The sequence below is a fragment of the Tachypleus tridentatus genome, chromosome 12 (assembly GCF_004210375.1).
Source record: "Tachypleus tridentatus isolate NWPU-2018 chromosome 12, ASM421037v1, whole genome shotgun sequence".
NCBI classification, from domain to species: Eukaryota; Metazoa; Arthropoda; class Merostomata; order Xiphosura; family Limulidae; genus Tachypleus; species Tachypleus tridentatus.
This window is the reverse complement of record NC_134836.1, coordinates 33,806,268-33,925,274: the sequence shown is the minus strand read 5'-3', so window position 1 is coordinate 33,925,274 and position 119,007 is coordinate 33,806,268. Positions and strand designations below refer to the sequence as shown.

Below are 119,007 nucleotides of genomic sequence, written 5' to 3'. Positions count from 1 at the left end.
AAAGTTTTCTGTACCACCTCGTCGTTAGATTGAAAGCAGCTAGCCAACACACCAGCCGTCACACATACTTGAACTACTATAATGGAATTATGGGACTTCATCGTCACTCTTATACAACACTCATAGACGGGAAATCTAGAGAGAAAATTCGCAGTATTGGAATTGTAACTGTGGGCCCCTCTCTAGCTGCTAAGGCACACTGGACAAGTGATTACATCAAATTGACCGAAACAATAATCTTGATTTGTACCAAATTAAGCAGTAAATCCACTGATACAAAATACACATTGACTACAGAGTGAATCACGGAAAGACGTACTTTATAATTATTGTTCTTACACTTTAATGAATATTTAATTTATATTCTAATTTGAATATACAAACTCAAGACCACTCTTATGGAATGACAAATAATTGTACTGAATGAGATTCAAATTTGGGTTAAGTTTGACTCTTTAACTTTAAGGAATTAGTTCATCATCGTATTTATCTATGATATTCAAGATTGTTTTATTACATTTTATTATTAAATTAGGTTGAAGTCTAACTTTACGACGTTAAGGTAGGCCTGACATAGCCAGATGATTAAGGTGCTCGACTCGCAATGTGAGAGGCAGGGATTTGAATCCCCGTCTCCTTCTGGCTATCGGGATGTTAAAATATGACAGTCAAATCCACTATTTGTTTGTAAAAGAATAGCCCAAGAGTTTACGGCTGGTGGTGATAACTGGGTGCCTTCCCTCTATTCTTTCACTGCTACATTAAAGAAGATTAACCTCAGAAGTCTTTAAGTGAAATGAAAAAACAAACGACTTTTAGGAAGTTGTTCATCACCGTATGATATTTAAGATATTTTTAATATTTCAATAATAAATATATAATATGAATACGTTTTACAGTCCGAGATATATGAACATTAACTTAGTAGCTAAAGTTTCTATTACGTCCTTCCTGCATTACAAGTTTTGGTGGTCCAGTTTTTTAACTGTTTTGCTACTCGGTTGTCACATACAGAAAGTGAAGTTAGCTGTGAATTTAAGATGAACGTAAACTGATATTGATAAATCATCATAACGCTGAAAGTAATTTGACATTAATTACTTTTTTCTGTATTTTAATACTAATCGAATTTTCTTTATTTTTTTTAAAATGACAAACCACTATAGATTTATATATAAGACAGATTAATATTTACCCTAAATATTGCTTGAAGAAAATATTAAAAACCACACATCTGATATTTAAAAATGAAATGAGTTTAATGTATTTTTAACATCAATTTTAATACATTTGAGTTACTTAATTACGAATATTTTTTCTGTTAAATAAGGATATTATTTATTTTATGTGATCGATTTTGTTTCAGACAAATATATTATTAACATATTTTTGTGTTTATTTCACAAGGATAACAAAAAGCCAATGATTTCATGGGATCTTACACAAAGTAAAATTGATGGATTTCTAAAAACTGAAATTACCAACCAACTCTTTAAACCTGTCGATGAGAATCATTCAAAAACATTTCTATTATCCGGAGAATCAAAGAAAACATTTGAAACGTAAAATAATTTTCTGAGCCGACAAAGTGAAATCTTAATGTTTAGTTTATTTTGAATCCATTATTCGTTTATTTGTGTATTGAAATATCCTTAGTATGATGTATTACTATTTATTTTCTCCTGTTGTTATACAGATGTAAAACATAGACTTTATCTGAAACAGTAATAAAAACATAGTGTAGAAAAGTTGAATGAAAGCTGATCCAGTATATTATGAGCTAGGGTGTTTATAGAATAACAGTGTATTTAGAAGTTTTGTCAATAAATGTATCAGTTTTATCCTCAAGCCTGTAATTTCACATTTTTATTGTAAGGTGTGTTCTATAATGATAAACATAAGTATGTTGGATATATAAAAGAATAATAGCTTGATTACTGTATCACTGATACTGGTCATGAAGTACACAGCAACTGTTTGATTATAAGAATATTACTAAGGCAGAGTTATGTCTAATATTTTTTGACAATGAGAATTTATCGAGCTTTTAGTACAAATGCAAATAGTTTTAGTCAGCAAGAAACAAGCTCAAATGAAAGATTTCTGAAAATATTCCCAGAAAGACAAGAATATACTTTTTGTTTTATTTTATACAGTATTAGTGATTAAACATAATTATTTCTTTAGATAGTTTGTTTAAACTCTTGTGTAACGAATCAACTTGTGAAGCTAAACATAAGATTTAATAATCGTGCCCGATTAATACATTGATTGAAATATTCTCAGACAAAACTTAATACTAGGAATTGTACATCCAGATTTTAAAAATGTTATTCAATTCTGAGAGATAAAAATAGTTAATTATATAGGGTTTGATCGGGAAATGTAGGATATTCTCACATCTGACACCCAAGAAGATCTGACACTTGATTGAATGATTTTTGTAAATTTTTTGTAATTCTCGGAAACAAAATACTTTAATAATTGATCATAGTCAAAGATGGTAAATCGACAGCCTGGTTTCCTGTAACTCTCGTTCTAAACATCAAAGTTCCGATTAATCCCTCAGGTGTAAATTGTGTTCTGGGTAATATAAATTTTCATGGGGCTCAGCAGATAGCCCAATGTGGCTTTGCTATAAGAAAACGCACACACATACGCATCTTGGTTTATTTATACTTGACATCATTGTGTAACTTCTCATATACCGTTATTAACTGTGCTCAGTTTTTCTGTATATTACATGTATATAAATCCCACATGAAATTTTATAAAATTATAATTTTTCTCTCGAAGAATTTGAAAATAGTGTAAAATGCATCAGTTCTCCCTTCTTAAAAAAATTTAACCACTAAACTTTCGTGTGTCTGTTGTTTCTTGTTGCACTGAACAACGGTTGCATTAATCCATCTGAAATGTTTAGTGATAAGATTCATACTATAACCCAACCTTAACAGTGACCGAATAATATTTTCACGGTTATTTATTTCATCATAATATTACTATTATATTTCATTCATTACCACAATTCATTAAACCAATCGCATAATAATATTGTTTTACATTTCCAACAGTATTTAAAATTAGGTGTCGTCAATATAATGTACTGCATAATTCGTACATAATGGATGTTTCTCAAATCAATAATACTATCATCAAACAGTACTTTCATTATCTTAATCGTATATCACAAGATATACTACTTAATATACTACTAAATCGAACACAAACAAATAGCGATGTAAATCAGCAGACATCCCGCTGTGCCACTGTGGTGTGTAAAAGTTCATTTTGTGTATCCTCATCCTCTGTTTTCCTTCATCAGTTAAACATTCAGACCGATACAGATGATAACTTTTAACTATCTTTAACGTCATTGGGCTTGTTTGTTTTATGATTCTTTCTACTCAGTTGCCAGCTTTATAGTGTTTACTCTTTTAACTACGGGAATGCATTACATGTTCTGAGTAAAAAGCATAGTTTGACTTGGCATTCTTCTAAGTTATTCCAATTGTTTGTTTGTTTGTTTGTTTTTTTAATTTCGCGCAAATATACATGATGGCTATCTCCACTAGCCGTCCCTAATTTAGCAGTATAAGACTAGAGGGACGGCAGTTAGTCATCATCACCCACTGCCAACTCTTGGGCCATTCTTTTACCAACGAATAGTAGGATTGACCGTAACGTTATAACGCCCCTACTGCTGAAAGGGAGAGCATGTTGTTGTGACGGATATTTAACACTATTACTGTTAAGACGAATGTTTAAGAAACAATTGCCCGGCATGACCAGGTGGTTAAGGCTCTTGACTTGTAATCTGAGGGTCACGGGTTTGAATCCCCGCCGCACTAAACATGTTCGTTATTTCAACCGTGGGGGCATTATAAGTGATGGTTAATCCTACAATTCATTAATAAATGAGTGTCCCAGGAGCTGACGGTGGTGTGATGACTAGGTTTCTTCCCTCTAGTCTCACATTGCTAACTTAGGGACGGTTAATGCAGATAGTTTTCATGTAAATTTACACGAAAATTGTAACAAACCGACAAAGAATCAATGATTAAGAACACATTTACATTAAAATGCTTCACAATAAATTCATGAATAAATATACCATTATTATGTCTGTGGAACCCGAATCTGGATAGCATTTTTATTTCAACATATTGACCACAATAATCAGCATAAAAATATGCAATACTGTCCACACTGCAGCCCATGTAGTACATCTTGGTTGTAAGTCCACGTTCAACAGTTCTTGGTGAATTTTCTTATTTTGAGACTATGTGGAGGTTGTCCTAATGGGTCAAAATGTGCTCCTTTTTATTTCAACTAAAGTAAACACAAACCCACTGACTACTGCTTTCATTACTGAGGTCCAAGATGATGATGTATAATTGTTTTTCTGCACAGTCAGGTCGCTAATCACCGCTAAAGATGTCCCCAAACTCTTTTCTTGTAAATAAACATTGTGAGAGTATCAAATAAGTCTAAATGAGTTCATTGTTTTCTCGATGTCAGTTACGAGGTTTCTATCCTCATCGATTTCTAAAACTGACTGATATTATTCATATGCTAGAACATTTTTAGTATTGAGTAAGGCACTACCACGACGTATTTTAATTCATAAATGTCTATGTTTCACCAACTTAAAGTGAGAATCTCCAAAAGATTGGTAGAGTGTTAGATAAAAACAAGTGTGTATCCTCCAGATTATTCATCATATCTTATATCATTTCCTTAATCTTGAAATTGTTTTCCTGTTCCACTATATGTTTTATAGAATTCTTGTTCCGTTGACTCTCATTCCATAAACGGCATCTTATACATCAAGCAAGAAACTACTGTATGGTCCCTTAATAAATTAATTAAATCTGTATAGTTAGTCTTCATTTTCTTAAACATTTGCTTCCATATTTCATGATTTTGTATCCTTGAGCCTCAAGTTGTTTCTATTACTAACTTGTGCTGTTTATAATAAACCATATAGGTCTATTTAGAACTACGTTCTTTGTGTCATTGTCATAACATTTACTATAGCCATGGTAGTAGCATATTTTATTCCATACAGAAACCAACTTCTCAATAATTTAGGATTTGCTTTTCACCATCGTTAAGAGCAAGTTGGATTTTTACTATCTCGGATTTTTGTACATAATATAACAAGTACTTGGTTGTAAAGTATCCATGATTAGGTGTGAAAAACTATCGAATTTGATGATATAAACCTCCATCTGAATATAACCAAATATTCAGAAACTGGTCACGTACTCAGGCGAAACTACATCATAGATTGTGAGCAATTCTTTCCTCAATTGAAGACAGCACCACAGAAATATATATATATTTGATCGATAGTATCTAGATAAAGATAAAAAACTAAAAATGCGAATTTCGACACAATTTTCAAGAAAACAACAAAAATTAATAGGAACCAACATTGACAGTTTTTTCTCTTACCTGTGCATCTGTTTTTGAAAGTCAAAGATGTACTCTTCCTCTCATTGCTGAAAGTGACAATCCAGGAACTTTTGTCTTATGAATATTAATATGATGTCAGGAGAGTGAAAACGGCCATTCAGTATAGGTTCTCAATATTTTTCACTTGAGTTTATACTGGAAAGGTAAGAGAAATATCCTTTCCCTAGCTCTTCTTATCCAATATTTTGAAAAACAATAATAAAAACATAGGTATATACTCGCAATTGACAATTATCCTAATTCTGAAACTTTTGACAACGATAAGCGTGTTTTTTTTTTTCCATCATTTATGATAATTTCGAGCTTCATTTCTTGGCGACTAAAATAATTTAAGGTGAAGTGTCTGTCTAACTCTTTCATATTATGTGCTATAGCTATATAATTCGCACCTTCTTTGTAAATAAAAAATTGACAGAATTCGTCGAATAAATTACAATTTGGTTCCATGATCTCTTTCGAAAACAAAACAAACAAAAAACCAGTGTGTATTTGACGAACCTTTTTTCTGATACTAACGACAAAAGTATTTACGTGCTGGTAGAAATTATCAAAGATATCGTTTGTTTACTATTTTTTGATTCATGTCTCTTTTAATATTTTGCAGATTTACAAAATTTGTTACAACTACTACAAACTAGGGGTTCAACTCTCAAGCCTTCATCATTTTTACAAACATTAAAATAATCAGAAGAATTATGTTTATTTAAATGCTCAAACGCGTTGTCACATTGTGAACAGTAATAACTTTAACCGAGGAAATTTTTCATTGATGTTACAACACTGAAAGATGAACTCGTACCATAAGTATATTTTTCTTAACGTGAAGAACCTCTACATGCTGCACGATTGAAATTATCTGAAAATCCTAAATCTATTTAAAAAATTATGTTGACTTTCAAATCTAGAAACATCTTCTATGCTATTGTATGTTGCGTCTTTTCAGAGCAATCTTAAGACGGGTACTATAGGAAAGGTTATTGTTATTGTTTATAGCAATCACTGATCATTTTTCAAGTCGATGAAAACAAATTTCTCAAATTTAATTGGAAGTGAATCGATCTTTCTATATGAAAAATTATTCTGAGCTTACTGAAACTTATTCAACTGCTAACACTATGTTGGGCACTGTATGTAAACTGTAGGCTAACTGAGTGACAAAATATAAATTTACTGTTTTTTAACACTATGTAACAGATTAAGATGTAAGATACTGAAATAGATATCAAGAACTGAAAGTATTACTCAGATTATACGAATACAAAGTCAACATTACCTTCAAGCGTTTTATATATATCAGTGACAACGTGGCAATATTCTATATTATAACATTCAAGGTTTAGCTAGGACTAAAAGCCAAATGGTTTTTTCTAAATTTAACAACTATCGTACATATTTTCTAAACCAAGATGGAAAGTGTTCTTAAACATAACACTCGACAAGCTCTAATCACCTTTCTCTTCTTAGTTTTAAGGCTGTTTGAAGTACGTACAATAACAACATCGATATTTCCACAGTAGTTTGTGTACTGTATAATCACTGTCTCTATAAGTGTATGACTTTTGTAACTCTTGAAAGTTTCCAAACTCTATGCATGGAGAATCTAAAAATTTATGTAATTTAATATTTTATATAACAGTAAAGTTAAACAAAAAATCGTTCATTTATTATCTTTAGTTGTAAGGTGATAACATTTTTTCATTATAATAACTGTCACATTCGAATAATATACAAGTTTTACTAAAGCTAGCGGAAACAACAAGTATCCTACAGGACAATGTCTTAAAGAAGTTATGAATAGTATAGAAATGTATTCCATTGTTTCACAAGATTTGTGTTACCACTGAAGATTAGAGGTATGTTTACCGGTGATCAACATCTAATACCATAAGACACTCTCCAAGTTTAATTCAACTGTGATCTTGTAAAGAAAATCGATGAATATATAGTGAGACGTTCATTTAAGATTTTAGTTGAAACAAACTGTATTCATACATGTTAAAATACGGAAAATAATAGTTTCAAGTTGAGAGATTGATGAAGTCATCATACATAGAAGTATAGTCACACTATCACAGCGCATTTATTAAAATCCTAGAGACAGCTGTTAAAATAATGATTTCAATATAGTTAAATTTAAACACTGATCATTGATCATGTGAAAGTACAGTATCCACTTTTGTAAAATGATTGTAAGATAACGCCATGAAGTATCATGTGTAACTAAAATATTTTCTCAAGTAAAAGCATAAAGTCAAGCTACTGAAAGTGTAAGTTTAACTATTGCATAATATTTAAAAATGTTTTTGATGACGTAATCTCATGTTGAAAGAAAATAAAAACAATGTATATGTAGACTCAATTATCATGATGGGTAGTTACAAACTATCGCTGAATGATCAACTTCCATAGTTTCAAGACATTGATCTTCTCCATGACATTGTATGATTTTTATATGAGTGCAGACCAATTTCAAACAATTACATAAAAAATGGCTAAAACTCTGGGTTGGACAACACATACGTTGAAAAGTGATTTTATCACACTTACTCTATAAAACAACATTTATTTGGCTCTGATTTCAGAACTGCTTTACCGTCTTTCTTTATAGCATCCATATTTTTATTTTCAACTCTTGACATAATTGATAACTTTAATGATATATCAAACTGCTTCTCAATATGTACGTTTCTGGCACTTTGAATTAAATTATTTTTGTTTCTTTTTTAATGCAAAGTTTCACAATTGGTTAAACGTACTCTTTCACTAATATTAAAATTCGGTGTTTTTGGTATATGATTCTCTCATACTAACTACTCAGCCATGAATGTTATGGAGTGAAAGCCTTTTCTCAAGATGGCATAGCATGACGTAAGTAACTTGCTTGTTATCATATGTTAGTATTAGGCATATTATATCTTTTAATAATGCACTTTATTGATGAGTGAAACACGTCGCATGCAACAGATATGTCGAAATTAAAGTGGTTTGAATATTATTGTTATACATTATTCTAACTGTTGAAAGTTTTCATGGGGCTAGATATAAAATATAGTATTATAAATGTAATAAGTTTAACATTTATTTCTGACAGTAAGTACAGTAATATAATCTCGCTTTGCCAGCTTGATGCGCAAGTTAATTCACCCATGACTTGTGACAGACGTTTATAATCAACAAGAAGTTGAAGAAACTATTATTACACGTAAAACCATCACTTAAATTGAGATTAATACAATTTTAACTTCTTGATATTTTCACTGTAAATGTTTACTGTAGGTTATCTTTTGTACCACGTAATGCTTTCTGTTAAAATTTTACAAAGAACAATTCATTCGAACTTCTATGGTGGATTTAACATTTGGGAAACATAACAGGAGTTTATCTAATAGATAGTGATGTTGATTTCAGAAGTGTGACTATTAGCAGGAGAAAAGGTATGCGTGTTCTAATTAAACTGGCCTGGCATGGCCAAGCGCGTAAGGCGTGCGACTCGTAATCCGAGGGTCGCGGGTTCGCGTCCGCGTCGTGCTAAACATGCTCGCCCTCCCAGCCGTGGGGGTGTATAATGTGACGGTCAATCCCACTATTCGTTGGTAAAAGAGTAGCCCAAGAGTTGGCGGTGGGTGGTGATGACTAGCTGCCTTCCCTCTAGTCTTACACTGCAAAATTAGGGACGGCTAGCACAGATAGCCCTCGTGTAGCTTTGTGCGAAATTCCAAAACAAACAAACAAACAAATCTAATTAAACTATGTTAATGACAACATCCGGAGATAATCTGGGCAACAACTTCCCAAACTCATAGACGCAATACCTCAAGTCCTCATTCATCAATGTTCTGTAGTATAATTATTTAGGTTTATGTACACTCATAAAACAAAGAAAGGAAGAAAAAATGAATTTTGTTCATTGAACTACTAACCAATCAATACTCGCTATTCGTGTTATTACTTGCCCATGCTTTTCTTATTGGGCAGAACTGTTGTACACTTTTATTCTTACTAGTTCAGAAAACTGAATGTCGTATCTTAATCGCTACACACTATAAAACGTAATACAGTTATAACACTAAATAAATAACAACGAACATGCGTATAATCCATTTTGAATTCGTAGGCGGCTGTGTATGCAGCCTACACGAACTTCCTATACGGAGTACCTATTGCACGGATATCTATCAACTGACAGGTCCATTGATATCACTTCGTCTCTGCATTTATACGCTTCTAACGGTAAACTAACAAGTCATGTGATTAGTCTTATTCTTAATAGGTACAAAACTACAGAATGGATTATATACAGGAATACCTCGCATTGTGCGGTTGCTGCGTTGGAAAAACTACCGCATTGATTGAATCAGCACTGAATGGGGGGGGGGAATAGTTTCAACAGGAAAAATAATGATACGTGGGTATCATAAGGAATTTCTTCATAGTAGAAATAATTAAGCCTGATTAGTTAGAAAAAAACACAAATAGTTATGAGATAAAATAAAAAAGATATTAATTGATAATCTTTATTTTGAAACATTAAAACGATGAGAATTTTATTTTGAAAAAATGAAAAGTGTAATAAATTTACTGTTTAATGAAAATCTATCAAAAATTAGTTGCACCATATTCTTTTTCTTCATTTCATCGTAGTGTTCTCGGTCTGGATCATGATTCATAATTAAGTCTGTAGCAGTTTCCACTGCCCGAAACATTTTTTCTCAAGTTCCTGTAAGAGAAATTATTCTTTCTGCTCTTCACTAGCACTTTCATTACACTCTGGAGTTTCGTCTTCAGGCTTGGCATGGCCTAGCGCGTTAAGGCGTGCGCTTCGTATTCTGAGGGTCGCGGGTTCGCGCCCGAGTCGCGCCAAACATGCTCGCCCTCCCAGCCGTGGGGGCGTTATAATGTGACAGTCAATCCCACTATTCGTTGGTAAAAGAGTAGCCCAAGAGTTGGCGGTGGGTGGTGATGACTAGCTGCCTTCCCTCTAGTCTTACACTGCTAAATTAGGGACGGCTAGCAAAGATGTCCCTCGAGTAGCTTTGTGCGAAATTCTAAAAACAAACAAACAAACTTTCGTCTTCTTTCCGATATGCACAATCTTAGTCTAAATTAAAGAGCGTATCGTTGTCGAGAGCTTGAGAATGTGCATAAATGCACTCTCGAACATTATCCACTTTCAAAGACTCAAATTCAATATTGTGTCCAATTTTGACGACGTCTTCCGAAACATCCCTAATTTCGGACTCAAAGCCACAGGAATGGCTTGCACAATCAGACAAAACGTTCTCCCACGCCGCTCTCTTGTTACTCTTGTTAACTTGGAGCCACGCTTCTTGATGCTTTTGATAGCATTTCTGATGTTGTAATTTTTCTAGAATTCAGTCAAATATAGTGCAGCTTCTCCAGTTGTAGCCTTTATATTTGAGAAAAAGTTCGTGTGAAATAGTAAGCTTTAAGCGTCGCAATGACACCTTGATCCACTGGTTGCAGTGGAGGTGTTGCATTGGATGGAAGAAAGTGAATTTTGACATTTTCGTTAGAGCCACAAAGTCCCAATAGATGGCCTGGTGCATGACCTAATAACAAGAAAGCTTTAAAGTCCAAGTTTGTTTGTTTTTTCAGTAACGTTCTACTGTAGGACAAAAGTAACTTTTTAATCAGTTATCAAACAAAGTTTTCGTAATCCATACTTTTTATTTGATCGCCAAACAACTTGAAGAGTCTTCTTTGCACAGCCGCTCAGTGTTCGGGGGGTTTCCACACGATTCACAAGAATGGGTTTTAATTTAAAATCGCCAATTTCCAATTAACAAAAGTGTCAAACAATCTTTTGACATTGTGTAAACTGGGAAAGTGAGTTTCTCGTCATCAATAAATGTTTGAAATGTATTTAGGATGTTTTAGAGATTAGGTAAATAATATGAGATTTTGAAGATGAAGAATTGTTCTCTTAATCCTAACATGAAATCCCTTTACATTCAGACTAGTAACGAAACATACACTAATTTCACAAACACATTTCTAGTAAAAATATTTCATTAAACAATCTGTAATCTTTACTAAAAGTATACCAAATTTTGCAAAAATACATATGCTATATCAAAGGTTGTAGCACAAACAGTTAATATGTGAAAAAGTGCAGACGAACTCATGTATGTTATACCAAGCCAAGAAGTGAAAGTGTTAACTAAGTTCGTGACCCCAAATTGGCCTTTATTGTGTCCATTCAATAACTTATTTGTTTTGTTCATCTATACTAAATATCAAAAACTTTCAGTAGTCACCAGGAACCATTTTTTTGAGAAAAATACAGAATTTTTAATGAAGTATTTTCAATAAGTATTTCTCCATGAACATATGGAGTCAAAGTGTTGGCTGCTCAGAGTGCAAAATGATTTTTATGTTAAAATTAGAAAGTACTTCCACTTGTCTGAAAAAATCTGAAACTTCATTTCCATAACCTCTTAAAACCTCCTAACAAAATTTTAAATGTTTTTATCAGTAAAACATTATATTTTATCTGTCATTTTATCTACTGTAACTTTATATGAGGTTGTCCCATTTGACTGATTTTGTGGCCACCAAATAAAAAAATCAATATGTACTAAAATTACATTTTTCATTCTAGAATAACTTCAGATTGTGACATGAAACATTTCTTTATTCTAAATATCTTGAAATGTACAACAGTATATATCTGTTTATACTTCTAGTTTTATTGTCCTTTTGAATCATATTTAACTGATATTCTCACCATAAAATTTGTAATTTACTTGGTAAATTTTAAGATCAAATTACCCTACTGAATCACATAAGACTGCTTATGAGTTGCTTGCAAGCATACCTCATAAAAATTTATTATTTCTTATTTTATGTAATATAACCTAAAAAGGTTATAATCAGCTAAGCTCATTGATGTGTTTGCATGGGAATAAAGTTTGAACTGCAAATGAAAATAGACAATTCTCAATACAGAAAACAATTTATCTCATTTGATAGATTAAAACCTTTGCTTCCTATCGAATATAAAAATATAGTATTAAACACAGAGAAAATTAATGGCAATTTTGAAAACATGATTTGATGGGTCAGTGTGAATGTGGGGTATGATTTATTATATTTTTGTAGCACTGTAACTAAATAAAATTGAAAGCTATAAAAATTAGTCTTTGCCTCAATACTGTTAATATCATAAGCAATGTATTTCAAAATTAATACTTCTTAGAGGGATTGTAAATACATTGGAGAAGAAGGATGTCAAGAAGAAAAGTCACAATTCTTGTACTAATGTTGCCTTGTAAAATTAAGGACTGAAACCTGATGTGTTACTAAAATTTGGATTATTAACTGTGTTTCTATGACAAACGTATTTATATACCATGATAAAAAAGTAGTTCAATTAAATTTAAAATGTAACTCACTAAAACATCATGACATTCACAGAAAAAAATTAAACACGGGTGGAAATATACAGAACAGAAAAGTTAAAGGTCTCTTTCCTGGTAATTAGTCAGGAACTTAATAATAAATTGTAATACAAGCAAGTCCTGATATCTGACTTCAGATCTCACTATTCAATAAACACACCTGATAGCCACACACACTTAACATCTTAAAACGAAGATCCCAAATGATGAAAATTACAGAGAAAGAAAATGATTACTTAACAAACACACAATCACAGTATTACATCTTATACTGTGTTTAAAATATATTTCTCTGTAACTGACTACTTTTCCATCTGGCTCTGAAATATAATGAGCAATTTTACTTGACATTGAGGTTAGTCTTACAAAATGTTTGATAATCTCAAACAAGACATTTCTTTCTCTTCAAAGCTCATACAAATGCAAAAATGACAGCATTTGCAAAATATGAAATGCCAAAGGAAAAGTAACTGTAGGTGCCCAAAACCCTTTAATTGTCTCTCAACTACAGAATTAGCATACAATTTCAAGAAGTTAGGTCATTCTAAAGCTGTGATTTATGTGGATGTCTTTTAAACTTTCCACTAAATTATGTTGTTCATCAGCACAGAAGTTACATTTAAATCACATTATCACAGAAGCATAAATTATTCCTCATGTAACTTGTTGATAATCTTTATCCAGTGATAACTAAACTTTACTTCTATTCATCTCTAAAGCTGTTCTCTATTAGTAGCTCTTACCTTTTTATGGTCTTGCACCATATGATGAGACTTGAAATGTGTAGTAATGAGTCTTCAAATACAAAAACAAACCATAATAGAAACAAGAATTGGTTAATTGTATTCTTAATGGATGACAATTTCTTAACAAGTAAGAGCCTATACTTTGAGATAACTAAAGAATTCCTGACATATTGATCAGTGTATAATTATATTGTGAAAGGTGCTATATTTTGTGGAGCTATAATACCCCGAGAAATTTACTCATTGAAGAATATACAACTTTACACTGTGACAACAGTAAAGAGAAATAAACAGAATTACAAATTTTGACTGTTTAATATGTTCTAATTACATAGATCAAAAGTGAAGATTTATAAAAAATTATTTGCAGTGAGAAAAATAACAACAGGAAGTTACTCTGTAAAACACATTGTGTATTTTATCCACCAATGTTTAGGTCACCACAGCAAGTGAGGGTGATAAAAGAAATTCATTGCTCACTCAACACAAGACCACCTTGCTTATTTATACTTCAGGAGTTTTTCTTACAGAGTACGAGTCACAGTCCAGTCATGATTGAAATGTTCTTTTTAACAAGGTATAACAAATTAGAAGTATATAAAATTGCTCAATTTTCAAAATTGAGACAGCAATGTAATACTGCAGTTTGACATAACAATACAGTACAGATATAATCCTGTAATGTAATACTGTGGTTTGACATAACAATACAGTACAGATATAATCCTGTAATGTAATACTGTGGTTTGACATAACAATACAGTACAGATATATTCCTGTAATGTAATACTGCAGTTTGACATAACAATACAGTACAGATATAATCCTGTAATGTAATACTGCAGTTTGACATAACAAGACAGTACAGATATAATCCTGTAATGTAATACTGCAGTTTGACATAACAAGACAGTACAGATATAATCCTGTAATGTAATACTGTGGTTTGACATAACAATACAGTACAGATATAATCCTGTAATGTAATACTGCGGTTTGACATAACAATACAGTACAGATATAATCCTGTAATGTAATACTGTAGTTTGACATAACAATACAGTACAGATATAATCCTGTAATGTAATACTGCAGTTTGACATAACAATACAGTACAGATATAATCCTCAAAAATCTTGTCTAGTCAATACAATGTTTGTCATATTTAATGTAAGTGTGATTTTACTGACAGAGCTTGTTGAGGAGAACAAGATTCAACATGAAGATACCCCAGAAAAAAAGCTGCATAAATCTGGATTTCGTGTATGGAAACACAAAAATGTCAGGATGTTTGAGACAAATGTAACAAGTTAAAGGTGATGAGGTCTGAAAATACAGTCATCTGATCCACATCTGAATAACAAGTAAAAGCAAACTATTGGAAATGCTGAACAAAATCATCGAAGATAAGAAAATAAGTTACAAAAGCAAGAGGTCATAAACCCTGGCTCTAAGGTAGAAAATGTAGAACAGAGCAAACCACGTTATGCACAATAACAGTAATACTGCATATAATAAAATAATATAATGCAAGATTAGTTTCCTGTTTGTGTTATTTTATTAACAATAAAAATGTTAAAATTACTTCAGTAAAGACAAAGTTAACATGAAATATTAAAGCACATCCTAACACAAAAAAGAAACTAATTTTCTAGTATATGATTTGATTTGCAACACCAATATAAGATCAACGGACAGCTATGATCAGAAAACAGTCAAATTAAAACAAAATTTCAAAAATAATTTCACAGTATGAAAATATTTTGTGAAAATATTAAGCCTAGATTTTATTTATACACACACACATGTATTTTTCTTCTTTTAACTGTGAAAGAGGTCTTAAGACAGACTTTATACTAGTTTTACCACTCAATTTTTATTAATTTTATGGGGTTATGGGTAGATGTTAGATATTTTAATGAGCTTCTTTCATAATAATCTTGAAATACCAATATCTAATTCAAAACATCAATAACTATTAATACTACTGTAATAGCAGTTAATATAACAATTTATTTCATAACAACGATGTATATACATATAACAAAAGAAAATAATTTTAACCTTTATAAGTAACAAACTTCTAAGTCTGAAAATAAATATGAACCAAGGTGTCATTCAATTTACTACTTGTCATTAAATTATAACAGTTCATGGAATTTTGCCTTTCACTTCTAATGCTGGTCAAGAACAATTACTAAAGAAACAAAGCTAAACATTTTTATCCTTAACCATACACCATACATATGACATTTTTAGTTGTCTCTTATTTAACCATAGCAAATATGTATTTGTATAAGATTTAAGAATAAGTTTTATCAGAATGATTAGATTTTGATTTTAAAATTTACCTTATGGTTTATATTTAATCATAAGGTCTATGTTTGCAAAACAATATTGGTATTTTAGCATTAAAACACAGTTGTCAGTGCTAATAAAACCAAGGCTAGTGCACTCTATATTACAGTAGAGAACAAGGTTCTTTTGAGTATCAAACATTTTGTTTTTCATACTAAAATAAATACTAAACTGGAATAATTTCAATGCAAAAACAAGTAATTATGAAAATATTTAATATCTGCTTAAATGTTGTTGTTTCTTTATATTAAGCTACAGAAATAAGCACTACAAATATTGCAGAATAGTTTTTACAAATAATGTTACAACTAAGTGTAAGCTTGTTATATATATAAACCTTTGTGTATTATAAATAAACTGATTTTAACTCTGTTATAGACAAGTATAATATATTAATATCAGATTAAGTAAATGAGGCCTTTTGTCTTTCAAGAACGAAATTAATGCAACATCATAATTATATAACTATCATAAGCATATTTCTGTATATCATCTTGCATATTTAAATTTGTAGTAATTTTAGTTAAATATGTTTTATTTGGGGGTCATTTGCATCAATGATCATCAGATTTCTTGAGTAACAACAGGCAATTTGTGATATTTTGACAAAAGACTACTATAAACTTGAATTTAATGTCGGATGGTAGATCTATTATAGTTTTATATTTATCATATCATGATACATAAGCCACAGTAAGACATACTGCAACACACAAAATCTGTAATACATCTGTATTTAAATGATGTAAAAGAAATATTTTTCAAACAACATACACAAACATTTTAACAAAAGCACATTTGTGATAAATAGCAAGTCGTTTACTTGAATTTAACACAGTTCAACCATTCCATTCAAAAATAAAAACGTTTGAAATGTTACATTTACAACACTAAAAATGAAACTAACAATTCCTTTCACAGGTTTTCTCTACACTTCCTGCAAGTTGACCTCCTCATAATGTGTCAGCATATGTACAATGCCATGTTCATTCCACCCCACTCCTACGTCACTGACATACATTTTAATCAGCTTGCACAAATTTTTATTTTTGTGAAGGTTTACTCAACCATGTTCTACACTGCCAGAAAACACAAAATATTTCCACAATACTAAACTACAGGGGCATTAAAAGCCTTCAAATTTGAGGTACAGGAATTTCATTTTAATGTAAGGATTTTCCAATTTGCTCAAATACACTGAAATTGTATTGGTGACAAATAAGTGACTGTTCACACATAATTTTCTCATTCAGTGCTGCCATCTTTATACTTCCCACTATATTCAAGGCTTTCATCTAAGTTCATGTTTAAACATAGCATTGCTGCATACTAATAAGTACATGAAAATCCTCCACTATATGAAGTGTGACTCATTAATAGCACAGCTCACTCCCTCTGTATTCAACCATCATTATGAGGTGAAGAAATGATGCACTAAAGGAAGGGTAAGAAGTGTAAAAGGGTGTATCTATTAGAAATACATTTCAGTCCAAGAAAATGTTGAATGTTAAATTCTATTTGCATACAACTATAATCCAGCACTGAAACAGTGAAGGGATCACAAAAACAAAATTTACTTCATGAAGCACTCAAAATGAACCAATAGCATGTGACATTGTATACAATGGAACAGTATACAGACACACAGTATCAATATTATTTTGAAGTAGTTAAAAAGGTTTGGATATGCTTACGTATAGATTCTCATTTTAGGCAGGGCCATTTCCAAAATAACAACATCACTTTTGCAGGAAAGCATGGATGTGACCTTTAACTGACTCTGGTCACCAGGCTCTGTGAAAGAAAAAGATGTTTCTCTCTTTAGATTCTGGGAAAATACAGCTTCAGTGGAAGCATCATCCACACACTGTTTCTTTAAAGACAAAGGAAAACCAACATGAAGAATTAAAACGTGTTGTTACATAGTTGGTGTAATCCATTAAGACACCACAGTAACAAAAAACTTTAATAAAAGTGAAAAGATGTCCACTATATAATTAGTTGTGAACAAAGGTGAGAACAGTTATGTCTAATCAACCCCTAGTAAACTCTGGCTTATGAAAGTGTCTACAATTTTCAACTTAGAATTAAAATTTAGGAGAATTACTCTAAATTCCTAATGAAATTTTTTCTGTAAATTTATGAACATTTAAAAACATCTCCTTTGAAAAACTAATTTTTAGAAATTTATTTCCAATACCATATATTTTTCTCTTGTACTTCTGGCATTACAACAGTAACAATCAACTCTATCCTTTTCTACTACTTCTGTACTAACTTACCATGCTAAATTTTTCTTTTCCTCTTATTCTTTTTGTGTTTAGTTTTTCTGGCCCTCACCAATGTTTAATTTTAGTTTAAAACCTCCCTTATAGCTGAGTTAATAGTCTCAGAAAACAAGCCAGCTGATACAGTATTTAAAAGCAAACTACCCATTCTAAAAAGTACCCTCCCTCCTCTGAACTACTTGATACAAGCCCAGTCAGTCTGCTCACATTTAACCCTAGTGACCTACTTATAACTTCATTTACACAGTTAATTCTTGGTCATATCTTAACAACGAATAATGGTCTTTTTCTTTGAGTATAAATGCCTTTAAAATATAATGCACTTATCTATTATCTCCTCTGACCTACCTTTGCCTGTGTCATTTGCCCCTACATACACCATTAAAAACAACAACAACATATTATCTCCTGCTAGGTCACTGTCAGTTTTACTCTCCACCTGTTCTCCCATGTAGCATGATCTAATTATTTTTTCCTTACTGACCCAACAGATTATTCAATCCATATATCTTTTCAATAAATCACCCACAAATTCCACATCCTTCTCTGATCCTTTTATTTTCATTCTTTCCAACAGTTCACATGCAAAAGCCAAATTCTGAAATTTGTTTGTCAACATAATAGGCTCATTACAACTAAATTCATTATTTTTTACTTTAACACTAATAGCACTCTTTCTATCTTCCTGAAAGTCACTGTCATCTGAGGCCCGGCATGGCCAAGCGTGTTAAGGCGTGCTACTCGTAATCTGAAGGTCGCGGGTTCGCAACCCCGTCGCATCATACATGCTCTCCCTTTCAGCAGTATGGGCGTTATAACGTGACGATCAATCGCACTATTCGTTGGAAAAAGATTTGTCCAAGAGTTGGCGGTGGGTGGTGATGACTAGCTGCCTTCCCTTTAGTCTTACACTGCTAAATTAGGGATGGCTAGCACAGATACCTATGTGTAAAATTCAAAAACAAACAAACAAACACTGCCATCTGAAATATCCCTTGCACATAAATAAATTATGTTCCCTCAGAATATTGCTTCCATTTCCCATGATTTACAATTCTTTTCATTACCTCTAACTTTTCGAATATAAAAATTCTACATAAAAATCGTACAGCTTCGTCACAAGTTTTCTCAAGTACAAGTATGTAGCGGCCCGGCATGTCTCTGTGCTAAAGTTACTTCGCCTGTACTCTCGAGCGGCTAAAATGGGATTTACCTTACGTTATAGCGTCCTTATAGTTGAAAGAACACACACCAGAAAGGATAAATGAGCGAGCATGTTAAGTGACGGAGAGATTCGAACTCCCGATTTTTTGTTAATATCAATCCAATTTTTTTCTTTTAATGTCTTGCGGGAAAACACTCATTAAAAAAAGAATAACATATATGTATCGTTACCTGAATATTTACTTCGACTGTGATTGGATATCTACTAAGAAGAATTCAACCAATAATGATTGTACTATACGAGTATCTTAGCAACGAAAATGTTAGGAAAAGAATTTCAGAAATTTTGCAAGTACTACACAGCTTAACAGATTTGGATATTTCATCTCATAAACAAAGAAGTAAGTTATTATGACAGGATTGTGATTAAGAAGTTTTTTTTTGCTTAATTATATTTGCTCTCAAAACCCAAATTCAAATGTATGAAAAATCTATTTTATCTCTTAAAAATGTGAAAAACGTATTCTATTATAACCAGAAACAAAATAGTAAGCAGTTCCTTGTACACCACTTGTTTCCAACCGAAAAACCCTAAATCACTGCTTCTGTTAATTACGATTGTAGAGGCTAAAGCGGTGGGAGATAAAATCATAGTGTAAAACTTATACAGGTGATATTTTAATTTGGGTTCTATGAGTTCTTGATATGAGCCATTTCCCAATGTAATGCTGTATACTAGAAAAAAAAAATTGTGTAAATGAAACCAGCAAGAAAAAAGATTTGAGAATTTTACCTATCGTCATTAAAACTTCCTGTACAAACACAAATAAAACACCTTTTTAAATATTTTCATGAAGATGGTTATGTTGGTACTTTTTACAGTTTTATTTAATTTTTTATTCAGTTTATTTGGCACCTCAAAACACCATCAACTGTCCTTGTGATTACATCTTAAGGAACATCATGGCTGTAAGTTGTGAATATGGACATACTTTGGTTTTTATTTTTTCATCTTTTTATGTAAAAAATTGAGGGACATAATTTGTTTTGTAGAAATATGTCTTTATAGTAATTAACTGAGAAAACTCTAGATAAACTAGAAATGCATTTGGAATCTTCACAACGTTAAAACTTTGACTGAAACGAAGTGTTTTTGCTAGTTTATTTTTAAGTATATTTTACACAAGACGGTAATTGAAAGCCGACTACCCAATTGAATTTCCTTACACAGAGACACAAAGCAACTTGGAACAAATGGAAAGAATATGTTTTATTATAATGTGCGAAGTAAGCAATATATGCAATGAGTTTTTTGTGAATTTCATTTAGAAGAAAATATTACAGCAATAAAACATCTGAACTAATTACATCATGACATAAAAGAACACAAGTTACGTAAAATTTCTCTGGATCTTACAAATTACTATATGTGACAGTAATGCTGGGTGTTGTTTAATGTCGAGGGTTGGGGGGTCATTGACTGATCGCCCCATGTTCGAACCACAATGTATCGCTAAACACGTTAGATGCTTTTAACTGTAGGGTGTTTTAACTACTTTAATCAGTGTCGTTATACGGTTAAGAATAGTTACTTAAGAGTGGAAACTACTGCTGATAGTTATACGTATCTATTTAACAGTTGTAAATAAAGAGCGGCTCTGTCTAAAACTTAGGAAGGATTTTAAATTTTGTACTTTCTGTTGTACAATGTGCCATTTCTTCAGTTTTTGTTTTCGAGACATTACTTCGGATGTTTTAACAGCTGTCTGTTAAGAAAAGTTTTATTATTATTATTATTATTCTCACAACCATCGCCAGTATCTCGTGTTGTGAAGACACTACTTCGAACACTTCCATGCCTGTTCTCTCTTCACATATTATAGACGTTAATGCTGTCCATGTTATTATATTGTTTTGTCACCATGTTTGTTTTTTTTTATCAGCCTCCTTTTTCTCTTTTCGTTGCATCAAGTTTCACAATAAATTTACGTATTTTATGCCATAAACACAAACAAAACCTTTGTTTGTTTGTTCGTTTTGGAATTTCGCACAAAGCTACTCGAGGGCTATCTCTGTTAGCCGTCCCTAATTTAGCAGTGTAAGACTAGAGGGAAGGCAGCTAGTCATCACCACCCACCGCCAACTCTTGGGCTACTCTTTTACCAAAGAATAGTGGGATTGACCGTCACATTATAACGTCCCCACGGCTGGGAGGGCGAGCATGTTTGGCGCGATGGAGATGCGAACCCGCGACCCTCAGATTACGAGTAGCACGCCTCAACACGCTTGGCCATGCCGGGCCTGGCCATATGTACACACATCATACAATCCATATGTAAACTACTTATTAAAAAATAACTACTTCGTATATTTTCCTTTTTAAATTAATATGTTATTCTAATTATACTTTTGTTGTTATTTTAATAAAAATACAATTTATTTATGATATAACTTCAAACTTTAACTTACTTTTTCATATCTATAAGTCTTAGTAGCTTCTCACAGTTCCTGGTGGCTGTACGTAACCAGTTTCTTCTGCTCTCGCCTGGCATGGCCGAGCGCGTAAGGCGTGCGACTCGTAATCCGAGGGTCGCGGGTTCGCGCCCGCGTCGCGCTAAACATGCTCGCCCTCCAAGCCGTGGGGGTGTATAATGTGACGGTCAATCCCACTATTCGTTGGTAAAAGAGTAGCCCAAGAGTTGGCGGTGGGTGGTGATGACTAGCTGCCTTCCCTCTAGTCTTACACTGCTAAATTAGGGACGGCTAGCACAGATAGCCCTCGAGTAGCTTTGTGCGAAATTCAAAAAAACAAACAAACAAACAAACAAATCTTCTGCTCTCTTACTACTAGCTATTTAAAAAGGCGACAAACGTTAATTGAATGATTGATATTTTGAAATGAAGCACAAATTTACACAACTGGTCATCTTTGCTCTCCTCACATCGGATATTGAGGGTTTCAGTGTAACTATTTGTTGAACAGTGAAAGTTACGAAACCGGTAAAAGAAGGAAATAAAAGACATATGATACAGTATTTTCTTATTCATATCCAAATTAAAATCTTTTCGATATTTTGGATGTTACTCCCAGTAACAAACGGTATATATATGGACTTACAACATTAGAGATCTGGTTTCGATACCCGTCATAGACGGAACGCAGAGAACCAATCGTGTAGCTTTATCTTAGCTTTATAGACAGACGGAGGTTTGGTTAAATATATATATTTGTTTCAACAGGATAACAAAAAAAGAATGACTAAGAACAAGCCCAAAACCTTGAATTACACCCAGGAAATCTCCAAAGAAAAAGGTAAAATATCTTTATTTTTGTTTGTCTAGTATTAAAAGTACTAGCAAAACCATTTAAAATTTGTGAAATGTTTTCCTTATATATTTATTTCATCATATACTAAACCCAAAAGGAAACCGCCTCTTCCTCCCACTTACCAAAGTTACACCAATTACAAAACTTCAATACAAGCATCGAAAGTATGTAATGTAAACAATAATCTATAAACACAATAAAGTGATTTAGTTTGGGGAGAACGCACAACACTTTTCGAAAGAGTATTGGTCTGTCTTCTTCACATATCGTCTTCAGCAAAGCAGTACATGGTTTATATACAAGTTCAAATGCAAGAGATACAAGAATCTATGGTAAAAGAAATGTTTTCACCAAAGCTACACATGGACTATCTGCGCTAGCCGTCCCTAATTTAGTAGTGTAAGACTAGAGGGAGCATGAAATGGTATTTCAGTAGAACGGCTAGGGCTATTATAATATACTGTATGGTTTTGAACGTTAATACAAGCCCTATGTATAAGTTTGGCTAAACCTCTAGATAGTTCTACATTTTCTAAGTAGTGCAAATCAATTCTGAATCTTCTTTGTGTTTAAAGCGTTGTAACAAAATATAATAAGGAGTTTGTGATTCTAGGATTCTCCTCCTAAAACTAAAAAATAATCGTTCCCTTCATATCTTACATACATGTATTTAAATATCTGTGTTCGTATGACATGGAATAATTCGTAAAGATATCAATTAAAAATTTCTTAGAAGTCAAATTGTTAAAGAAAACACCTTTATAATATTTTCTCTTTTGGTTCAAAATCACACAAAACCAACCATGATGTTACTGAAAAAATAAAATCTTGCCTTTGTCAGGATACCACATTTTTTTTTTTTTCCTGGGGCAATCAGTGACATCCTCTGTCAGCTCTAAGAGAAATCAGTTCCTCTAGAGGTTGTAACATAAGGGACGCTTAACATTGCAATTTATACTGCCATGATATCAGTAAAACATGTACGTGCCATGAATAATGAGAAAAATTATACAATCTATAGAATACAAAACAGTATCAGATACGAACTTGTAAACAAGAAATAAAAATATTTTTAACCTTCATTTTGTTCTTATATGCTCTTGAAACAAAACACGTTAGAAGACTCTTCACCAAACGTCTAGTTTATTAATGTAGTTCGTGAGTGCAAATCTAACTAAAGGTGAATGGATCATATGTTCAATTCATTACTTTCAGTTTAATTCATTTTAGAAAAAACAAAATTATTGAGGCAAATATCATGAGATGATCCCTCAGAAAATAATGTAACCGTTAAATTAAAATTACAATAACAAACAGTTTGAACTGATGATGATGCCATACTAAAGGACGAGGCTCGCCATGGCCAGGTGGATTAAGGCGTTCGACTCGTAATCTGTAGGTTATGGGTTCGAATCCCCGTCGCACCTAACATGCTTGCCCTTTCAGCCGTGGGGGCGTTATAATGTGAGGATCAATCCCACTATTCGTTGGAAAAGAGTAGCCCAAGAGTTGGCGGTGGGTGGTGATGACAAGCTGCCTTCCCTCTAGTCTTGCACTGCTAAATTAGGGGCGGCTAGCGCAGATAGCCCTTGTGTAGCTTTGCGCGAAACAAAAAAAAAACAAAGGGCGATACGATATAGTTATTAAAGTCATAATTTACCTCATGTAGAAGCTGCTGTTATTGTGTTTTGCATTTAATTATTTACTCTAGCAGATTCCTTACAAGATAACAAATCAAAGCTAGTTTAGATATTATTTAGTTTTATAGAAATCAGCATTTTTTTATCTTATTTTAGATGAATCTTGGGCAATTAGTAACAACATCTGTGATGATCAAGAAAAATCAATTCCTCCAGAGATTTTCATACCCAAAAGGTATGTGTTGACTGGGTGTTTTTCTTTTGCTGAAAGAATGATTGGTGTATATAGCCTACGAATAATTTCGCGCAAAATTTAAAAAAAACCAAATCAAATTGACCAAGTATCGAATAAACATTTTAAAACTATAAAAAATATGTTCACATAGTTTCTTAATGAAATAGGACACAAATGGTTTAAGATAAATACGTAACAGTTCATGTACTATTGTTCTCAGTTGTCTTTATCTCACCATGGTGAACTTATGTTTTTATAAGAATGTGTACTATTGATGATTATAATCTGTTATCAAGCAGAAAAACTGTTAACTTGAAATGCAATGAAAAGTATGTAATCCAATAATATAATTAGGTTTCATAGTTACTTATATAATCTATGTATTTCTTCAATACTTTGCACCTTTGCTGCTAGGCTAAACTAGTTAAACGCTACCTGTCATATAATCTTTGCCGTCAACATCTTGTGGAGTCATTTTCACTTATAATTTCTTTTAAGCCCTTAATTCTTGTATTTTTTATTCAAGCAGACCAATTTCGTAACATATGTTATATGTGACTCTGAAATAACCATAATTCGTTATCTATTCCACCATATAAATACGTTTAATAATCATTTGACGAACCGCAACTACTGTTTTTCTCTAGACACAATTCCAACCATTTTTCATTCTAAGTAACTTTAGTGTGGATATTATAGTAACTTGTGATTGAAAGTAGAGAAGAATATATCAACTCCATTACATCTGCTATATCCACTGTTATCGAGGACTTCTGTACAATACCAGTACTCCACAGTTTGGCTGGTACACAACAGATCTAGTAGTTGTTAAAATACTGTTGTCATGTTGTCTAAGCAATAACTGTTTTAGAGTGAATCGTGATATTTACCAATTTTATCTAAGTTGTTAATCATTAACACTAAGGTTCTGATTTATCAATATAACACTATTCATTTAAATAAATATTGATCTTCTCTCATACAAGTCACTTATGTGTAAATATACTATGATATATTCATCACATGTAAGTATTGCTTCTATTCCAGCGCCTTTGCCGTGAACAAAATGTCACTTTGGAAGCGGATGTGGAACGGTCTCAGGAATGTATTTAGTTTCCAACACAGCTACGAGCCGTTCAAAGAGGAGATGATAAAGGTATAAAAGATCCTATGGACGAGGAAGAGTCCTCCTGGTGTCACGACTCGTAAGTTTTAGGTTTTTAAGATTTAAATAGGAACCTTTTATTTTCATACTACAAATACTCAACGTAATGTATTGCTTTACAAAAACCAAGTTTTAATACATAAATTCTCACCGTGCAAAAGTGGACAAGCCATGGTCTGACTGGATACCGATATTTTCAATTGATGGGTATTCTATGTTCACAAGGGCTAAATGGCAAGTCAGAATCACTTAACATTCCTAATTCTAAACAACTGACTAACCACTCATTGCCATAAGAAACTTTAGCCATTTCTTAGAGCAGAATAATGGGACTGACTGTCATTACTATAACGCGGTCAAACCGAAATACTGATTGTATTTATCTGCATTGTGGCTCGTATTTTAGACACAGAGAAACGCAATCCTGCACTCTGAATATCGGCCACTGCTGGCTCCTCCAAGTAGAATATAATAAGTATAAAATAATGTTAGCTTTTAATCTCAGTACGGATCTGTTTGAAGAAAGAGTGATTTTTAGATGTGAAAAATGCAACAGTTTTTAACATGACTTTTGGGTAATCGACGATTTCTAATTAATAAATACATTTTATAGTGAGCATTAAATTGTATTGAGTTTGTATATCATACAGCTTCGTTGGATTTCTTTTAACAACCAGGTCGTGAATTTTTTGTTTCTTACTATCATCCGCGTGGCATGACATTAATTAGATGTTTTACCTCTTTAATCCATGCTTGTATAAAAGGAAAACAACAATCTGTGCTTTAACAACATTTATTTTCTCCAAACCATACTCTAGTCTAAACAACCCTGAACAAAGCGAGATGTGTGGTCGAGTGATCGATATTCAAGCGGAAGAAAAACGTACAGAGGAGGAAGTACAACCAAAGAAGAAACCATTCAGATTCTTCATTGCTCAGGGAAGGTTGAAGAACAGGAAAGGTAAGCAGCCTTTTGTGTGTATCAGAACAGCGTTTCTTTTATTATTATTATTACAGTAAAAGACCTGGAGAGATCACCTGTTTTAACCATTTCCAGCACTTTATGATGTCTCTCTATGATTTAGTTACTAGACACTGAAATGTTGTCACTTAAGGGACGCTTAGTATTGCAATTTGTACTGCGTGACGTTAGCAAATCGTGAACATGCCATGAATCACGAGAATAATTATACAATCTGTAGGATACAACACAGCATGACGTATGAACTTGAAAGGCGAGAAATAAACATATTTGTCACTATTCATTTTGTTTTTACCTGCTCTTGATACAAATCACGTCAGAGATCCCTTCATCAAACATCAAGATTGTTAATGTATTTCGTGAGTGCAAGTTTAAACAAAGATGAAAGGACTACGTGCTCAATATATTATTTTTAGGTTAATTAATTATAGGGGAAACAAAATTATCATGGCATAAGCCGGCAGAAAATAAGGTGACGGTCAATTTAAAATTACACTGACAACAATTTTGAACTAATGATGATGATGATGATGCATATTAAAGGTCGATATGATGTAGTTATTAAAGTCAGGATTTACCTACTGTAGAAGTTGCTGTTATTGTATTTTGCATTTAATTATTTAGTCTAGCAAGTTTTGCTAAATTTAAAACGTTTTTAAATTTCACTTCAATAGTTTTGAGCCGACATGGCCTGGTGGTTAACCCACTCGACTCGTAATCTCAGGGTCGCGAGTGGGGGCGTTATAACTGACAGTCAATCCCACTATTTGTTGGTAAAAGAGTAGCTCAAGAGTTGGCTGTGGGTGGTGATAACTAGCTGCCTTACCTCTTGTCTTACACTGCTAAATTAGGGTCAGCTAGCGTAGATAGCCCTCGTGTAGCTTTGCACGAATTTCAAAAACAAACAAACTTTATTAGTTTTACACTTTGCGCTGAAAAAGGTTTGAAAAATAAAGTTTATAAAATAGTTAGGGTGAGCATAGTGCAGATAGACCTTTGATATGATTAAACACGCACACACACAGATTTAGACAGAAGTGTCATGACAGATTGATTAATTTATGTTTTAGCATATTCTTCACTCAAAGCCACTCGTGGAATAACTGCGCATAACAGTTCTAGGTTTTAAACTGATGAATAAGATGGAAGTTAATTACTGAATAAGACCATTATCCTTTTCAGCCTATTACAGTCCCACACCCTACCCACTTAACAGTTTCAACAAGGAAAAGCATAGATATTATTCAATATGATCTGATATGTTGTCTCCCCACCTACAGTTAACAACCAAGAAAATGTTTCTAATTTGAGGGAAAAGTCAGGTAATAAATATGCGAATTGAACACAGTCAATAAGGACCCATTTTCTCAGGGTACGTTGTATTACCAACAGTTACATAACAGAGCCTGGAAAAAATTGCGTAATCACGCCTTCATAGTTGTAAGTCGCAGTTCCGCGAGTCTTTCATTGATTTCTTGTTACTTTAAGGATTGTTTATGTTGTGAAAAAAGAAGAAAAAAACAAGCCGCAATGCGTTGTTATTTTTTGTGCCAAAAATAGTTAAACAACATTCAATATAACTGTTATAATTAATTGTTAGAAACACTGAACTGCCAGTTTGGGAAATACTTACCGAGAGAAAATGATAAATAGTAATAAGAAAAAATCAGTTTTACCATCCGCAACTGTCGGATCATCAATGAGAAGAATATAATTTAATGGAAGAAGGATTTCAATTGGTTAACGCGATCTAAATCTTCAAACATTTTGTTTCCTTATACGGACAATATTTTTTTCAAGATATTTTGTATTCGTGTCTAACCACACTAACATTGTTGAACAAAGCAAATTAGCTATTCATAGATGAATTTTAGTTTAGTGACAGACGTACCAACATGTAGAAATCACTACAAAGTGTATATTGTATATATATTGTTTTAATAGTTCCAGGAGTGTCCGTGACCCTGAAGAAAGATCACGAAACATTGATTTCGGTCTCCTCGATTCTTCATCCGGGTGACGTCATCACAGAATTAAGTGGCGCCAGTACCAGCGTGGGAAACACCAAGGAGATTGGAAACAACATAATAAAAACTAAAAATATATATTTGACAATTATGTGTATTTCGGACCAGAAACACAATTAAATATACAATGATGTGAAAAAGTTGGGACACCCTATGAAAGCCTGTGTATATTTGTAACATTTTTGAATATAAAGATATTTAATCCAAATTTTAACAATACTGAAAGATAATAGGAATATAACTAAACAATTAAAACTGAGGAAAATACTTTTTAAGATCTTCTGTAAATGTCATGCTACAAAAATGCATATTCGAACCGAGGAAAAATTTAGGACACCCTTCACCCTAATGGCTAGTGTTACCCCCATTTGGCTGAAATAACTGCAGTAAGACGCTTCTTGTAGCCATCTACCAGTCTCTGACATCGGTCTGAAGAAAGTTTGCCCCACTTCTCAATGCAGAAGTCTGTCAGCTGTGAAATGTTTGAGGGGTTTCTTGCATGTACAGCCTGTTTAAAGTCACCCCACAACATCTCAATGAGATTAAGATCTGGGCTTTGACTCGGCCATTCCAGGACCCTCCATTTCTTAGTTTTCAGCCAGTCCTTAGTAGATTTACTGGTATGTTTTGGGTCATTGTCGTGTTGCAGGGTCCAGTTCCGCTTCAGCTTTAATTTTCTTACAGATGGTCTCACATGATCCTCAAGCACCCTCTGATACACAGTAGAATTCATGGTGGATTCTGTTATTGTGAGCTACTTAGGTCCTGCTGCAGCAAAATAGCCCCAAACCATGACACTTCCACCTCTATGCTTTACAGTTGGCATGAGGTTCTTTTCCTGCAATGCTGTATTTGGTTTACGCTAAACATGTCCTCTGTTCTGGTGTCCAAATAATTCAGTTTTGGACTCAGGTGTCCAAAGAATATTATTCCGGAAGTCTTGGTCTTTGTCTACATTCTCACTGGCGAACTTCAGTCTGGCCTTGATGTTTCTCTTAGAGAGCAAAGGTTTCCTCCTTGCTTACCTCCCATGCAAGTTACACTTGTGCAGTCTCTTTCTGATTGTAGAGGCATGCACTTTCACATCAACAGTAACCAGAGCCTGCTGTAGGTCCCGTGATGACATTTTAGGGTTTTTGGAGACCTCTTTTAGCATCTTGCGGTCTGCTCTCGGGGTGAACTTGCTTGGACGACCAGACCTGGGCATGTTGGCAGTTGTTTTGAAAACCCTCCACTTGTTGACTATTTTCCGGACAGTGGAATGGCTAATTTCAAACTATTTTTAAATCAGAGACTGGTAGATGGCTACAAGAAGGTGGTAACACCAGCTATTAGGGGGTAGGGTGTCCTAACTTATTTCTGAGTTCGAATATGCATTTTTGAGCATGACATTTACAGAAGATCTTGAAAGGTCTTTTCTTCAGTTTTAATTGTTTAACTATATTCCAATAATCTCTCAGTATTGCTAAAATTGAGATTAAATATCTGTATATCCAAAAATGTTACAAATATACACAGGCTTTTATAAGGTGTCATAACCTTTTTATATGATTGTATGCAAAATTACTTCAAATGACATTTTCATTAAAATTGTAATTATCTGTGTACTTATTTATGATACATTTCATGTTTAATATTGTAAAATAATAGATTAAGAAAAGTTTAAATTCTATTTCTTATTGTATTAAATCTATTGCAAAAAATTTGTATTGGATTTTATTAGTAAAAAGATGAAATAACACCAACAGAATCAAGACAGACTAGCTACAGAGGAATCAATCTGGATAGAGATATAACTTATGAGGAAAGCTTCACTAAATATAACAGTTTTTCAGCCCTGATGGACAGTTTGATTACAAAATGTAACTATCTTTATATGTGTAAAACGTCTGGTATGGGTAGAGAAATGAACATAGTTCTTTCTGTACCCATACCTGTCGTTTTTACATATATATTTTTCTCTACAAGTGGGATTTCTCGTCATCACGGATTGTAACTATCTTTAGATACTTGGTTCAGGTGTCACTAGAATGCATTTATATCGTTGCACAGTTATATTCTTTCCTATCTAGCATCATTATGTGCTAAATTTATATGTCTTGCTTATGTCACCAGACGAAGTGTCACCATATTGCTATGACTGGTGACAAAAATGTCATTGTTCCACAAAGTCGGGATAGTACATATTTGATTAATATAAATATAATTAATAAAATTAGTTTAAATTAGTAACTTACCAGTTAATTAACTTTCCTTACCATTCAATTAAATCGTCGTAGAAAAGGTTGACACTGTAGAATAATTAAAACGAGCTCTTAGATATTAAATTAACTCAATAATGACTTTCGGTAACATGATTACAATGAAATAATCAGGACATATTTCTTTTTAACAATTTATTAATTTTCTCACAGCATAGATTTTTCAATATGACATGCACACAATGACACGTCTATTAACATGAAATTTTCGGAAAGTATTAGTCAATCTCGGTTGTGTCATCGTCGAAACTAAATTATAATAATTTAAAAAGAATTACAACCAGTTGTTATCATTCATATAGTTGTCAAACGTTTTGTCTAAACTCTCATTTACGTTTTCTACAACGTCTGAAGATAACCGATCCCAAAGGCCAACCAACCTCTTAAATAATTGAAACTGCTTCAGCTAAAAATGACTCCTAGCTTTCCATACGTTATACCCGTGTCCCTTATTTCTTCTATTTTCATTGGCAAATACAGAAAAAAACTATTATGCATCAGCACAATAACAACCTTATTTTCAACCTCAAACAGTTTCATCAGACCAATACAACTCTTGTATTTCATGTAGAGAAAACAGTTTGATAAATTTCAGCATCTCCATGTATGACAAAACAACATTTTCTTTTCTTTTAATGTACTTTTTAAATCCACAAACATCTTTTCTCATATATCCTTTTGTATTTTCATTTATTGTTTTACAAACTTTTTGATCTTATGAATCTGGTGTCATACCAGTCAATTCAAATTTCTTAAAATTTATGACAGTTTTAGTAAATCTTATCTCTTAAACTCTGTGTAACTCAACCTGTTTATTGTTTCCTAGCAGCTACCCTTTTCATTCTATAAGGAATATGTTTACCTTGAATATTAAAGAATTTACCTTTAAAAAGTTTACACATCTGATCAGTGTCGCCAAATAACTCAGGTGACCAATTCAGAACAGATTATTCTTGTTCCATCCTTTCAATTTTTATTTTAAATTATGACCCAAATATCGTTGTTATTTACCTCTATTTACAACAAAACATTACATCTAATGGACCACTTATTATATCCATCCAGATGTTCCACAATTTTCATAATCATTTCTGTATTTGAAATTAAGAATAAATTTAACATAACATTGTTTTAATAGATTCACTGACTAATTGCTTAAGAAGCTCAACAGTTTACAAAATCATTTCTCCGTCGTGGTTTGACTTTAATATTACCCAATATATATGTTACATTATAATTTCATTAAGAGCTGAAATCTTAATCTGATTGTAAAGATCCTCACTAATTTCATCAGTAGTATTCTGGTTTTTAAGAAATTCCCACTAAAACGCCATTCCTTTTATATCCACTAATAACGAACCAAATGGATTCTATCTTCAAACTAATATCCTTTATGTGACCAGAGTGTAACCCGTACTTTACATATAAACCCATTTTTCTCTTCTCTCTTTAATATTCCATTCACTTTAAATAGCCAGAAATTCTCTTTTTAGAAATATTCTGGATCAAAAACATTTACTTTTAACCATGTTTCAGTTATTCCCATTATTTCAAAATCCTCTATTCTTACCAGTGACATAAAGTCATCTATTTTATTTGTTTTATATTTCGAGCATTACAATAATAACAATTAAGCTTATTAGTAATTATAATTCCTATTTTCTATAATAAACATGTGTCTCCCTTTTATTTTCTTTCAATTTAATTTCTCCTGGTCCTCATTTCTGTCTAGTTCATTTTTAATTATTCTATTAAATCCGAGTAAGTACACTTAGTCAGCTCCTATCCTATTGAAATGTAACCATCTAGACAATGTGTTCATCCTTACGTACAGATTTCAGCCTAGCACTTAGCCCTAGTGACCTATTTATAACTTCATCTCACAGTTAGTTTTGCAGAGTATCCCTGACAAAATTACTTCATGGCTCTTTTTCTTTAAATTATTTTATGAACTCACGACACCTCTATCTGTACTTTGAGGTAATATAATCTTTTTCCTCCCTATTCACAACATTGGTTATTGTCCCCCCTCTTTGTAATAATCACCTATAGCTGACAGCCTACTTATCTTCCACGTCTTTCTCTGACCCTTTGGTTTTCCTTCCATCCAACATTTCGTATTACTAAAAGCAATATACACAGTTCTAATGTACACATCTGATTTATCTATTCTTCCTTCCTTCATGAACTGCTGCAATGGCAAAAAACGAAGAATATATATAAGACATTGAAAAAAAGAAAAACAAACCACAATTAAAACTTTCAATAAACGTGCAACAATTACATTCACATGACTCCCACATGCTGCAATAATGTCCGTTAGGTGGCGTAGCATACTCTCAATTAACTTTACGAGTCCTTGATTTGGAATTCTGTTGCACTCTTCAGTCACTGCTTGGCCTAACTGCTGTAGGGTTGTAGGAGGTTTGTTCCTCTTCCTGACTGTTCGGCCAAGATCATCTCAGAGATGCTCTATCGGGTTGGTATCTGGGCTTACAGGTGGTTGCTCAAGAACAAACACACCACGTTGTTGTAAGGAGTTTTGCACATTGCGAGCAGTATGAGCTTGTGCATTGTCCTGGAAAATACCCTGACAGGAAGTGGTGATCCAGGATATCCTGATACACAGCACCAGTGATGTTTTGAACCAGAATGACCAACTGGCTGATAGCTGTAAAACAGAATACGCTCTAGACCTACACTGAACCTCCGTCTCCTGCGACGTTGGGTTGAACATTTTCATCATTCAGCTGCTCTCCAGGAAGCCTGCGCACTCGTATCCGTCCATCAGTGGGGTATAGCAGAAAATTAGATCCGTTAGCAAAACTACATAATTCCAGTGTGTGATCGTCAGATTACTGTGTCGCTAAGCCCACTGCAGTCTGTTGTTGCTATGTCTAACTGTCCGTTTAGATTTCTTGCTTTGTATCCAGCTTCCACTAGTCGTCGATTAAGCGTCTGGAGTGAAATCCAGATCAGTTGTTGCGCACGTAACGCAGAGGCAATAGACCTGGAGGACATCGTACGGTTTCGACGAGCAATAGTGAGGATCCGACAATCATCGCGTGCTGTAGTGGTACGTGGACGACCCGTTGGTCTGCTAAGACTCACACTTTCTGTTAGAGCTCTTCTTCTGAGAACTCTGTTGACGGTCTGCCTGGATACATCAAGTCGTTTTGCAATATCGCCTTGTTTCAACCCAGCGTTGTTGTAGGCGACCATCTTATTTCTCAAATCTACGTCAGTAGGACCTAGCATAATGTCTAGAATATTTACAGAGTTGAAAACGCGTCGCCAACAGGTAGGGTACGAAAGTAACACCAAGATCCCTGGCTTTTATACCTCACCCCAGAGACTGCGTTTGGGTAATTCTCAGAACACTCCCATGTTCAAGGGATTTAACCGACTCAAAATGTGTATTTCCTAAAGGACCTAATGAACCTCTATACCAATTTTTGCTGAAGATCCATACAAACCCAGAAGTATTTACATGGACAAATAACAGTCAGTACTATTATATTTTGCCCCCCGCTAGCTAGTACAATGGTATGTCTACGGATTTACAACGCTTAAATCAGGGATTCGATTCCCCTCGGTGAGCTCAGCAGATAGTCCGATGTGACTTTGCTGTAAGAAAACACACACTATTATATTTATATATATAACAATAAAAGTTTTGTGAAGTTATTTAGATGTTTTACATTTTAAAGTTTTAAAGAGTATAAGTAATCAGTCCATTTGTTTTAAAGATAAGATCAGTTGTGGGTATAAATTATTAAAAATTAAAAAAAAACACAAAGAAAGTAAACGTCTGGGCACTTCTGGTGTTGTCAGTCAGTACAGAAGTAGATCCAACTTGTCGCAGAACAGAGTGTTTTGTATTATAGTTTGCTGTAATTACTTAGTGTAAGGTAAAAGTTTTCTATATTGTACGGAGAAAAGAAAGGTGCGTTTTTACCTTCTGAACAATTAGCGAGAAAATCAGTGTTTTGTCACGTATTTTATCTAGTTCACGCAAACCTATTGAAGGACTACCTCAATGTGGTCGCTTTTAATTTTGAAATGATAAATTAGAAGGAAGGTAGTAGGAAGCCAATACCACTCACTGCCAACTATTTGACTACACTTTACCAATAAATAGTGATTTAACTGTCTGAAATAAACGTGCCTGAAATGAACATAATTTTAGATCTCTGAATCTCCGTATGGACTTGCGGGACGAACAGAGGCGCTCAGAAATGTCACTTTCTCTTCGCGGAATTAAGGATAAGTGCTACTAAAACAGCAATGATAATACTAGCAGGAGATGGTTAATACAGTATTACTTGGGATTGAAGTAAGTTTCTATTAACATTATAAACGATGAGAAGAGCTGTGAACCAGGACGGAACATGCGAAAGGAAAGAAGGTTCAGATGACCGGCAATGGTAACTTAGTGTTCCAAGGAAGACGAAGGAGACCAAGGCTGTTGTAAAGTAGCGAGTTCTTTGATTATGTGGTTATAGCTCACGAGGTAACAAACTGTGATTTATTAACCTGTGGGACAAATAAAGTTGTATTAGTGATAGGTGAGACTGTGCGCGGCGTGGTTCTCCTTGAGAGATTTGGTTGTAAGTTAGGCTTGCTGGATTTGTAGAAATGTAGTGACGATAGATGATAGTGGGCGATGGACTCCAAAGTGAAATAAACAGGCATTAGCTAGAATGTAATTAGCCACTGGATTCGAGGCGGTTACTACTTTCATGAACTGGGTAAGGAGGCCTGTAATTCTGGCCAGGATCCGGTGATATAGAGATTAGATTCAGTAGCTGTCTCGATAGAATGCTGAATATCTAATGGTATATGTAGAAGGGTGGACGCTCTTAATAAAAACAGAAAAGAGATTAGTTTTGCTTTTACGTGAGGAACACCTGACATTTATGTTTGCATTCCAAGGTCCACAGAGATAAGTAACGTCGGTCAAGGTAGAGTGCTGGAAGAAAATTCCACCTTGACGGAGGATTCTGGTCATTCTCGAGTTAATAGGTACTCTTGGATTGCGATGGTCGGCAAAGCGATAACCTGTCGAGAATCACCGGATAAATCGGTGAAATAATCGACGAAGAACTTGTTGACTACGGAGATATCTTTGCAGCAATCACATTGCACATGTGGTTAGTTCGGCTGAAAGATAAAAAAAAGGAGGCGTATGATATAATTATTGAACACTTAGAAACAAGACGCAAAACGAATATCACAGTTAAGTGTGAAAGTTTAATTATTTAAACCGCAAATAAAACTTCAATAACTGTTTGCTGGTTGTTTCATACAGGTTTCACTTCAAAAATAGAATCATCTGCCTTACCCATAGTCTTGTCTCATTTTCGGTTTTACCAGTTAGTTTTAACATACTGGGAGTTGGGACAACATCACATACCATACAATGCTTGAACTGTTTTTGAGTAGCAAACAGCTACTCAACGTTTACTTACAGTTTAGGTAACAGTAGATTATTGAAACAAATGTTTCTGACAAAGAAACATGACCCAAAACATCAGGCTTTTCAATAGGATTTGAGAATCCAACTTCATTGCAAGCTTAATATTCAGAAAGAACATCTTTATTAAAGCCAAAATGTTGCTATAAGTTACAGAGCAAGTAAAGTTGGATGTAATTATTGCAGTCATGTCATGGAAATGATTCTTTATATCATACTCAATGGGCAAATTGAGGCAGCAACATTGTGCGTTAAACAAAATGGTATTGATGCAGAATATGAATAAAATTTTTCAAAAACAACTTAAACTTATTCAGCAAATCCATAACATTGGACATACAAACAGTTTTGATCATGGAAGAATATTACAGACATGAATTTACAAAAGTAAATGATTCTACGGTATTTGAGATTAACGACGAAATGTCTGGTATTCAATATGTGTTCCCATCATTCTTAAATACACTGAATCCAAATATTTAATCTTTAAAAAGATATCACATCACGGTTGTACAATCATAATTCTAATAAACTTATAACCCATTTAACATTAACACAAAGTAAAATGCTCTCAGGGGTTGCTAAAGCTCGTAAATTGTAATTAATAGTTGCACCAAGTATATCCAAAAACAAGCGTAATTTTTCTAAACTGAAACTAGTAAAATCATACACTAGAAACGACATGACCAGTAAAAGCGGTATAAGCTCGTGGTTTTAATCAGTGAATGTGATTTAACTGACAAAATATTCATGATAAATGTAATAAGTATGTAGTCCTTTCATAAGCTAAGGAGAATTAAGATTAATTGTTTACAGAACACAGTTAAATAGAATCAATATTACGACGTACATACACTCTGAGTACGTATGTTATTGTCAGGAAAGTTCGAGATAAAAATAAAATAGTTTGGTCTTGCACGAGCCTAGGATTATGTAGTTTTAGAAACACATGACATTTAATTTTGATTTTTTTCCTAATATCTATGATAAACATTCGTTATTTTATGTACACTCACTCTGAATACTTCACATACAAAGTAGTTTCATTTCATTATCTCACAAGGTTCACATTTCATTTGCATAGTGTCTGTAACCTACTAAATGAATATCATGTTTTTGAAGTAAATGTTCATGTTTTATTTCCTATTTTCTCTGTTATATCATTAAATCTGGGTATTATCATGAACATACAGTGAAATGAAATATTTAAATTTCAAAAATAAAAATATGTAGATACCTTTTAAATGTTACCATAATATTTTTAATTTCTTTTTTTTTCTCATAAGCGTAATTTCACGTTCTTATATTTTCACTTATAGTTTATTTTTAATTTTCCTTTCTAATTCTTTATGTTTTATTCTTCATGCAGGTATGCAACCTTGCAGAAATGAAATTTTCAAATATGCATTTATAAACACAAATAATACATAACTAATTAATATACAAACGCAATCTAACTGTTATCAAACTAGTACGTATAAAACAAGAAATGGTGGCCAAGCACTCGGTATGCGTCAAGGGAACAATGGATTAAGCCTTTTTTCTATCTCTTGCTACACATCCATACATTGGTAAATGTAATAATTGAATAGTGCAAAATCTATTCTTGTATAATGGGTGTGGCCCAGTGGGTTAAGGCGTGCGACTCGTAATGTGAGGGTCGCGGGTTCGCATCCCCGTCGAACCAAAAATGTAACGGTCAATACCACTATTCGTTGGTAAAAGAGTAGCCCAAGAGTTGGCGGTGGGTGGTGATGACTAGCAGCCATCCAGCGAATCTTACATTGCTAATTTAGGGACGGCTAGCGCAGATAGCCCTTGAGTAGCTTTGTGCGAAATTCAAATAAAGAAACTGACACGTGGTGACAGGAATAATGCCATAATATTAAGCATAACATATTCATAACAACTACTTTATGTCTGCAACCAATGACGAACTCAATTTGTGTAAATTTTAAGCATAACATTATTCATCATAACTGCTTTATGTCTACGACCAATGTAAAATTAAGGACTGAAACCTGATGTGTTACTAAAATTTGGATTATTAACTGTGTTTCTATGACAAACGTATTTATATACCATGATAAAAAAGTAGTTCAATTAAATTTAAAATGTAACTCACTAAAACATCACGACATTCACAGAAAAAAATTAAACAAGGGTGGAAATGAACAGAAAAGTTAAAGGTCTCTTTCCTGGTAATTAGTCAGGAACTTAATAATAAATTGTAATACAAGCAAGTCCTGATATCTGACTTTGGATCTGACTATTCAATAAACACACCTGATAGCCACACACACTTAACATCTTGAAATGAAGATCCCAAATGATGAAAATTACAGTGAAAGAAAATGATTACTTAATAGACATACAATCACAGTATTACATCTTATGCTGTGTTTAAAATATATTTCTCTGTAACTGACTACTTTTATATCTAGCTCTGAAATATAATGAGCAATTTAACTTGACATTGAGGTTAGTCTCACAAAAATCTTTGATAATCTGAAACAAGACATTTCTTTCTCTTCAAAGCTCATACAAATGCAAAAATGACAGCATTTGCAAAATATGAAATGCCAAAGGAAAAGAGTGCAGATAGCCCTCAAGTAGCTTTGCGTGTAATTCTAAAACAAACCAATGGAAAAGAAACTGTAGGTGCCCAAAACCCTTTAATTGTCTCTCAACTACAGAATTAGCATACAATTTCAAGAAGTTAGGTCATTCTAAAGCTGTGAAAAAAAATCTTCAGAAAAATATGTGGATGTCTTAGGAATATTAAATGGAGAATTGTACCTTTATTAATTTATAACATGTGTTTGTTAATTTAGAATTATGCACAAAGCTACTCAATAGACTATCTGTGCTCTGCCCACCATGGGTATTGAAACCTGGTATTTAGCAGTGTGATTCTGCAAACATACTGCTGTTCCATTGGGAGACGTGTTTGTGAATTTGTTCAACCAATGTTCAAATCTAGTCTACAACGTTAAGAGAGAAACTACAGTAAGTGAAGTCATAAAGGACTTTCTGTAGCATAATCGTAATTATAATAACCCACCAGGAAGACTAACAGGTAAGTACAAGAACCACTGTCAGTCACCTGAAGTTGGCCTTTCTAGTCCTGGTTCGGGAGCTATGAGTAGGAAGGGCGAGAGCCATTGCAATTGACACAATGTGGGTCCGTTTCACACTCATATGCATCCTGGTCTTTGCCACGACAACGAGCACATGTCACGGAACTACAACATGACATCTTTGAGTGACCGAACCTCTGACACTGGAAATATCGGGGAGGGTTTGGAATGTACAGCCATACCCTGCAATTAAGATAACCTGCCTTGATGGTGGCAGGTGCACGTGGTGATGTAAATCTCAGAATGAGGATATTGGTCAGCAATGTAACTCCATCTTTGTGAGTGGAGATACGCCTCACTGTAGGAAACCCCTTGAGTGGAGAAACCAGTGAGAATCTCTTATGTTTCCATCAATATGTTAACAGATCAAAGTTTCCTTACTCACTTTGGTGAGCCAGCAAATCCCTCCAGTCCCTTCTGAATAAAAAAAGGGGAACATTTGCCCTAAAGGTTTCTCTGAAAGAGAATGTAGGATAAGAAAATGAGGTACAACAGGTGGTACAGGTCTTGAAGATTGCTCCTCAGAAATATCAAGACGTGATCGTTTACTTATTCAATGTTTTTCCACTATTTTATTTGAATTTTTTTTTTTGAGGATCCATAAGAAAAAAAGGAAATTTCGGTGCTCTCTGACCCCACTCACCAAAGAGCCCTATGAGGAGATGCACTACATTGTCAAGCAAGGACAATGCAGCAACGCCAGGATTTTGTGAGCACTATACCCAAACACCAGCATCAGACACAATGCCCACAACACCTTTTGAGAACTTCCAACACTGGTACTTGGTTGACCTTAGCCCAAGGGAGCTATGCAATTGACCCAAGGAGGGGCCACCCCAAGGTCACCTGTATATAGGAATTCAAAGCTAAGGTGGTGTGTTAGAGTTGGACCCCTCAACCACCAGGATCCTCTCCTCCCCTTCATGGGTTGTCACGCATGGCAAACACGTGAGTAGATGTTTAGATCTCAGAGAAGGTAAACTGAAAGAACAGAACCTTCCCTCAGAGGTCCCCTCACCAAGTAAAGGAATCCACACCGAGGGGAATAAAACATCGACTACAAGTTAAAAAACAACAACAATGGAGAAGGAAGGCCAATCATAAATACGAATACAGAATACCTGTTGTTTTCACTCCAAAATATATAGAAAAAAAGAGACTTGTATGTAAAAAAGGACAAACATTTACCTAACAATAGTTTTGCTAACAGTATGGTTGGATATAATTAATTTATGTATATTTTGTCTCTACATGAATTAAAACTTCTTTTATTTATTTGTGTTACTTGAATATGATACATTTAACAATAATGTTCAATACTTACAGATATGAGTTACATTTGAACCAATTTGATATTATTTTACTATTACTACTGTACACTCTTAAAACATAAAAAGGCTTGTGTAATGTCTTCTCAAACACTAAAAAATTGTCATAATTTGTGACCAAATACAACTGAATCCAGCATGCATGGAACTGGTCCAATCGACTGACCCAATATTGAAAAAGGAATACTTTATAAAATTCAAAATCTATCATATGTATGTGCAAAAAACATAGTAAGCTTTCAGTAAAACATAAAAGTCTGTTATGCACAAAAAACTAGATGATTTACAAAGATATGTCTGCAAATTGATTATACCTGTTTGACTTAGATTAACATATCAAACCACAAGTCAATGCTCATGTGGAAATTAAGGTTTCGTTTTTGTCATTGCATAATCTCCATATTGTATTTAAACAGCTTCTGAAATGCATACCTAAAGGTTTTGTAAATACTATCATATATATTGCATCTGTTACTTACTTTCACCTACCACAAAATGTTTCTAAATCAGTAATAAAGTATAAAATAAACACATATTTAATAAATGACATCAAATACACTACACTATGTTGAATGGTACTCTCTAAAATGTCAACAAACTTGAGCTTTGACATATACACATACAAATAGGCCTAATGTGAAAACATTTACAGGAATGAAGACAATATCTAAAAATACTATCATAAACTTCTAAAACTGTGACTTATGTCGATGTCTTTTAAACTTTCCACTAAATTATGTTGTTCATTGGTACAGAAGTTACATTTAAATCACATTATCACAGAAGCATAAATTATCCCTCATGTAACTTGTTGATAATCTTTATCCAGTGATAACTAAACTTTACTTCTATTCATCTCTATAGCTGTTCTCTATTAGTAGGTCTTACCCCTTTATGGTCTTGCACCATATGATGAGACTTGAAATGTGTAGTAATGAGTCTTCAAATACAAAAACAAACCATAAAAGAAACAAGAATTGGTTAATTGTATTCTTAATGGATGACAATTTCTTAACAAGTAAGAGCCTATACTTTGAGATAACTAAAGAATTCCTGACATATTGATCAGTGTATAATAATATTGAGAAACGTGCTATATTTTGTGGAGCTATAATACCCCCAGAAATTTACTCATTGAAGAATATACAACTTTACACTGTGACAACAGTAAAGAGAAATAAACAGAATTACAAATTTTGACTGTTTAATATATTCTAATTACATATATCAAAAGTGAAGATTTATAAAAAAAATTATTTGCAGTGAGAAAAATAACAACAGGAAGTTATTCTGTAAAACACATTGTGTATTTTATCCACCAATTTTTGGGTCACCACAGCAAGTGAAGGTGATAAAAGAAGTTCATTGCTCATTCAACACAAGACTACCTTGCTTATTTATACTTCAGGAGTTTTTCTTACAGAGTACGAGTCACAGTCCAGTCATGATTGAAATGTTCTTTTTAACAAGGTATAACAAATTAGAAGTATATAAAATTGCTCACTATTCAAAATTGTGACAGCAATGTAATACTGTGGTTTGACATAACAATACAGTACAGATATAATCCTGTAATGTAATACTGCAGTTTGACATAACAATACAGTACAGATATAATCCTCAAAAATCTTATCTAGTCAATATAATTTTTGTCATATTTCATGTAAGTGTGATTTTACTGACAGAGCTTGTTGAGGAGAACAAGATTCAACATGAAGATACCCCAGAAAAAAAGCTGCATAAATCTGGATATCATGTATGGAAACACAAAAATGTCAGGATGTTTGAGACAAATGTAACAAGTTAAAGGTGATGAAGTTTGAAGATACAGTCATCTGATCCTCATCTGAATAACAAGTAAAAGCAAACTATTGGAAATGCTGAACAAAATCATCGAAGCTGAGAAAATAAGTTACAAAAGCAAGAGGTCATAAACCCTGGCTCTAAGGTAGAAAATGTAGAACAGAGCAAACCACGTTATGCACAATAACAGTAATACTGCATATAATAAAATAATATAATGCAAGATTAGTTTCCTGTTTGTGTTATTTTATTAACATTAAAAATGTTAAAATTACTTCAGTAAAGACAAAGTTAACATGAAATATTAAAGCACATCCTAACACAAAAAAGAAACTAATTTTCTAGTATATGATTTGATTTGCAACACCAGTATAAGATCAAGTGACAGCTATGATCAGAAAACAGTCAAATTAAAACAAAATTTCAAAAATAATTTCACATTATAAAAATATTTTGTGAAAATATTAAGCCTAGATTTTATTTATAGACACACATATATTTTTCTTCTTTTAACTGTGAAAGAGATCTTAAGACAGACTTTATACTAGTTTTACCACTCAATTTTTATTAATTTTATGGGGTTATGTGTAGATGTTAGATATTTTAATGAGCTTCTTTCATAATAATCTTGAAATACCAATATCCAATTCAAAACATCAATAACTATTAATACTACTGTAATAGCAGTTAATATAACAATTTATTTCATAACAACCACGTATATACATATAACAAAAGAAAATAATTTTAACCTTTATAAGTAATAAACTTCTAAGTCTTAAAATAAATATGAACCAAGGTGTCATTCAATTTACTACTTGTCATTAAATTATAACAGTTCATGGAATTTTGCCTTTCACTTCTAATGCTGGTCAACAACAATTACTAAAGAAACAAAGCTAAACATTTTTATCCTTAACCATACACCATACATATGACATTTTTAGTTGTCTCTTACTTAACCATAGCAAATATGTATTTGTATAAGATTTAAGAATACTAAACTGGAATAATTTCAATGCAAAAACAATTAATTATGAAAATATTTAATATTTGCTTAAATGTTGTTGTTTCTTTATATTAAGCTACAGAAATAAGCACTACAAATATTGCAGCATAGGTTTTACAAATAATGTTACAACTAAGTGTAAGTTTGTTATATATATACCTATGTGTATTATAAATAAACTGATTTTAACTCTGTTATAGACAAGTATAATATATTAATATCAGATTAAGTAAATGAGGCCTTTTGACTTTCAAGAACAAAATTAATGCAACATCATAATTACATAACTATCTTAACATATTTCTATATATCATTTTGCATATTTAAATTTGTAGTAACTTTAGTTAAATATGTTTTATTTGGGGGTCATTTGCATCAATGATCATCAGATTTCTTGAGTAACAACAGGCAATCTGTGATATTTTGACAAAAGACTACTATAAACTTGAATTTAATGTCAGATGGTAGATCTATTATAGTTTTATATTTATCATATCATGATACATAAGCCACAGTAAGACAAACACACTGCAACACACAAAACCTGTAATACATCTCTGATTAAATGATGCAAAAGAAATATTTTTCAAACAACATACACAAACATTTTAACAAAAGCACATTTGTGATAAATAATAAGTCATTTACTTGAATTTAACACAGTTCAACCATTCCATTCAAAAATAAAAACATTTAAAATGCTAAATTTACAACACTAAAAATGAAACTAACAATTCCTTTCACAGGTTATTTATCATATCATGATACATAAGCCACAGTAAGACATACTGCAACACACAAAATCTGTAATACATCTGTATTTAAATGATGTAAAAGAAATATTTTTCAAACAACATACACAAACATTTTAACAAAAGCACATTTGTGATAAATAGCAAGTCGTTTACTTGAATTTAACACAGTTCAACCATTCCATTCAAAAATAAAAACATTTAAAATGTTACATTTACAACACTAAAAATGAAACTAACAATTCCTTTCACAGGTTTTCTCTACACTTCCTGCAAGTTGACCTCCTCATAATGTCAGCATATGTACAAAGCCATGTTCATTCCACCCCACTCCTACGTCACTGACATACATTTTAATCAGCTTGCACAAATTTTTATTTTTGTGAAGGTTTACTCAACCATGTTCTACACTGCCAGAAAACACAAAATATTTCCACAATACTAAACTAAAGAGCATTAAATGCCTTCAAATTTGAGGTACAGGAATTTCATTTTAATGTAAGGATTTTCCAATTTGCTCAAATACACTGAAATTGTATTGGTGACAAATAAGTGACTGTTCACACATAATTTTCTCATTCAGTGCTGCCCTCTTTATACTTCCCACAATATTCAAGGCTTTCATCTAAGCTCATGTTTAAACATAGCATTGCTGCATACTAATAAGTACATGAAAATCCTCCACTATATGAAGTGTGACTCATTAATAGCACAGCTCACTCCCTCTGTATTCAACCATCATTATGAGGTCAAGAAATGATGCACTAAAGGAAGGGTGAGAAGTGTAAAAGGGTGTATCTATTAGAAATACATTTCAGTCCAAGAAAATGTTGAATGTTAAATTCTATTTGCATACAACTATAATCCAGCACTGAAACAGTGAAGGGATCATAAAAACAAAATTTACTTTATGAAGCACTCAAAATGAACCAATAGCATGTGACATTGTATACAATGGAACAGTATACAGACACACAGTATCAATATTATTTTGAAGTAGTTAAAAAGGTTTGGATATGCTTACGTATAGATTCTCATTTTAGGCAGGGCCATTTCCAAAATAACAACATCACTTTTGCAGGAAAGCATGGATGTGACCTTTAACTGACTCTGGTCACCAGGCTCTGTGAAAGAAAAAGATGTTTCTCTCTTTAGATTCTGGAAAAATACAGCTTCAGTGGAAGCATCATCCACACACTGTTTCTTTAAAGACAAAGGAAAACCAACATGAAGAATTAAAACTCGTTGTTACATAGTTGGTGTAATCCATTAAGACACCACAGTAACAAAAAACTTTAATAAAAGTGAAAAGATGTCCACTATATAATTAGTTGTGAACAAAGGTGAGAACAGTTATGTCTAATCAACCCCTAGTAAACTCTGGCTTATGAAAGTGTCTACAATTTTCAACTTAGAATTAAAATTTAGGAGAATTACTCTAAATTCCTAATGAAATTTTTTCTGTAAATTTATGAACAACATTTGAAAACATCTCCTTTGAAAAACTAATTTTTAGAAATTTATTTCCAATACCATATATTTTTCTCTTGTACTCCTGGCATTACAACACTGCCAATCAAATCTATCCTTTTCTACTACTTCTGTACTAACTTCCCATGCTAAATTTTTCATTTCCTCTTATTCTTTTTGTGTTTAGTTTTTCTGGCCCTCACCAATGTTTAATTTTAGTTTAAAACCTCCCTTATAGCTGAGTTAATAGTCTCAGAAAACAAGCCAGCTGATACAGTATTTAAAAGTAAACTACCCATTCTAAAAATGTACCCTCCCTCTTCGATCTAGCAGACATGTTTTCTTGGAACCAAACTAAAATCGTTTTGACTATATTTTAAGTGAGTATGAGTTATCATTACATTCTAATGGAATACGAAATTATCTGTCAACTGGAATAGACTACACACAGATAAAATAAGATTACATTACAGATTACATAATCTCACATTACAGGCAATCAATTCCGCAGACTTAGTTCATCATCAATTTACAGCATCACTATCGGGTAAAGTTGGATGAGAGAAAAGTAAAAATCATAAGACGACTAATTTTCTTGACTCTTTTACCACATATACATCTCAAATAACATTCGAATTTAAAACCACAGTCATGTGCTTCTTATGATTACCCAAGGCTAATCACCATACTAGGGTATGTGACACCATACTGAGTTTTTACACTTCTAATATTTACAAACATTGTCGTACCGCGAATAAGTTTATCTCAGATAAAACAAAAAAAAAGAATGAGAAGTCTTGACATATTCTTAGAAATAAATATTTTTATTTTTCTTCATATCTGATGTCCTGTTAAATGATATTTTAGAACACTTTTGTCTGTGCATTATAATTTCTTCGATGTCTACATTCAAATTTATAAATTTCAACTTTTTGTTTTAATTATATATTTCCTTTAACATTAACAAAAATTTGTTTTATCTTATTCGTCGGTTAAAATATAAGATAAAAGATTTTGCTGATATTAAACAAATAAAATAAAATAATAATTAAACATGGAACATAAGGCAGAAGTAAACATTCCTTTTGATACTTATATAAAGAAACACATTAGGCCGATATGACGACAAATTGGCAAGCAACGATTTATACATACAATGAAGTGATCTAAAACATGTTTCCACAAAATATTGGCCTGTCTTCTTCAAGTACGGTCTTTAACTCAGCAGTACATAGTTTATATATACGTACATAAACAAGTTGTAAAATAAATGTTTTCAGCAGGGTTATAGATAAAAGTCAAGGCTAGTCAAATCTATGGTAGGCGAATAAAAGTAACGAAATGTGGTTGATGATGCTATGGCCATTAATTATCACGGCTAAGTAAAAGATCGTTTGGTTTCATTATCTCTATAGTTTCTAAACAATATTTTTTCTTTTGTTTTTTTAGTTTCAGAATAGTGTCGGAGAAAAGATTTGTTACAAATTGGTGACACGTTAGAAAGAATATCTGCATTTCACCTCTACTTATATGACTTTAGTATTCTTTTTATCTATTATTTAAAAATAATTTGTCCAGTATATTTATTAATATATTCGCATGGTAGACTATATATATATATGTCTTGTATTGTTCATTTAACAGGAGTTATTTAGGGTTATATAACAAGATCTTTATTTTACTGGAAGGTTTAATGCCAGAGTGCTAAAATTATTAAAGAAGCTGATGAATTCATGAGATATTTCTGGTTTGAAATGGAATGTCGGTAGAAGCTAGGGTTAATATAGTGTTTTTTAAGATTCTGAACTTCAATAAAAGCCCCACCTATAACGTTTAGGCTAAACTTCTAGACGGTACTACATTCTTTAAGTTGTTCAATTCAGTTTGTATATTGTTTTTCCAGGTACAAAGTTGTAATAAATTGCAGTAATGAGTTAGTGAATGTAGGGTTCCCCCGAAACCAAAATGTAATCGTTCATTTCACATCATGTATACATATATATATATAAATTTGCTTGTGTGTATATAAAATGAAATAATTTGTAAAGATATTGGTTAGGAACTTCTTAGAAGGCAAGTTTATAAAAAAAACAACATCTTTATAATATTTCTTCTTCAGGCGTAATACTATCAGACAAGATCGAGCACGTGGGAACCACTCAACATGATGTTACTGAAACCATAAGACCTTGCTTTTCTCAGGAGACCTCATCTCTTCCGAGAGCAATCAGTAACTCATGTATCCAAAGTCGAAAAGCTAACGTCTTCTCTGACGTACAAGAACAGCCAATTCATCCAGAGATGATCATACTCAAAACGTATGTATTTTGAAGTAAATCCTAACTCTTAGCTTTACTGGTTGTCAGAATCCTGTAGTCACAGTCTATGGGACGCAGATTTGAACTCTCGTCACACCAAACATCCTCATCCTTTTTGCAATGGAGGGTGTAAATGTACTATGACGTATTCATTATTTGTAATTATTGCTTTTATTCCAGTGGCCTGTGCAAAGGATCGACGTCGTCAGAAAAGTCAGTCAAGAAGCGGCTTCAGGTCTTTACAAGATCTGCCAAAAGTGCCATCAAAGATATCTTCAGCAGGGAACATGTCTATAGACCAAACAACGAGAAAAGTCGGCAAAATCCGCACAGCTCGAGAAAATCACATTGTTTATTGTGAAGGCTGAGAAGTCCCACTAGCTTCAGAAGAAAAAAAGGAAGTACTGACAACCAGACTGACTGTGTGTCACGACTCGAAAGTACGAGGATTTAAATAGGATACATAATTTCTATATTGCATATACTAAACGCAAGCTATTGCATTACAAGAAACAAGTTGTGATACATAAATTGTAACTGTAAAAATTTTGTTCAGGCCATGGCCTGACTGGCCTTATCGCTTCTTGGGATCATCTTAGAAACATACATTTTTGACTATACATATATGCATATCATCGTTTCTCGTGGTGTACAGGTTATACGAATGTTAAACATAAAAGCTGTCAGTATAAGTGGCTTTGTGGAAAATGTTGTGTGCCTTTTGTATATTTTTTTCGTACAAGTGGAAGTTGTACTGACTATTTAGCTATACTTTATCTGGTGAAATAACGATAATTTCTTAGTGGTAAGTTTAGCACATAAAATAGTTATTTACCCAATAATCATTATATGATCCACAAAGTGGCCTCAGTATAATTAACATGGTCTTTTTTGAGGCACTAGTTATCTAAAAGAACTACTAATGAGACTAAATATCTGGAGGAAGTTCAACTTGAACTTCCAGTAGGTGTTTTTTGTTTCAAAACTTCGTACATTTTAACACAACTATTGTCTGGTTAAAAATTGAGAGCTCATAATTTTTCAAACAATGGCAGGTCACAATCATCTTATCTTTCCTAATTTTAAACAACTGACCAACTACTTGGAAGCACTCACTGCAATAAGATACTTTATCGAATTCGTAGTGCCGGAACTGACTGTCATTCGTATTACGCGGGGCAAAACGGAAATTACGGACTGTATTCATCTGCATTGTGGGTCGAATTTTAGACATGAAAATGCGCAACCATACACACTGAATATTATCCACTGCTGGCGGGTCCTAGTAGAAGATATTAGAATAAATTAATGTTAAAGTTTAACTTCAGTAAAGATCTGTTTCAAAAATGCATGTTTTTTTTTTTTTCGGATGTGAAAAATTACAGTAGTTTTGACATCACTTGTGGATGATCTATAAATATTAATTTAATATTCATTTCATAGCAATGTTTAAATTGTATGGAGTTTGCATATTATACATGTCAGTGTAACTTCTTTTAACAACGAAGTCGTGTTTTAAATGTTTGTTACTATCATCCACTTGACATAACAGTAATTGAATATTTTAACTTCTTCATCCATGTTAATATAAAAGAAAAATGTCAATCTGTACATTAACTTATTTCTTCACATGACGTATTAAACCACATTTCAGTCACCCTACGTCTGAGGATTCTAACAAAAAATTTCTACCTCTTTCTAAATACACGTGTAGTTGGTTGGTTCAGTTTTTGTCCGGATGGCCAGGCGGGTTAAGGCGTTCGAATCGTAATCTGAGGGTCACGGGTTTGAATCCCCGTGGCACCAAACATGCTCGCCCTTTCAGCCGTAGGGGCGTTATAATGTGACGGTAAATTCCATTATTCGTTGGTAAAAGAGTAGCCCAAGAGTTGGCGGTAAGTGGTGATGACTAGTTGCCTTTTCTCTAGTCTTACACTGCTAAATTAGAGACGGCTAGTGCAGATAGCCCTCGAGTAGCTTTGCACGAAATTAATAAAAATCAACAACAAACAAACAATGATGTCATATAAGTGATACTTAACATTGCAATTTGTATTGCCGTGACAATAGTAGTAAACGTGTACGTCTTACACTGCATGAATCATGAGAATAATTATGCACTCTGTAACATGCAACATAGTATGACGCATGAACTTGAAAACAAGAAATAAAAATATTTGTTACTCTTCATTTTGTTTTCACCCTTGAAACAAAACACATTAGAGGACCCTTCAGTAAGCATCAATTTTTTAAATATATTTCATCGGTGCAAATCTAACCAAAGATGAAAGGATTATTTGTTATTTTCAGGTTAATTCATTATAGGGAAAACAACAATATCCTGGCAATTACCATGACATAATCCTAAAGAAAATAAAGTAATCGTTAATTTCAAAATAGAATCACAACAATTTTAACTTGTGATGGTCCCATGTTTAAGGTTCAAACGATGTAGTTATTAAAAGTCAGAATTTATTTCGTGCCGAAGTTGCTGTTATTGTATTTTGAGATAAATTATGTGGTCTAGCAAATTCGTTACTAAATATCAAGGCGAAGCTAGTTTAGACACTATGTAATATTTTAACAATCAGTAAATTTTTATTTTAGAGGAAGGTAAGAATCACCTGTATAATTAATTGGGTTTCAAATGATAGATGTTTGACATCGTAACTGAAACGATTTTATCTTAACGTTTTTAAATTTCCCTTTATTAGTCCTACCTTTTCAGCTAAATAAAGAAAATTCCCAAAATAAAGTTTGTACAATAGCTATGGTGGGCACAGCACAGAGTTTGTGTGTTTTTTGAATTTCGCGTAAGGTTACTCGAGGGTTATCTGTGCTAGCCGTCCCTAATTTAGTAGTGTAAGACTAGAGGGAAGGCAGCTAGTCATCACCACCCACCGCCAGCTCTTGGGCTACTCTTTTACCAACGAATAGTGGGATTGACCATCACATTATAACGCCCCCACGGCTGAAAGGACGAGCATGTTTGGCACGACGAGGATGCGAACGCGCGACCCTCAGGTTACGAGTCGCAGGCCTTAACAAGCTTGGCTATGCCGGGCCTGCACACAGCACAGAGAGCCCCTTGTTAAGATTAAACACGCACACGCATAGATTTACACCGAACTGTCGTAAGATAGGTTAATTTATGCTTCAGCATAAAGAAGATAGGAGTTAGTTACAGAATAACACCTACCAACAACTGTTGCACTCACGAGTGGCACAGCGGTATGTATACGGGCTCACACCGCTACAAATAGGGTTTTGATATTCGTGGTGGGCAGAGCACAGTTAACCCATTGTGTATCTGTGCTTTAATTCAAATAAACAATCCAACCCTCAAAACGTTATTTTCTGACCGAATAACTGATTTGACTTTCACTCTTGAAGCATACCCACAGCCTCAAAGATTGAAACATCTTATGGTAGTGAGACGTGAACTAAAATACACTCGATCCACTTTCCTTTTCTGCTAACTCTAAGGCCAAGCCCTGTCCACTCAACACTTTCAACAGGAAAAAACATAAAATTATTCGATATGACCTTGTGTATTGTCTCTCTTCAGTAGTCAAAAGCCTGAGAAAATGAGGGATATGAGGGATATGTTAGGAAATAAGGATTCGAAATTGAACATGGTTAATAATGACACATTTTCTCCAGGGCACGTTTTAATACTAACAGTTATATAACAAAATTCATAAAAAGAAGTGGGATATTTACACCTACATAATTGTAATTCGCTGTTCCGCAAGTTTTAATTTACGTGATGTTGCGTTAAGCCACAATGCGTTATTACTTGTTTTTCTGCCAAGAAATAGTTGAATAACATTCAGTATAATTGATAAATGATTAATTTATTAAAAACATTTAACTGTTAGTTTAGGAAATCCTTAACTGTAGAAAAAACGCAATTTAATTTTTCATGTATTTTGTTTTTCTCTATGGATAATATTTTAAGCTATTTCTTATTTGTGCCTAACCTCACTAACACAGTCGAACAAATCAAGTTAGATATTAGTGGATGAATTTTAGTTGGGTAGGTAAAACGCAATAACAATGCAAATTCACTAGAGATATTTCACTATTGATATATGTATATTGTTTTGTTGGTTTCAGGAATATTTGTAACCCGGATGAGAGACTGTGAAACATTGATTTTGCTCGCTGGGTTTCTTGATGCAGGCGATGAAATTTTAGAAGTGGATAGAATCAGTGTAAAAGAAAGAAACATCGGAGAAGTAAACGACCTGATAATAAAAAAGAACAAAATATTATCTTACTTCAATCCAAACGGAAAGACAATTAAAAAGGTACAAAAAAAGTTCATCGACCATCGTTGATTCGCCATCTGATTCTTCCAACATCATTAAACATTATATCTATGTACATATGCATATTTGCTACGACTTAAAGATTAATACTGAGAAACAACGGACGGAAAATAAACTTAAATTGTATTCTTTACTGTGTTATATGTACATTACAAAATTTTATTGGTTAATAAACGGAATCATACCCGCAGAATTATACGCAGAATAGCTATAGATGAATCAATCGAGAAGAGATTTAAGTTCTGTATAAAGTTTTACTGAGACTACAACCAGAATAATTAAATAATGTAACTGTCTTTAGCAACAGACCTTACGTGGTTGGCAGCGCTTTAAAGATAAATCACTGTTGAAAACAATATAAACAGACAAAAAACAACAAAGTCTGAATAGATTATAAGAAAAATATTTCTTATAATATGTAACTCTTGTCATTATCCTGAAAATGTAGGTTATATAGAACATTGCATACAAAAACTTTGTACTGAAATCATAACAAAAATTATAAATTCCAGTTCACAGTTGTCTATTAAAAATATTTTTGTATGACCTAACTGTTATTATATTTTTAGTTTTCCCATGCAACTTCTAACTTCATGTAATAGTTATGAAAAACAAAAGATAATAGACATAACTAATAATTCCAGCTCTTGAGCAATATGCAGTCAGATGTATGTAGGAATTAGATGGAGAGGTGGTGTCATACACAACATGACGTGTCTACTAAAATAACTTTTGGAACAGCATGTAACCTATTTGTCCATCTCAGCTGTCCCATCCTCTAAACTAAATTAAAATGATTTTAAGAATTATAGCCAGCCGTTGTCATTCATATACTTATAAAGAATTTTTGTTAAACGCACATTTTTTACTTCTAGAGTATCTGAAGGTAACCCATTTCAAAGGCCAACCACCCTCTTGGATAACTGAAACTGTATGAGCTGAATAGGACTCCTACTCTGTCAAAACTTGTGTACCATATTTCAATCAGATCTACCATAACTCTTCTTTTAGCAAGAGAAAACAATTTCAGAAGATTTAATACCTCCTCGTATGACAACCCCTCCATCTCTGATACTGCACTATAAACCCTTCTGTGAAAACCCTTTCCAACAATTTAATGCCTTTTTTAAGGTAAGGAGCCCAAGACTGAACACATTATTCTAAATCTTACCGAACTTGTGACAAGTTCAATGAAGTCATAACCTCTTTAGACTTATATTCAATATTTCTGTAGCTACAATTTAAATTTTTATTTGCCCTATCACTTGCAACATCTCACTACTTAGAGGGCTTTAGAGATTGATCAATCATTAAACCTTTTCTTTCATGATATTGATAAGGCCATTCCCATTCAAATTATACTTACAATAAAATTATTAACACACACATGTAATATTTTTCATTTTCCATAATTAAAACTCATCTCCCGTATATTTTCTCTTTTTATAGAATTAAAAATCTTTTCCCACAACTGATATAAAACTAATGGGTCTACATTCACTAAGACAATTTGTATTACCTCTCTGGAAAAGAGAATATACCTTAGCTAACTTCCAGTCCTCTGGTTTTTGCAACTATTTAAGAACTTATAAAAAAATAGTAGTAAATGTCCCACCTATTCAATGTTTAACCTCCCTCAAAACCATTAGGGGAATGTGACCTGATTCAGGAGTCTTGTCATTTCTTTAATCTTCTAATGTTTTTCTTAACCAGTTCAAGATTAATTCAGTAAGTTAGTTCAAACTTGTTTACATTTATCAACTGTTCAAAACGTGGAATACTGCTTAAATATTTGTAAATAAAAATCGAAGAAAAACAAAATTTAGTAACCCAGCCATCTCATAATCATGATATACTAAGCTATCTATAATACCCTTAAAGGATCCTAACAGCATTCTAACATTTTGTTTACCCTTTATGTACTTAAAGAAATCTTTACTGTTAATTTTTTAAATTTCCAGCCAGTCTTTTATCATGCATCCTTTCCGATGTTCTAATTTCTTGTTTCACAATTTTTTTTATCTTCTATAATCTTGTCATAATGTCAATTTATGATGCTTTTCTTTGATTTTATCTCTTAAACTCTTACTGAGCCAATTTGTTCTTTTTTACCTCCAGCTACCCCTTTCTTTCTCTAAGGAATATAATTAACATGAAGATTAAAAAAATTATGTTTAAAAATTTTCCACATCTGCTCAGTATCGCTACATAACGTATCTGAGCAATTAACAACAGATTATTCTTGTTGCGCCCTTTCAAAACATGTTTTTTTAAATTTGTAACCAAAATATTTTTATTCTTTATCTCTATTTGCAGGAAAACATTGAACATAATAAACCAATTATCATTTGCATCCAGATGTTCTCCAGCTCCAACACTCTTGGTGTTTATTTGTTTGTTTTTTTGAAATTTCGCACAAAGCTACTCGAGGGCTATCTATGCCAGCCGTCTCTAATTTAGTAATGTAAGACTAGAGGGAAGGCAGCTAGTCATCACCACCCACCGCCAACTCTTGGGCTACTCTTTTACCAACGAATAGGGCAAGCATGTTTGGCGCGACTGGGATGCAAACCCGCGACCCTCGGAGTAGGAGTCGCACGCCTTAACACGCTTGGCCATGCCGGGCCCCAACATTCTTGACAATTTCTATATTTGAGATTAACAATAAATCTAAAATAGCATTGTTTCTGATAGGTGCCTTGACTATTTAGTAAATAAAGTAATCCTGAAAAGATTCCAAAACATTTATCTTCATGGTTTGACTCTAGCAGTTCCCAAAATATATGCCTAAAATTAGAATTGTCCAAAATTATTACTTCATTAACAACTTAAATCTTAATCGCATTGTAGAGATTCTCACTAATTACATCAGCACCACTTGATGGTCTCTAAGGAATTTCCACTAAATAGCTTTTCCCTTTTTATCCACTGATACAGACCGTAATGAATTTAATCTTTATATTATTATCTTTGATATTTTTAATTACAACAGGATGTATCCTCCATTTTGCATACACAGTCACTCTTTTCCTACATCTTTAATATTCCATCCCTATTAAATAGCCAAAAACCCTCTACTTCAAAACAACTTCTATATCAAAATCATCTATGGTTACTTATGTTTCAATATAAAAAATCGTTCATTTCTGCCAGTGGTCTAAGTTATCTTTTTCATTTCTTTTGCTTCTAGTATTACAACAGTAACAATTAAACTTATCCTTATTACTCATTCTATGCTTATTACGTATCTAAAACATTTCTTTGCCTCTTATTCGTTTTGCATTTAGTTTTCCTGATCCTTAATATTGTTTAGACTTAGTTTAAATGTTCTCTTACAGATGAGTTAATAATCCTAGCAAGCAAGCCACCCCTACCCTATGTAAATCATCCATTACAATAAATCTCCCTGTAACCACTGAACTGATCCCACAAGTCAACTAGAATATCTGCTTATCCTTAAATCTATCACTTAACCCTAGTGACATATTTATAACTTCATCACTACAATTAATTTTTGGCAGTATCTATGATAAAACTAACTTATGGCCTTTTTCAGTAAATGATTCTATAACTAACTGCATCTCTGCAAGTCATCTTAATTACATTGTCTAATCTGTCACTTATATCCTCCATGTGTGTCACTGGGTAGCATAATCTTACTCTCTTCTCCTTCCTTAACACACTGGTTATTGCACACATATGTCTATTCAAAGAATCACCTATAACTATACCTTCATTTGATTTTTCTTCCATTCAATAGTTCCTCATCCTCAGAGTCAACATAATAGGCACATTGTAACTGACTTCATTACGTTTTACTCTGATTCTGTTCGTTTTGCCTTCCTGAAAATTACTGTTAGTTGAATTATTCCTTGCATGCAAAACGTAAACTTCTAAAATCCTGCTGTCATTTCTCTTTATCTATTGCCTCAACTTTATTAGGATGGCCTCTAACTTCTCCTCCAACCTACAAACGCTACATATAAATTGCATATGTTCATCACTAGTTATCTTAAAAGTATATGGCAGTCTCAAGTTCCCAAATCAAACACACATTGCACTCAACATATGTAACAGCTGGAAACACTCAACTCCTACATTGGTCTTAACCACTGTATTGATAATTATGGTCTGACAATAAGTATTCAGTACCAAATACCAGTTGTCTATTGTTAACACTAATGTTTAAAAACCAGTTATCGAGGACGTATTCACTTGACAACGTTTCACAAGAAAATCATGAACAAATATATCATTATTATATCTGTGGGATCCAAATTTAGACAGGGGTTTCTGTTTCGACGCGTCGACCACGTTAATAAACATAGTATATACAATATTGTCCATACTCTGAGAACTGCAGTACGGCTTGGTTGTAAGTTCACCTTTCACAGTTCTTCTTCACGAAGATTTTTATTTTTAGATTATATGGAGGTTATCCTGATAGGTTAACATATTTTACTTTTTGATTTCATCGAAAGTAAACATAAACCATGTAGTGACTACTGGCTTTATGAACTCGGATCCAGGTTGACGATTATAACTATTTTTCTCCATGGTTAGGTTGGTAATCACTAGTGAGTGTATGCCCTCAAACTTTTTTATGCATATAAATGTTATGAGAGTTTGAAATATATTTCTAATGGATTCATAGCTTTTAGATATCGGATACAATGTTTCTAGGCTTACAGACTTCTAAAATTGAATGAAATTCTGCATATCTTAGAACATTTATAGTATTGGGTAAGGCATTACCAAAACGTATTTCAATTTGCATATTTCCATATTTCACCAAGTTAAAGTAATAACCTTAGGAAAATAGATGGGGTATAAAATCAAAGGCAACGAGTGTATATCGTCCCGAGTATTCGTAATATCCTATATCAATTCCTTGATCTTAAAATTGTTTTCCGTTGCACTAAATATTTCATAAAGCTCTTGTCACGTTGCATCTCCCTCCATAAAAGTCACCTGGTAGATCAAGGCATGAAAGTACTGTCTGGTCCCTAAAGAAATACATTAAAACTGTATAATGAGAATTCATTCTCTTGAACATTATGCCCAATATTATTATGACCTCGTATCCTAAAGTTTTCGATAGTTTCTATTTATCAAACATACGATTTCAAATAAACCATATGGGTCCATTTAGAACTACATTCTTTGTGTCAGTGTCATAATATTTATAACAGCCATGTTAGTTGTACCTGCAAAACTCGTATATCATATTTTATTCCACGCAGAAGCATTCAACTCTATATTTCAGGATTTGTTTCTCTCCACAGTAATGGACATGTGGTATATTTACTTCATTGGGCTTTTGTTCATAATCTAACCATTGAATATTTAGTTTGCTGTACTTTTTGGTAGTAAAGTATTAATGATTAGGTATGAGAGTTAACGACCGTAGTGATATAAACCTCCATCTGAATCCAGTCATATATACAGTAACAATAGTCGCGTACATTAATGAACGAACATCATAGGTTGTGAGTAATTCTTCCCTGGATTGAAGACAACACCACCTACATTTGATCGACAGTATCTAAAGATAAAAATAAAGAACGATAAATGCAAATTTCAACATAATTTTCAAGAGAACAACAAAAATTGATACAAATAAATATTGATGTGTTTTTTCCTTCTTATTTGTGAATCTACTTTGGAAAGTCAAAGATGTACTCTTCTACTTATTGCTAAAAGTGACAATCCAGGAACATTTGTATTATGTATACTAACATGGTGTCAGGATAATAAAAACACTGGCATCCAGTATAAGTTCTCTATATTTCGGACTTGAAGTTATATTGAAAAGATAAAGAGAATATAATTTTTTAAATTTATTTTAATGGAAAAGTTTTTGGAAACAATGATAAAGACATATGTATAAAATGTTAATTGTCAATTATTCTAATTCTGAGAATTTTGAGAGCCATAAGCACATTTTTCCGCCATTTATAATAATTTCGTGTTTCATTCCTAGACAAATAAGATGATACAGGATAAAATTTCCGTCTAAATTTTTTTATATTATATAGTGTAAGTTTATAATTCGTGCGTTATTTCTAAAACAAGAATTGACAGAATTCTTCAACTGAATTATAACAGTAATTTACCTCATGAATTTTGGTTTCCTGATCTGTCTTGAAATTAGAAAATAAGTATTTATTTGACGAATATTTGAAAATGTTATTTAAGCCACACGACTTACAACCCATACATATGATTTTTACATATTAATGAAATTCAGGATTACATTTTTCTTTTCTGCCAGTAATAGGTCAGATTGTTAGGGCGCTGCACTCAGGGTCGGGGGTTCGAATGTTCGTCACACCAAATATGCTCGCTTTTGCATCCGTGGGGACGTTATAATGTTACTAACAATCCCACTATTCGTTGGTAAAAGAGTAGCTCAATAGTTGTCGGTGGGTGGCGATATGAATATTTTTATACGGCGTGTCGATAATGTTTATTAGTCTGTGTATTTTGTGATTAAAAATATATTGAATCGTAATAGACGATGTAATGTATTTTAACTCTCTTTCTCACATACCATTTTCATGATAAAATTTCCGTTTGCCGTGTGGTGGTATTTAGCAGATACTTGTAAAAATCAGAAAAATATATCAATAAGTATAATTTGAAAAGGACGTGGCTGCTGGAATACATTTTGTCAAATAATAATTAGACCTTTGTGATGTGTATGAATGATTCATTCTATGTAGTGTTTCCTGGGAACACATGGCTTCATTATTTAAAGTTATGTTTCAAAACATTATATTTGATACAATAATTAGTACATAATGAAATTTTACACATATCACAGATTTAAGTAAAAGTGAATCGATCTTTCATCTGAAAAATTATTCTTAGTTGACTGAAACTTATTTAATGACTAACAGAATTTTGAAAATTATGTGTAATAAATGTATGCTAACTAAGAAAATAAAAATGTGTTATTTAATACAAATAAATAAATTTGATAAATAAAGATATTGTAGTGTATTTGTTATATGCAGAAACTCTCTTAGAGTGTACCTAGTGTTTGGCCAGTGTTTCTCGTCTTATACGTATTAGTTTGATAAATACTTATATTGTGTTTATATATTAATTAGTTATGTGTTACTTGTGTTTAATTTTTTTTAATGCAAACATTCAACTTGATGTAGTTTGACTTGCAGAATTGTCTAAGCAAGATGGCGTCATTCACGTTGTGCAAGCGTTTGTGAAAGAATTTTGCGGACGACCTTTGCCAAGTTATAACTAAACGCAACATTATATGTTCACGTTGGCAGAAACAAGTTAGCATACCTGCATCAAGAATAAAAGACAAAACATTGGAAAAGAACATTAAAAATAAACTATAAGTGAAAATATGAAGATGTGAAATTACGCTTATGAGAAAAGAAAAAAATACAAAATATTATAAGAACATTTAAAATTTATGTACATATTTTCGTTTCTTAAATTGAATCATTTCATTTCACTCTATGTTGATGATAAGATAGAATTAATGATATAATTGAGAAAATTGAAAATAAAATATAAACATTTTCTTACAAAATCACTTTATATTTATTTAGTAGGTTCTACAGATTATACAGATAAATTGTGAAGACTATAAAATAATTAAATGAAAATCATTTTACATGTGAACTATTCAGAGGCAAAGTGCATATACGCACGTTAAATAACGAATGTTTATTATAAATAACAGAAAACAAATCTAAATTAAATGTTACATTTTTTCTAAAGCTACGTAATCTTAGAATCGTTTAAGACAAAACTATTTTACCAGTTAGTTTCATTTTCATAAAGAACTTTCATGAGAGTTACTCACAATGCAAGTTGGTTGTAATATTCATTCTGTTTAAGTGTGTTCTGTGAACAATTAATCTTAATTCTCCTTAGCTTCAGAAAGGATACATACTGATTAAAATGTATCTCAGAACGGCTGTAATGGGTATTAACACTTTTATTGATAAGGAGAGAACAACGTTTCGACTTTCCTAGGTCATTTTTAACCTGAAGATGACCTAGGAAAGTCTCAGGCCAGGTGGTTAAGGCATTCGACACCTAGTCCGAGGGTCGCGGGTTCGAATCCCCGTCGCACCAAACATGCTCGCCATTTCATCCGTAGGGGCGTTATACTGTGACGGTCAATCCCACTATTCGTTGGTAAAAGAGTAGTCCAAGAGTTGGCGGTGGGTGGTGATGACTAGCGGCTTTCCCTCTAGTCTTACATTGCTAAATTAGGAACGGCTAGCGTAGATAGCTTATTGTTCCCTATTGTAGCTTTGCGCGAAATTGAAAACAAAGAAGCAAATTCTCTCTTAATCAGTAAAAGTGTTAATACCCATAGCAGCCATTCTGAGATGCATTTTTATTTCAAGTGGATTTCTCGTCATCAAGAATTACATACTGGTTACATTTCTCATGGATATTTTGTCAGTTAAATCACATTCACTGAGTAAAACCGTGAGTTCACCCCCCTTTTTACTGATCGTGGCGTTTCCAGAGTACTGTTTTTACTAGTTTCAGTTCACTAAAATTACACTTGATTTTGGATACACTTGGTGCAACTGTTAGTAAAAACCTATGAGATTAAGCAGTCTCTGAGAATACCTTACATTTATTTTTTATATGCGAAATAAACTGCCTCTTTGAATGCTATCTGTTTAGCTGATGAAATATGGACATATTTACTTTACTTTCCCTGTCGCACCAAACATGCTCGCCCTTTCAACCGTGGGGGTGTTATAATGTGATGTTCAACCCCACTATTCATTGATAAAAAAGTAACTCAAGAGTTGGCGTTGGGTGGTAATGACTAGCTGTCTTCTCTTTAGTCTCATACTGCTAAATTAGAGACGACTAGCGCAGATAGCCCTCGTGTAGCTTTGCAGAAAACTCAAAACAAAACAAAACAAACGAAACTTTTCTTTCAACTAATGTTGAAGGGGTTGGAAGTTTATTAGAACAATGATTATACAACTGTGATACAACATCCTTTCAATGATTAAGTATTTGGGTTCAGTCCATTTAAGAATGATGAGAGCACGTATTTATTACTAGACATTTCGTCATTACTTTCCAATACCATAGAATCAAATACTTTTGTAAATTCATTTCTGTAATATTATTCTATTAGCAGAACTCTTTGTATGCCCAATGTCATTAATTTGTTGAAGAAGTTTAAGTGATATATGAATATTTTTATATTTATATTCTGCATCAATACCGTTTTGTTTAGCGTAAAAAGCTGCTTGTTCGATTCCGTATTACATAAAGGGTCATTTCTCTGACATGATTGAAATGAAGTTGGATCATCAAATCCTATTTAGAAGTCCTGATGCTTTGGCTCATGTTTTTTGGTAAAGAACATTCATTTCAGTAAAGGTCGATTACCTAACCGATAAGTAAATGCTGAGCAGCTGTTTGCTGTGCAAAAACAGTTCAAGCACTGTTTGGAATGCATTAAATAAATTTGATGTAGTCTCAACTCCCAGTTTGTTCAAAGTAATTGGTAAAACCGAAAATGAGACTAGACTATGGGTATGGTAGATGCTTCTAGTCTTCAAATAAAGCCTAGATTAAACAGTCAGCAAATAGTAATTGAAATTTGATTTCGAGTTTATGTAATTAAGCTTTCACATTCAACTGTGATATTCGTTTTGCAGTTACGAGAAATTGTTTTTAAGGTTTTAATAATTCTATTATGTGGACATGTTTTCAGACGAACTAATCAGGCGTGTGAAGTGATTGTTGCCAAGATGTATCCGCAGTCAACAAGTTGTTCATCGATTTCTCCCGTAAATTTTAGTGGATTACCGCTGGATTTCATCGGACATCACACTACAACCTTTATCGACCATTGTAAACCATTAATGTCTATCGACCCGAGATATACAAGAATCCTCCATCGAGGCAGAGTTTTCCTGACCGACCACACTTATCTCAATGGATCCTGGAATGCTGACATAAATGTCAGGTGTTCCACCCATGAAAGCAAAACTAATTTTGTTTCTGTTTTTCTTTGGAGCGTCCGCTCCTCCATCTACCCAACAGATATTCAGCATTCTTGAAGCAACCACCAAATCTAATCTCCATATGACTGTATCCGGTCCACAATTACAGACTTCCTCACACAGTTCATGAAAGTAGTAACTACCGCCAAGCTAGTGGATGACCACGTTCTAGCTAATGGCTATTTCTTTCACTTCTTGCACGTTTGAGCCGAACGCCCACCATCATCTATCGCCACTACATTTCTACAAATCCAGCAAGCCTGACTTAAAACCATATCTATCAAGGATATCCAAGCTGCTACACACAGTCTCACCTGCCATTAATACTACTTTATTTGTCTTACAGACGATCACGCACGTCAGTCTGCCGACAAAAACAACAGCATCAATTCACTCAGACACCACCAATCTCGAAGTTAACAACTACCACGGCCCAGTCCAACACCATACGTATAACGACAGGGAGTGTGACGTCCTATTTGGATAACTAGCGAGCATCCTATCAGCAGACCCAAATCTGGACCGTCAAAAAAGACAAAAACTCCAGACCGTTCATGCATTCAGTACATGGCCAATAAAATATCCATTCGATCTTCATCTAGCTGTTCCATCGTTTCAGCACCCCCCAGAAACCATCCGTGTATGACTATGATAACTGATGATGACCATGACACCTTCTCTCTTGCCAGATGATCCATCCAATCCAATTTTAATTTTCTTATTTTGTCCCATAAGATGTATAAAATACTACTTATGTTTTTTAACTTCGCCTTCTCTTTCAGCTACTTTCCAGTATCATATTCTATTCTGGCCATGAAAGTGGGTTATTTTGGGGTACTTCCCCTCCTTAGTAAAATTATCGCCTTGAATCGTTGAATCCTATGTTCTATACCATGCAAAGATACCTTCTAATTTAAAACTTAAATGTAAAGTTAAAGTTAAAACAAAACTAAAAACATTTTTCTAAGCAAATTTTAACCTGACGTTAGTGTTATAATAAATCAGTTTGTTATCTTGTGAGCTATAACCACATAATCCAAAAATTCTCTACAGCCTTGGTATCTTTTGTCTTTCATGGAACCATTACTTACCATTACCGATCATCCAAACCTCCCATCCTTTTGTACTTTCTGTCTAATGTAAACTTAGGCCAACCCCAAGTAATACGATATTTACCACACCCTCATTTATTGTCATCACTCTATTTAAGTAGCACATAACCTTAATTCCATGAGCGGAGCTTAAGATAAATTGATATTTCTGAGCGCCCCTGTTATAAAACCAAATCCTTTGCAGGATGATTTTTGTACTGACTTTTGTGACATAAAATGGTGGTATGTTACATCCTCATGACAAAAAATCCTCATGTCCGAAATTTACTTACCACTATAAGATGTTTAAATGCACTACCTGTCTCAAGTGACTTAGGTATATTTGTAGGTTTAAATTAATTTATGTTGAGAAGAAACTTGTGTGGAGATCATATGACTGGAGAATGTGTGAACTGCTCGTCGAGTTGCATATTAACCTTCTCTAATGTTGCATTATTATAGGAACTGATTCAGTCTGCAGCATGTAACTTGTAGAGTCAACGACGCCCTTTAAAAAGAGGTTCATGGAGAAGGAAGAAAATAGAGGATTTCATTTCAATGAGAATATCTTGTTGAAGATAAGTTAGCTAAATCATTTTGTTAAAGGGTGACAGACGAGGCTTCTGAAACTGTTATTGCTATAGCTAGCTGAGGAGATTCCAAGTCAATCGTTTTTTGAGGAGGATTTACAAGTATTGAAAAAAATTTGATGTTGCCAAGTTTCAAGTTTTTCTTTTGTGACAATACATACACTACCGATATTTGCAAAAGCAGTATTGTGGTATGTCCTGACACTCCTCGCTTTGTTTCTGCCGCGGTTCAATGACTGACTTGCCAAGCTGGTTTCAATATTTATGCTGATGTTCGGAGGATGAGACAGTAGAACCAATAATATGTGTGTCAGAGTAACATGAGTAGAAGCAAATGCATCACCGGCATAGCATATGAGGATATGTAGCTCAGACAATGGATGTATTTTTGCTTTAGATCATCAGAGGCTAATAAAACAACCTCGCCACCCTCTTTAAAACTGCATCTTCGCGTGGCCGTTTGAGAAGAGACCTCTTTTGGCAATAATCTTTTGTTGTTTATTTTCACAGGTTGAATCCTGTATTAGTGTATCTTTTTATTTTTAACTTATATCGGAAATCGTAACACCTCTATGTAGTCTACCCAATCTCCTGAATTTGATCTCTTCGACTCGCAGCCTGTATGTTAATACAAAAATTGCTCCTTTAATATTCAATGTTTCCCAGGAGAAAGATGAACTAGCGTTTAAAGGAAACAAGAATATAACTGAGCCCAATGGTAGAAGGAAAGTATACAAACTATTCACAAATTCATAACTAAAACTGGGTATTTAGTGGTATTTTATAATAAATTAATTAACAGTACAATTAATCGATTACATATGATTAATTACAAACGTACAGTGCTTATTCTCTCTTATATTTTAAATTTTCAATTGACGTTATGTTAAACTTGAACTATTTGGATTACTTTAGGTTATCTAGTCAGTATTGATTAATCTGAAATATTATATCATTATAGCGGTATTTTTTTCTTTTGTGATAAAAATACTGAAAATTTGGTTATTGTGTTACACAGCTATATTTTTAAAATGTTTACGCGTATCATCTCATCACTGTGGAAATAAAACACGACAGCTTGAAGAAGCTAAATAGTTTTGTTAATCATTGTATATACTGGTAATAAAGTAATTTAATTACATTTTAAATATAGCTCTAAAAAGTCTTGACATGCCTACTTTGTCCTACTCATAACGAAAGATTTAAAGTTTTAATGACTAAAGTCTCTACGATTCGCAAAACATAGTTGTTTTTAGCAGTTCAACTGACCTTAAAGTATTGTTATCGAGGTAATACTGCGTGTTCTTGAAATTATTAAAACATTATTACATTTTGAGTTCTTAAAAAGAATCTAAATATTAATCGCAAGAGAAAAACAATTTTAAGACTAAGGAATTGATATAGAATAAGACGAATATGAGGGATGATATACACTTGTTGCCTTTGATCTTACCACCCCATATATCTTCTGATGATTTTTACTTTAACTTGATGAAACATGTAAATTTACAAGTTTAAATACGTTTCGATAGTGCCTTATCAAATATTACAAATGTTCTAAGATATGCAGAATTTCATTCAATTTTAGAAATCGATAAATGAAAAAACATTGTATCTGATATTTAAAAAAATTATGACCCCTTTAGAAATGTATTTGATACTCTCACAAGAATGGACGATTTTTATATCATGAGAATAACTGAAACATGGTAAATTGTAGATGATATATAAGTTGTTTTGAAATAGAACGTTTCTGACTATTTAATAGGAATGGAATAATAAAAAGATAGGAAAAGAGTGACTTTATATGTAAAAGATAAATTATCTCCTGTTGAAATTGAAAATATTAAAGATAATAGTATAAAGATTAAATCCATTACGGTCTGTATCAGTGGATAAATAGGGAAAAGCTATTTAGTGGAAATTCCTTAGAGACCATCAAGTGGTGCTGATGTAATTACTGAGAATCTCTACAATGCGATTTCGATTTAAGTTGTTAATGAAGTAATAATTCTGGACAATTCTAATTTTAGGCATATATTTTGGGAACTGCTAGAGTCAAACCATGAAGATAAATGTTTTGGAATCTTTTCAGGAGTAGTTTCTTTACCAAATAGTCAAGGAACCTATCAGAAACAATGCTATTTTAGATTTATTGTTAATCTCAAATATAGAAATTATCAAAAGGGTTGGAGCTGGAGAACATCTGGATGCAAATGATAATTGGTTTATTAGGTTCAATGTTTTGCTGCAAATGGAGATAAAGAATAAAAATATTTTGTTTACAAATTTCAAAAAACATGTTTTGAAAGGACGCAACAAGAATAATCTGTTGTTAATTGCTCAGATACGTTATGTAGCGATACTGAGCAGATATGGAAAATTTTTAAACAAATTTTTCAATGTTTAATTAAACATATTCCTTAGAGAAAGAAAAGGGTAGCAGCAATTAAAAACTAACAAGTTGGTTCAGAAAGAGTTCAAGAGATAAAATAAAAAAACATCATAAATGTAAGAAATATAAATTGACTTGTATAACAAGAGATTCACAAAATTATATAAAATAAAAAACCTGTGAAACAAGAAATTAGAACCTAGAAAAGGATGTGTTATAAAAGACTGGCTGGAAGTTTAAAAAATAACATTAAGGATTGCTTTAAACACATTAAGGGTAAACAAAATATTAGAATACTGTTAAGATCCTTCAAGGGTGATACAGGGAGGCTAGTATATGACAATTATAAGATTGCTGGGTTTCTAATTTTTGTTTATTCTTCGATTTTTATTTACGAGTATTTAAGCAGTATTCCACGTTTTGAATAGTTGATAAACGAGGTTGAACTAACTTACTGAATTAATTTTGAACTGGTTAAGAGAAACATTAGAAGATTAAAGAAATGACAAGACTCCTAAATCAAATCACATTCCCCTAATGGTTTTGAGGGAGGTTAAAGATTGGATAGCTGGGACATTTACTACTATTTTTTAGTGGTTGAAAAGTGGATAAATGTAAACAAGTGTGAAAAAATAACGGAATTAATTTCGAATCGGTTAAGAACAAATTTAGAAGATTAAAGAAATGATAAGACTCCTAAATCATTTCCATAATGGTTTTAAAGTGGGTTAACATTGAATATGCGAGTCATTTACTACTATTTTTTTATCAGTTCTTAAATAGTTTGCAGCAACCAGAAGAATGGAAGTTAGTTAAGGTAAGTTCTTTTTTCAGGAGAGATAATAAACATTGTCTCAATAAATGTAAACCTATTAGTTTTACATCGGTTATGGGAAAATTTGTAACTTCTGTTAAAAAATGCTTTGGAAAGTCATTTAACAAAGTTTAGAATTTTATTGGATAGTGAACATAGTTTCACTAAGGAAAATCTTACTTTACAATACAAATCGTTTAATATTCTTTAAAAAGGTTACTGCTTATATAGATGAGGGTAAAGGTGTAGATTTGGTGTATCTGGATTTTTTAGAAAGGATTTTAAAGTGCCACATAAAAGACTTGTGAAGAAACTTATCTCTGTAGGTGTGAGAAATAACCAAGTGAAATTATCTTTAATTTCTTGTCATCACGAATAAAGAGGTATTACATGCTGTTGGAAGACAAATATGGATTCTCTTTAGATAAAGATAAAATTCCCCTCTAAAATTAAAACCACTAGGAGATCCACTAGTAAAAGTAAAATTTTAAGGTAAACAATCTGTTCAAACAAGGCCAATTTAGTTATTCGGTCACATTTCTGTAGAACAGTTACACACAAAAACATGGCGTCTTTTAGGAATAGCCTAAGTGATAGTAAAAATTTAAAATACTGTATTATATAGTTCTACATAAAGCACAGAGTTACAATGCTGAAAGAGGTTTCATAACCTACAATTAATACAGGAAATATTTATAGTTACAAAAAGTATCTTCTTTATCATTATATTATCATAATTCTCACCTCATCTTTTTATTGTAAAAGAATTACACTTAATATTAAAACTAATTTAATACGTATCTATTATCTCCACCTGAAATATCCATCTTAAAATGAGCACATGACATAAATCACACCAATCAGAAAACTTTTACTTGATGCCACCATATAATTCTGGGACAGCAGGCTACATCTTAGAAAACCACTGATACATTCTAATAATTAACACGTTTATTCTACAGGTAACTACTAAGATGACTAAAAATAATCTACAGCAGAAAACTTAGTTGGTAAGAACGAACTGAGAGGTTTAATGAAGAACTGAAGAGAAAAAGTGAAATATATAATAATACATACACAAATAGTTACCCTTCCCCTCCTGTACTTAGGCAATAAACAGGGGGAGGTAGGGGAGAGAGACAATAATGTAACCAGTGATGATAATGTCAGAGTATTACAAAGTATCATCAAAAGGGGCAGGCAATAGGGGAGGAGTAGGGGTGATGACGTCCACAAAATGTCACTAGAGAGCATGCAGTAAAGGAGATGTAGCGACGTTAATATCACCAGAGAGTATTTTGTCATAGTTCAACGAAGTGCCAGCAAAGGGAGAGTAATTGGAGAGGGTTAGAGAAGATGATGTACCAGTTACACAAATGGAACGACAATCATAATGAGGTCATCATCCATATCTCAAAATGTAATCAATGGCTAGATTTATTTATGCTCAATAACCTCCTTAATTAATTAGTTCTATATTTAATCATACTTTTACATTTCCTGACCTTTTATACGTAAATAAATTAAAGTCCTGAAAAGGAAGTTTATTTAACATACAAACTTAAGACAATAATATTGTTTCACTAGTTTGTCCTTATTTGCATAATTGTTCTCGACAATATATTTCAGTTTGTTGTTTTTATGGTAATGGACAGGAAAATACACAGACGAGTTTTATTCAACATACTGATTATAGTTTTTTTTCTATATTCAAGTACACTTTTACAGTTGCTTTATATACTTTTCATCCTGAAAACGACAATTTACATTTTCCTATAAGTTAAAATAATGTTTCACTTTATAAGTATACATATATACAGGTATATTATATAACATATATTTTATTGACGACGAATACATTTTGACGAAGTTAAACAAGCAAAATCACGAGGAAGGACTGTGTTAAAAACAACAAATAATCTGATTAATTATATTAGTTTGATATAATTTAAAAACAAACAGAAACAAAAATAAATTAAGCAAGAAACGCTACACTAATTAAAGAGATCCCAGGATACAAACTATAGTGTAGGATTACAAAATGTACCCAGGGTTTAGGAGGTGACTGAAGAAATAAGGCCCACATTGCAGTGGGGATATACCGTCTATCAGTCTTAGCCTCCATTTTCCAGTCTCACCTAAAAAATAGAAGAGTATCAATAGGTATAGAAATAGAAATTAGGAGAATGAGATGTGGGTGCTCAAGCCCACAACATTCCATCATGAATATTATCATTCACTGCCCGCATACAGTTGTGGGAATGTGTCCATCATGAATATTATCATTCACTGCCCGCATACAGTTGTGGGAATGTGTCCATCATGAATATTATCATTCACTGCCCGCATACAGTTGTGGGAATGTGTCCATCATGAATATTATCATTCACTGCCCATACATACCATCATGAATATTATCATTCACTGCCCGCATACAGTTGTGGGAATGTGTCCATCATGAATATTATCATTCACTGCCCGCATACAGTTGTGGGAATGTGTCCATCATGAATATTATCATTCACTGCCCGCATACAGTTGTGGAAATGTGACTGCTCTCCCAAGTAAAGAAGAAAACAAATAATTGAAATAAAAATAAGAAAATAAGGTACCACTATATGGGGGTAAATAAACTGAAAATTTACCTTTTGAATTTAGCATTCCAACCCCCAATATGGTAGAAAGGCACTAACTGACAGCACAACAAACAAACTATACCAGCATGAAGCATCCCATCTATTAAAACAGCTAGTATAGCTCCCAACCATTACCCATTCACCAAGTCTAATGTGATTATTATGTTCTAAACAAGTATTTATATGCGACAAGATGTACATCCGTGTAAAGTAGCGCCAAGTTGATAAATGACCTTATTCATAAATAAACATAATTAAAAATTTTAAGTAAAATTTCTCTAATTTTTGCTTCTTATACTTATCTAATAAATTCTTATATTTGTTGCAGAATAGTTTAATAATTTTATTTAAAGTTTCTTTATTAATTATTAAATCCATTAACTATTTCTACTTGGTGGACTCAGCAGATAGCTCAATGTGGCTTTGCTATAAGAAAACACACACACATTAACTATTAACTTTTGTATTAGTATTTCAACATTACTGATAAAATGTTGGAATTTATTACAAATTTTACAGTATCCGAATAACTGCGAAGTTATGATGCTTATAACGTTAGTATTAAAAGAGGTTAAACCACAAATCGGAATTCAATTTTTTTTAATCAAAAATATTTACTTTGATACCCTTATCAATTGTTTTAATTTTTAAATCTGAATAATGTATTTCTGTATTACATTTTGAAGCATTCTCAAACTATATTCTGCTGAATAAATAGTGTTAATAACATTATTTATTTCAGAATTAATTATACTAATTAAATAACCTATATATCTGTAAGTTAAGGTAAAAATATCTGGATTTGTGTAGTATTAAATAAATATATTCTCATTATAGTAAAGATATAAATTTGTTATACAAGTAGAGTAGTTAGCTTCCATTGGAACTCATATTTGCTTATTTTTATTCCATTTAATTTTTTTCTTCTTTACTTGGGAGAGCAGTCACCTTCCCTGTCTTCAGGCAGTGAAGGGTGACATAGATGTGGGATGTTATGGGATAGAACACTCACATATCGCTCTCCTAATCAGTATTTCTATTTCTATTACTACCTTTTATTTCTTATGTGACACTGACAAATGGAGGTTAAGACTGATAGACGATGTATCCCCACTGCAATCTGGGTCCTACTTCCGCAGTCACCTCTAAAACATAGGGTAATTTTGTAATCCCAAATTACAGCTTGTACCCTGGGATCTTTTCAACAATGAAACGTTTTTTGTTTAATTTCTTTTTATTGTTTTTTTAAGTTATGACAAACTTATGTAAACCGTCTAACATTAAAACACTGTTGGTTAGAAGGTAGTCAAACATATACAATGGCGTGAGCACTGAAATCGAGACAGGTGTTTGTTAGTAGGTCGTCACGTGGTTGCACATATAGTGTGGTTTGTTTCAAAATAACAGTCAAAAAAGTTTTTGCCTTTTGTTCATTAGTGACATTGAAGAAACATTACGTGTTCGTGTCTACGTAATTCAAAACTTTGTGTATATTTAAACTTAGTAGTTTCCAAATACACAATTATTTTACTTTATAGAGAGATCATAAGTTGCAAAACAGTAGTTTGTGATTATCTTATACAAAACTCATATTTTATTATAGTCCAATATATTATCATATAAATAAAATTAAAAAGTATTATGCTCAACAAAAACTTCAGGTATTATAAGCTTCATAATCTACAAATTACTATCCCCTCTAGTGGCACATCTGCAGACTATACCGCTAGAAAGTTGGGTCCAATACCCTTGATTGGGATTTCACAAATAGCGATGTGCTTAATAAACGACAATAACTATAAATTACTGAATTAGCTTTCATACAAATTATCTCTATTACGACTTAATATTTAAGATTGAATATTGTCTATAGATGATAATGTAAATTTCTTGCATTTTAAAACTTTCAGTCAAAAGTTCAATTTAATTATGTCATGTTATCAATTTCCATAGACGAAGAAAATATAATTACTGGATACAAATCTATGTTACAGTAACAATAAAATTAATGTATCAGAGGAACAGTCACAGTACGGGCCACTTAGAGACAGGACAAAGGTCAATTCTGAGTTGACCATGCATATTTCACAATACACAGTCAAATATCGGTTGCTCCTCCACAAATAAATGGCAGTCAAATCAGTTTACATTCACTTTGAATTCAACATTCATGTGATAACTATGCCTTATAATTCTGCTTATGATAAGATGGACGGCTCATTTGATGCAAGTATATATATGACTTTTGAATTAATTTATTAATTAATCAAAACGAGCACTGTTATGATCAGTTTGGTATTGATCACTTGTATTTATATTTGTGTTGCACATGGTCCAATTATCACTCAACTGTGACAATCTAAATGAATTACAGTTTGTTTGTTTGTTTGTTTTAGAATTTCGCACAAAGCTACTCGAGGGCTATCTGTGCTAGCCGTCCCTAATTTAGGAGTGTAAGACTAGAGGGAAGGCAGCTACCCACCGCCAACTCTTGGGCTACTCTTTTACCAACGAATAGTGGGATTGACCGTCACATTATAACGCCCCCACGGCTGAAAGGGCGAGCATGTTTGGCGCGACCGGGATGCAAACCCGCGACCCTCAGATTACGACTCGCACGCTTTAACACGCTTGGCCATGCCGGGCCTATGAATTACAGAGAGAGATGCGGGTCTCGAATTGAGTAGAATTTATTTCCGTCGGTGGATTTTAACTGTTGAAGAGACTGAAAAATTAGAGGTTCTGAATGCTATAAGTTGATTTCATATCATATATATGGATTAATATGATTTTTTTTACACTTATACACAGTATGATGTCGTTTACTTCATCTTCTTCTTTTTACAAACACTCAGCGGTGAAGGTACCCACTCTTACCAAGGGGTCAAAACGCTTGCCATGTAAAACTGTTTGTTTGTATTTCGCGCAAAGCTTCACGAGGGCTATCTGTGCTAGCCGTTCTTAATTTAGCAGTGTAAGACTAGAGGGAAGGCAGCTAATCATCACAACCCACCGTCAACTCTTGAGCTACTCTTTTACCAACGAATAGTGGGATTGACCGCCATATTATAACGCCCCTATGGCTAAAAGAGCGAGCGTGTCTGATGCAATGGAGATTGGAACCTTCGACCCTCAGATTACGGGTCAAGCGTCCTAATCACCTGACCATGCTGGGCTGCCTGGTAAAAAAAAAGGAGAGATACGTTTTCAATGCTTATGCATAATTCACAAAACTGAATTTACTTTTCGTAACAAAATTATAGTTATTAATACGATTTTTTTAGTCTTTTACGGGTTTCTGATAAACACCCCTGCAAAAAATACGGAATTGTATTGTTATAAAGTCAGCAATTAAAAGAAATAAAAAAGTATAATACACCTGCTACAACATACAACGTATAATGTAGTCCCAAGTTATTTGGACTCACAAATATTATACAGACTTTTAATTAGAATATTCAATTCATAGTGAACGGAACAACCAATAATTTAAGTAACAAAGATAGAGTTATGATATATGGTTATTAAAATCATTTAGATAAACCAATTATTTATTTATTTTTTTTTGCAAAAATAAGGTTCTATTTCTCTTGATTTTAACTAGTATCAAAAAAGTCATTCAAATTAAAAAGGCATATCTTTACATGAGCTATGAATATCTTATTTAATCGTTATTACTAACTGTTAATTTATTTAAAATATAAACTGACTACTTGAGCGTTCTTCTGTTCATTTTTACCATAAGTAGCATTTATAATGCTCACTACTTCACTTTATGATTTCGGATACTATGAATACAATTCTAATAAATTATTCACATATATAAAAGTATATATTTCAAAGAAAGTTAATAGTTTGCTTTTTGTCAATTTTGCGCAAAACTACACGAGGGCTATCTGCGCTAGCCGTCCCTAATTTAGCAGCGTGAGACAAGAGGGAAAGCAGCTAGCCAACTCTTGAGCTACTTTTTTTACCAACGAATAGTGAGATAAACCGAACATTATAATGCCCTGACGGCTGAAAGGGCGGGAATGTCTGGTGAAATAAAGATTCGAACCCCCACACCTCAGATTACAAGTCGAGTTCCTTAACCACTTGGCCATGCCAAGCCTAAAAAAAATTAAAACTGATAAAGTTAAGAAAATGAAATGAAGAGAAAAGACTGCGATGAAAACAGCAAATCCAAACATCTGATTAATTGTATTTGTTTTTATAACCTAAAAATAAGCCGTAACAAAAAAATATTAAAAAACATAGAAACTCTGCAATAATTAAAAAATATCCTAGGGTACAATCTGTAATGTGGGATATAAAATCTACCCTAGGTTTTGGAGCTGTCTACATGTTTCCCATCTCCTGGAATCTTATCACTTAGCGCAGCCTTTTTTATTTACACTGGACCAACATGTATATTTATTTTATTTTTCATGTTGCCTCATGTGGTTCCACAACATTGTTTCACGTGTTGCCCTTACACTGTTGCAGTTTGAATTTGAATGAACATATAGCTCTGTGTACCGACATTGAGATTATCAGATTCGAAATGTTTGGTTAAAATAAAATTATATTGAAAAATTCATCTGAGATTTTTATTTATTTTGACTAGTAACTTATTTCGTAAAATATCTATTCACCTATCTATGCGTTTTATTTTGTATTTGAATGATAAATGGCTGACATTGCTGTCGCCATGGTTTCACAAATGACGGCGGAGGGCGGTAGCTTCCCATTGATTTGTTTGTTTGTGAGTTTGTTGTTAAGTGCAAAGTTACAAAACAGGATATTTGTGCCTTGCCAGTCACGGGCATCGAAACCCGGTTTCTAGCAGTATATTTCCGCAGACATACCACTTGCCACTGGAAGCACTGCCATTTCTAGCAACCCCAGTATATGAGATATAATATTTTACGATTTTTTAATTTTCTGCATCGTGGCTTCAATTGTGTGACAGTGTTAGTTTTCTCCTACAAAACTCTTTAGTCCTTAAAAAATAAAAATAAAGAAATAAAATATTTTTATTGATGCAACCAACTGCCGTTAGGCGTATAAACATTTGTTTGATTTACTTATGCCTAACTTTCAGAGCTAAGGTGTGGATTTATGACACCCGCCTGACTCTATGATAGTATATTTAGATTAACTGTTTAGAAATATTTAAGTTCATAGAGGTTGAAAACCGAAAATAAGCTGGTAAGTTTTGCAATTTCTTTCACTTTATATCGAACACATATTTCGTAATACCTAAACTGATACAGGTGAAAGCAAACGACATAACCACAAATATGATAACAGAATTTGAGTGCTTAAGATGACGTCAAAATTAACGAAAATGCCACACTTTGTGAGAAAACAAAGTAAACAAAAACATACTTTTCTCCAAACATATTCGTTAAATATGTAGATAAACACTGCTATTTAAAAGGTTGTCATAAGAGCAAATTTGGTAAATATTAAAGTTGTGATAAAGAAATCCTGTTAGTATAATCCTATATTCCAGAAAGTAAACTTGAAGAGTATTTATATTAATTAATTAGAAATATGCATTCTCTTAAAGTTTGGTTACTTATGATTGTAGACTCGTGTAAGTTCTATCGTAAGTGAGAACCACCTTTCAGCAAAACAACTGATGTATAATTAAGTTTCTTCGTTTACTGTTATTAATTTCAAAGCTATAAAATGTGCTGGTTGTGCTGTGCCAATCACGGGTATCGTTAAACAATTATGAAGCAAGTCCAATATTTTGCCGTTCAGTCACTGGAGGAAATAATATTAAGGAAATGTGTCTTGTAGGAACAATTCCATAAACTGCCGGAATTTTTATTCTATGCTATTCTAGCGAAACCACAACCAAGGGAACGGGCTTGGACAAATCAAGCTGTGGGATGTTGTGATGAGAAATGACCATATTTACGTGTGTGTTTATATATATATATATATATATATATATATAGGACCGGCATGGCCAGGTAGGTTAAGGCGTTCGATTCGTAATCTGAGGGTCGCTGATTCGAATCCCCGTCGCACTAAACATGCTTGCCCTTTCAGCCGTAGGGGCGTTATAAAGTGACTCTCAATCCCACTATTCGTTGGTAAAAGAGTAGCCGAAGAGCTGGCGGTGGGTGGTGATGACTAGCTGCCTTCCCTCTGGTCTTACACTGCTAAATTAGGGACGGCTAGCACAGATAGCCCTCGAGTAGCTTTGTGCGAAATTCAAAAAACAAACAACCAAACAAATAGGCTAGGTGATTCCACACATGATCTTTACATTAGGCTTATTATAACAACACAAAGTACACTTACAAGTTATCACAGCACCACCGTCACTAAAATTGTAGTGGGCAGACAGCAATTGAATTACTCTATTTGAAAAATGTAATTTGGGTTTTATGTCTCTTATTATGTCGAGAAACAAAGCGTGACGTAATATACACTGGCTTTTATATGGGTCAGATTCACAAAAGGAGTTGCACCCTGTTAATGAACTACAATACGCTACATTTTAAGATGCAGCTCACACAGAATGGAAACCCATTTCAGCTGAAGTATCGTCAGTCCAGACGTCTTCTCAATTCTTTCGCAGACTGTATGAACAGCAGAAATGCAGTATTTTAAAATATTTCATGAGAACAGTAAATGAACAAGAGACCAATACGTTGGAATTAGTGACGATAATCGATAGTTTTATTATTAAACGCTATTGATCCAACTATACTAAACCTAAAAGAATGAGACAACAGATACGTTGTTACCGAATTAAATAACTTTAAAGATGATGAAAATATTACTGGCCAGCAATTGTATAACATGGAAAAACAGCATAAAGTGATAATAGTCACCATTATCGAAGCTGTTCAGTCTTCTAAAAAAATGTACCAAAACATTTTTGATAGATAGTCTTGGCGGCGCTGAAAATACGTTCGTTTAAAAATATATACATCGTCTGCTGTGAGGTTGAAGAGTATTTTGTATTTGTTACAGTAGAAATTACCGATCGATATACGAACAAACAAGACAATTTATAATAATAATTATTCACAAATGTATTCAATCACAATAAGAATAGTTTTACATAGACAATATTTATACAATTATTAATCTAACAATATTTGCAGAATTATGAAGCAATATTGACACAATCATGAAAATGTTAAAAATTAACCTATTTGGACAGAGTCAAGAATTTCTGTTTAACAAGTTAAATTTCACCGTCTAATATAATTTCACTTTTTTTTTTCTTTTAACCTTCGTGATTTTCTTAAACCTCGAGATGATGACTTTCAACGGTCAGTTAAGATTTTGCAGGCAGTACCACTATTACACCATCTTTAGTGTCATATATATACTATTGCATTACTCTAGAAACGTTTAATCTGTAAAAACTTCCGTACACGAACATTATCCCATCGTTCCTGGAAAGCTCGATTCTAGTAAGTTCACTGATCTCCGATCTATATTTCAAAAAGTTTCGGCACTTTATAGATTTCTAGGCCTAAATTATTTGGCCAAATATTCTATAATGGTTCTATAGTTCAGGAATATTCGATGAGAATCAATCACTAATTATTTTAAGGATTCTGACCAGGTTTATCTGGCTTTTATATTCTGACCAGGTATTAATTTCAGTATTAAAAACAGTAAGATGTATGCATACTCATTAGGATGTTATTTTATTCTTAACACGACTATTATAACAATATTATTGTAGCACGTAGTGATACTTTGTATTATTGTGGCAATATTATGTTGATACTACTTAAATGATAAAACTGTAGTTAATCACTTTAAACATGTTAAACTTAACTAAATTTCACCTTAAAAAGTTTTTTAAGCAACATGGCACATTTGGCTATCTATTGTATCCATTGCGGGTAATCGAACCCTGGATCTTAGCGTTGTAAATACATAAACTCACCACTATTTCACTGGGGGACAACTTCAAAAGTTAAAGCCCAAAGTGTAAAGGCGAATGTAAAATCATCTTTTGGAATGAGTATCCATCGACTCCCCTTTGGCATAACAATGCATCGACCATCTCCAAGTGACGTAGTGAACAGAGAAACACCATTGTGAAAATATTAGCACAGCATTTTGGCAGTTTTTCTTTATTGTTTGTCCTTACACCCGTACGTCTGTACTGTAATTGAGAACTGTTTGTTTGTTCTTACACCCGTACGTCTTTACTGTAATTGAGAACTGTTGTCATTACCGTTGTGGCGATATTTTCGAATATTGAAGCTTTGTTACAATACGACAAAAATAATGTTTACATATTTAGATATACATGGTTGCGCGTAATCTAAAACTAGCTAACTTATGGTTTTCGCACAATAAACCAGTGGACAACATCTTCAAAAAAAATGTTAGTTTTAATTCCATTAACAACGCAATAAATATTGTATTTTTGTTGTAGTAAAACTACTAATATTTTATAAACTACTCTGTACAATAAACCAAATCTGATGAAATTAGAATATATATCTCCCAAATGATTTATCAAATTTAACTAGGATTCATCTATTACAGAGCAAAGGTAAAAAATACCAAGTGAGGAAAAACGTTTAGAGCCGTTATTAAGAATTATACGTAGTTTTACGAATAAGTCGTTCTAGTGATATTAATATGCTGTGTATTTACCAACTATAGACGTATCATAAACAAAAAAACTTCCTTATTTTAATAAAACAGGTATTTTACTTAATACTAGATGGAGTACCTGACCCCTGGTGAAACCATAATTTTACATGTATCTCCACATTAACAAAAAAAAAAAAAAAAAATCCATGCCAAATTTGGTGAAGGTTCATTAACAGAGGGTGAAGTAGCGGTAAAAAAACCCACAAACAAACAAAAACTGAAAATCTTAATGTTCCTGCGTGGACCTAATGAACCATTTTCCGTGAGGATCCATCTGCACTCAGTGAAGTAGATACGTGGACGTATCACAGACATTACTATTATATTTATATAGATTAATTTGAATATTATATTTTTAAACACTGTTAGAGAAAGCTAACTGAAAAATCAAATGAACACTTTGATATAACGAGTCAGAAGTTACTTGCGGCAAGTATGTTGATTTAATTGGAGTGACTGGCTGGTTGTTTCATAGAACAAAACGCAGTAACTCATCAAATCAGCACGTCGTTGAACTTTATCTATAGAATGTTTCAGTCTTTTATTATTCGTTTGTTATGATATAAATATTCATTCTTTTTCTTAAAGTTGAGTTTGGAACTACTGGGACGGTTGGAACAGAAAGACTTGCGAACGAAATGCCCTCTTGGAAGCTGTTTGCTATTTTGCTTACCTCGACAATAGTTATTTGGCAAATTATCATTCATACAACTAAGGTACGAAACTGTCAAAACATGAATCTGTCAAAAGTTACCTAGTTGATGTGAAATCCAACAACTTGTCCAGTGATCTTGTTACTGTTAATTCAGGTAAGATGTATTTGCTATACATGTTTCTATGAAATATTAACATTCAGACTTGTTTTTCAATTTAACTAGTTAATTTACACCATTTTATTTCATAAAACTAGCATTATTCTTGGCGTTGTTAAGTATAACTTAATAAATTTAACTTACAACAAGTTTCCTTGCAAGACAACAGTTAGTCTAAGAACATATGGTGCTAAAATACAGGGCTCGATTCTCCGATAGCCTTATGTGGCTTTGTTATCTAACTTACAATGAGCTGTTCTCCCATTTGAAGCAGCAGTTTGTCGTATATTAAAAATATAATTAATAACTGAATACTCCAACAGTAATTTAAGTAGTTAACTAACGTAACGTAAGTGAAAAAAAAGTGTAAGACCCGTGAAATTGATTTATTCATATCTGCATAAAAATTCCCGAATTACGTATTGTTTTGATTAACGTGAAGTTGTTCCTCCAGCGACATGGCTTTACAACGATTTAAAATCGCTTGTTAGATCTTCGTGTGTGTTACAAATGCTAATTACGTCTTAAACTGAGTATTTGTAACACACACGAAGGTCTAACAAGAGATTTTGAGAAACTGACAATTCATAATTTTTTGTTACTGGGTAGTTGCAGTTTACTTTTCACTATTATTTTAAGTATTTGAGGTTTTTGTTCTTTCTTACAGATGTCAATAGACCACCACTTACAATAATTAAAAGCAGAGGTCGCCTAGGAAACCAAATGGGAATATTTGCGACACTATATGGTTTATCACGTCTTAACAACAGAAAGCCCGTACTCTAACTCATACGGCCCGGCATGGCCAAGCGCGTAAGGCGTGCGACTCGTAATCCGAGGGTCGCGGGTTCGCGCCCGCGTCGCGCTAAACATGCTCACCCTCCCAGCCGTGGGGGTGTATAATGTGGCGGTCAATCCCACTATTCGTTGGAAAAAGAGTTGTCCAAGAGTTGGCGGTGGGTGGTGATGACTAGCTGCCTTCCCTCTAGTCTTACACTGCTAAATTAGGGACGGCTAGCACAGATAGCCTTCGAGTAGCTTTGTGCGAAATTTAAAACAAACAAACAAAAACAAACCAAATCATACTGCCCGTCAATTGCGTACGTTTTTTTCAAAATCACCGTAGAAACAAGTCCTGAGCTATTAGAAACGTACAAAAGCCTTCCTTACTACAACATAGGTAGGCATATACGTTCAAGTGATGTAGCAATACCGAAGGATGCCGTGATTTTGAGAGGAAACCAGTATGCGGTTTCACCAACATTTTATGATCTTGTTAGATTCGAGATAAAACAGCAGTTCAGGTTCGTCGATCCAAAAGACCAGCATGCAGAGGCGGTGTTACGTAATATACAGTACACGAGGTCTGTTGATACTTTTGTTGGAATTCATGTGAGAAGAACAGATATGATAAATTATTTATTACAACGAAAGGGTGCCATACCAGGAAATGAATTCTTCAAGAAGGCTATGACTAACTTTCTATCAAAATACCGAAACGTAATTTTCGTGGTGATAAGTGATGACCGGAAATGGTGCCAAACTAACTTGAAACAGACAAATGTTGTTATCGTTCCTAAATCCACATATCCAGCCCACGATATGGCAGTACTGTCCAAAATGTAACCACAGCATTATGTACGTTTAGCGTCTGGGCTGGCTACTTAGCCGGTGGAGAGACAATTTATTTTCAACCTTTTTCCACCTGATCACCCATACCTGAAATTAAATCCTTATGAAAAGAATTATGTACTAGAATGGATTGGTATGTCTTAACCTGTGCTGGGATTGATTGGTATGATTAGATCTTTATTATATCATACTAACTGGACGATTTATTATCTATATACAGATCTTTGGGATATTTATGTCAGCACACAGTGTGTTTTGGTGTTACGATACACTGATATGTGTTTGTTCTTTATTATATCACACTAATTAGACAATTTATTATCTACCTATAAAGAGCTTTAGGATATTTAGATTAGTACTTAAGGTAATTTCTGAAAAGTAGGACAATGTTTCGAAGAAATGGAAAATGAATCTCTACAAAGAACATATTGCCTGAGAAGATTTCTCTACAACGCACATATTGCTTATGATTTTCAGTTACATGATTTTTAGTGTACTTTATTAAAATATTTTTGTTCGCAAATGTTTAAACACATTTTATTATCTTGTATCTTGAGCTTTATTTGAGACACATCCACACTTTCAAACTCACTCTATACGTTTAGACGTTTTTAGCACAATATCAGAGAGTGGTATACCGAACATATTACACACTTCCTATATCTTCTGTTCAGTCTATTTACACACTGTTCCATGACTTCATGTCCACCACTTGGATAGCGGTAAGTCTTCGGATTTACAACGCTTAAATCAGGGGTTTGGCCCCTCTCGATGGGCACAACAGACAGTCCGATGTGACTTTGCCAGAAGGAAAGCACACGCGCCCATTAAGCCATCGTCCTTATTTAATAAATTGTTAATTTTCTTAAACCTAATTATCTCCAGTCATTCATGAATATACCTGACATTGTGAGTATTAGATCGAGTTAATAACATATTTTACCCACAAGATTATTGTTATGCAAATGTTCAGCTAATGGTGAAATACCTAATTTAAGATTTACCTTACTCACCGGGCACAGGCATGGCTACGTGGTTAAGGCACTCGACTCGTAATCTGAGGATCGCGGATTCGAATCTCCGTCACACCAAACAGGCTTGCCCTTTCAGCTGTGGGGGCATTATAATTTGACGGTCAGTCCTACTATTTGTTGGTACAAGAGTTGGCAATGGGTGGTGATGACTAGTTACCTTCCCTCTAGTCTTAAATTACTAAAATAGAGACCCCTACCGCAGATAGCCCTGGTGTAGCATTGCGCGAAATTTATAACAAAAAATAAAGAAGAGAATTTAGATAAATTTCTTCTTTTAATGAACTTAATAACAGTTGATGTAGTGAATGAGTGAATTACATGTGCATTGTTCTCATCAACATCTTACACTGCGTTAAATTTCATATTGGATTTTTTTCTATCTGCAGCAAATCATCCAATAAATCATATTATATAATTACAGCAAACATGAAATGATTTTTTAGAATAAATCCTTCAACATAGCACGTGACAAATGCTATTGGAAAACAAAATCTTTACAGTTATCCTTCAACTAAAAACATGATTTTATAAAATATTTCTTGTTCATAGTATTAAATATAACGAATGTATAATCCAGGTATCTATGATACTGCCTTCTGTTGGCTCAGTGACAAGAAAGAGGACTCATAACGTTAAAATTCAGAACTCGATAACTACGGAGCGGAAAGCACAAGCAACCCAGTGTGTAACGTGCGCTTAGCAACTAATAAAACCGAAGTTATTTCTAAGGTTTACAACTTTCAGAACAGTTATTCAATCATTAATTATCACGTTAACATAAAAACAGATTTGGTAAGAGTAGGTGCCAATTTTGAGCCACCGCAGCATTATTTATCTGATCATAAATACCACAGTTAAACTCTCAGACGATATCTTTTGTGACAAATTTATATATTCAATAAAAACATACAATGCTAAAATCTGGAGTTTGATTCCGCAGGGTGGATAAAGCAGATAGTTCAAAGTGGCTTTGCTCTGCAAGAAAAAGACACACTCCATGTCAAGACATGGCCAGCAGGTTGAGGCACTTGACTCGTAATCTGAGGGTCGCAGGTTCGAATCCCCATCCCACCAAATATGCTCGCCCTTTCAGCCGTGGGAACATTATAATGTGACGGTAAATCCCACTGTTCGTTGGTAAAAAGTAGCCAAGAGTCGGTGGTGGGTGGTGATGACTAGCTGCCTTCTCTTTAGTGTTACATTAATAAATTAGGAACAAATAGCTTTCGTTTAGCCTTGCGTGAAATTCAAAACAAAACGAACCATGCCAAAACTCACACAGTAAACTTGTGCATCAAATCTTAAGTCTGCCAGCTGTTCATGGATCTCAAAACAACTTTTAACTGCATAACTGATCACAGGTACGTATCGTTGAAACTACTGGACTAATGGAACAATTGTTCTTTACATACTTGATAAACCGTAGAGAATAAAATAATGGTTTAATATATTCAGAAATATTTAACAAATCAGTGATATCGAGAAAACCCACTTGTAGAGAAATATATATGTAAAAACGGCTCGTTTGGGTTGAGAACATTTTTTACGTAGAGGAGTGAACAACGTTTCGACCTTCTTTGGTCATCGTCAGGTTCACAAAGAAAGAGAGGTAACTGACCGGAAGCTGACCACATGTTTGAAAGGGGTTGTGTAATGAGTGTCGGAATCTAGAGGGCGGGCTTAGATGTTGAATATACAATTTTATATTATTTATTTTTATTTATTATTATTATTTATTATATTATATTTTAATATAGATATAAAGGTGTTCCTTTGTATTGGTTTATTTTGGGCTTAACTTGTTGTATAAGTAAGGCTTCTTTAATTTTGCGTTTGCTTATATTTGTTCTTTATTTAGTATTTGAGTGTTTTCTATGGTTATGTTGTGTTTATTTGACTTAGTGTTCGAAAACGTGTGAAGATGACTTTTTATGTTCTTTAAATCTGGTTTTCATTTTTCTACTTGTTTCTCCAATATAGAAGTCGTGGCAGTTGATGTTGATGAAGTATTGTTTTATTTTGTCTAATTCATCGTTAATTTTATCTGGTGAGCATAGTTTTATGGCTGTATTTATTTGGTTTCTTGGTATGTTGAGTGTTTTGTTTCATGTGTTGAGTCCCGAGGAATGTATAGTCCAGTATGGGTGATTTTTTCGGTGGATTTCTGTTTTAAATTGTGTGTCGGTTCTTTTAATTTTGAGGTTAAGAAATGATATTTGATTGCTTCCTTCTTGTTTACATGTGAAGTTGATGTTGGGATGTATAGCGTTAATGTGATTGAAAAATTATGTGTTCACTTCTCTACGTAAAAATTTTTTTCAACCTAAACGAGCCGTTTCTATATATATATTTTTAACAAATGTTTTTGTAGTTTACCCCCCCCTCTCTTTTTGTTGTGAGATGATGGTTTAATTTTTTTAAATGCAATTTAATCGGATATTACTGAAAGTTCTTTACTTATACAATCATTATTTAATAGTAATATACCTTAATATACCTGGTTTAGTGACAACTATTCATTTATTTTAATTAAATGGTTGATTGCTTTAGTTTCTTTTCTACTTGTCTTTAAGTTTGATTTACAGTACTGTGCAAAAGTGTCAGAAAAAGTCAAAATTAAATTTCAGATTACTTTCAAAGAACATTGGAGGATATCTCGCAGGTGAAACATCAGTCTTTTTCTTATCTTCATATGTAGTACAACATAAACCCTATAGATAGAAGTACCTGAGTTCAGCAACCAGTTAATATTTTCTGTATCCCCCATTTGCTTTAATAACTGCAGAAAGTCTTTCAGACATTGTTGCAATACATTAAATCAAAATGTTCTCTGAGCTTTAATCCAAATGTCTTTAATACACTCATAAAGTTTCTTTCAAAGCAACTTTTGAATTGTCAAGTTTTTGATCAGTATGTTCGTCAAGCACAACCATTGGCTCATTCATTTGTCACCAGGGGTCAGTGAAACGTTACAAGACTGCCACTCTGTGGTGGCATGCAAGAATGAGTCCCACAAAATGGAAAGAATCACAAAATATTCTCTTGTCCTAACACTTATGTACACTACTGTATGTGAGTATAGAAACAAGGCCAACTATGAAACTTCTGTTACTATGTTATCAAATTTTTATCGTTTTCCCCGTGACAGAAATGTCCGGAGTAGCCTTAACTTATTTCAACCACCGATATGACATACACAAGCATCTCTACTTGGTGACCAAAACCACAACTTTTCCCATGTTTTAAAAGCCACTTAAAACTTTTTTTTTAATTTGTCCGGTTCAGAAATGATTCCCTATTTTTGACTGATTGTTTCAATTTTACAGCTTTTAACCCAAACGTCTGTGGTCGCATAGTATTTGAAAGTATAAGATTTATTGAAAGTTTCGTAAACAAATATATAAAGAAGTAAATCGACGGATGTCGGTTTTGGACCTTCAATTTATAGAATAAGACACACCCACTTTTGTTGCCAAGTCAGGCTGGTTTACATGCAACAGATGGAGAGATGTTAATGTATATATTACCAATTTATCTGCCAAAACATGGTGCGGGAAAAGGTTAGGACTTCTGATTCAGAGTATAACAATTCGGTGGCGAATTTTTTTTTCTTCTGGTCATCTTTGTATGTGACGATTGTCAAAGTATCCTCATGAGGGTTATTTAATAATAATAATAATAATAATAAATTTATTAAGCAATAAATTAGACACAAAAAATCAAATATCAATATAAAACCATCAACAAAGAGTTAACTCGTCCTGTGATGGTTAAACACATAATAAAGTAAAATCAAAACTTACAAAATCAATATAAAGTTCCCAGAATATTATCATCAGTATTTAAGATCCATTGTTTTAAGTATTTCTTTTGATTAACACGATTAATAGAAGATCTTATACTATAAGGAATAAAATTATGAATACGAGGTGCCAAATAAAGATATTGATGAAGTGTAACTGTTTTACGTGGTGTGGGTACATTAATTGGAAAAAAAGATTGAAGTCGTGTAAAATATGAAGTGACTTTAAAAGGCCTATTAAAAGAAACATGCAATGTAGATAAAGCTAAAAAATATAAATAAAGTTTATCATATGAAAGAGGGGAGTTAAATTTACTGAAATCGGTATCAAGCCTATGAGTAAAAATAAGAGAGAAAACACTTTTTTGCAACTTGTGAATAGGAATTAAAAAAGTCTTATATGTGCCACCCCAAATTGAAATACAATATTGTAAGAAAGATTGAAAGAGAGCATAATATACACTTAACAAAATATGATAAGGAGCACAATGACTAAGTTCAAAAATTAGCATAGAACTATATTTTAATTTATTAACTAAAGAATTAATATGAAATTGCCAATTTAATTTTCGATCTAAAATAATTCCTAAATATTTAACAGAGGAAACTTGAGTCAATTTGGGACACTTACAATTAGAGTAAGTATAACAATCACTAGAATGATAAAAATAGAAGGAAAAGCTGGAATGACACCATAAAGGTTAAACTGAAGAAGAAAAGATTTAGATATATTTAAGGATAAGTCATTACAGAAAAGCCAATTTTAATTTTATTAAGATCACTAGAAATAATGGCTTCATTAATTAGATTTGGCTTACTATAAACAACAGCAATATCATCGGCATAGGCTTGGATATCTCCAAAAACTGTTGGTAAAGAATATCATTTATATAAATGAGAAATAATAAAGGGCCCAGAACAGAACCTTGTGGTACTCCAACATTAATTGTAAGCCAATCACTATAATTATTATGGATACAAACCGATTGCTTTCTATTGTGAAAGTAAGAAAAAACCAATCAAAAACAATGCCTCTAAAACCATAATAAGATAATTTATTTAACAATATTTTATGATTAACAGAATCAAAAGCTTTGGCTAAGTCAAGAAAAACAGCAATTGGATGAAGATCAGAATCCAAAGCTTCTGTAATACTTCCCACAAGTTTAGCAACAGCAACCTCCGTTCCAAGCCCAGGCCGAAAGCCAAATTGAGAAGGAGACAAAACTGAATGTCTATCAAGAAATGATAAAATTCTAATCTTCATAGATTTTTCAAATAGTTTAGAGAAATGTATTAATAAGGAAATAGGTCTATAATTCGTAAAATCAGAAATATTACCAGATTTATAAATAGGAATGACCAATGATAACTTTAAAGCATTAGGAAACTTCCCTTGAGTAAAAGATAAATTAATTAAAAAAGTCAAAATTGGTGCAAAAGATTAGCATTAGCTTTCAAAATCTTAACCGAAACACCATCTACACCATTAGAAGCTGAATTTGATAAGGAGAAAATATTATTCATAGTTTCAGATACAGTAACAGGATATAGATAACAAGAAGAAGAAGGAGCAGGAGGCATGCCCTGAGAACAAAATTTAGGATTGGAGCAAGTAGATTTAGCAACATTAACAAAAAAATAATTCAAATCAGATAAATCAGTAGTACCAAAATTACAAAATTTCTTATTTTTTTTTAACATCAATAATAGAGTTAACAATATTCCAATTCTGTTTAATAGTTTTAGCATTCTTAAACAGGTTATGATAATAAGTCCATTTAGTCTTACGGGTCAAGCTAACAATATAATTCCTTAAACACTTAAATCTAATCTTTAGATAAATATCATCAGGAAATTGATGTACTTTCTTTTTTTAACTTATCTCTTTTAATCATTAACAAAACCAATTCACTGGTAATCCATGGCTTAATTTTTCTAAACTTTCGTGACACAGAAACAGTAGTAGTACAACTTTGAATACAATCAGTTAACACTTCAGCAAAATTATCATAAGCAACATTAACATCAGAACAATTCATAACACAGGACCAATCTGAAAAATTCAAACAAGAACTCAATTCATTAAACTTAATCTTTTGAACATTTGAGACATGTTTTAGATCCGATAAAATGTCTATACATAAAACAATTGGAAAATGATCGGTCAAAAAACTCTCAACAATATAAGAATAACAATTTTTAACAGTATTTCCACTAATTAAAAATGATCAATACAAGAATTAGTAACATTGGTTATCCGTGTAGGAGAAGAAATAATAATACGAAGATTGTTCTCAGACAAAAACTTAAAATATGCATTCTTATAACAAACATCATCAAATGCCAAAACATCTATATTAAAATCACCAACAAGTATATTAATATCATATTTGTATAAATTCAATTCTAATGAAAGCTCATCAATAAATTTCAATACAGGCAATCTAGGAGATCGATAAACAACAAAGAGATTAAATTTCTTATTTTGAATCATACAAAATAAAATTAAAGCATCAGACTTAATGTACTGTACTTCTTTTATCATAGTCAGTATCTCAAATTTAACAAAAACTGCCACTCCACTAGCCTTATTTAGACTAGAAGATGAAGAATAAAAGGAGTAACCTGGAATCGAAAAGGAAACAAATCCATCCTCAACAAACCAAGTTTCAGAAAAAGCTATTATATGAAATTTAACAACGCTTGATTGTAAAAAAAACAAGAAATTGGTCAAAATTTTGAGTAAGACTTCGAATATTAACATGTATTAAATTTAAATGACCAACAGAAAAAACATTTGGTAAATCAGAAAGAGAAGACAAAGTTGGTGTAACACCAACAATATCATCAAAATCATCAGCCATTGCAGTATTTATAAATTATTAAGATCAATCAAGCAACGTAAAACAATGGGCTGAGTAGTTTCTGATTTCCTAATAAGAATATTACCATTCGATACCCAAAGAAATTTATAGCCAAGATCTTTCTGTTTTCGTTTTGCTTGCATGAAAATATCACGATAATATGGGGAGAGATGTTCGTTAACATAAACTGGATAAGATTCATTACAGACCTTAATATCATTAGTATTAAGAGAGCGAAATTTAGTTTTCTTAAGTTTAAGCAGATCAAATTTAATTTGCTTACGACAAAACTTAACAACAATCTGTCTCGGACTCTTATTTTCAGTTGTTTTCTTTCCTATACGATGAACAGTGTCAATATCTGTAGGAGCACAGTCAACCCCAAAAGTAGTTGTAATCTTCTCAACAACTTCTTGCAAATTCTCATTAGGCTTCTCTGGAATACCTCCAATCAAAACATTATAGTTATAAGAATATTGTTCCGCTTCACACATCTTCCTCCGAAAACTTGCCATCTCCTTCCACAATTCTTCATTTTCATGCTTTAATGTTTTATTTTCCTGTTTACACTCCTTAACTTCAGCTCTCAAAGTTGTGATATCCTCACTCATAGTTTCTACCTTCTCTGAATAATATTGAAAGGAAGTCACTAATTCTTCGACCTTTACTTTAATTAAGTGAAAGTCATCAAGTCTTGACAAAATTTCAGTAACTTTTGTCTTAAGCCACTTCATATCTGCCTCCCCCCATATTTAAATCAAGCTCACTATTCTCAACAAGATTCACTGTCTCCCCCCTCTAACGAAATGGACACAGTCCTTCTTAATGGAGTTTCACTATTTAGGCTTAACTTTAAGAAATAATTTTGTTTGCTTGTTTGTTGCTAAACACGAACAGAACTACACAAAGGCCTATCTATGCTCTGCGACACGCGAGTATCGACACCCAATTTTTAGCGTTATGAGCCCTAATACCGGGGGTGTGAAAGAAAAATGCGTGTGTTAAGAAGAAATATAATAAAGATAAAACAATTCATTTACGGTTGAAACAGGTGATTAGGTTTTATTACACATATTAATTCAGGTTTCGCTCCCATAGATATACACAGAAGAACTAATAGTAAAATCACCCGATAACACTTAACGATCATTTATTTATGTTCACTGTTATGATACATCCAATATTACTTCCGTCAATCACCGAAGTAGCCAATAAAAATTTCATATCGAAATCCTCCTCAAAGAGGATTTTGCTTGTTTGAAACATTGTACTTACGGGGTAAAATTACACTTCATATAATCTTAATTCTTTCACCGTCAAAAATACATATGTGGCGCCCTCTACGACACTACTACGAGAGTTTGAAATTTTGTATTACTCTGGAAGGAAATATTCCTCTTCGAATTTCTCATAGTTTACCAGTTTTCATGTTTCAGATAAGTAATGGAGTGTCGAAATATGCGTTTTTGTGATCTTGATTTTATATCTGAAAATAAACTCTGAGAATGTTACGTCTTAAGATGTGGCAGCAGAGAAATTAGACTAAGAAAAACAGTGGGATTCTTAAATAACATAAATGATCATATAATGGTATTATATATATCGTTCATTAAACTAAGAAACTGAGTATGTTGTATTAGCGAAACTAACTTGAAATAAAATTTTATAATAATGAGAAATAAAACAGTTAAATATTTCATTGGATATTTGTTTCATGTTTTTAAGATGTGTAGGTACTCTTACATGTTTCTCACCACAGTAACCTTGTATATGTTTTTCATCATTCCTTATCTAATAGAAATTACACTATATAACAAAATATTTACTGTTTCTTGTTCCTGGGCAGAAAGTGTCATTTCCCAATTGCTTAGGTCTAAAGTAAATGGAAAACGTCTATTTTTCTCTTCAAACTTTGCTTTTGTGACCTGAATAATGAAATTTTCAAATTTACCCAAAGAGAAATACAACAGCATCAAGACCTTCCTAGAAGCCTTGAAGTATGATGAGTATAGCTGGGAGGTTATCAGAGACTTCAAAATGGTGGCATTCCTGATGGGTCTCCAAGGAGGCTTTACCAAATTTCCCTGTTATTTTTGCCTTTGGGACAGCAGCGCACTACAACAGGAAGCACTGGCCACAACGGCCGAGTTCTCTGTGGGGAGGCACAATGTTAAGTGTGAGCCACTAGTGGACCTCCAGAAGGTGTTGTTACCATCATTGCACATACAATTGGGTCTTATGAAACAGTTTATATGTAAAAACGACTGGTTTGCGTTGAGAAAAGTTTTATGTAGAGGAGCGAACAACGTTTCAACTTTCTTCGTTCATCGTCAGGTTCACAAAAAAAGAAAGACGTCATACCCTCTACATTACTACACTCAGTTACACAACCCCCTTCAAACATGTGGTCAGCTATCGGTCGGTTACGTCTTTCTTTCTTTGTGAACCTGACAATGACCGAAGAAGGTCGAAACGTTGTTCGTTCCTCAAAATAAAAGTTTTCTCAACCCAAACCAGCCGTTTTTACACATATATTTTTCTCTACACGTGTGTTTTCCTGTCATCACTGATCATGAATCAGTTTGTTACAGCTCTTGATAAGGAGTCTGCAGCCTTCAAGATTTTCGACACTTGTTCCCTAAGCTGTCTGAAGCAAAGATCAAAGCTGGTGTCTTCGTTGGACCACAAATAAAAAAGATCCTGGAGTGAACAGAATTCTCCAAGAAGCTCAGTTGACAGGAAAAAATAGCTTGAGACAGCTTTGTCGCAGTGGTTAGGGGCTTCTTGGACAATCACAAGGCCGAAAATTATGTGGAACTGGTTGAGGCTCTGGTGAAGAACTACGGCAAAATGGGCTGCATGATGTCCCTGAAAGTCCATATTCTTGACACTCATCTTGATAAATTCAAGGAGAACATGGGAGCATATTCAAAAGAGCAAGGTGAGCGCTTTTACCAAGATATACTGGACGTTGAACGCCGCTCCCAAGGAGTGTATAATGAAAACATGATGTGAAACTATATTTGGGGGCTGATACGTGAAAATAATTTACATTACAGTCGCAAATCTCGAAAAACTACTCACGTCTAAATATTTTTGTGTAACTTTAGTATAAATAAATGCAAATTTTGATTCATATGTTGTTTTATTCAGACCTTATGTAAATGAAAATGTGCAAACTTGCCCGTTTTTACATAGAAAATAGGTTAATTTCTAAATTTCATAATCCAGGCCACAAAAGCAAAGTTTGTAGGGAATAATGGCCATTTTCTGTACTTTACAACATAAAAAATTAAGAAATAGCACATACTATTCAGCAACAAAATTCATGTTACATAGTATTATGATAATTCAAATATAGGGCAATTTTTCAATGTACGTCGTGAGTTTTTAAATAACATGCCTTGCCCATTTTCCTCATTACGTGTCCTGTATTAGTTTGGTTGAAATACTGGGTGATAATTTCCAAGAACTAAAAGTGAAACTTAAGAAGGATCAAAGACAGACTGTGTTGCAGAAATCTGATTATATATAAAATGTATTTTAAGACGGGTGGTATGGGTATTAAAACTAATTAAAATAAAGTACAGAACAACGTTTCGACCTTCTTAGGTCAGCTTCCACTGGGATAAAACTTAGTTCAAAACGATCGATCAGTTTCTTTGGCGGTAGATTGAACACTTTTTTTTTTTTTTAGGTAATTTTGTCTGATAGACCAACTTGGACTTGGTTTTCGTTAGGTAAAATTGTTTTGAATTTCGCTCAAACCTACATGAGAGATATATGCGCTAGCCGTCCTAATTTAGCAGTGAAAGACTAGAAGGAAGACAACCAGTCATCATCATCGACCGCCAATTCTTGAACTACTCTTTTTAACCAACGAATAGTGGAATTGATCGAACCATTATAATGTCCCATGACTGGAAGGACTAGCATGTCTGGTGTGACGAAGATTCCAACCCGCGACCACCTGCCCATGGCAGGCTTCATTCAGTAGGTAAAAATGACAGACCACTTTGTTTTTGTTAATTCAAACTGACACATTGATTTCCTGATTTACAGTATTAATGCAGATTATCAAGCAGGTTAATTGAGTAGTATAATGGACACAAGACATATTTTATGAACCGGACGTTACTCGTAGTATCGTGGGTGCGCTATAAGAGTGGCGATCATATCTCACTATTTATTCATTAAAGATTATCCAAAGAGATTTTGATAGGCACTGTTGACTAATTACCATCCCTCCAGTGTATGGCTTCAGATTGCCTTTAGTGTAACATTAAATGCCAAAAGTCTGAAACAAAGACATTTTTGGAACAATCTTTCGCACGCCAAACATTATTAATATTATTTTTTAAACTTGTCTTAATCTTTGAAAACTGTTTACTGTGAACACCATCAATTTTAATGGTTGATGTATAACGCGAAACGCATTTGTACGCATTTGCTTAAAACATTATATCAGAAAAGCATTCTTACCTTCTGTATATATGTATACACTTTGTTTAAGCCAAAACACATTAAAATTAAACAAGATACGCTGCATTTTTTAAAAACAAGATCCTAGGGTACAAGCTACAATGTGGGATTATAAAATGTATCCTAGGTTTACGAAGTAATTGAAGAAGTAGGACTCATATTGCGGTGGTAACAAACCGTCTTTTAGTCTTAACCTTTAATTCGCTAGTTTCACATAAGAATATCATAAATTAGGAGAGCGATATGTGGGTGTTCAAGCCCACAGCGTCACTTCCGTGTCTGAAGACAGTTGTGGGATTGCGACTGCTCTCTTAAGTTACAAAAAAAATAAGAAAGAGATAAACATAACAAGATAAAAATAAGAAAATAAGGTACTACCATTTGGGAGTAAGATGAAACTTACCTTTTGAAGTTAACATTCCTGTTCCCAATATATATATATATATACGGGCGGTTTAGTCCGTTACATTACAACGATTTATAGAAAGAAAAACAGCAAAATATGTGATACATATAGCCAATATAAACTTCCGTTGGAACAGAATGTATCATAACTACATAACATTAGTTGAGTCACCTCGTAGCTAGTAGCTTTTTTTACCCCTAAACTCAAAATCACTTCAGGAGGTTGGGTCAACTCAGCGATATTATGGAGATCCAAAGCAATGTGCTACATGTAAGAAAGGAAGCAAATTATTCCATCAGAAACAAAGTGTTCCAATTGGTCATTGTCTACCTAAACAGGTAACAATAATATTCGAGATGATCGTGTACCGCTGTGGAAAGAAAAAGAACGCGTTTTACAAGCATATTACAGTTTTGTTTTGTTTTCAAATTTCTAACATAAGAATGATTTTTTGTTAAGTTGACAAAGATTATTTAATCCTAAACTGCATTTGGGATCCACGTTCGGTCCTCATTTTAATCGCAACGTATATTCGTATTTTGTATTTGGGGCAGTTACTGATGTGACGTCCCTAATTATGAGATAATGCATTATCAGAGGAGAAGACAGCCAGTTAGCAAGCAGCACCATACTGGTCATCACCCACGCACCTCCCATTTTACTCCAAACTTTAGCTTTACTGACACAGAAAAACTATTACACTATTGCTTTGAAAAGAAAAAAATGCAATCAATTTCGGCATCACGGAAATAATTTCAGACTTAGAATTGTAATTTTCATAGCGTCATCACTGGTATTGGTTTCAGCACATTTATTATAGTTTTATTTTAATAAACAGAAGTTCTACTGGGATAACACAATTAACTTTTCAAATATTTTTTATTGCTTTAGATAAAATCCGATTTACATCTGTAATGAAATTGTTATTTCACACCCAGCAAGTTATAAACCCACATACGGAAATTTGCGTCAATAATGTTTCCTGTACGAACGTCAGTTGTTAACGAATGACTTCTTGTTAAACTATATTTTTCTCTGTTCTTGTCAAAGGACAAATTACAAGACCAAATATTTCAGTGCTTGACAATTAAAAAACGTGTTGTTGAATAGTATGCAATTTTTCGTATGACGACTTAACGAACGGTACAGTAACTTTATGCATGTTACTACGGTTCTGTATAAACATTAATTCGGCTTCCACTGTCACTACTAGTTTATAGTAAGTCACGCACACGTATTCGTTGTACATTGAAAGCAAAAATATAAATTATCTGACACAAATGTTGATTGCTGCGGATATAACCTGTAATGCAAACACCAAGAATACGCCATACTCGTATGAAACCTTCCATTATACCAGTATCCCTCTTTCTTAGCTAATGTCAGATAATACACCTCCCGATATAAACATTTGTTTATGAACTATAGATTTTGTAATAAATCAAACCAGCCTGCGATAAGCTACACCTTGGTGAACGGTGATGTTTATGTAAATTTAAATGTAAATGAAATAGTTCGAAAGTTTTCATTTCGATCCTAACATGTTTACAAAGACGGGATTAACAGATACTATCTGAAAACGGACTGAATTTTCACTTCATAGTCAGTTTAGTGCATCAAAAGACTCCACGTTTTAAGTTATTAACGCTCCATATAATTACCTGTATATATATATTTGTGTGTATGTGAAATATTTTTTTTTATCTTATTGTGTTTCTGAAAATTGAAACGCTATTAGGACTTTGGAGGGAGCATATAGATGGTATTTAGTATAATTTTTGGGAGGCGTGTAGATGGTATTTAGTATAATTTTGGGGTGGGCGTATAGTTGTGTTTAGTATAATTTTTTGTGGGGGCGTATAAATGGTATGTAGTATAATATTGAAAATGGAAGATTTTGGTTATTTAATGTCTCATTTTTTCGTAGTTGTCATGAGTTTTTTTTTAACTCTTCTTAGATTTACAATACTGCACATTACGTCCGAATTATTAGATTTCTGAACTAGCAAATGTCATTGGAATAATTTTGGAACGGTGGAAAATAGATAGTACATAGTTTCAACACAGAAAGTAGAGAACTTGAGCTACTTTGTGGCTACGAATCTTCACTCTTAAGTGTCTACATGTAAACATTTTAAGAGAAAAATCACTGCTGTTGATTACTTTTACAGAAATAATGTGAAAAAAGTAAAATATTAATATATATTAATATAAAAAAAATTACTTTATAGAAAGAATGGTCAAACATTCAAAATGACCCGTTTCTAATAATCTAATTGTTTGTAAACACGAGCAGCGTTTCCGGATAAAATTTAGGAGTTTGCTATTTTGTGTCTGCTGGTTATTTGTAATCTAAAATTAATGCCGAAAGTTTCATGTAACCTATATATTTAACTGAAATACTATTTGAATACTAACTCGGATACTTACTTTTTGTTACTGGTATTACAAGGCTTCTTTTACCTTTAGTTTGTTCTTGTCCATACTATAGTCATACTTCATCTTATTGTCCTTATATATTGCCAGACCTTCTCCAACCTATTCATATTCTAAGACATTTACACACATTCAGAATAACTAAACGCGTTCTTGTCTAACTTCTTTCACTGTCCAACTCTCTGATTTTTTTGTTCACCTTATCCTGTTTATCATTTTTATGTACGTATTTTACCATATTTCGTATTCTTTAAGACATTCATACTTTATCTATTTTTGTAAAAGTAATTCCTTTCTATTTACTGTATCGAGTGCAGCTGTCGAGTGTATCACAAATTCAAACAAGTTTCCAGATTTATCTAACTTGTTTCATATTTAGGCATTCAATATGAATATATTATCTTGAGAGAGGTATTTTTTCCCAAACTCTTACACTGAGTTCCTATATTATTTTCTGTTCTGATTATTCAATATGCTTTCTCGTGGTTATTCCGGTGGTTAATGTGTGTGTGTGTTTTTCTTATAGCAAACCCACATCAGACTATCTGCTGAGTTTACCGAGGGGAATCGAATCCCTGATTTTAGCGTTGTAAATTCGTAGACTTACCTCTGTACCAGCGGGGAAGCCGGTGGTCAATTTATATGTTCCATTTATTGATGACACCCATCTGTAGTTCTATATCACTGCTTTTTGTTCCTAGTTAAAAACTGGTTAAATATCTGGCACTCTTTATTTCATTGTACGTTTTATTGTCCCACGTAGGGTCAGCGATAAATTACCGGACTTATGATGCTTAAGTCCGGAGTTCAGTTTCCCTCAGTGAACAGAACGCTGATAGCCAATTGTGTAACCAACAACAATATTCCTCGTTGTCTCCAACATTTTGTCCATAGGTGACAATACTTTACTTCACATTTCATTTGTTTGTTTCTCTAGAATTCATTTAGCTCCCCATATTGTGTACTGAAGTTTCTCATTTCTTTTGACGTTTTAATTGCTTTAGAAATTCTTATTCACTCTCATCCATTATTCGTGCTTTCGTCTGTCTATCTTCTAACTTTTTCCTGAAATATTATGTTCAGTGTTCTATATTTACTACATTTTCATCTGTCGTTACTCTAGCGCTTTCCGAAACACCTTTTCTCTTGTACAATGTACTACTTATCTTAGTGTCTTTGTTTTGGTATAATCAATGACACTTTAACATACTATTTTCTCGCTCTATTATGATTTCCCGTCCTCTGGATATTTTTAAGATAAGTTATTCTTAAAAGCTCCGCCGCTATTTTCTAACAACATTAGTTTGCTCCAAAACTCCCACCAATGCCAGTTTTTCCACTGTTCTTTTCACTATTACTCAAAATAATTTTTCTTTTGCTCTAACTTCTGTTCTATTCTATTATACGTTTTGACGTTTTTTCTTTCCTTTCCTTTCTTTCTTCTTTCTTCATGAGAACAAATGGCATGTTTTCTGATTTTATTCAATTTTGTAGATTCAGCTACTTAATCATCTATATAGTCCTTGGTTTCAGTTATCTTTCACTGAAATACGTTGTTGGTGTTTTAGCACACATTTATACATTTAGCAGTCTGTTCTGTGTCTGACAAGGAGAATCGAAACCTAGATTTTAGTAGTGTCAACCCAGAAACCTACTGTTGCCCACGAGGAGGGTTACATAAACGTTTAGTCATCATACAGAGTCTCGAACTTTGTTTGTAAATGTAGGAAAAATCCTTTTATGTACTCAGAAAGGCGCAATTTCATGTAGTCTTCAATTTTATCAGCATATAGGTAAGAGTAGCTGGAGTACTTGACTCACAATCAGCTGAGGTCGGATTCGATTTTCCTCACCGAATGTCTAGGCCTTTTCAATCTTTTATGTGTAATTGGAGACTATAATGTTGCAGTTATTCGTTGGTAAAAAAAATAACGCAAAAGTTGACGGCAGGTGGTAATGACTATCTGGCTTCCATCTATTACTTTAGCGCTAAATTATGGATGGCTAACGCAGATAACCCTCGAGCAGCTTTGAGCGAGATTAAAACCAATTTATTTTGCCAGCGACCGAAAGGGAAATATTTTACATGCCTCGTGCAGCTGTACCAGTACTTGTTGTGTGTTTTGATTTTGGCTGTTAGCGAAATAAAACTTTTGTTGTGCATTTAAAACATTAGCCCTATTTTACATTCTAAATTTTTTGCGCAGTTGTTTTGATGTAGTTTCCTTGTCTTATGTGCCTCCCTTTTGAGTAAATAACTACAAGAACTAAGATTTCTCTTTAACACATTTCTACATTAGTGGATAATACACATGAAGTTAACTAATTCTTATAATAGTTAGAGTAATTGAACTATTAAAAACCACTACCATAAAAGCTTCGTTTTGAAAATAAAGGCACATTTTTCATTAATCTATCGTTCAGTAGGCCAGCTGTAAGTTTACGAGTTTACGAAATCCAGCGTTCGATTCTCTGTGATGGATAGAACACAGCCAATTATATAGCTTTGCACTAAAGCAACAACAACACGCAGTCTTTAACCCTTTCATTGCAGCCTTCTGTTGAGAGTTTGTTTTGAGTTTCGCGCAAAGCTCCAGAAGAGCTATTTGCTCCCATTAAAATATAACATTTTATTAATTTCATATAATTCTGCGTTATACAATTTACATTTAAAAAACAAGTAATTACGAAAACAATGTTATAACATTTTATTTCCAAGACACTTTCTTCCTTTATTTATTTTGAAATAGTCATTCTACTCAAAAGATCATTACAACAAAATAGATGTTTTTTAACGGGTCGCGCAGATAGCCCTTGTGCAGCTTTGCGTGAAATTCAAAATAAACAAACAATGAACACAATTTCAAAAATGACGTCACCTGGATCCCGAGTAACACAAAATACGATACGCTACCCGAGGCTAAATTACCTCGTAAATCTACATCCACAGTTCTATCATGGTTGGGTGATATATATGCAAAAACGGCTCGTTTGGGCTGAGAAAACACTTTACATAGAAGAGCGAACAACGTTTCGACCTTCTTCGGTCATCGTCAGGTTCACAAAGAAAGAGGTAACTGACCGGAAGCTGACCACATGTTTGAAAGGGGGTTGTGTAACTGTGTGTCGAAATGTAGAGGGCGGTATTAGATGTTTGAATATATAATTTTATTTATTATATTAATATAGGTATAAAGGCGTTCCTTTATATTGGTTTATTTTGGGTTTAAGTTGTTGTATAAGTAAGGCTTCTTTAATTTTACGTTTGTTTATGTTTGTTTCTTTATTTAGTATTTGAGTGTTTTCTATGGTTATGTTGTGTTTATTTGACTTGCAGTGTTCGAAAACGTGTGAAGGTGACTTTTTATGTTCTTTGAATCTGGTTTCCATTTTTCTACTTGTTTCTCCAATATAGAAGTCGTGGCAGTAATCACATTGTATTTTATAAATAATGTTGGTGTGGTGTTTGTCAGTGTAGTTTTTACATAGTATAGACCTCAGTTTTGTGCCGGGTTTTGAATAAATTTGGTATTAATTGGAATGTCATATTTTGTTACTAATTTTGCCAAATGTTGGTTATTTGTTTGCTGATGTCGGGAATATATGGTATACAGCAGTATATGGTTTCGTGGTTTTTTGATTCGTGAGCTGTATTTACTTTAGTTGGTTGATTTTGCTTTCTGTGTAGGTGTGTGCGTATAATGTTTTCTACGGTTTGTGGAGGAAACTTATTGATGTTGGTGAAGTATTGTTTTATTTTGTCTAATTCATCGTTAATTTTATCTGGTGAGCATAGTTTTATGGCTGTGTTTATTTGGTTTCTTAGTATGTTGAGTTTTGTTTTGTTTCATGTGCTGAGTCCCAAGGAATGTATAGTCCAGTATGGGTGATTTTTCGGTGGATTTCTGTTTGAAATTGTGTATCAGTTCTTGTAATTTTGAGGTTAAGAAATGATATTTGATTGTTTTCTTCCTGTTCACATGTGAAGTTGATGTTGGGATGTATAGAGTTAATGTGATTGAAAAAATTAAGTATGTGTTCTGTAGATTTGAATCCCGCAACCGTGTCATCTACATATCTATACCAGTATAGTGGTGGATGTAATGCTGTGTTAATTGCTTGTGTTTCAACTTGTGTCATAAAAATATTGGCTAGAACTGGTGATACTGGGTTGCCCATGCTTAGGCCGTTTGTTTGTATATAGTTTTGGTTGTTGAACATGAAGTTTGTCTTTATCGTGGTGAATTCTATGAGGGTTGCTAACTGGTTACTGGGAATTTCTATAGTTGGGTTAGGGTCTCGGATATAGAGTTCTAAGGCTATCTTGCAGGCTTCAGTGGTTGGAACTTTTGTAAAGAGGGATATAACATCGAAATTGGCCATTAAGGCTTTATGATTAAGTTGATTTAGATTAGACTTGAAATTAAAAGAGTCTTTGATAAATGAGCTGGCTGATGTTACATATTTGGAGAATGCCCATGCTATGTATTTACCAAGGTTGTAATTAAACGATTCATATGTGGACATTATTGGTCGTAATGGACAATCTGGTTTATGAGGTTTGGGGATGCCGTATATTTGCGGTGTGCGTGAGTCGGTTTTACGTAGGTAGGAATAAAGTGTTTGTGAAATTGTGTTGGCTTTTTTCATTTGTAGTAGTAATTTGTTCAGTTGCGTCTCGTGTGTCTTTGTTGGATTTGTGTGTATTGGTTTAAATTTGTTCGTGTCTGATAGGATGTTATTCATTTTTTGGATGTATTCATTCGTGTTCATTATGACTATAGCGTTACCTTTATCTGCTTTTAGAATTTTTATGTTTTTGTCTTGTTTTAGGTTTTTTATGCAATTAATGTCTCTTTTGTAAGGTTGTTTTCAGTTTTCTGTTTTGTGAAATTATGTTGATGGTTTTGTGAGAAAATTCTTTGAAAAAAATCGTTTAAGATGTTGTTTTTAGGTGTTTCTGGAAAATATAAATTTGTAATTTTACCTGGGAAGTTTGGCTGTTGGATGTCAATAAAATTATCTAAGTTGTCTTCTTTCTGTTGGTTGTTTTTGGTTGTTTCCTTGTTTTTGTTCTCTGTAGAAAGTATCACAAGTCTCCTGGCTAGGTCTTCTAAACATGTTTTGATTTCTATGGTTGGAATGTACCTAGGTGCTATAGCGAAGTTGAGTCCTTTGTTAAGTAGATGTATCTCGTCTGTGTTTAATTGACGGTCGGATCTGTTAATTATGAGGTTAGTCAACGGTTTGTCGTTTTGGTGTCTTTTCTGTTGTTTGCATCTTAGTTTTTCTAGTTTTTGTTGTGGCAGATCTTTTTTGTCTCTGTCGTTTTAGTATTGATTTGGTTTATGTTTCGTTGTATAAGTCCGTAAATCTCTGGTTTAATGCAGCATGCCAGTTGATGGTCTAGATTCATTTTTTGTTTTTGTAAGTCATGTAGTTCTTTGTATTTTGTGTTCAACATGGCTTTCAGTAGTTTTTTCTGTAAATTTTGGATAATGTTTGTGTATGCATTAAAATTTTTTGAAAGTTTTACCTTTACAAAATTAGGGGTTAGTTGTTCTTTTCTACATTGTTGAATAAAATAAATGTCATTTCTTCTATTAATAATTCGTTGGTTTAAATTCCTTAGTTTCTTAACGATCGTGTGAGCGTGTACTGTTAATAGTGGTGTACGGTATGCTAGTTCAGACATAATGGTAACAGGTAACAGGTAAGTACAAATACACTGAGAAAAACACAAAAACTTACACTTCTCGTACAGTCGCCGTGATGAAATAATAATCAGTGATGACGAGAAACCCACTTGTTGAGAAATATATATGCAAAAACGGCTCGTTTGGGCTGAGAAAACACTTTACATAGAAGAGCGAACAACGTTTCGACCTTCTTCGGTCATCGTCAGGTTCACAAAGAAAGAGGTAACTGACCGGAAGCTGACCACATGTTTGAAAGGGGGTTGTGTAACTGTGTGTCGAAATGTAGAGGGCGGTATTAGATGTTTGAATATATAATTTTATTTATTATATTAATATAGGTATAAAGGCGTTCCTTTATATTGGTTTATTTTGGGTTTAAGTTGTTGTATAAGTAAGGCTTCTTTAATTTTACGTTTGTTTATGTTTGTTTCTTTATTTAGTATTTGAGTGTTTTCTATGGTTATGTTGTGTTTATTTGACTTGCAGTGTTCGAAAACGTGTGAAGGTGACTTTTTATGTTCTTTGAATCTGGTTTCCATTTTTCTACTTGTTTCTCCAATATAGAAGTCGTGGCAGTTATCACATTGTATTTTATAAATAATGTTGGTGTGGTGTTTGTCAGTGTAGTTTTTACATAGTATAGACCTCAGTTTTGTGCCGGGTTTTTGAATAAATTTGGTATTAATTGGAATGTCATATTTTGTTACTAATTTTTGCCAAATGTTGGTTATTTGTTTGCTGATGTCGGGAATATATGGTATACAGCAGTATATGGTTTCGTGGTTTTTTGATTCGTGAGCTGTATTTACTTTAGTTGGTTGATTTTGCTTTCTGTGTAGGTGTGTGCGTATAATGTTTTCTACGGTTTGTGGAGGAAACTTATTGATGTTGGTGAAGTATTGTTTTATTTTGTCTAATTCATCGTTAATTTTATCTGGTGAGCATAGTTTTATGGCTGTGTTTATTTGGTTTCTTAGTATGTTGAGTTTTTGTTTTGTTTACTTTATTAACTTTATTTTGTTTACTTTATTTACTTAATTAACGATGAATTAGACAAAATAAAACAATACTTCACCAACATCAATAAGTTTCCTCCACAAACCGTAGAAAACATTATACGCACACACCTACACAGAAAGCAAAATCAACCAACTAAAGTAAATACAGCTCACGAATCAAAAAACCACGAAACCATATACTGCTGTATACCATATATTCCCGACATCAGCAAACAAATAACCAACATTTGGCAAAAATTAGTAACAAAATATGACATTCCAATTAATACCAAATTTATTCAAAAACCCGGCACAAAACTGAGGTCTATACTATGTAAAAACTACACTGACAAACACCACACCAACATTATTTATAAAATACAATGTGATAACTGCCACGACTTCTATATTGGAGAAACAAGTAGAAAAATGGAAACCAGATTCAAAGAACATAAAAAGTCACCTTCACACGTTTTCGAACACTGCAAGTCAAATAAACACAACATAACCATAGAAAACACTCAAATACTAAATAAAGAAACAAACATAAACAAACGTAAAATTAAAGAAGCCTTACTTATACAACAACTTAAACCCAAAATAAACCAATATAAAGGAACGCCTTTATACCTATATTAATATAATAAATAAAATTATATATTCAAACATCTAATACCGCCCTCTACATTTCGACACACAGTTACACAACCCCCTTTCAAACATGTGGTCAGCTTCCGGTCAGTTACCTCTTTCTTTGTGAACCTGACGATGACCGAAGAAGGTCGAAACGTTGTTCGCTCTTCTATGTAAAGTGTTTTCTCAGCCCAAACGAGCCGTTTTGCATATATATTTCTCAACAAGTGGGTTTCTCGTCATCACTGATTATGGTTGGGTGATCTTCCAGGTACATTTTATTCCCGCCTTCCCCAAGCCCACCAATTAAGTTTGGTCCTGTTATGATTAAAGGAAAAACAAGTTCACAACATCAATATAAGAGTACATTATTTTCTGCTGGGAACCTCTCACCTGTATTTTACCTAGAAAATAAATGATTTCAATGAATGCTATTTTTTTCACTTCTCTACATCGCGTATTTTAATAGAAAACAACATGAAACTGCTAATTATGTGAAACAATATTAAAATTAGTCTTTACTTTGAGTTAAATATAATTTATTTAATGTTCTTCTGTGGAACAGCAGTAAGATTTCGAACTTTAAAAAATGCGGGATTCACTTCTCAGTTTCAGACAGAGCGCAGATAGCCCACATGTAGTTTCTGTTTATTACAAAATACAAGTTATATCCTCCGATTAAATACGTTTGTACATTTTTTAATTTCAATTTCTGAATATTGGAGTTTTGAGGAGATTGAGTGTGTTCACAAGTATGAAAGAACTAGAATAAACACAAATCGTGAAACAGCATTCTTAACGGCGCGGCTCGCTTGGCAGAAACTTATGTGACACCTTTTCCAGAAAAATTCGAGAAATAACCATTGTTTTCTAAAAGCTTTGAAAAAAGCAGTTTTAAGGTGGATAGAGATAGAACACATGCTGTAAGGTCTGTTTAGAAGGCTGTTTATAAAAAATTGTGTTTGATTTGTTTGTTGAATTTCGTGCAAAGTTACTCAAGGGCTGTCTGCTCTAGCCGTTCCTAATTTTGAGTGATAGACTAGAGGGAAAACAAATAGTGCACACCACCCTCCGTCAACTTTTCGGTAGTTCTTTTACAATGAAGAGTTTGATTGACCGTAATGTTAGAGCTCATCCAAGGCTGAAAGGGTGTTCGATAACAGGATTGTGAGTCGAGTGACCTAACCACCAGGCCATGCCAGGCCCGTAATTGTGTGTTAAAACGAGTGTCCAGGTTAGTAAATGTCTCATTTCGGTATACACAGTAAATTGATTATTCAGCCACCTAATTTGGATATTTGGGAAAGTATAACGGATTTACTATCATTTATTTATTTTAATATTTGTTTCAGTTAAATATATATTTAAAAATGCGTGTAACTCATTGTGTTAAAATGTGTATTGCGCAAGTCCTGCCCATTCTCTAACTTTGTAAAATATTCCAAGTACAAGAATCAACAATATGCGTTTTACGAAAGCACTAGCTCATCTCTCAATATTGTTGCCAAGTAGATTTTCGAGAAACTCGCTTAATGAGTGTAAAAGCTAGACATCGCAATACACACAAAGGGACAGTTTTAGAGTACTGATTGACCTGCTACAGTCAATATAATACAGACCTCAGGAGCAATAATTGTAATAAACGCTTTTTAATAGTGAAACTATAGACATTTGACCAGGAACGTTTATAGTTTTTGAATATTACAAACTGTTTAACTTCAGTGAATTGACTTCGAACGTTAGTATTTCTACGAGGACATTAAATATCTTCTTCGGTAAAAAGTCAACTAGTAAGAGGCATGAGACCAGCCAAGTATAGACAATAAGCTAGTTTAAGCGAAGTGTAATAATATTCAAAATTAATATGCTTGTCGTGGACCTGGATCGTCGATAAAATATTCAGTTCCAGACCAGACAGAAGACTGAATGTTGTTTGAGAGTTTATAAATTGTATTATTGCTTGTATATTAAATTATATTAAGAAAGAAAATTGTGTTTATCCATCTTGTTAGCAAATGTCATAAATTTAATACATATCGACATTCCGTTTACTTCTAAGTTCAAATTTCCGGATGTTTAAAATTGTAAGACGTAACCTACGTAACACAATAAATTGGAGACTCGTCCGAGATAAATTCTAATACGTAACAAAATATAATTTGTCTTTGTCTTCTGTTTATTAGGTAAATTTTATGCAATTATTTGAATGTTGAAGCATCACAAAAAATTAGATACATATCCTTTAATATAAAATACTAGAAACGTATCACCAGCAAACCTCTAGCGCACGTGTTTAAATTCAATAGGTCAAGTGCTAGAAATAAACATTCATAGTCGGCTCTAGATGTGATCCTATCCCAAATACATCTTTTTTGTCATAAATTTTACTGTTGTGAAAAATTATTAACAGGAAATATTAACTATTTGCTGAATTGAAGCACATTTACTGAGTTTCTGTTGTACTAAATATGAAGATTATAAATTTTTTTATTTTTCATCTGTAATTTATCTTTCAATTTTCTTTTGTAGTAGTAGTATTTCTAAATACTATATATTTATATATATATGTTTAAAGAGTATATTAACAATAAGAGTTAAGTAAAATAAAACAAAATCAAAAGGAAGGACTGTGTTAAAACAGCAAATACAAACTCTGACTAGTGTTAGTTTACTATAAACAAAATAAGCCGAAACAAAAATAAAAGAAAAACTCAGCACTAATGGAAAGGATCCCAAGGTATACAGACTATAATGTGGGATATAGAATGTACTATAGGTTTTGGAGGTGACTGAGGAGGTAGGACCCACATTTCTGTGGGGATACACCGTCTATAAGTTTCAACCTCCATTTGCCAATCTCACGTAAAGAAATAAAATAAACTAAAGGAATAAAATAAATAAGTTATAATAATAGAAATTAGAAATAAGAGCTCGAGATGTGGGTGCTCAAGCTCACAACGTCCCACATCTGTATGTTTGTGTATATATATAAGCATATTATTTAGATTTAGAAATTAAAATAATTGAAAAGGATATCAATATAAATACATATATGTATTTTGATAATATTTGTAATGTTCTTAAGTTCAAAGAGAAGGCTAACAAGTATAATTGGCATACAGTTAGGATAAATTAAATATAGTTTTAACAACTTCAACTACTAGTGAATTATAATGATCTGTTTTCCCTGTTGGAGACATTTTTCTAATGTATATTATTCATGAATGTAATATATGAGATCTAGAGTGGTCACCGCCTTACCAAATTAGCAGACTGAAGTGTTTAACTTGAGGTTTAATATGCATAACTAAATCAAAACGAGAGATTTAACTGTTGAAATTGGCTTTAAGTAAGTTTTTATTAAACCAACCTCGCAGATTGAAATGCTTACGATTTGTGTTAGTAGCTATAATTAAATCAACAAGCAGATAGTGGAGAGTAATTTAAGATTTAGTGACTATAATGAAACCAACCAGCAAGTTAATGGGTCTATACCAGTTAGGTTTGGTGGCTATAATTAAACCAAACCACCAGGTTTCAGTTCTTATGTTGAATTGGTTTGAATTTCGCGCAAAGCTCCACGAGGGCTATCTGTGCTAGGCGTCCCGAATTTAGCAGTGTAAGACTAGAGGGAATGCAGTTAGTCATCACCACCAGCCGCCAACTCTTGGGCTAATCTTTTACCAACAAAGAGTTGTATTGACCGTAACATAATAACACCCCCCACGGCTGTAAGGGCGAGCATGTTTGGTGGGACTGGGATTCGAACCCGCGTCCCTCAGATTACGAGTCAAACGCCTTAACCCACCTGGCCAAGCCGGGCCGATCTTGATAAAAGAGAACTGATTAGGTTAATTCTTTTATAGAAGAATAATTTATGTTAAAAGAGTGTGCTTTAGATCCGGTTATAATATATCTATCCAAATAAATATTTTACGTTTCAGTAAAAGGAGTATGACAGTAATAAAGACAACAGACTTGACAAATATTTTAATAAACGGAGTATTTAATCGTTTTGGTTCTAATAAAAACAAAAAAAAAACTTCGTCTAAACTTGATAGGGAACAGTCAAACACATAGTAATAATTAGTAATTTTATTATTACTATACAACTTCTGAAGTTTTATTATTATCGCTACCAAGAAATAATGAGATTAAAACCTAAACAGCGGGAATGCTGTAAATAGCAGCATGAATTCATGATGGTCGTTGTTAAAGGGTTAACTAATTCATAGTTAACCCTTTGAAACATTCTTAATGAATGATTATGTTATCTATTTTTATTATTTTACATAGTTTTTTTACTACTATATTTTACAACTTGCACAAGATTTGGCTGCTAAATTATAGCCTGGACTAATAAGCGCAACTTGGAATTTATGACATGATTACGTTTCAAGTTCGTTTAAATACCTTTCACACCAATCACGCTCGCCCTTTCACCCTTCGGGGCGTTATAATGTTACCGTCAACTCCACTATTCGTTGGTAAAATAATAGCCCAAGAGTTGCCGTTTGGTGTTGATGACTAGGTGCCTTCCCTCTAGTTTTACACTGCTACATTAGACGGCTAGCGCAAATAGCCCTCGTGTATCTTTGCGCGAAATTCAAATCAAACCAAACCATTACACAATGTTTTCAATGGAAGGGAATTCCGTTTTCATCTTGAATAACCATAACGATTGAATTATCAATAATAAATCAAATAATGTTAAATTTAATTTTTAAACTATTCCCTCCAGAACCGTCGACAGTGGTAGCTAATAAACACAACAATCAGAATATTTTAGGACCTCAAACAGAAGTCGTTGTGGACCTAGCTCAACTTCTTCGACTCGATCATGTGACTTTACTACTATCAAACAAAATTAGTAAGTTTCTCATTTTGAATATAGTTGGGTTTATAGCTACTTAGAAGATAACAGAAGATATGTATATTTACGTTGTTTTACGACAAACTTATACAGAAAGTGAATAGAAGATACTTTAAAAAGGTGCAAGCTTTCCTCCATTGCCATCCATTTGTTTTTACCTTCATTTCAGTTTATGACTGACGTTATATTTTCTCTCAACAAAGGTACAGAAGTCTCTTACTACGACTGTATCACTGTTAGACTTCAAGAAGCTGGAATTACAACCACGATTGTTTATTTGGAAGAAGTGATCAATCTTGATGAAAAAACGTTGCAGAGTAAACTCTTACCTTTTGGAGAACTAACGGAATACATGTTGTCAACATACGTTGTTTTTTTCTTTGACGAAACTAGCCAGAAGGGATCTTTTGTTCAGGTTTGGTTAAATTTTGAGGAAAATTTACGAGAGTACTGAAATTCACAATCTTTGTTACAATAAAAAATATATTTTTGAAAAAGCTTCTGGCACAATAAATAAGAAAAAATACACACACACACACATATTCTTCATTATATATATAGGCTCTGAGGGTCGCGAGTTCGTATCCCCATCCCGCCAAACACGCTCGCCCTCCCAGCCGTGGGGGCGTTATAAGTTACGGTCAATCCCACTATTCGTTGGTAAAAGAGTAGCCCAAGAGTTGGCGGTGGGTGGTGATGACAAGCTTCCTTCCCTCTATTCTTACACTGCTAAATTAGGGACGGCTAGCACAGATAGCCCTCGAGTAGCTTTGTGCAAAATTCAAAAACAAACAAACATTATGTATATATATATATATAATGAAGAATATGTGTGTGTGTATATATATATTTTTTACCAAAAGGTGGTGATCTACAACGATATGAGTTAATCAGATTTATTTCTTAACTTTACATATTCTTCATTAGATATATATATACACACACCCACACAAATTTTCTTCATTAGATATTCTATTAATATTGTCTCAATGATACCGCGTTTACAGTTGCAGTAAATTATGTGTAATGTTTAGCAGTAAAAAAAATAGAAATTAAATATTAATTCATTTTCTACAAAACAAATTAATTTATGCTTAAATCTGTATATGCGTTAGAGAAATTAAAGTTAGAAGAGGATATGGAAAACTGTCCAAAATCATTGATGATCAATTAATATTTTTGCATAACACAGTACAGTTTTTATTCGATCTTTTATTCAAGGTTTAAATTATCTTACTTTTACAGTATTTTTTGAAAGAGTTTTGTTTACAAAGTGTACGCTGGGTTCTCTTTCTATTTCTTGCCCACCAGTGACTCAGCGGTATGTCCGCGGACTTACAACCCTAAAAACTGTGTTTCGATACCCGTGGTGGGCAGAGCACAGATAGCCTATTGAGTAGCTTTGTGCTTAATTAAAAAACAAGTACAACAAGGTTCTATTTCTCCGCAATACCAACATCTCTGAAACAACTCTCACTACCAACTTTGAAACTCATTGTTTTTGTTCTGTGGCCGTTGTGCAAAAAGAGAGAAAAACTGCAAGGGTCAGTATGGTGTTATTTTTCATGGTCGGCAGCCAACTAGTGTTAATTTTGAAAACAAGTTATTAAAAAAGAAAATGTCTTGATTTGTTACATTACTTTTTGACTAGTTTTTTCAAACTTAATTGATTTTTGGTAGAGAAAAATATCGAGGATATCAGACCTGATGAATAAAAAATCAAGGTACTTAGACGATTTATTAATTATAAATTATGAAACATATTTCCTATTACTTATCAGAGATCTTCTTTAGTTATTTGATTTTTTATACGATAGTATAGACATGTATGTAAGAAGAGATATCATAGGTGGCATATTAAATGAATGTATATATTTGGTTTAATGCAAAATCCAAATTAGTCGACAGCAAAGTTTGATACCCTTGTAGATTTAAAATTAAAAGAATATAAATGCATTTTCGAAAACAAATATTTATACAATGAGACTGTTAAACGATTGAGAGGACAATAGACAATACGTTTTGAAACTGAAAGTCCTCAAATTCAGTATGGAAACAGAAAAACTGGTACAACAAAGTACTTAGAAGAACAAGGTCTCGCCACCACCAAATAATTAGAGTAAACGATAATATTTAATATAAAGCTGATAATGAGTGAAGAATAATCTCATTAACTTTACAAGGTTCTTTGACAGAATGAGAAAAGTTCATGATTATTATTATATAATAAGTATCACAGTTAGCTGACAGAAAATAATTAACTCTAAAGGTTATACAACTTCAATGACTATAAAATTTGACCGCATTAAAGTTGTTAGACATTTATCCTCTAATACAGGGGTGTGCAACAGGCGGCCCGCGGGCCACAACCCGGCCCGCCAAGCCATTTAGTGTGGCCCTAGTTGTTGTAATCTAACCATGTGGCCTGATCTGTAATCCAACGCAAATGGAATATTTTTAAAAGCATCGATCCTACGGGATTCCCAGGCTTCGACTCGACAAACTTCTAAAATTATCTTTGCTAGAGAGGAGCAGGCCGAATTCGATTGGTCGGCCTCCTTAGGGCATGAATAGGTGACGTGCACTAGCACTATTGTCTACAACTCAACGTCATGTCCTGAACCTCGCCTTCGCCCGCTGGCGACAATTTTCCCTAACCTCTGCTGTCCGTCATTCATTATTGGTGAAAATTTTATTACCTTTTACAGTTACTACAAGAGATTGAAGGTAAATTGATTATTATTTAGCATATTGTTGTGACTTTACTGAATTTATTAAAATATTTGCTTTCAGATGCATCTGATTCTATGTACAGTGTGACCTCGTTATTCGCGGGGGTTACGTTCTTTACCCTCCCGCGAATATTGGACGCAGTTTTAAAACGTATATGTATGCGATTATATACTATATGAAATGCTTCCCAAACACTAATGATACTTATACTCATTGATGCAGTAATAATGTAGCAATATTGCATACTGTTATGTATTTCACTAAATTGTACCGTGCGTTACCGGGCTGTGCTTTGCCGTTTGCGTTGTTGGGGAAGCTGAGGCAGTCAGCCAATAGCAGTCCAATCTTGTTTGGTGAAGACGACAATTGATAAAACGGCTTGATTGAGTAAATACAACAGAAATCTCCTCGAAAAGCCCTTTCAGTCTCTGTGACCTACAAAACGCAGTTCGCGCATAACCCGCGAATATGCGGGGCCGCGAATGGCGAACCGCGAATAGGCGAGGTCACACTGTATTTTGCTATTCTCAATTAATTTAAGTACCGGAAGGCTATGATCGGGATGCCAATTTAGAAACATGTGTTTCTGTCCATAAGAGGTTCCATGTGTAAATAAATTCTATGTTTTTTTTCTACTTTGCTATTTTCGTGAGAATAATTTTTGTTTTGATTTCAGGGCTAGTAAAATGTCAGCAGTTAAGAAACGAAAAATTGATGATGAGGAAGGTTATTCAACAGTGAATGGTGCACAAAATATCTTGTTGTCCCACATAATCAAGGTGTTGTCTGCCTCGTCTGTCAAACTACAATTGCAGTCATGAAAGAGTACAATATTAAGCGACATTACGCAACTAAGCACTCCTCCCAGTTTGATGAAATTGTTGGTCAGGCACGAAAGGACAAAATTGAACATTTAAAAACATCCATTGAAAAGCAACAAGGTGTTTTACCACTTTCAAGAAAAATTCAGAACTGGTGACAAACTGAGTTTTAAGCTTTGTGAATGTATGGCAGAAAAGGGAAAGCCTTTCAGTGATGGAGAATTTATTAAAATTGTTTAACAATATTCACAGAATATGCATGTCCAGAGAAAAATATTTGGTGGAGCAAACTAGCCTTTCCCTTTACTGTCTCACGCAGGACAAAAGATCTTTCAGAGGACATCAAAGAAACTTTGAAAAGAGATTGAATTCGTGTGAAGCTTTCAGTCTGGCTTTGGATGAAAGCACTGATATCAATGACACATCCCAACTTGTCATTTTCATCAGAGCTGTTACTGCAGGCTTTGATGTTTTCGAAGAGTTTTTAGATATGGTAAGCCTTTCCTCCACAACCACAGGACAGGATATTTGTGAACAAGTGCTTAAGGTTGTAGAAAAGTTTGAACTGAATCCTTATAAATTATGTGGTGTTACAACAGATGGTGCTCCTTCCATGACAGGTAGGACAAATGGATTCACCAAGAAATTTCTAACTGCAATTGGAGCACAAGACGTAGTTGTAAGCCATTGCATTATTCACCAAGAGAGCTTGTGCACCAAAGTTCTGGATTTTGCAGAAGTCATGAAAAATGTCGTCCAATGCGTAAATTATATTCGAACACGAGGATTAAATCATCGACAATTTAAAACTTTTTTAGATGAGCTGGACAGTGAGTATTCAGATGTTTTGTACTTCTCTGCTGTACGTTGGCTTAGTAGACCTGCTACTTTGAAGAGATTCTGGAATCTGCGAGAGGAGATTAAGTTCAAACGTCAGAATGTGGACTTCTTGAGCAATGAGAACTGGCTGAATGACTTAGCATTCCTCACAGACATTACACAGCATCTGTCTGATTTAAACTTAAAACTACAAGGGAAAAGTCAACTTGTGAATAAGTTGTTTGAGCATATTTGTGCTTTTGAGAAGAAATTGGAACTTTTCCAGGTTCAGTTGAGAAGAGCCATGTTGACCCATTTTACATGTCTTGCAACCAGGAAACTGGAATTTCCTAATCTGGATTGCACCAAATATGGAACCAGTGTACAAAAGCTGCGTGATGAGTTTGCAAACAGATTTCCAGATTTCAGACAAACTGAAATTAGATTGAAATTGTTCGCTCAACCTTTTGATTTGGCAGTGGAAGACAGTCCTGATGATTGCCAAATGGAACTCATTTAACTGCAGGCTGACATGGACACTAAAAGGAAATTCTCTGAAAACAGTTTGCTAGACTTTTACAAACTCTGTGTACGTGAAAAGTTTCCCAATTTGTCCCGTCATGCACAAAGAATTGCCTCCCTTTTTGGTAGCACCTACTGCTGTGAGCAATTTTTCTCCAAAATGAAGCTCATCAAAACCAAATGTAGAAGTCAGCTGACTGATGAACATTTGACCAGTCAGTTAAGAGTGGCAACCACTTCTGTCAAAGCTGATATTGACAAGCTCTGCAAGGACTCTAAATTTCAAGTGTCGCACTAAAATGATCACTCATGCAAAAATATAAAATATTATTGCTTGCATTTTGAGAATTTTTTTTAATTTATTGTGCATGTACACGAATAAGCTTGTTTTTTTAAGTGGCCCCGCTTGATTGATGAAGTTGGTTATATGGCCCACCGACGAAAAATGTTGCACACCCCTGCTCTAATACTAATGAAACAATAGCATATGTGTTTGTGTGCCAACTTTAGTAAAATTTTCATATTTAACTTTTTTGTATCTTCTACAAACTCTGCAGGCTAGCAAATGTTTGAAAATTTAATCACCTGTATGAAAAATGTAATAACAACTTAGAAATCTAAACAATAGGTCTCGAGCTTTAGGGTATGTTAATCCTGACCGTAATAGAAACGACGTGTTTAATGTATAATGTGAAACGACATACAAGCCTATATAAATAATGCCCTTGAGAAGGCTTATGCTCTTTACTTTATACTGGTAACATCCAAGTTGTACATTAACACAGAATTTTGTTTATACTAGTTAAGATGTAAATAGTTATCATTATTTTCCTACTATTAACTTCCTTAATATAGTTCAAGTAGACAATATAAATTAATCTAAATATTATATAGCAGCTGTGAAATGTTTAATAAATCATTTGAAAATAAGGTTGTGGATTATATTCATAATATAATAAAAAATTAAAAACAATTAGATTATGTACTGTTTTCAAAGCTGATGGATTGTTTATTTACAAATATCAATGTAAGACAAAAATTAAAGAATTAAAAAAATGCCATTAAAACCAGAACACTCACAGATAATTATATAAAACTAAATGACACTTGTGATTAACAAATAAAACCAATTATAAACTTTAATCATTTTCTGAAGATATAATTTCAGAAAAAAACCCTGATATGTCAGTATTTTTACAAGTATATTAATAATGTATATCCCACTCTGAAATATTATATCACTGATTTTAATAAATCTAATATTTTTAAAAACTTCTTGGAAAGCATATAATAACAAAACCAATAACATCTACTTCAAGAAAGGTGATGCAATTATGCTGTTAACAAAATGAAATAATAAAACACTAACAAAATTATCACTAGCAATGAAATAAATATTTTATAACCTTAACTATTATCTAACTCTAATGAACAGGTGATAAAAATTCACGAGATTAAGACTTCGATCAAAAGTATGGTCGTGAAAGATCAATATTTTATGTTAAAAATTTGTTTTCTATGTTATTTACGAATCAACATTTACGAAACAAATCCTAGGAACTTTACTCATAATAGTCTAAAAGACAGTGTAGAATGACTTACTAAAATAATTAAAGTTCCGAGAAAGAGATAAAGTTATACAAGAGATTTTGTATAGAAAGTTTCAGATTACAGAGCATTTAATTAGGCTTACCAAAAGTCCAGTAAACATCTTTAATATTGAATACACTTCATTTATTTTCCAGGTCTAAAAAAAGAAAAAAATTATAAAATCTAATACACTAAACAAACTAATACACGTTATTTTTTATCTTTAATTTCATTTTTTTAGTTAATATTGCTCTTAAATCCATAAGATTTATAATTAAAACACGAGTGTATAACTTTAATTAATATTCCTACGTTTATTTGTATTTTTATATTTATAATATTTTATTATTTTTTTCTTTTTAACATGCTTTCAGTTTTTACCCTATGATCGTGTTCTAATTTTTCAGATTATTTTATTATGTATTATTCTGCACGTTTAGAAATTATTCTTTTTAAATTATTGCTTGAGCTAATATTTCCCGTAATAATATTAACCTGTGGGTGCGTTTTATAAGTGACAGTCTATCGTCGTATGGTCTGAATGATGGGTACAGTTACCTAACTCGACTTGTAATCCGAGGGTCACAGGTTCGAATCCCTATCACACCAAACATGCTCGCCTATTCAGCCGTGGGGGAGTTATAATGTTACGTTCAATCCCATTAATCGTTGGTAAAAGAGTAGCCCAAGAGTTGACGGTGGGTGGTGATGACTAGTTGCCTTCCCTCTAGTCTTACACTGCTAAATTAGCAGATAACCCTTGTGTAGCTTTGCGCGAAATCAAAAACAAACAAACAGTTTACTGCCTGCCTTCTTGTTTTTAGTAGTTCTCAATAAGAGATGACGGTAGACAACCTTCATAGTTTTGCCATAAATACAGAATACAGATACCCTTTGTTTATGGCAAAATAACAAAGGGTTTGTGACGCAGTTCTAACTTTGGAATTACTGATCACGGGGAAGGCAACCGGCCAGCAACACACACCGCCAACTCTTGAGCTAATCTTTACCAAGTAATAGTGCAATTGACAATCATATTAAGAAGACTCGCAGGAGGGCATTGTAGGTTTAAGGTTTCGATCGGTATTAGTCAAACGTCCTAACCACCAGGAGCTTTTAAATAACATAAATAAATCATTAAAATATTTAGTTGTTCATTCTGTACACGTGTTTATGTTTGAAGTTATATCTTTTATTTTATCTTTATTTCTTATTATGAGTCCCCTAACCCTCCAGCGGCTCAGCAAAAGGTCTTATATAGCTAAAAACCAGGTTCCAATAGCTGCAACATGGAATGCATAGAAACCCTATCGTGTAGCTTTGCGCTTAACAAGAAACATTCCTTCAGACACACACACACACATAATTTGAAAGGAAAACAGAAAGACTGGATTTTAAATTTATTATTTTTAATAATTTCGAAACTTTTAATTGCCAAATAAATTTTATATTTTTCAATAACAGAATTTTTGATGGACATGTTTAATAATACCCAAACAAAGCTTGTTACATTTGCCATAATAAATCGTTGCAACCCTATAACAGATATATAAGCCAACAATATAAGGCTGACTCCTAGTCGTACAGCGGTATGTATGTGGACTTAGAACACCAGTAGTCAGTTTTGATATCCATGGTCAGCAGAGCACAGATAGCCCTTTATGTACCTTTACCCTTAATTACAACCAGTATCACCTGTCTTAAGACAGTTTCTAATCGTAATCGACAAGTTAAACATATTAAGTTTGCTCAGAACATAGCTTGTAGCTTACCTACTCATTTCTATTTCCAAAAAAAGGACATTTGTTTCCTTAGACCAGAAATACTTGGAAAGTACTATACTGTTTTGTCGTGAATATACATATCACCTTGAATTATCTCTGCAAGTTTTTCGGTTGAATGTTATTTCAAGGAACATTGATGAAAATAAATTAAAAGATACTTTGTAAAGTTCCATATTATCATGCATATTTCTATCCGATAAGCCATACCGTATTGATAAAAAATCTTGTACAATGTCACAGGTAATTTACAAATATATTATTTTATATAAATGTATCTAACAAGTAATCTCTCTAAATTACTATGCTTTAAAATGTTTACAAAATATTCTCAAAATTTTACATTGTGTCTATTATCATTTACTTTACTTTCCTCGGTAACCTGACTTGGCTTGCTGGTCAATACCAAATATACTTTGGTATTTCTTAGAGTTGTATACAGCCACTTGTATTTACTTTAGTAGGGTAGTGACGTGAAGCTGAAGACTCTTGTAATGTGTTTTCAATATTATTTTATCCTATATCACTAAAGTGAGTAACAACGGACCTTTTGCTCTTTGTAATCTTTAGAAAGTGGACTAAGATTAATATAATAAATATTTTTTTGTCATTTGAGTTTTGTCATTTGAGACTCGACTCTCAATCTATGAGTCAAAAGTTCGAAACCCTTCACAAAATATGCTCATCCTTTCACGCGAAAGGGAATTAAAATGTGACGATCAATCCCATTATTCATTGGTAAAACAGTAGTTAAAAAAACTGGCGGTTGATGGTGTTAACTAGCTACACTTACTCAAGTCTACTACTGCTAAATTAGGGACGGCTAGCGCAGATAGTCCACCAGTAGCTTTGCGGGGAATTCTTAAATTAACAACCTTTCGTTGCTGAAAAAATAATTTTTTCTAGGAGTAAGCGAAATACAAATAGGTTTATGTTTGATCTCTTTGTACTTGGGAAACATAGCATCACTACAAAGGTAGTTTAACCTGATCAAACTCTTGTTAACAAGATAAACACGTAAATTTTCGTTACCTTTTAGCTGTTTGTTTGTTTGTTTTTAATTACGCGCAAAGCTACACGAGGTCTATCTGCGCTAGCCGTCCCTAATTTAACAGTATAAGACTAGAGAGAAGGCAATGAGTCATAACCACCCACCGCCAACTCTTAGGCTACTCTTTTACCAACGAATAGTGGAATTGACTATAATATTATAACGCCCCCACGGCTGAAAGGGTGAGCATGTTTGGTGCGACGGGTTATTCGAACTCGCGACTCTCAAATTACGAGCGAGCGCCTTAACCACCTGGCCATGCCGGGCTCACCTATTTAGCTGTAGTGTATTATGTCTGGGATATATCATATTCCATTTCATATCATGTCAGATATTTCTAAGTGAGGTTATCATGATATTTGAGACTAATTATATATTATTATCTAGCTGATATGAATACAATATAATACAATTATATCCGCAACTAATTGTGTAATATTTTTGACATTTACTATTTCCTCTGCCTACTTTGCTCTGTGATATATTATGACCTAATAAATCTAGCTTTTGACTTGTATGTGCCAGGGTAACGCAAGTCAATGCTTTCAATCAGAGTTTAATGCGAATTTTTTTCATCATATGTGCCTTTCAATGTTTTATGCAGAATGTTTGCTCTTTGAGTACTTCAAGCGTAGTGTATATGCAGTTTTTATTGAATGAAAAATAATATATTTAGTCATATTCAGATAAGATACAACATTTATGGAGTTCCCAAAGAAAATCACCGTTGTACTGGAATACAAATCGTAGGAAAATGGACACAACGTCATGGCATCAGTCCTAAGTCATCTCCATTTATACAAAACCAGGATTTTCTGGATTTCAAAGAAGACATCTTGGTAGCGTCTATTGTTAGTGTAGGTATTATTAAGTGTATATCTGATCCCTAAAACATCTGACTGACGTAAGAGAGTTTAAATTGATTAGTGTATATCAGCTACCTAATGTTTTACAAACCATACACTTTAAGTCCATGAATTTGTGAGTTAGCATAACAAACTATATCCTTAGTGGCTTGGGAGTAACTCTGAGGGCCTGGCATGGCCTAGCGCGTTAAGGCGTGCGCTTCGTAATCTGAGGGTCGCGGGTTCGCGCCAAACTT

General features: G+C 33.2%; 2 protein-coding genes, 1 long non-coding RNA gene and 1 pseudogene across 9 annotated transcripts; 2 read left to right on the top strand and 2 right to left on the bottom strand.

The window, feature by feature from the left end:
* Positions 1 to 13,458: 13,458 nt before the first annotated feature.
* Positions 13,459 to 19,617, bottom strand: LOC143235565 (uncharacterized). Of its 4 annotated transcripts, none has more exons than XR_013019294.1 (3): positions 18,643 to 19,617; positions 17,701 to 17,800; positions 13,459 to 13,697 (listed from the first exon to the last, which is right to left on the bottom strand). It is a non-coding gene; the product is annotated as an uncharacterized LOC143235565 (long non-coding RNA). The 4 variants fall into 4 exon arrangements; XR_013019297.1 differs by lacking the exon at positions 18,643 to 19,617 and adding an exon at positions 18,289 to 18,634; XR_013019295.1 differs by lacking the exon at positions 13,459 to 13,697 and adding an exon at positions 15,641 to 17,440.
* A 6,937-nt stretch (positions 19,618 to 26,554) lies between these two features.
* LOC143233076 (uncharacterized) lies at positions 26,555 to 28,977 on the top strand. The gene is made up of 2 exons (XM_076468959.1): positions 26,555 to 26,787; positions 28,753 to 28,977. Exons 1-2 carry the CDS (start codon positions 26,556 to 26,558, stop codon positions 28,953 to 28,955), a joined length of 435 nt encoding a protein of 144 aa, XP_076325074.1. The 5' UTR covers position 26,555; the 3' UTR covers positions 28,956 to 28,977.
* A 4,264-nt stretch (positions 28,978 to 33,241) lies between these two features.
* Positions 33,242 to 47,488, bottom strand: LOC143235564 (uncharacterized). 4 transcript variants are annotated; one of them, XR_013019293.1, is made up of 3 exons: positions 46,568 to 46,824; positions 45,629 to 45,728; positions 33,242 to 33,767 (listed from the first exon to the last, which is right to left on the bottom strand). XR_013019293.1 is itself a non-coding variant. In XM_076473811.1 (3 exons), exon 3 carries the CDS (start codon positions 34,352 to 34,354, stop codon positions 33,947 to 33,949), a length of 408 nt encoding a protein of 135 aa, XP_076329926.1. In that variant the 5' UTR covers positions 34,355 to 36,259; positions 45,629 to 45,728; positions 47,230 to 47,488; the 3' UTR covers positions 33,242 to 33,946. The 4 variants fall into 4 exon arrangements, 3 of the variants coding, with proteins under 3 accessions (XP_076329926.1, XP_076329927.1, XP_076329925.1); XM_076473811.1 differs by lacking the exon at positions 46,568 to 46,824 and adding an exon at positions 47,230 to 47,488 and having other exon boundaries at positions 33,242 to 36,259; XM_076473812.1 differs by having other exon boundaries at positions 33,242 to 36,259; positions 46,563 to 46,824.
* Positions 47,248 to 82,162, top strand: LOC143235611 (galactoside alpha-(1,2)-fucosyltransferase 2-like; annotated as a pseudogene).
* Positions 82,163 to 119,007: the final 36,845 nt, after the last annotated feature.

What these genes read in the sequence shown, in the direction of transcription:
- LOC143235564 (XM_076473811.1), bottom strand. Translation starts at nt 34,354, where the DNA reads ATGCTAGGTCCTACTGACGTAGATTTGAGAAATAAGATGGTCGCCTAC.
- LOC143233076 (XM_076468959.1), top strand. Translation starts at nt 26,556, where the DNA reads ATGTTTTACCTCTTTAATCCATGCTTGTATAAAAGGAAAACAACAATC. An exon ending in AAGGTTGAAGAACAGGAAAG is followed by an intron (nt 26,788 to 28,752) that starts GTAAGCAGCCTT and finishes TTGTTTTAATAG; the next exon opens with TTCCAGGAGTGTCCGTGACC.